A 144,179-nucleotide genomic window follows, 5' to 3' on the forward strand; every position below is an offset into this window, starting at 1 on the left:
TTAAACAATGAATAAAAGGTTTGGAAATTCCCCACAGATCTAGAGTCTATGTTCCATGCAGTAATGTGGAAGTCCGGAACTTCATAATGACTTGCAGCAAATACCAGGCTGATATGTTCTACGAAGTGGCCACGTACGTTATACTTGGTTCAGGGGCCAGGGTGGGAGAACAGCTGGCCCTTTGGAGCAGGACTTGACTCATGTTATACAGGCCTTTTCTTCACTATCATCTGGTCCTCAATGCGTGGTCTTTACCTACTACTCATTTCACATATGCCGTTAAGAATTATTCACAATAAGAGATATACAGAAAGGTTTGCTATCATTTAGCAAGGCCAGTGGCATCAATGGGAGCAGAGGTTAACTCACAAATAAGGCCGAGACAGTGGAAGTAAGTGAAAGAAAATTCAGGCATAACACTGGAGAACATACTTCAATAGTAAGATTAGATTAATTTAAGTCTATCACGAGAAGCAGCGGGTCATTTTATAGATAACTAATGCAAAACTGAGATATCTTGGTGCATGACAAATGTATTGCAGTAAATTCAGATGATCCTTAGTAACTGAGAGACTGTATTTACTGAAAAATATCTTCAGCCTCATCCTATTACCCACTCAAATTTATTTATACAGTCATTTTCTCAGCTCTGGACAAATTAACAAGACTAACAAGAACAAATTCCAGTGAGATTCACAAATAAGTTGGCCCCTTTGAAGTATATTTAGGAACTGAGTGTTCTGTACATTTTATTTTAAAACCGAAGTCAGGTTGTGGTGCTCTGAAACTGAATACAGAAATTTAGAAGAACGAAACACCCTCTATCTTTTATTCCTAACCAAGAGTAAAGATTCTTTCAGAAAAGAATTTTGGTCTTTTACCTCCACAGCTATTTACAATATGTGAGTGTTATCAACAAGTTCTCACAGTGGGAAGGACTTCCTGCAGCAACATTCGCTCTCAGACAATTTAGGGTAAGTGTGGAGTAGCTTTTAATTCAGCACAGATTACAAAAGTGATGAATGCCACATAAGAAGAAAACAAAAGCCTTTTCAGATAATGTAAAAGGAGCTTGGCCATAAACTAGAAAGTTATCATTTTTGCAAAGCCAGAACAAAAACCAAGCAAAAGCAAGGAAAGACTGAAAACTTTACAGTGGTCTCTAGGGCATGAATTTAATAGGTTTCACACAAATTTACAGGCAAGACATTCCATTGGAAAGTCTCATTTACTTAGCAATGACAAGACATGAGTTAACAACCAATCCATATATATGTGGCCCTAGAAAACTTGTGGTTCCATAAGATGATCATTTCCATGAGTTGCAAGGACAATCAAGAGAAAAAAACCTAACTTTCCAAGACTAACATAAGGATTAGACAAACTAACAAAAAATGCTCATATTAAAGTTCTCCTGGCTTTCGCCATACCTTAGGAAGGTGATTGGAACAATAGGTTCTTCAGGCTGAAAAGGATCAAAATATGATGCATTATAGGAGCTGATCTTCCCAATATAGTCATTAAATATACAAATCAGCAAACTCTTCGTGTTTCAAGATTCAGTTATACAAGCACGTATGACATAAGTAGATCTGATAAAATATTTTGCTTATTAAATAAAAAAGCCCACTTAGCTGGTCAGCCATGTCAACTGTACCTATATCTGGTCGTGGTCTCTAGTCTATATATAATCGACCCTCAGTGCCCAGAAGCAGACAATCTAGAACAAGTAGTCCACCTACAGAAGAGCTGAGAGACAAGTTAGCATTTATTCATCTGTTCTTCACACACTGGTACTAAGGCCACTGGAATGCCATAACTGTGACACCATGTAATCTCACCCGCATTTAGATAACTAGCACATTTCATCAGTAGTCCCTGACCTTCCCTCACAATCTCTGTCCTTCATTTGGACTAACGAATTCCTTCATACCTAATCCTACCAGGCAAAAAAGAATTCTCCCCAGCTAAAGTTTTTTTCCCCCTTCAGTAAGAACAGAAAAAGCCCTCTTAACAGACAAAACTTTGACCACTTTCTTTTGAATAATAAACAAACAACTTAACCTTGAGCTAGATTCTGAAGATGGCATCAATTTCCTATCTCAAAGTTACCGCAGTCAGCAGTGAATCATACTCTACTTTTATTTTTTAACAGTTGAACCTACCTCTACCATGAAACAAAACATGATTCCAGAAATTATCACCCTTAGCATTTTGGGCATGTTTAAGACCTACATCTAAACTCTGGAGCCCGAGGCTTTCGAAGCATACACAGCACTAGCAATTTGGCCATCCTTATTATTTGCCACATCTCTGCAGTCATAACCCACATTCTTATACCAGTAAAGAACTGAAAATTCCTTCTCCACAGCCCAAAACAACAACCAAAAAAACCCACAAACAATGCATATACCCTTCCAAAGGGTCAGGTATGTCTTTCCAAGTTACGATTTACCAAGTGCTCAGTCACAGAATCAGCCAGGTTATATTACTTAACTGGTATTTTATTTAAATATCTAAAGTTTATTTTACATTCAACTTCTCTTATCCAAGTCAGTTTTAGTTTTGGCTTAGTATACCTGTGAAAGCTCAAGGCTTAGGTTATCATTTCAGAATGAATGTGCTAGTCTCTTGTGTTGAAGAAAGCAGTTGTCCAGTTAGAAAAGTCTAAACTTAAATCACAAATGCAGTTTGCTTCATCCCTACCAGCTCAGGGAATCTAAAAACTTCAGACTAACAGAATTCCGAGGTTCCTGAACAAGAGAAAGCATGACCAAAATAAAACAAGCATTAGATATCATGCTCTTTCCATGCTCTCTCTTTCTTAAAAAAAGACAAAAGCAAAAGTAGTAGCAAACTCTGTTGCAATCATAAAGCTATATATATTCCTGCTGTAGTATATTATAAAATTTGTTGCTAATTTCTAAGAGTGAGCAAAAGTGTTAGAAGTACACCAAAATTATTCCTGAAAGAGAAAGTAGCAAATTAAAATAAACCAAAACCAAAGAAAAGACCCCACACACCTTTGTCTCTCCTCTCTGGACAGTGCAGCCAAGCTGTCCGAGCTTCTCTGCACGGTGCATGGGAACCTTCATAAGCGTGACAAAAAACGGGGGGGGAGGGAACTGTAAAGTCTGCGAATGGAGGCTCCGCCCCTGCATTTTACATGTTAAGGGCTCTCAGCTCACTGATCACAAAGCAGCTCTTACAGTCCTTATTCAAACAGTTCAGCTCCAGGGTAACAAGTTCAAAGTGGGAGGAGGCAAAAGGAATCAGAGGGTGGTAACAATCCTAAACAGACACTTCGTTCCTTTTACATCTGCAGAACCTGTTCTTCAGGTTGGAAACTGAAACATCTGCCTATTACTGTGTTTGAAAGCTCCACTCCAAACCTCTTCTATACTAACAGGTCTGCAGAGGTAAAACCATATTTAATAATGCACAGACAAGCAACATGTAGGAGGAAAAGTTAATCATTACTGTGCACCGGGTTTGTTTTACATTTTGGACTTCCTGATGTTACCGTCAGTGAAGCAACTCACTCCCTTATCAGGTCTGTTACAAGGAAAAGTGGAGAAGCATGCAATGGAAATAAAGCCTGCACAGAAATTCACCTTGCAAAAAGCTTAAGTAAAACAGCAGCTAAATTTTAAGAGATATGGCAGTTTTCTGCAGTTGCCAATATCCATCAGAATAAAAGCAGAAGAAACAGCTTTTTCTTACAGATCACTGTGTAACAAGTAACATTAGTCTGGTCTTGTACGTGATGAAGGGAACAATTAGCCACATTAATCCCAAGATGTTTTACCATGATGCTTCCAGTATCAGCTGCACCATCACATTGGTAAAGCATCATTGTGGGCTAATGATCTATATAATAATTCTCATGACACAGTGTATTCAAGAGACTTTCACCAGGTTAGTAGGCAGCATTTGAAAGGTACTAAAGCCTCCGGTCCTTACAGTATGGCTGCTGTGTTTTTTCATCTTAATACACTTAACTGCTTAGTATTACGTTAGGAAAAAGTGCTGGTTTATTATTTTGGTAAATATATTGCATATTTCTTCAGCTTACAAAAGCGCACTAATTGTACAGTCTGCACTTAGATCAGCCACTTCTCTCATTCTAAAATCTTTTAAGTCATGATTTTTGTTTTGCCAGAGGATGAAATCTATGGGAGAAGCAGGTTTGGCCCAGATCTACAAGGAATGATCCCAGACCATATGAAATACCTTCTTTTTTTTTTTTTTGGGGGGGGGGGGGGGGAATTCTAACTGCAGAATTTCCCTCTACTGTTCCCCAGTTCCAGCAGTAATTTTGTTGGAAGGTTTTGTAAAGGGGTTATGTGTCCCCACACAGGAATGAATACATATTCTTATTTAGCAGCTTTTATGTTCCTCACTGTACAAAACAGTATTGCTTATAAATGTTGCAGTATTCATTAGCCAAAATTCTATGAAGCATAGCAAATTCTGTGAAGCAAACAGGGAAAAAGCTCAGTGTAAAACAACACAGAGGACTACATTCAGAAGATCTAAACTTTCTACACAGAAACAAACAAAAAATAAAACAAAAGGAAAAAAACCAACATTTGCAAATGCTGATTGATAAAACTTCCTTCAAGTGAGAGGTGAACCCCAGCTACAAGAACACACAGAAACACTGCACAGCACTGGAGCAGGAGCCCTCTCATGTTGCATTCATATGACTATCAAGAAAAGTTTACTTACAAATCCATTTTCATAGAACAACTCTGCCTTTCAAAATCATTGTTCTCCGAAGAGGAGGTATGCAGAATCATATGGAAATGAGAAAATAGAAGGGAGAAGTAAAGTGTCATTCATTGAATACTCCACACATCAAAAACATTTGCCGATTCATGTTTTCTCCCTCAGACTTTGAAGAATTGTCTCCTCACTTCCACATGACCACTGAACTGTGTCATCTTTAGCGTGTAGATGTACAGCACTTGAATTCACTACCAGTGAGTTTTAACATCCCTTCTAATCAGCAGTCACAAATCACTGTGCCAAGTACCACTTTATAGTCCTTTTGGCTAATAAGTCCAACTCCACAAAATAAAAACTAAAGACAACTGGTTTCCTGTAACCTCCTTGGAGAAAGAGATATTACCTGAAATATGCAGAATGAACACAAGTTTGAGTTTAGACTGACACCTGCAGCACAACAGGCAGTGTTTTTTATTCCCTTGCAAAATCTAGTTTCAGGAGAAGAAATTTCATCACATGACAAATGGCAGCACAACTGCCAAAGCACTAACAGGAAGAACAAAGAGAAAAAAGTGAGAGAAAGAATAAATAAGGCAAAGGTGGAAGGCAGACCAAATGAAGATGTCTCTTTCACTAGCCAAGTATCCTGAAATTCCGCAAGAGTTTTCAAGATTGAATGTTTCATATTGCATTATTTCACTTTGTTACTTCTCAGCTAGCAGCCCTACCTAATGCTTTTAACTTTTTTGTTGTTTTAATTTGCCTGTTTTGTATTTTTCCCTGAATATTCATACTTCTGAATGGTTACTTGTTTATGAAGAGCAAAATCATAGACTACAAAACATGCCCTTAATAAAGAACTACTAAAAAAAAAAGTTTGTCCACTATAGAACTACTTATAAGAGCAACTTCTTACTGGTAGCGAGGGTCTGTCCTGCAGTAACAGCTAACCGACCAAAAGCACATGTGAGTAGCTGTAACACGGACACAAACAGTTTCTTTTTTCTTGAGAGCATTTGGGAGCCTGTCAGGTTTAAAAATAAATATATTTATATACTTCATTTTTCTTATAAACAACATATTGAGACACTTAGAAACTCCAGAGCACTTAAAAATATTACCCAATGCTGCATGGGCAAAAAGACCTGTTCCAGGAGACAGAAAAAAAAAGATACGTTGAGGTATTTTCTAGATTTGGACAACTCTCCTCCTTCTGAGAGAACACACGTGTATTGCCATACTTGACAGAACCCCTCCAAAATATCACAAACAAACTTAACTTTTAGAATATAACAAAACCCATTTAATCTGTCAAGAATGTTCACACACAGAGAAGTTAAACACATATTTTAACATTTGTGGGAACAGTCTTGGCAGCCTGGAACCCTAGGTGATAAGGAACAGTTAATGTGTGAATTAACAAATTAATACTTATAATATAATAATTAATGTGTGAAAGAACAAACAGTGCACACAAAACTGAAATAGTTACCATACAGCCCTGAAAACTGCTTACAATTTGGCTTTTCAGCTGATATTAAGGTCAGTTTGGGTTTTCTACCACAAAAAGTAGGAATAGACCCCATAATCAGTTACACAAACTTCTCCTGGACCATAAAGTTTATTACCTCATTTCTCTTACAGCTTTCGGATACACTTCGACTGTGCTATTAAAATTAACTAACTCTACTAAAAAGAAAAAGAAACAGTATTATTTACCACACAACCCCCCAAATAACAAATTTTTAAGGAATGAAAATCTGACCTTCAGAAGCCTAAACTTACCTTCAGCTTTACAAATGTTTTCCAATCTAACAATTAAGTGCTCTTTAGCCAGCATTTCAGCTTTGCAAAAAAAGTCTCCTGAGCTCTTCTTTGGTTTCTTGACCTATAAAACAAGAAAACCATATTTACCCACTTCAATAAAATGGCAACATTCACCCTGCATACTTAGGAAAACGTATATGTCGGACAGAGCACAAACGAGAAATTATACCCGGCAGTCTAATCAACTTTACAGTTGCTCACAACCAAGCAGCTATCGCTCAAAGCTAAGTTAGTAGCTCTAATAAAATATCACCATTTGCTCCTAACTCCCCTGAGATTTCTTACATTCCAATTTTCTCAGGTGCAACTGATTCGAGATATTAACCTCTTGATTGCTAAAGGGCACAAGGACAAGGGAAATACTACCTATCACAGTCAGTAGAAAAATTAAACTGTGGTTAGGATGCACTTGCCCTGCCTGTGCAATGTTGAAATAACAGCCGATATTTTTGTGGTGAGAAAGTTACCAAATCCTCTAATTTTAACCACAGTCTTGCCATGTTTGATATTTTTCTTAACCATTGAGCTGTTGGACACATGAGATAGCATGGAAATCATAGCTCTCACTTTAAACAAATATAGAAAATATGGGACTACGAAGTGAATAGGAATTCTGAACAAAATGATCTAAAGATGGGCAAATTTGTTTTAGTTTTGTATTTTTAAAAAATGCCATCATAAAGGGGAGCAGCTTGAACTTGGGACATATCAGCTCACCAGGATACACCAAGATTTAAGTGGGAAGTGCACACTAGATGTGAAAATTCCACATTCCATATCCCATTTTTCAGAGTATTTTCTTATGCAGGTGCTCCCCCTACTGTTTTACTAAATAAAACGTTCTCAATGTTTTTCTTAATTGCATTAATTTTATAGCTACAGATTGAACAATGTGCAGTTTCATTTATGATACATACCTTTCCATGCACTAGCAAATAAAAATTTGAATTGCACCTGGAGCAAGGAGGGAGGGGATAGGAATGTATTATTTAACTTTAAGATTCCTCACAGCTTTACTTATAATTGACAACTTTTGTTACAGTTAAATTAGAATTTTGATGTCCCAAGCTGCATTGCTAATAACAGACTACTGGAAACTAAAGGACTACAGATATCCAGTTTACTTGTGTTTATGTTTGTGAGAAGGTAGCCTGCCTTTCTGCTTCTCATCACTGAGAAGAAAAAAAACCCAAGTACAAGCTCCAAGTCTTTCACATTACTTTTAAGTAACTTACTGCAGTATTAGTGTGTATACTCTTCTGGAAAACATCTATTTTAATCCAAGTAGTTTTGTCAAATAAATCGATTACATTGCAGATCTGTTTAACTTCCCCTTCACTTAAGCATGTTGCAAAACTGAATTTATAACTACATGACATTAAAATCTGCTAAGAAAAAAAACCAAACGTGTTTTGACAAAATGAAAGTATTGGACTTCAATAAAAGGCCAATAAGCCTTATGAGACAAGAGTCACTAGAGGAGTACACCCTTAATTCCCTAAATAAACTAGCAACTAGACATAACATCAAAAGCAATTAATCAGAAACACTGTTGACTAAGGTCTTAACACCTGTGTTCACTCGACTTTCTCCAAATCCCACCTTCTACCAGTGAATCAACCACAGAGGGAAACCATTCAGCTACAGGCTGTAGCAGGTGGATGTTCAGGGACAAGCAGCACTGTGCTCTGAATCATAGAATCACAGAACAGTTTGGGTTGGAAAGGACCTTAAAGACCATCCAGTCCCACCCCCCTGCCCCAGGCAGAGCCACCTTCCACTAGCCCAGGTTGCCCAAACCGTCCCAACCTGGCCTTGAACCGTTCCAGGGAGGGGGCAGCCACAGCTTCTCTGGGCAACCTGTGCCAGTGTCTCGCCACCCTCAGGGAAGAATTTCTTCCTCATAACTAATCTAAATCTGTCCTCTGTCAGTTTAAAACCATCTCCCCATATCCTATCCCTACACCCCTGATCAAGAGTCCCTCCCCCCTTTCCTGTAGCCCCTTTCAGTCCTGGGAGGCCGCTCTAAGGTCTCCCCGGAGCCTTCTTTTCTCCAGCTGAACCCCCCCAACTCTCTCAGCCTGTCCTGACAGGGAAGATGCTCCAGCCCCCCCGAGCATCTTCGTGGCCCTACACAAAGGGATCCCAGGGAGAGCTGACACATGCTCCCGAGCTTGCCCGGCGGTTCTGGCACCCAGCAGAGCCCCTCAGGAGAGGCCACCGGGGAGCCCGGACTCCCGCCTTCGCCTGGCCCCACACAATTTACCTCAGCCAGCCACGGCCCGTGTTTCTGGGCCGCCGCCGCCCCTCAAGGCGGCGGCGACGAGCCCAGGCCAGCCTGCTCTGCGCGCTGAGGGAGGCAGCCAGGGCTGCGGAGCCGCCGCTGACTGGCAGCGCTGCGACGCCCATGCGCTGGCCAGGCTGCTGGGCACCCACCCTGCGGCACCTGAGGGGAGCCCCACCGCAGCGACTGGGGCGGTGGCTGCCCTGGCTGAGGGGGCGGTGGAAGGCGCCTCCCGCCCTTTATGAGACGCCGCCTCAGGCGCGCGCCCTTCCCGCCACAGACGGCCGGGAACGACGCGATATCCCTGCGCCTGCCGGCGCCCCGCCCCCTTGAGGTGCGCCCCGCCCCCGCGCGCACTCCCGTCTCCCTCCGCGCGCGATGGCGGCGGCAGCGGGGCCGGCGCAGCTGGTGCGGTGCGGGCAGAAGGACGAGCTGTACCGGGGGGGGCTGCGGAGCGCGGCCGGCGCCACGCTGCACGGGCTCGCGGGTAACGCTTCGCCTCACCCCCAGCCCCACAGAGAGGGGCCGGACCGCCGGGCTCGGGACTGCAGGGGCACCCTCAGGGCTCCGAAACCCACCGGGAGCAGCCGAGCCCCCCCCGCCGCCCCCCGGATCGGGTGGGGGAGGCGGGCGGAGGGGGTGCCAAGCCGGTGTTGGAGCGTCGGGGAGAAATTCCTGGGATCGGTACGAATTCCATGTCCGGTAACTGCCGTGATCCCCTCCCTTAGGTGCCAAGAAGTGGCTGGAATGGAGGAAAGAGCTTGAACTGCTTTCGGATGTCACCTACTTCGTCCTCACCACTTTGGCAGGTAACGCGCCCAGTAACTTCCCAGTCAGCATTTCTCCCTAGAGCGGGAAAAAGCAGCTGTCTGTCCACCGACCGGGATGAGACCGCTTGACAGCGATTTTCTTAAAGGGGGGGGGGGTGTTTCTTTATTTTTCTATAAATGCCTTTCAACTATGAAATCACTAAACTGTCAGAACTTTGAGTTCCAATGCAGTTTATCAACCCACATATATCTTCTTTTAAAAGCAAAAGTTATTTCTAAAAAAGGGGTGCATGACACCGTGAAAAAGCATCCCTGCTTTAACCCTAAAGCCATTGCAGATACTGACGCTGCAGATGCCGATGTAAACGTAACGCTCCCGCCATTCAACACAAAAAAAAAAATGCAATTTCTGCAACTCCAAGACCCGATGTGATCTGACCTGAGCAGCCTCTCAGCGCTGGTCACCCACATGGAGAATGATACTGCAATTGCCATCTTACCTCGCGTGTTTTCTGTTGCACATGTTATTTAGGTTACCAGACTCTGGGTGAAGAGTATGTTAACATTGTACAAGTTGACTCCACCAAGAAAAGGGTGCCTTCTTTTCTTCGACGGGCTGTCTTCATTTCTCTTCACACCCTCGTGCCCTATTGCTTAGAAAAGGGATTGCTGCATCTGGAACACGAGTTGCAGATAGAAGCTGATGAGTCCAGAACATCACAGAGCAACCCAGCGCTCGGCTTATCCAGCAGGACCTTAATACGAAACTGGATACAGAAACAAGCTGGGGAGCTCACGGAACAGCAGAAGAGAAGAGTCTTACAGATTGTGTATGTCCTGAAACAATGCATACCTTTGCTTCATCGACTACATCTGGCAGTATTCTACATACGGGGCACTTTCTATCACCTGTCTAAAAGAATCGCAGGAATCACATATGTAAGTGGATGCATTTCTTGTTTGAAGATGGGGTCTACTGCAGTATTTTGGCCTCTTGGGGTGCCGTGTGTGCAAAAGGGATATAGAATTGGGCTGGAGCTGATTATAATATGGGCAGACTGAGTGAGGGTGAAGTTTTTAATGCGATGTAGGTGGATTATGAGTCCCTGCAGCCAAAAGATTATGGCTAATACATGTGAATGCACTGTCAGCAGCTAATACCCCATGTAACTTCAGAATGCCATCTAGTCCAGTCTGTCTTCTACAAATACACAGAAAGTGAGAAGTGTCTTAATAAATCCATGGGAAATACCTAAATACAGTTTTGAACAAAAATCAGTACACGTTTAGATAGCATTTCTCTGTATGAAGAGCTTAATTTCACATGGTCTTTTCAGTATCTTTCAAAAAAACATCAGCCACTGGCCCAGAAATGTGTGTAGACACACAAGTCAACAGCTCCCAAGGTCAATGTGGAAAAGAGATGTCTGACTCTTTGCTCAGAGCTACATAACCAAACCAAACCAATTAAGGCAGCAGTTTTGATGGACACAGACAACTCAAGACAGACTGACTGAGACCCATCTAGGACACATTAGACCTCCCGAGAGACAGCAGGTTGATAAGTGCTAGAAAACATATAAATTTTTTGGACAGAAATGAGAATCCCAAATCACGAGTTTATTGATGGGGGGGGCAATAGTTTCATAAAACCACAGTAACGAGGCATCTCTATTTCTGTGAATTATGTAGCTGCATTTTGGAGGACTGCAAGGAGAAGATCAGAGTATTCGATCAAGTTACAAGTTTCTTGGAATAATTTCACTCTTCCATCTTCTTCTAACAATTGGTGTTCAGATGTACAGCTTCAAACAGAGGCAGAGAGCAAGGCAGGAATGGAAACTACACCGCAACATGGCTCACCAGAAGTATGATTTTTACTTACTAGGAAAGAGGTGGAAGCAATGGTGGGAAATGTAATAGCTTTCATGAACAGGGAGAACACTGGAGTGACACCCTGACTTGTTAGAACCTGATGTAATGTAACAGTGGATACATTCCTCACCGTTTTAAGCATCTCTTAGATTTCGTGCTTTGCTTGCATGTTTTTGAGATATTCACAAACAGGGTTAATACTTGAAGACAGGGTTTACTTTAGGCTTGTGTTCTCAAATATTTCTTGCAAACAGGCTAAATAAAATTAATATATAACTATGTTAATTAGAAATATGACCAAGGGTAAAACTACGGGGCGCCACTCCCGCTGCACTCTGTGTTTGGAAGAACGGAGACATACGACAGCCACCCCGTGCGGCCACCTGTTCTGCTGGGAGTGCATCACCGAGTGGTGCAACACCCGGGTAAGTACAGCACAGATGGAGGCTGGAAGGGGTAAACATGATGAAATTTCTACTTGAAAATACCTGTCAGCCAGGTGTTGAAATAATACCCTTTCCCTCACTAAGGCACCCAAAATCCCCACGCGAGTTTACCAGGACCTGTATATTTTATCAGAATAGTATGACTATGCATTACATAGATGAGGTAAATAAGGTGAGCAGTTTTCTGTCCCAACCACTGAAATGCAATCGGATTACTTGGGAGTCAGACATGGAGATAGTTCCTTTATCTACAGACCTAGGCTATAATTCTGACTGCAAACAAACAGAAGTCATAATGTTCTGAAGCTTTCTTCACCCGTTTCCAGTAAAAAGGAATAAGTAAGTTACAACCAGACTGAGCTAGCTCTTACACATGGTATTTTAAACTTGGATTTTGCTCTGGATTAATGAAATACAACAGAATTTTCATCCATTAAGGCCTTTATAGACATTGTGGAATAAGACATTGTCCATTTATTTTCTCTAAAGAATGAAAACTGCTTGCCAGAAAAAAAGGCATCAAGTGTTATTTACAGATGAAGTGTTTGTCTGTGCTATAACTCGGATGTATTACTGCAGCTGTTTTAGAAGTGAGCAGTGGGACCTACTGAAATTTTCCTACACAGACACTGGTATGGCTGTGGTGGAACAGAATCAAGCAAATACAACTTCTCAGAGAATTTCCTAAGATCCAAAATCAATCTTGACACTAAAATCAGTATAGCCAAAGGCCTGTATTTCAAGGCACCAAAGTTATACCTGTGCAAGCTGTTAAATTCTATGATAGATACACCATTTGAAGACACAAACTAGAATGTAGCTTGTGATGAGCTGCTGCCTTCCTAACATCACCCTGACACAAGTCAGGAGACACCAAGTCACTTCAGATTTGCCTGTAGAGACCCAGCCATGTTCCTCGGTCTTGCCTGAACTATAAACTGAAACTATCCTGCTACTGTAGCAAAGTGTTCCAGATCATTTTCTTAACCAGATAGCTATCAGAAGAAATGAGTTATTAGAGGAATAGTTCCTGTACACAGATTTCCTATCACATAGTATTCAGAATATGGTATTTGATGAAAAACATAAGGAAGATTGTTGAACATTCTTAATGTAACAATATTAACTCCTGAGTACTGCCTTAGGAATCTGAAATTAAGAAGCAAAAAACTTAGTCCACTTGAAAATCGAGTACAGGGAAATAAAAGAAAACCCCAAACAACAGAACCAAGCACCACTCAAAGCTGTAATTAGCCAGCAGATGCAAAATGGATTTGTATCTACCTCCCAAAACTTTAGTTTGGGCTTTTATAGTTTCCAGTAGGAAGCTGAAGCATCACGAACTAAAGTTTTCACACATACTTTCAAAGTCTGATTAGAATAATTTAGGTAAATGATCCTTTTGCACTGTGGCCTTAATTCAAGCTTATTTAGTCTCTTATGTGGTTGGGCATCAATTAAAAATTGTTCTTGTAATCTAGCATGAAGATTAGTCCTCACTTCCTTTTAACACCTCTGACTGGAAAATTAAGCAAGAACTTCAAATGAGTTAGCATTAGAAAGTGCCCTGCTGAGTCCCTGCTTGAAGTATCTTCAAATAATGTGGAGGCAATAGAAATTTTAATATAACAGAAGTACACTTAGAAGGCTGCTGACAATTTCAGTTATCAGTTTTCAGTGTGAGTACTGACAATAGAGCTATACTTGTTAGAGGACATTTATTTTAGACCATTTTTTTTTGCATTGTTGTCAACTCTAAAGCTGTCCCAGATGCACATATATCTGTACGTAGACAGTATTTAAAGAGCATTGCAGAGTGCTATTTCAGATCTGAAAACATTCATTTGCTGTAATTGCAACTTCACCTTATCCTTTGCCCTAAAGGCTTGGTAACTAATTTACTACTTGAAGAACAGTTCAATGTCCATGGTACAGGATTTTTTGTTTCAGATACAGAGACTTCAGGTTGTTTTTTCTAAACACTGACAACAGTTGTTACCATTCCAGTAACTTTTGGAATGTGCTGACCTAATAAATCCTTTGACTCTCCTACTGGATTCACCAAGCAAAGATACAAAAAATTAAGAGCTCTGATTTAAAGAACTAAGAGTATCTTGCAACATACAGTCAGTATCTTTAAATACTATTTCTAGTGTACATGAATAAATGTTACCTCATACTGACTCTCACTGTAGCTTCTTCTGATTCCACTTGTTAGCAAAATTAACTGAAGAAGTAGTATTGCCACCTAGATTAAAAAAATAAACAAGCAAACACCAAAAGAACTGTTAAGAATCCATCCAGTTTTTAAGCACCTATATCACTTCAAGTTGCTCTTTAAGTTGGGCTAGCTTAAGAGTGCTTTACATGGTTAAGCTTGCATCACAAACTGGACTGAAAAAAAATGGGTTTTTTAATTATGGATGATGATTATTTTCTAAGTGTAGCTAAACAATTACATTTGATTTTTTTTTTAACTTCTAAATACAGCAATTCAGTACATCTTATCTAATTTATTTTCTTTTTGTAGACTGAATGTCCACTGTGCAGAGAGAAGTTTCATCCTCAGAAATTGATCTACCTACGTCACTATCAACTGTAAAGGAGAAATCTACTCTGTTTCATGACAAGGGCCTCAACTCCCACACCCTTTATACAGTTGTCATACAGCTGGAGTTAGTCCAAGAAAAAGACTTTATTATAAAACTGGTAACTGCCTGTGCAAGGTAGCACTTCATTCCTGTTTACAGAATAAATGTATTTCTGCCTCTACCCTTCTGTTTCTTCCAACATGGTTCTTGGACCATATTAAAAATATGTCTTTCTAAAAAGTACTTAACACAAATGTAATAGTTTTCTTCACTTTGGACAATGAAAAACTTAAATCAGATTCTCATTCTCTAAATCTAAGTATAGATAACGAGTCTTCCAACCTTTCATAGCATGCTTAAGGTATTAGTAAAATTCTATGTTTTGTAAGGACAAAAGCTGTACACAAATCCTTAGTTTAACAGTAGTGGAAGTTCTGGTGATAAACGTATGTCACATACCATTCTGTTTTCATAACAAGGTTAACAATAAAGCAGGTTTCCTTGATTTGACAAACTGAATTTCCCTTAGATCAACAGAAGCAACAAATGCAAACGCACAGTAATGCACGCTACTTTGCGCTGATCAATTAACATTCAGTTCCCAAACTCAAAGCTCTTCTATCACTATTAGATATCAAGATTTTTCATGAGTATTCTAGACGTTTAGACTAGAGCAATGTAGCAAGTGTTTCAACAAAGCCCTAGTGTGCATACTAATAGAAACTAAGGTGAACTAGAAATCATCAGTTTTATAACAACTTAAGTTTTGTCTGTGTGGTGTTTTCTACAGTCTAACACAGATAAGGAAGAAGCTGACTTCAGCCACAAGACCCCCTCCACTCTTTACGGCAAGACAAATTTATTTGTGTTCTTTAAATACAGACGGGGAGAAAAAGCCAGATGATCCACTCTGTGGATCACGAGTTACAGTTTCAATAAATCTTTCACATATGGCTCTGAATATGGGCTTGGGATGGCAGGGGGAAGTGTGCTTCTTTTAAGAGGGTTATTTGTACTGCAGAGATCCTGGTTAGCTAGTTAATTAAATTAAATCTCCAAGTGTCGTCATAAAAACCCCAATAAAATTAGTTTAACTTTTCCTATCTATAAATGGAATAAAAAATAGTTGCTGGTAACTACAAGACCACTTCATCGCTACTGTACAAAAGTGATTTTCAGACCTGCAATACCATCCCTTTCTTATACCAGAAAGCTTTCAGGCATCCCTCACCTATTTAAAACTGTCAAGGCAACAGTGGAAGAAAAATGGTCCATATCATGAATCAAAACATGACTACCTAAGGAAATCACTACCTGATCTCCTCACTAAGAAAACAGTAAGGAAAAACACTTAGTTGCACATAGAAACAAATGGGAAGCAATCGATGACTGGGAAGTATCTGTGAAGTTGTCAAGCCAAGGTTTTCATGCATTCTGTAAGGACAGTTTATTTTTAGCACTTCTAAGTGTTAAAAATAGAGCAACATGTAACAAAACACCATCAAACTTGTCTGGCCATTGCATGCTGAGAGTCAGCCAAGGAACTATACCATTGTCCCAACATCATCCACAACCCATATTTGAAAACCATTAATCCCGCAGAACATAGAGCACCTATGCCTACCTAAGAATGAGAAGGCACTAATCTCAAGCTGCCACTAAAGTTCGAAAGTAAGTGGAGGTAAAAATGTTTAATTTGCAATGGATGTTGTTAACACTCTGCTGTTTAGTAGGAGTCATCCCAGTCATTAATTTTAATGTTAACAAACATAAACATAATCTTTTTCTCCCCGATTTGCTCGTATTATTCAGAAACTCCAGCAAACCTGAAGACAGTTTCTCCAAGTCAGGTGACTCCTGTAAGGCCCTTTCTGGATACTGTGTTTTCATATTTTTAAATTCTGACATTACTAGTTTCCATGCTGCTAATAAAACAAACGCATACAAATAAAAAACAAGAGATCAATGTGAACTAAAATTATCTGCCATTTTCCCAGGATTACTGAAGGCTGAATTCCAGAGTTCCATAATGACTTCCTTTGACAAAAACAGATGAAATGGTGCCTACATACATTTTCCAGTTAGGTGTCTGTTGAAGTTGCCACTATTCTCCATTCACAGTCTTCACAGAGCTAATCTTTTCCTACTTTCTGCAAGTGAATGCTCCCTGAAGAGTTGAAAAAGGCATTGCATGAAGTTAAGTTGAGAGTAACCATTATTGAAAAGGAGCCATAAGTACTGTTAGATCAATATATGTATATAAAGATAGAGAACAAGTAAAGGGGGACACTGTCTTTTAATAAATTTTGGAATTAAAAAGTCACTTAATAAAACTGCAGTTGTATCACATGAAAAAGTTTACATGCAGGTCATTTATCTCTGATTTTTTTTTTTTTTTCCCCATAGAAAATGAAAAGCTGTGTTAAAACCCACACCGTTTGTCTGCTATGGCCAGCTTGGGTATATTCTGAAGGGGCTGCATGAAGTCATCTTAAATTAATCAAGAACCCCCTAAGTATGAAAGAAACTCCAACTATTAACAATTAAAATATATATTTTTATAATTCCAGGTCCTCAAAGGAAATTGTGATAGAGTTTGAATAAAGTTTTGAGTCATCGAGAAAGAGCCCCGTTTTAGCATCTGCTAGGAGATGCAATGCTGAAACTGGCATTGAAACCCAACACAAATGAGTAACTTCAGAAGCTATTATGAGTATTTTTTCCCTACGGCAAACCCCATAATCTAGTAGATTTCTTATTCCTATCTATATTTGTTTGGTTATAACTCAGTAATACCATGCATTTAGGAAACTGGCTTAAGTTCTGCATCTATAGGTCTACTGAATTCTTGTATGAAAATAGCACACGGCCATGAAGCAGAAAACAGCATCATGTGTGCCATCTTACATTTTTCCTCCACATGTGCACAGCACTTCAGGGTGATACTGAGCAGGAGAACTATGTAAAAATACCCAACTCTTAAGCCATTAATCTCTCCAGTGCAATGGATCTTGAAAGAAATACATTATCCCAAATCCATGGGATTATCCAAACTTTCACCAACTGCTTACAAAAGATAATACACTCAATGCAATTTGGTTAGAATGCCAGTTTCTTCAAGAAACTGATATTTCAGATAAAAATAGCAAGATCCTCTTAAAATGAAAATTCAACTGCTTTGTCACCACTCTGTTAATCATTTTTTATGAAGAAAAAAGGCATTGTTACAATGGCTCAAAATCGTTCCTTTAGTTAGAAGCAGAATTGGTCAACAGGTTGATTGCATCTTCTAGCTAGCAAAGGTCTTTCCCACATCTTCTTTCCCTTTGTATTTCCTCTTGCCATGTGTGAAGGGTATATATCTGTACTTTATCATGTGCTGTAAAGAGAAGAGAGCAATTTTTGAGGCAAGAAACTTACACAGGACTAAAAAATGTTTCATAACACACATTGCAAACCAAAAAGTCCTCTAGAAAAACAGTTCTTCAGTATTGTAAAGGTAATGAAATAGCTCATCATACACCAATTTACATCTAAATAGGGGTATGAGCCCAATCTTATAAATCTCAAATTTGTGTATACCCAACAACTTACACAGTACAGCAAAGATTACTGATTGGGGGATCACAGGAAACTGAAGAGAGCATAGAGCTACTAATTCTTTACTACCCTTTAATCTTTAATTTACAACTTTGAATAGCAGCACCTATCCAAATTCTGAATGGCTGGAAAAAAAATTGGTTCTCTTTTTAAAATGCCAACAAACTGTAAGAAATTTGTTAAAAATAGTCTGAATGAGTTGCTTATGTTGTTCTTCCCCTTCTCTCCATCTACTTTCTCGCACCAATCTGTCAGAACTTCCCTTTTTACCCATTAGAGATCCTACAAGACCTCTTCAATTAAAAATAGCCATAGTTAACTCAAGAAACGAAGCTGATATAAGACTCTTCTCGCATAAAAACCAGATACTGAATTCTAAGATCGAAACCTTTTGAAAGCAAGCATAAATTTTTGTAATGTAGCATATGAAGACTTCTTTTACCAAGTATTTTTGTTTCCCATTGTCAATATTTGCTCAAAGTTCAACTAATGTTCAAGTGTTAGTTGTTCAAATTCCTCTAGTGAAAGAAGCATATGCAACACATTTAATACCTCTGAAGTGCTCAACTGGATGGACAGTTTGCAACAATACTGTAAATTCTGACATCACAAATTCTACTATCTATTCTTGACAAGTTACCTTGATTTGCCTCTTCATAGTGATACAAAATAGCATAATGAAGTACATCACAAGGATTGGCCAAAAAACAGGAACGTTGAAAGCCTCGAAGAATGTACATGCCATAGCAACCAGGATTCCTTTAGTGGCAGAGTGCCTTAAAAATAATATTAACAATTAATCCTTCAACCCCAGCTACCACTAATTTGATGCATATATTTATATTTTTCAAAAACACAACGTGGGCAGATGGATCCACTCACCAGAATTTAAACTCTGGGAGTCTTCTAATGAAAGGCCGAAATTCTTCATTTTGCCTTGTAGGTAAGGAAGGACCATCATCTGAAAAACACAGAAAAAAAACTAAAACCACAAACCCTCTCACACTAATTTTCTGTACTATTCAGACTCCAGATTTTTTTTTTTTACTTTTTATCTTTAAAAAACAAAACAAAAATTTTCACTGAGTTGGCTGTTTTAATGTAAATTAACATTGGTTTCCCAAAACAAAACAGATAATAGAAATGAGTGCCAGGTCACTTAGGTTACTATGGGGAGAACTTAAGTCACACGAACTTCTTTCAAAACATAGAAAATTAATATAATATGGAATATGTTGAAGTCCTGAAAGAGGGACAAATTTTATAGTGACATCTGATGTCAACTAGTATAGATTTTTTGCATGTCTAAAAACACAACGTCATGCTAGAACTGCACATCTTTACTGTATCAGAAAGAGCTGGAAGCTTCACTAAATTCAAAACTATCGCAAAATGAACTATTCACCATACCTGAATCTTCCATTAAAGAGGGGTCTACCTTTGGCGACAGGAAAGCTATGAAGAGATTTAGATGGTAGATTCCCAAGGCATATGTCACAATGTACCAACCCTGAAGCAGGGAGGAAGAAAGAGCTAAGATTAAAGTCTTCCTGAAAACCATTTGCAGGTACTGATTTTTCAACAAGATTAAACAACCTGGTTTTTTGCTTCCCTGAGAAGTGCTTTTCTACATCCTCACAATAGCATGAAAACTTTTCTCGACTAGTTAAATATTAAAAATTCACACTGTATAAAATAAGCATTCTGACTTTATGAAAAGATGAAATCACCTTTATGAATGTATTTTTTATTTGCGCACTGACAGATAACATATGTAACCATTGTCATTTAAAGGTACCTAAATACTGACTAAACTTACTGCAATACAAATAAGCAAGAGAAAAAAAAGAAAACCTACTAGCCTTTTCAAACTATGTGTTTTCTAAGGTATACTACTATAAACCTAATGTATTAATCAAAAGAAGCCTTAGAACATGAAAGCAGGGCAAATCCCTCATGTACTGACAGATTTAATATGAAAGCTCTTCTCAGGCATCCACGCTCTATAGATGTAGACACTGTAAAAGCAGCATAAAAGTAGTAAACAGCATAAACCCATCACTTACTAATCACCTTTGCAGGCTCCAGTCTCTTAAATGTTCCTATTACTACCACCTGCACAGCCTTCACATTCAATCCCTAATCTTCAGCTTTTCAGAATAACAGTTCTCAAGTTGTTAACTGAATTTCAGACTGGCAGGAAATAGAGGCATCTGGTTAGTGGAGGAATGCTGCTGGCCTGCAGTGACAAACATGCTGAAAAGGCAGTTCTTTACTGTTTGCATGACAGAAGGTAACCACTGGCTCCTGAACATGTTGTTACACAGCTTTAGCATAAAAGTAAAAACTTAATTGTAACAGAGTTTTCAGAAGTTTACTATGTAATTTCATCAGAACTAATGGAGTATTTCCACTTTCTGTTGCCATCAGATGAATATCCTCAAGCATTCGCACATTCTCCATTCTGAAGAACTTTAACACCAACGTGCTCTTTCTTCAGAGCACCTAATTTACCTTCTACTGTGTGCTAAATGACACCATATGTAATTCCAAAGCAATACCATACTTCAAAAACACTCTCAAGACAAAAAAATAGAACAGTAATGATATCTAAAACTACTTTAGCAGTAAATTCAGTTTTCCTACCTGCAGTAAATAAACTCTAATCATGTAGATAAAACTCAGACCCAAAGTTACAATCCATCGCACTGCAGTATATGGAGTAGATTTGTCTAACCAGGACTGGTATATCTAGGAGGAAATATAAAGTGTACATCTGTAAAATACATGATGCACGATGAATAAAGTTTATTACGGGGTAGCACTAGAAATAGTAACCATTTGTGAAAAGTATTTTGGGAAGGAGAATAATGTGAAACATTTGTATTCTTTATTACAAATAAACTGAATTAAACATAAACATACTTAAAAGCCTTTGGAAAATTCTATGTTTTTACAAAGGCAAAAAAAAATTCTTAGTGCTTGGGACATCATAAAGCAATTTAAATTTTCAATATTTTATGCAAGTTTACTTCCTTTAAGATGAATATGACATGACATCTGAAGTCACTCCTCCATACATTGTTATTGTCACTGTACAATGTCACATATATACACACCTTAAATATTCCATTAATCTATGTATTATAGTATTTATCTATTTTTAAAAGGCTTCAAAGGAAATCTTTTGTACAGATTTTAGTATTTCAACAACTCATCCAAAAAGTAATGAGTTTAAGGAGCTGCACTGAGGCCTGCTTCTAATGGAGTCAGAAAAACCCTACAGAAAACCAACCTGTCCAAGTCTTGAGAAAAATCTATAGACCACAGAAGGCTTTCCATGCACAGACTCACCAATACTGTCCCCTTCTGACATGGTTGCTGTGGAAACAAAACAGGATACATAGATAACGTTTAAAACAAAAATCTAAGCTCTACAGTAGGGAAGCTTTACAGTACTTTATTTGAACCAGCATTTACATATGATACTCTTTTGGATTGCCCTGTTTGAAACCAATTATTCTTAATGAAGTATTCTTAAAGAGAGGACATTTATTCCAAAATAAATTAATTTCAAAAAGAAATTGTCAAGAAAGCAAAGAACAGGTTATTTTACAAAGGCAAGACAGGATCCAATCCATTTTAGGGAAGGGAAAAAAAAAGTCCATACAGAAATGCAGGAATGAGCCTCGTTAGACATCTTCACCTTGATAAGGCAGGAGCTGAGTTATAACATCTAAGCATTGAGATATGAACTGCAGCACCACCCTCCTGTCACCTCAGTTTCTAAAGGCAAAGAACAAAACCAAAATAAATATTTTTTTAAAAGCTGCTTAGGATTTTTAAATACTAACTAGATAGCAAAGAAGTTTAATTTCAGGACTCTGTACACCAGTGGTTACAGACAAAATTCTACCTAAGTACCTAAACCAACACACTGTCCACTGCTAGAATTATTCAATGAGTTTATCTCTCTCTTGAACGTGAAGAGCTCAGCAGTCACAAAAAAGTTTTATGCATTAGCAAAACTGTATAGTAAAAAGGCCAGGATTCTGAACTCAGGTAAAAACATTAACCAAAGGAATTATTTTTTAGGATATGCTCTGCTACCAAATTAAGATCCTTATTTTTCTTTTCAGTTAAGCTCAACTAAGTTTTACAGTTCACTTCAAGATATAAAACAAACAAAATAAAATGGATTCTAAACAGAAACATTTCTGCCACATCACCAAAAGGAATCCCTGACATCACTTCCTGGAGTCCTCATCTGTGGGTGGGACTACATAGCTGGGATAGTGGGAGTACTTTCAGCCCTGTATTAATATCTCAAGAGCCTCAGATGACAATAAAGACATACGAAACATGACTCAATCAGAAAAACGTAAATAATCTTAGATGCTGCAATACAGTGACTGTTGCAAAAAGTAATTTGAGACCAATGACAATCTGGGGAGGCAGACAACCTTAAAGTTGTATATTTTTTCTGTAAACATCTGGAAACTACATCATATGGCATAATTAGTAAGTAGAAAAAAAGGAGTTCTGTTACACTTCAAAAGATAAGGGGATTCATTATGGGGCTTCAGGAGCTGCAGTCCACTTTAATTCAAGCTATAGCTAGAAAAAAAAAATCAAATCGAAACTCATACGCTATAGATATAGACTTTTTCAACACAGGCAAAAGGAAGCAATTATTATTCTCCCCATTCACTGCACTGCAGAAAAAATAAGTTACTCAGCATTATCAGCTGAGCATAATACTGTGCTTTAGTTTGGGGTTTTTTTGAAATGTCCTGAAGTATAAAGCCGTAACAAAGGTATTAAATCTATTGATCAGATAGTAATTCTCTAAAGATCATGAACATAAGAATTCTCCTAATATCAAAATTAATTTTACAGATACCTCCATAGCAAATACAGGCTATAAATACACCTGATATTACAATCTTCTAAATGTTAACCTATGCAAATCAAATAAAGAATCATGTATGTAAGGCTACTGATGGCTTTATAACAGAATAGGCATTTTGCTTGGTGCAAAAAATGACACTGTATGTGATTTTTTTATTGTACGTACAGCTCTTCCATAGCGACCAAGAAACACAACCAGGCAACACTATCTTAGTGAAACCTCTCATCAGCTCAGTTTAAGTAGCATAGATTGAAGTGTATCGCATGACATAGTTTAGAAGTTAATATTTCTTATCACATTAAAACTTTACTGAAAGAACATCTGTAATTAGATGATTATTAAGAAAAGCAGTCTTTGGCATTTCTTTGAAGGTAGTTTACAGTTAAGAACACAAGTCAGAACTCACTAGTTTAAGGGAATAATTAAATCTAAATAGTAGCAATCCCCCTTTCATAATGTAACATAAGACTTTACTGTTCAGCACAATGAGTTATGATAAGCCTTCAGCCATTTCCATAAAGCCAATTATCAGAAAGATATACAAAGATTAATATAACAAACAATTGAATAGTTTGCTACTAGCTGAATATGGACTGCTACTAAAACTAGACCATATCAAAATGGTTTTCTCTGCTGAAAAATACAAAGTAGGAAAATGCATGACTTTCAACAATTATGCTTTTAACCACAACTGTTGTGGTAACATCATTACAAATGCCACTGCATTGTTGAGTTCTTAAAAAGGACAGGACCTGGGGCAGTAAAGACATTTACCTTATGACTCACATCATCACATACAGAGAAGTACAGAATTTTCAAACAATACTCTGATTGTGATATAGATTTTTCTTAAGTTTGAAATACAAATGAAGCATATAACTACTAAAAACATATTACTGCTCATACAAGTTTCCTTATCTCATAGAGGAAATGTCTGAAGAGCAACACTAATGCGATTCATTAATAACAGGGTGAATGGACAACCGCAGGAAAATGACCCATTGGTTGTGCAAACCGGTTTTCAATCCTAAAAAAGTCACTGCTTCACTTGACCCGGTCTGTCAGAAACTCACAACTGCCTGAACAGCAGCACCCGCTCTCCTTGCATTTACCCAGAAACGTGGGCTTCGCGTACCCTGAGCGCTACCTAAGACGAAACGCTGTGGGACAACAGCAATACAAGACACTGTGGAAAAACGCAAAGCTTTTAGCACTGTTCTGGCACAGAAACCAGAACGAGAGGCCCTCGAGACCGGCGCGTGGCCCGCTAAGGCGAGGAGGGCCCGGGACCAGCACCACGGCGGACAGCGGCTTAGCGAGAGGGAAACCAAGCCCTCCGGCAGGCCCGGGTAGGCCGGCCCAGCCCGCCCAGTAGCAGCCCTACAGCCGGCAGGCAGCGACCGGCAGCGCGGCCCGCAGGAGCGCCCAGGCCGAGCCCGGGGAAGCCCCCGCGTTCCCGGAGGAGCCCCTCGCTCAAGGCGCCCTCTCGCCCGGGGGCTGTCACCGCCTCCGCCCGCCGCAGTGCCCCCAAGCCCGCCAGCCCAGAGGCACAAGGTTTCCCCGCTCTCCCCGCGGCCCCGGCCGGGCCCCCAGGCGCCGACACAGGGCAGCAGCTACTCACAGACGCCCAAGCCGGGTTCTTCCTTCCGCTCCCCCTCCCCCCTACTTCCACAAACCAATATGGCGCCACTGGCGGAGAATCCACTTCCGCTACCGGGACAAAATGGGCGGGATAAGGTGTCGGTACTGCCCTGCCATTGGCCCTGAGGGCGGAAGTAGGCGTTGCCGCAGCGCCGAGCAATGAGGCGGGAAGTGGTGCGCGTGAGGCCGGGGAGGGCGGAGCGGCCGTTGCCGTGGCGGTCCCGGCTGCAGGCTGTGGCGGTAACGCCGCGCTACCAGCAGACGACGCGTGTCCTCAAATCCGCGCTGCGGGCGGGACGCAGCCAGCGAGGACCGGGGACGCCCAGCGCGGCCGCTCTGCTGCCCTCAGGGAGCGCCCCGCCCCTCTTCCCGCGCAGCCAATGAGCGCGAGGAGGCTCTGGGGTGGGCGGTGCCTGCGCCTGCGCGCGCGCGGCGGCTGAGGGGGAGCGCGGGAGGGGCCGGGCCCAGGCTCTGCCATCTTCTCATTTTCCCGCCTCTCCTCGAGCGGTGCGTGTGGGAACGAGCCTTCTCCGGGCAGACCCCGCCGCGGGGCCGCCTCAGCCTGGAGGGGCGAGGAGGAGTCTCCTACGGCCGCCAAGTCCGGTCTCTTGTTAAGACGAGGAGACGCTTAAGCCCGCGCTTCTGGGTGTAGGCTAACGTAAATACAAACGCTTTTCCTCTTATGGGTTGGCTTTATTTTCTACACTTTTGGTTTATGCAAAGGTCGCGTAGTCGCTAACGTTTTAGCTTCTGGCTGTTTGTGTGTAGCCTGTAGCGCTTATAATGACCTTTAAATATTTAAGAGCCTGGGTTCCGCTTACAATGTAAGGTGAATATAAATAGTAAGCAAAGCAATATATTTATCTTCACCTGAATGTTGTTTATACTGAAGTTATAAAATAGGTATTCCAGAGTAAAATGAGCACTTTTTACTTTTGACTTACTCAATGTTCAGTCTAGTCTTTCTGGGTTGCTTAAATAATTTCAGTTGTCTTTATTTAAACACGACAGGCAGGGGTGTGTGTGGAGGCCTCAGGTGGGTCTTGTCAGAGAAATTAGGGCCTGTTGGGTGCACTCAGGGTTCTGACCTGAGGAGCATAAATTAATTGAGCTTGCAACAATCCTTTTCACTTTTTTTTTTTTTTTTTTTTTTGCAAAATAGAGTGGTTTGTAGTCTTTAAACCTTTTGCATGCTATAAGACAGAGCAAGAAGTTAAACACATTCCCCCCCTTTTTACAAAATACAGTAAATTATCATTCCCTGTAAGACTAGCATAGCTGTAGAGCTTACAAACTGCTGTGGGAGTCAGATCCTTGGCTTCAAGAATTTTAATAACTGTGATTCCATTCTGTTCTATTAGAGCCAAGAGGGAAAAATTTCATTTAACAGATTTAAGATTTCTGCCTTGTAAATACTTTGTAAATCCTTTCAGTTGGAGTCAATGTTTGGATGCTAAAATAGTAAATCTGAAGTCTAAAGCATGTGAAGGTGCTGACAATGCATAGATACGAATTTAATCATATAAAGGAGAAAAATGTGAGACTTTCAACTTTTGACTGCAGTTGAAAACAGAGGTGGACATTTGGCTTAAAAGGGGTTAGAAGTATTGTTTTATTTTCTAGGTTAGGATAAGCTGTTCTTTAAAGATGGAAGTTACTCTGAGGGCAAGTTTGTCTATGGAGAAATTATAGGGAATGGATTTCAATATTGGGCATTGACAGGTGAGCCTATAAATATTACACACCTTTAAAAAAAAAAAAAATCCCTATCCCCTTAAATTCTGAAACATGAATATAGCAGCTAAACTGATTTAGCCCAACTTGTCAGACTTCCATGATGTTTATTGGAGAGTATGGTTTTCATGTTTCCTTGTTGGCCTCCCAGTTTAGGCTGGGTTAACTTTTAGTCATCTCAGAAAGCTAATCAAATGTGTTTAATGGTAGAAAGCAGAAACACGTATCATCAATTTTTGATAATGTCTCAGTCCTTCAAAGATGCACACACATGCAGACTTGTGTTTATATGAAGTGTTCCACAAGATCAGGCCAAAGATGTTAAAGGACTTAAAGAATTTGAATAAACTATCCATTATGGAGGTGTATCTTGTGCATGATTTACCAAGGGAACATTTCAGTGAATTCACTCTCCCATAGTATCCTGAGCAGAAGAAAGTTCTTTGATTGAAGAACTGTCCCAGTGAGTTGCTCCAGAAAATAATTTCTCCTGTTTCTGTTTATTCCTGTACAGGTGAGTCGGTGATTTCTCCACCTGCCTAAGTCCAATAGTCAATAAGGCTGACAGAAAATAAAGGGTGACCACAAGAAATACAGTGTATTATATAAATAGATCAGGTAAATACTTGACAGAAAAGTAGTTATCTGTTGTTCTAAGACCACACATACATCAGGAAATTCACAGTACAGTACTCCTCGTGCTAAGCAGCTGATGTTTCAGGCTTTGACACAGAAGATTTGAATGAGTACATGCCATCAAAAAGCTGTTAAGGTGACTATGAAATTCAAGTACTTTTATACATTCCTTAACCATAAAAGAACACACTATGAATCTTTTCTTTTTAACATATCACTGTCAGTTTTAAAGACCAGAAGGATTATTAGTTTTGAAATAAAGCCTGAATGAGCACATTTATAGTCTTTATTAGACAGCATTAATAAAAAAAGTGGTTATTAATTGTAAACTTCTAGGCTTTTAGAATGTATTCTATTTGTGCTCTGTAAGTAAAATATCACTTACTGGTGAACCTTAAATACATTAAAAAAATTAAACCATGTTTGACAGATTGTTGTTTCTTTCTGTATTTAACTTCTTCATCTATTTGGTTCAAGGGAACACGTTTTCCAGTCAGTTTGTGTTTGGGAAGCTCCATGGATACAAAGTCTTGCAATATAAAGATGGTGGGAAATATGAAGGAGAGTTCTACGGAATGAGAGAAGGTAAGATAGACACTTTGAGTAAGCTTTATTTAAAATTTACTCTGTCAAGACTGAATAGACCTGTTTATGCTGCATAAATACAATTATTTAATTTGATTTTTCAAAGATGGCGTTTGTCTACTGAAAGCCAGGAAACTAAGCTCTTATTCTCGCCTTATGTTGAGTTAATCTGTGAAAATTAGTTTTTGTTTCAAAAATAAGAGCTATAAAATGCTGAGTAATGGTTGAGTAAGTATTTTGGAAAAGTAATGTTTAGTAAAATTTAGATATGGAAAAAAAGCTGTTATGGCTATAATCTACAAGGGAAGAGGCTGTAAGATGTTAAGATTCAGAAAACAACTGGCACTGTCACAGTTATACAAATAGTTTAGTAACAAAGCATGGGAAATGGAACTGTTGCCTTAAATGAATTGCCTCTATACAATTGATTAGGTTTCAAAAAGAATGAGTTGTTAATTAGGAAAAGTTTCATGTCCAGCTCTCTTACTTCTAGTCACTTTTTCATATTTAGGAATTATATACATTTTAAAATATGCTTAAATGAAAAAGGTTACAGGTGAATTCTGGGACTCGTTCTTGGGCCAAATTCAGAGATGGTATGGCTTGGTTGACTGTAACACTTACATCATATGAGAATTTGGTACTTTAACAGCCTCTGTGCTAACTGATTGGATGCAGCCTTTGGAAGAGTTGGAATGAATTTGGGGGCTCATGAAAGTTGAAGTAATACTGTTCTGGTTTTTACTCAGTTTCAGTCTAGTAGGACTAAAACAGTTGGGATCTGGCATGTCTTTAAGACAGAGTTTAGGTAGTTTCTCAGGTTTGCAAATAATTTCTTAATTGACTCAAATGTAACCAATTTAGACTCCCTGCCAAGCTCCATGTTAAGGTATTTGCACTGAAGTCAAGTTACTGAGTAGTGCCAGTGCTTGCAGTACCACTGAATAGTAAGATCTTTGGAGTAGCAATTCCCTTGTCTATGCAGTAGCTATTCCATGTAACCTTACTACATGTCAAGCCAACTGACAGATTTTCCTATGGACACAAAATCACAACCAAAATTCTACTGAATACTGTTTATGTAGTTAAAACAGAGCGTTAAGCGCTTAGATATTTTGCAGTTCAGTCTGCTATTGGTATATACATAAGGAGGTATCTTGGCTTTCCAGTTAAGGGTTTGGTTTTTTGGTTTTGTTGTTTGGTGTTTTTTTCAGCTGTCAGCACCCCTAGGTTTCTTCTAAATATACATTAGAAATTTCTAGTTAAATCTGTTAATCTGAACTTAATTACCGAATACAGTTTAAAAATCTTTATGTATTATTCCATGGACATACGAAAATTGGGAATTAAGATCAGTAGGACAATAAATAAATACTTGCTAGATAAAGAAACAGATGACATAAAAATATGTACAAGTGCTGTGCATTTGTTTCACTATAACCTAAACACTGTTAAACAAAAATGGTGTTGTAATAGCTTCTCAAGACATTGAAGACAGGTTATTTTATATATATATATATATATGTGTGCGCATGTGTGTACACACAGTTTTGTACCACTGGGTGTCTCTCTAGCATCGGTTTTGAGACTGAATTAGTAAATTCTGCAGGCTTACACTTGTTCAGTAACTGGTCTGTGTGTAGGGTTGTAAGCATTTAGTACTGTATATAAGTTTACAATGGATATGTGCTCAAATGTGACAAGATACTTCGGCCAAAAAAAAAAAATCCTGACAGTATCTGTCAATTGTTTTCTGCATAAAATGCAAATACTAAATCAAACCTAAGAGACAACTGTTTAATGCAAGTCTTCATTCAGCATATACTGCTTTCAAATTACAAAACTTAACATAAAACAATAAAAGCATATAAATGGTTTTTTTTCCGGCAAAATAATAGGTTAAGGTTATTTTTTAACCTGTTACCATAGAATTATAAAAGAGCTAACAAGCTTTCTGGAAAGGGTCTAAGACATACCTGTGACCTACACCTTAGAGGTGAATGATTTAGCCACTTGTTTCTGCAATTTTAGTCTCTTTCAGCATGCTGCTTGTAGAGCTGTTCCCCTGAGTGGTGGTACTATAAATATTATTCTCCTTTCTGCCCCAAGCACTGTCTCACATCTTAAGTCAATTCTCTGACAGAGTTTATAGTATGCCTGGTCAGTTCTTTCCCTTCAGATTAGAAAGCTGACAATAATATACTTTGCGAAGAGTAATCATGAACTTAATGGATATAAAATTTTCAGTGCTGCTTGTTTCTTGAGCAGCCGGTTTTGACACAGTACGAGTAACTGGCAGAACCTAGCACCTACTTTAATGATCTGTTGCTGTCAATGAAAAATTGACAAAAACTATGTGATTGTTTAACCATTGAGTTTGTGTACACAGTATTTATTAAGTTTATACCAGTATGTCAGTGCTAGATTTTTAGAGCAGTCTTTTGCAAGTGATAAATTTTTAGCAAGTGGATGCTGTCAATTAGTAGCATATTGTAGTCTGCAAACCTTCAGAGATTCAGGTTGATTAAATGTCCAGTAAAAAAGCAATAATTATATCAACAGTTGAGTCCAATAATAACAAGCAACTCCGATTTACCTATTGCTTAACCATAAAACTGATTTCATGTTGGCCTAGAATGTTGTTGAGAGATGCAAGCTAGAAACTATAACTGAACACTGGGGAACATGTAATGAAACAAAGCCCCTGAAAAGCTGCTGATTAAAAATGAAAAAAGCAAAGCAAAACAAAAAAAAAAAAATCCAGTGACCTGTGGCGGTCTGTCTGGTTTTCTTTCATGCATTTTCATGCATGCATTTGAGAATGAAAGAAAACAATGACATGTAAATGAAGTTTGCAGAGGTTAATGAAGTAAAACACTCATTTTCTTCATGAAAGTGTTTCCTTTCTGTGATTTCTCATTTCTGGCTGCTGCGTAAGTCCCAGTAAGCAGATGCTGTGTTCCATTCTGTCCCTGTTGCTGCTTCTTTGTGTGTTTTGGCTGTGTGTAGTTTGTCGCCTTTCCCAGAGGAAGGCCTGCTGCTTGGTACACCTGTTAGCCACACTGAGCAGGTGGCAAGCCTTATGGGCTTCTTCACCTGCAGGCTCGTGTTCCCCATCCCCCCTCGAATCCATTGGAGTTACCTGTTTGGAAGAGTCATCATTTTACTTCTGAGGCAAATTATTTAAATTACTGGAATTTCAGTTGCTTGGAATTATACTGCACACTAGTGGATAATATGAAATTTGAAGATTCAGTAAATCTGTCCAAATCTTGATTATGATTATAATTACAATATAATGACATATGATATAAAAATATAAAGAAAGCTATTGCTGATATAAAGGCCATGAGTGAGTCTCCCCACTAGTAAATGTTGAGCTCTGTTATTTTGATTGCTTGACCTATTATTTTGATTGCTAGGACCACTGCCTACTGCATCACTCATAGCTCTAGTACTTTTTAGAAGTTAGTGTCCCAGTAGTGACCGGGAAGTGTGCTGAACATGTTTCTGAATGCATAATCTGTGTATTTCACTGCCTTTTGAATGTTTTTTAGTGATCTTTAGCTGATACATAGTTCTGATGCTTGACAGTAAGATGTGACAAGGAGAGAGTGGGAAGATGTGATTAGCAGTCTTAGTGTAAGACTAAAGACCAGTAAGGGGGGGGGGGGGCAGGGGGAGGTAAAACAAAACCAAAACCCCACCAACCTACTGCTTCTGTAGTTTATCTAGATTTTGCCATAATATACAGCGTCTTACACTGAGGATTTGTTGAAAATCTTGTGTCATGGTGGTCTGTCTCTCTAAAGAGAAACATTGTTGAATGCTTTCCTGACTCAGCCTAACAGAGAAATCATCAGGGCTTTGCTTCTTACCTTCACTTTAGAAGGCAGGTAATGAAAGGCCTTCAGAGAAGGATAAAGTAAGGTTTTGATAAAAATTATCAGACCAGAAATAAACCCATGAAAAAACTAATCGGGGAGGAAACTTGTGTTTAAAATGGGTGCTAAAGTGCCTGCAGAATTGAGGGTTTGGACTTATTCTGAAGTGCATGCTGATTTGAGAATAAGGTAGTCTGTCAGATCACACATTCCTGTATAAAAAATGCCAGCAAAACATTATTCTCTAATATGTCTTGATTTAAAATTATATTAATACTTTATTTCCTTATTCAAGGATCAGAAATATTGAAAAGTTGTTATTGCCCTTTATATATAAAGCCAGTGTATTTGCTTTTATTAAAACCATTTCAGTGTCAATAACTTTCTGAAATGTTGTATAGAAACTCTTTGAAGTCTGAGGAGGAAATAAAACTTTGTGTGTCTTTTGACATAAACTGATTTACATTTGAGACTATGGTTCTTGGAATAGGCATAGATTCTCCCAAGTTCTAAAACCAGGCCAGGTAGCATGAACTATCTGAACGTATTCAGCCAGATGAGTGGTCAGGATATACTGGAGTAACTCTGTGTATTTAAATATAGATGTGTTTGTCTAAATTAATGTCAGCTGAGGCTGTATGCTATAATACCAAAGATTTTTATAAAGGAAGGCATGGTTCAGTCATTACTCAAATCTGATAAGTAATTTTAACATAATATTTAAGATCAGGCCCATGCAAATAAGTTTGATGAATAGTTGAAGCCAAATAATGAAAATGATGGATAAAAGCCCAAATTAGAGCATGTGGAAATCATATACTGTTAGAGGCAGGCGAGTTGAGTGTAGAAGCAGGCAAGTGTGAATTTGAAATAAACAGAATTAATTGCAATAAGAAGTGTAATAGCCACTAATTGAAAAATGGAAACCTCATTGATTAACTGGAAATTGCTTCCTAAAATAAAAAAACCTGTAAGTACTTATGACCTGTTTACAACATCATTTTCAATATTCATAAACAGATGTCTTTGAACACTTTGCCCTGCCACACAATGCTGGGAGTAGCTAACATTAAAAATGTTGTTTATTCAAAATTGATAAAATTTATATCCATCAAAGCTAGTGTTTGAAAATCGTGCTTAATAAGAGACTACCCTGAGTAAAGCTATATGTGAATTTCTGTAGTTAATTTACTACTGTTTAGTTGTTTTCTTAGAACTAGTTGTTTCAGAGTTGTCACCCATGATGAATAAATACCTAACATCTCAGTTTTTTTAAACACAAAATGAGTCATGTTAACCTATTTCAGTAGGCTGTTGCAGAAACGAATTAATATGGTAATGTGACCTTGTGAAATTGTTACTGTTCGTGTACTAAATGTTCTTGTTTATTACCTGTAGCATTTAATTTGTGGTTTAAATAAATTCTATATAAACACATTTACTTTAGAGTTTAGAAACAATCCACAATTACGCTGTGCAGTTAGCAGAATGAATTCCTTATTGCTGGTTCTTAGGATACGAGGATTTCTGTGGTTGATATCTAGGTAGTGATAAACAACTTTGCCTTCATCAGTTGCTGTTCTTCATGAACTTCTTTATGTTTGTTTTGGTCTCTTAGTAGGTTGCAGTGTCTTTGTCTACTGCATTGTATGTCTGAATCACAGAAAATACAGGACCTTACTAAAACTCAAGGATTTTGTTTTGTTTAAACCAGAATTTCCTGTTCTAGTTTAAAACCAAAACCGAACACAAACAAAAAAACCCACAGCATAATACAGGCCATCACTGGAAGCTTGTAGCTTTTGCTTTTTCTCCATTTCCTGCTCCCCTTTGTTTGTGTACTAACTGGTAGCTCTTTTTCTGGAGGCCCCTATGTCACTCTGGTTGTTCACGCCTTTGTTTCTCTGCATAAATGTGTGATGTATAGATAGTGCTTATGTGGACGTCAGCATTTCCAAACCTTGCATGTGTTGCATTGCTAAGCAACTTTTAGCAACACTTATCTCTCGTCCTTATGCCATCTGGAAAAGAGGATTAGACAAGGAAATGTGCCAGAAAGAGACAAAGGCACATCTAAGAAAGAGGTGGCTTAATTACTTAAGAGAATGAGTGACATTAATAGTAGGCAATCATCAGAATTGATTGAAAGCAAGCACAATGCCTTTACAGGTAGTGATAAGGCACCACCGAGAAAGGTTGCATATTTTATACCCCCTGTCCTTTTTCCTTCCCTGGAGGAAGCAATACACAGCAGAATCCTATTGCATGTTTACATACAGCGATGCAAGATGAAGGCCCCTGTGATTTCAGTACAGAATTTAGATACAATTCCAGTTACAGTGGGTTTTTTCTAAACCACCTTACAGTTATGTGCACTCAGGAGTACAACTAGCTGACTGCTGTTGTAAAGGTCTCTTCCAGTAGGCAGAGGAGGTTGTGAAAGTGCCAATGGAGCTTGAAGCTTGTGTCCATTAGTTACCAACAGTACTGCTCTCCTTGGGATAGCTGCTCAGGATAGCATCGTGTGCTTTAAAGTGATGGAAGGAGTAGACCAAAGCAAGTAGTATCTGAAGCATATTTCCAAAGAGCTGCTTTGTCTTTGCTTTTGTCTTCTAGCTTACTTCTGTAATTGCTAAAGGTGTAAACAAAGTGCTAGAACTTTAGCTGCTAAATCCATCTGGAGTTTCAGCTGGGTTCACAGACATTTTAGAATTATAGTAGCACTTTATTTGATAACTACTGTTATCACATGAAAAGCCAGATATCCAACTTGATAGAAGAATGATCACTTTAGATTTTAAATATTCTCTAGTTCCTTGTCTAGTTCCTCTAGTCCTCTAACATTGAAAGAATGTTGTCTGATGGCTAAACAGGATTTAGTACCACATAAAACAAGTGAGATTTGTTACTAAGTTGTTTTACTTCCTGTACCTGGACTTTTGGCTGTACTTTGACCATTGTCTGATTATTTCTTTAGCAGTTTCGACTTTAAACTCTTTCAATAATACTGGACAATTCAGACTGATTTTCAGTGCTAGCTCTATGCTTCAAGATGGTTTTTACATGTATCTTGGAATAAAAGTGCATACTACAATATACAATACTACACTTTCTTCTCGCATCTGAAACTAACACCAGTATTCCTGATTGTGACCTTCCTTGGCCTGTCAGCAAATACCTGCACAAGGTCTGACAAATTTTCCTATCCTCCCTTAGTATAGGACCGCAAAGAGGAATCGGTTGACTCTGCTATCAGTTAATGTTAGTAAAATTGTGGCTGTGAACTAATCATCTCAGGATTATACCGTAGTCAGTAGGAAAGGGTACACTAGAAAAACTGCACATTCATCATGACGTAATACTAAACTGCACAATTACGTGTGCAAGTTTAACGTTGCTAGAAACTTTAATTGGCTCATACCTAAGCTTCTGTGGTATTTGGCTTTGCAGCCTGAAGAATCTTTAAACTTTCATGTAAAGGGTATAACTTGGGTGAACTGCAGTCCAGATTTAAATAACCGAAGCTTTTTGGAATTGAATTTGGTACACTTTTTCACTTTTCACAATCTTTAAAAAGTAAAATAATGTGTTATTCTGTATGTGACAAAGCAGTTATTCATTCTTGCCATGTAATTTAATGCGATGTAATATATGAACTGAAGGACCTCACATAATAGTATCCCACAGTAACAAACCTTGGGCAAGAAATGTTTGATTCTCCCCCTTTCCCCTTTAGAGGAGTGCCACATAATCCTTGGTTGTTGTGTGGTCTCCTATTCAACTTTTCACACAAATGTTGGAAGGGTATTTATAAAAAGCCTTGAGGACCACCCACTTTGCTATTGAAAATTGGCTGAAATAATCCCTTCTTTATAATTTAGCTGTGGTGTTGTCCAAATTTAAAATCCATGTGTATTTCGGTTTAAAGGGGCAGTGGAGAAATGACGTATTCAATGAACAGGGTGCTATAGTTAATTGTTCTGGTGACATCTGTGATGGACTGTGGATCAATGGCTGCCCTGCTAGTACGTACATTCATTATGCTCTCCAGTTATTAACAAGTCTTTGACATAATGCCTTGGTTGTCCCTCTTTTGATTAATATGATCTGACTATAGTGTTCAGCATCCTCCGAGTACTCAGTTCTCCTAGAATGCATGGTTCTCTGCAGCAAGGGGGATCACTATTTGACTGAGACCTTTCCTGAAGGGAGGGAGCTGTTCATTCCAATTAAATGCAGAACTACAGTGAGGTATCGAATGTTCTTATAATGGATTTTTATTCTTGCGATGAGGGAGACTTTTGGTGGTTTAATAATGTGGATTTTAAATTTTAAAGTGCAAGTATTTTGGAATTAAAGAGTTGGAAAGATAGCAGAAGCAACAAACTCTGTATGTGCATGCACAGTATGCGTGTGTTGTAAGAGAGTAATCCCACTTAGTTTAAATTATGTCGTTGGAAACAGTAAGGAATTGCTCAGCAGGTTATAATTTGTTAAGCACAGAGCAGAAATGAATCCCATCATAATGCAAAGATATGGACTCAATGGCTTAATAGAAAGCTTTTCTAATCCAATTGACTTGTGCATAAGGAGACTGTTTACACAGAATATAGTAGTTCCAGCTTGAGTGCAGCTGGTCAAGAGATGCTTGTAAGCAAATTTCTGTGTTGCCTCACTCAGATATGAATGTATCACCTCAAAGGAAATCATCCAGAAAAACTTGAAATACAGCATATATGTCTGTACTCATAGTGTCAAGCAGCAAAACATAACGGAATGGAACTCAGAACAATAGATCTGTGCAGCAGCCCATCTTAAGAATATTTGCACATTGTAGGATGTTAACACTCTAAAATTGAAATATTTAATCAAAAAATCAGAAAAATATAATTCACCCGATTGATTTATTTCTGTCTTTAATATTAGATATACTTGTAATGCTAGGTCATATTTTTTGAACCCAGAATGTACATGTTTACTTTTAGAAGCATTTCCTATAAAGGAATAAGTTTTTGTAGGTTTCATAAGTCTCACAGTAAAGTTCTTCTTTAATCCAGTCAGAGTTGATAGTAATCAAAATTCATAGCTATGTTCAAACCCTATAAAATGTTGTGATGGTCTGTTTCATGATTAGTTAGCAGATGTTAACTTTAACAGGCCCTTTTTTCTGGCTCTGTAAGCTAAACAATAAGGAATTGAATAGGTCTTGAAGAAATCGCTACACAATCATGGAAGTATTCTCTTCAGATTACTATAAGGATATATTTGAAGAGAGAAAATTTGTTCCACTCCTGTTCATTGGGTACTTAGAAGACTTAATTTTCCCTTTTCTCAGCAGTGCAATCATTTACATTCTGTATTAAGAAAGCATGATATTCCTGTTTATCTCTAAAACTTAGTTGTTTTTAAAATCTTTAAAATGCATTTTTGTGGAAGTCAAGGTTATTCACAGGACTTCAGTTTAAAGTAAATGTCTAGATAAGTATTTCAGGCAGAACGATAGCTTAGCTTTTGTGAAGAAACCGCCTTCATTAAAGCAATGAATGTATATCTTCTTTCCATCCTTCTGGAAAGACAGGTTGGCTTTAATGTCAGGGTTGTCCAAGCCAAGTACAGATGATATTATTTGCTCTGTCTTGAGAGACATTCACCTTCATAAGGATTGGAGATACTGCATTTCAACTGTATGCTTTTTGCTAGCTTTCTGTTGGAACTTTGCAACAAATTTAGCTATCAAAGCTTCAAGTGGTTTCTACCTATATAAGTGAACTGTTTAGTTGTTGAGCTGCATTTGTATTACTTTACCCTGAACATATGCTTGCTTTCAATTTTACAGTAGTTATGTCAGGAGAGAGTCAAGATTATAATTGTTTCCTTCACTTTCTCCTGTTCCCTGAAACAACGAAAGAATAAATTTTACAGGTGCCTAATACAAGAACCTGCTGTACTGAGTTTGTTCTTAAATAACATAAAGATAAAATTATGAGCAAAAAAATTTACTCCTCATGGATTTTTCCCTCTGAATAATATTTTAACTGAAGTAACTTTTAATGCTGTATTAGGTTTATGTGGCGAGGTATTGGTAATGGGGGGGCTGCACATGTGGCCTCTGTTGGAAGATGCCAGGGGCTGCCCTGTGCTGGACACAGCTGGTTCCTGCTGGCTCCACAACGGACCTGCTGCTGGCCAAAGCTGTGCCCATCAGCAAAGCTGGTGGCTCCACAACGGACCTGCTGCTGGCCAAAGCTGTGCCCATCAGCAAAGCTGGTGGTGCCTCTGTGAAAACATATTTAAGAAAGGGTAAACCACTGTACAACGGGGTGGGGGGGGGGGGGGGAAGTGCAAGAAACAATCCTGCGGAGACAAAGGTGAGAGGAGGAGGAGGAAGGAGGTTCACCAGGTGTCAAAGCAGTTATTTCTCCTGCAGGCTGTGGAAGTTTTGGAAGAAGCCATGGTGGAGCGGGTGTTTCTGTACAGCCCAGGAAGAGGACTGCAGTGGAACAGATATTCATGCTGCAGCCCATGGAGAACCCCACGCCAGAGCAGGTGGGTATTTCCTGAAGGAACTGCAGCCTGTGGAAAGCCCACGCAGGAGCAGGTTCTCCTGACAGGAACTGTGGCTTGTGGAGGACCTGTGCTGGAGCAGAGGAAAAAGGGAGTAGGAAGGAGCAGCAGGGGGAGGGACCATTATGGACTGACCACAATCCCCCATTCCCCATCCTCCTGTACCACTTGGGGGAGGTAGAGGAGTTGAGAATAAAGGGGTGAGGTTGAGGCTGGGCAGAAAGGGCGTGAGGTGGGGGGGAAGGTACTGTTTTCATTTGTCTTTGTTTCTCACTATCCAAGCCTATTTTAGTTTGCAACAAATAATTTTCCCTGAGCCTGTTTTGCCCATGGTGGTAATCAGTGAATGATCTCTCTGTCTTTATCTTGACCCACAAGCATTTTCATCTGATTTTTCTTCCCACTGTCCTGTTGAGGAGAGGGTGTGAGAGTACAGCTGGGTGGGCATGTGGCAGTCCACTGAGGCCAACCCACCACAAATGCTACGAAAGATATAACAGATAAAGCTACAATTGACTCTGATTTGGTTGAGATTTTCTTTTGCTAGAGTTGTAATTTTTAACGTTCTTCTTAATTTTACCCGTCGTCGTCGTCAGCCATTTATTTTCCTTTATTTAATGCTGCTGGCCAAAATAGAGAGTTCTGTTGCCTTTTTGAAGTAGTAGTACAGTAAAAGTGTTTTATACTTTGACTTAAAAACTTTACCTGAACTTGTAATATTGTGACACAGTAACAGTAAGAGATAATTAATATATAATTGTGACATACTGACTATTTATTTGTTGTTCTTTTCATGATCATCTGTGAATAGTCATGGTCTGGAGATCTGGGCTGGCATCAGAAACCACCAAATCCCATCAAGTTCTGCTACCAACTTATCTGAGTTAACTGGAGAAATGGAGAGGAAAACAGTTAACTCCTGTGTACGTAGTGTGGGGAAGAGCCAATTTCATTATGTATTTCCCTCGATTAATATGTGTACGCAGTAATCTAAAACCAGGTAGCTAGTTTTCCAACTTCATAAATTACAGCAAAAGTGCAAGTGTTATACCCTAAAAGTAGTAGCAAATACCTTTTTTTAGTTGCTGAGGTGTTTTTGTGATTACCAAATATACTTTTATAATGTAATATTCAGCCTTCAAAGAGTGAAAGTTGTTTACTGCCCTCCCCTGCCCCCAGCTGGTGGCTTCTGACTATTCAAGGAAGGATTCTTTAATCAAGGGAATAAAGCAAGCTCTGTCTTCAAAAAATAGAACCATAAAAATCATCCTTCTAAATACTGATTTGTGATCCTAATTAATGATTGATTTCTGAAGTATTGATAAATCCGCTAAAGTCCCTGGAAACTGCTGAATGTGTTAGTACTTCTAAGAAGCCAAGAACCTTTAAATCTCGCTGAAATTTGTTTGTAAAAATCTCACCCAGTATTTGGTTTCTGTATATATTTTTATAGCAACAGTTTTCTTTTTTTCCCCTGTCAAGGATAATAGCTGATGTCAGAATTGTAAATACTCAACAATAATTACTTGAAGTACAGTACCAGATGAAATAGAATCTACAGTGAAATATTTCTTTGAAGCTGTGACACATGATTCTTTGTTTATTAGAAAAGTCACTGCTTTAAGTTTGTGCAGCAGTTCAACAGAACTTGAAAAACACAAGGAGAAACCTAAGTGAATTGTATATTCTCACTTGTCAACTGTATCTCCAGTTTGACAAAATCTAACAGACTTAAGCTGTTGGAGAGGTAGTTCTCAATATTGTGCTTAATGTATGTTTTCTGCTGTCTACCCAGCTGTAAATTTAATATACTGAGTACCTAATGACTGTCACTGAATTTATTCTTATGTGGACTTAATTAAGATTTAAAAACCTACCAGCACAAACAAAAATGTCAAAACTGTTTTCTTTCACTGGATTTGAGTGTATAAACTATCTTTTGACATACATTGTATCTGGAAAGTGGGAACTGAAATCTACTGTTTCTGTCATTAGCAATTCTGGATTTGCACTGGCTGATTTACCAGTCCCTAATGGAGATAGAGCCAGAATCTGGATCTGACACTCTGTATGGAGTAGGCGATGCTTCGAGCAGCCAGCATGGTAAGTAAAGAGAATGGATTAGTTGACTGCTCAGCTTTTTAGTTAACTGAAAAATGAAAAAGTGTTTCTGCATAGCAGTAAAATAACTTGAGAGTATAAGAAATTGCCTTTGTAATACAAACAGGCAGTTCTTAACTGATCTTTTTTCTAGCACAGAGTGATGAATTTCTCATAATAAATAAAACCAATAATTTTATTACATTGATTCCATTTTAGAAGAGAAATCTATCCCTCCTAGGGTTTCTTTTCAGTTATTTTAATCAGGCAAAACATACTGGTGTGCAGTAAGATCAGAAGAGTTCAAGTAATAATTTCTACAGTCTTAATTTCTTTACCAAGAATGAGATAGGGCCTGAAATTTGAATCCGGAGTCCAGATTTTTATACGCTTCGCTAATGTTCAGAAATACTGCCGGTACTTCACATACTTTTAGTAACAACTTTGACTGGCATGTGAAACTTGTCCCATAAATGCAGCAGTTATAGTATCTTAAAATGTGGGAGTGCTAGGTTGAAGAAAAATCAGAAATAGTCAGCCATATAGGCTTTTATGTCCATGCAAAAGCCATTTTACGTTGATATAAAATATTCACGCAGATGGTGCAGGCAGAAATTTTTAATTTTTTCCTGATTTAATATTCTTGTTTCCTGTCATGTCTGTCTTGTAATTCTTGGTGAATGAGCAGCCTGCAAGCTTTAACCTGTGAATTACTTTGATGCTGGAGTAACAAGTTCTAGTACTGCCAGTGCAAGCAGTGAGAAGTTGAGAGTCAAAAAACCCACTTTTTCCATCAGAAACACCCATGACCTGATGTAGCTTATTATATTAAGATTGTAAAGGTGGTGAATTTGGGTTCTGTTTATTTATATTGTGAGATTTGACACATCAGAATTGACAAAGTCTTAGTATCCATAACACTAGAAGACATAACACTTTCTCTTGATCCCCTAATTGCAACAAAGAGGTTTAAGAAAAAACCCTCAGAATACTCCTGGCCATGTAATAAAATCACAAGAGTTGGTGACTTTGAAGTTTCAAATTTGATGCTTCTGAAGAGGCTTTTTGTTGACCACTTGGTAGCTGGGACTGCGGAGGTGACTGCCCTAGCTACCTGTTACTTTGAGAAATTCATGAAAAACAAGCAGTTGCAGTTGCAATCCCTGTGCAAATCCTGTCTGGGACTCAGGCAATTTAATCAATTAGAAACAAAATATCTTGTGACTCTCTGGATGGGGTACCATATGTTGCAACAGAAAAAGAGCACTTTCAGAGGAGGCATTTCAGTGTTTTTGGAAAGATGACATTGCAGAGAAAACGTAGAAAATGTGTTTTGCTTTAAATATTAGGACTTCAAAACAAAAACCAGTAATTCTTTTAGGTAGTTCACTGAGCTAAAGATAGTTTTTGGGATTCAAGGCATCCTGTTGTCACAGGCAGTCAACCAGAGTTTTCTAGTCTTCCAGTGGTGCTCCTTGGGTGTGCAGGTTTGTGTGCATGTGCACTTGTGCTAGTTGATTGTTTTTGCTGTGTCTTTAGGAGGACAGAATAACAGATCTACAAATGGATGTTCTGTTTTCCATAGCTGTGAAATATTCTTCTGTCCTGTAAAAAGATGGAACAACAGAGTGACCGTGTACCAGCTGCACACACATTCATCCCAGCCATCCCTCTGTCTCCTGCTGTCCCACCCTTTTTATTTTGATTCACACTGGCATGCATAACTTGCAAAAAATTACTAGTTCATGCAGTTCTATTTTGTCCTTTTTCATTTTTTTTAAGTCACCAAAATAAATGAAAAACACTTAACACCTGAAGTATTAAAGATATCCTAAAATTGCCAGTATTAACTAAGTAAATCCCCCTTTTGGTTGGGTTATTCCAAGGGCATTTCATTACCAGACCTTGGGGTCACACATAAAGATAATGTTCTTCCTTTTGTGGGACACTGAAACAGAAAGAGTGGAGGTAGAGTTCTGGCACAGTATTTCCAGATGTCGTCATTCCACAAAAATCCTAATCTGGATCAGGTAGATGCTTCATTCCTATTGCACTTTGTAAGTGAAAATAGTACTCTGTAGTAGTACTCTGTATTCTCTACTAAGACAATGCAGGTTAATTTCTGTGTGTTTTTAAACTTGAAATGTTTTGTATAATTATGTATTTAAGTAATCAGGCTTCTATGAAAGGGAGAAGGATTGTAAGGTGCTTTTGATCACATGTGAAGTTGGAGGAAGCAAATATGGACCTATGGGACATGGTATCTTTCATTTTTAGACTTCTGATTCACAGGTCAAGTTTGCCCAAAGCAGCATGCCTGTTTGTGATGGTCCCTTAATGTGACCGTTACTTCAGCAGGACGTCTTGGACCTCAGCATTCTAGTCTATTCGTTACGTGTCAGCTGCAGCAGACTGTGAGGACCCTGCTACTCTATTGTCTGGATTGGATTGAAGAGTACAGTGTTTTTATGGTGCTGGCCTTTTACTTTTTAATTTTTAAATGGCGTTTTTAAATGTTCTGTTGAGGTCATCTCCAGAGTGATTTCTTCATGAGATAGTGTTGTCTTTCTGAGTGTTCATGGCAGACAAATAATGGGACTTTTTAGAGTTAACTAATCATTGATTTCAGTGAATGGATTGTGTGTTTGGTCAGGGATTTGGAAAGCAAGTTAGATGAAGTGAGGCAGAGGGGGTAGAAAGGTGGGAAAAGATGCCAAGGAGACTAGAAGAAAGGAAGGAAGGAAGAAAAGGAAAAAAGACATGAACACTTAAAGAGCTATCAAAAGATCATTTTCTTTGGCCATTGCTCTAATGATTTCTCTTTTGATTCTTCGCATCTCTGCTTTTGGAGAGAGCTGTTGGCTAACTCTCAAAATACCTTGATAATAACTTCTGCTGATGGGTAAATGATGAGTTCCTTGAGGCTTTCACGCATCACTGCCTACAGTATGGATATAATTACACAATGATGGAGAAACATCCAGTTTTTATCCAGCATTGATGAACTGACAGTGAAAGAGTTCCAAGAGGTTTTGTTGTTTAGCAGTAACATATATGTAGCTATTGTTTAAATATGGATGGCTTTCCATATTTCAAATAGGTAATGAGATCCATGCCCATGAAAGATGTATTAGATGCAATTTGACTTGAAAGCCTCTTTAGTCACTATTTAGTAACATATGTTTTAAGCTTACAAATTAATTTCTAGTAGTTTCATGGTGTTGGCCAAGCAAATAAGCTTGGTATCGATGCAGCTCTTTGTTGGTTTTTTTTTTCTTACTGCTAGTGATGTGTTTTTACAACACTTTTTGTTTCAGTATCAATTCTTTTTCAAGGGTCTTTTCTAAAAAGATAACTGCTTAAAGTAGGATTAGATAGATTACTAAAGGGACTTAAAGTAGCAATGTTATCTTGGTTATTTCAGTTTGCTACACTAATGGAAGCAATGCGTGCATGTTGAAGAATGTTCTCCATATTCTTGATGTTATTACAAGACATCACAGTGTAATAAAGAAAGAAATTTCCAGGCACTGGTATCAGTGACATAATGTTCCTAGTTGTCCAGATTGTTGTAATCCCTCTGTTTTACATTTGCTTCATATCATCACATTTCTGCTGCATCAGCTAAAATATTTTTCATATTTCTGCATTGAAGAACGTTATTGTGCTACATGTCTTAAATTTAGGGGCATTTACAAGACTGAGTAACAAGCTTTCAATTGAAACCAGGGCTAGGAACGTACGGAGCTTTTCATATTAAGCCAACTCAAACGTATTGCTGGTTCATTGTTTAGAAGATTGGAGATGTAAAAAGTTCAAGTTTTGGCTCCTACTGTTTAGGTCCCAAGTGCTTAACCTTAAGTATTCTGCCATCTAATTCAAGGTTATCACTATGTGATACTTTTTCTTCCTTCACCCACTAACTCCACTGAGTTCCACTAAAAGTATATCGAATTGAGATACTTTTTTTGAAGGTTCACTGTGGATGAATGGATTCCCTTCTTATTTTACCATTGTGAGTATTCAACTGATAACATTGGATTTGAATGAGGAGCAAAACACACTTAGGTGAAGTAGTAACAGATAATTTTAGTTGGCCATTCAGGCAGAAAGATCATAGTTCAGATAGGCCTGTGTTAAAATCAGCAGCTAAGCAGAATACAAGACAAACAAGACTGGATTTCCAAAATTGGAGCTCATGGAATTGTAAACAATTTGTTTAACAAAAAAGTAACAAAAAAGAGCTCCTCCTCACATCATGATGTCACAGCTCCAAACTGTACTGGTTTTGGCTGGGATAATTTTCCCTTAGTAGCTGGTACAGTGCTGTGTGTTCGATTTAGTGTGAGAATAATGTTGATAACACACCAATGTTGTAGTTGTTGCTAAGTAGCGCTTATCCTAAGTTAAGGATTTTTCAGTTTCCCATGCTCTGCCAGCGAGGAGGTGCACAAGATGCTGGGAGGGAGCATGGCCAGGAGAGCTGACCCAGACTAGTCAAAGGGATATGCCATACCTTAGGATGTCATGCCCAGTATATAAACTGGGAGGAGCTGACCTGGAGGGGTGGATCGCTGCTCGGTGACTGGCTGGGCATCAGCAGCGGGTGGTGAGCAATTGCATTGTGCATCACTTGTCTTTTCTTGGGTTTTATTTCTCTCTACCTTTTTGCTATATTCATTTTCATTATTATTATATTTTATTTTAGTCATTAAACTGTTCTTATCTCAACCCTCAAGTTTTACTTTTTTTTTCCCAATTCTCCTCCCCCCCATCCCACTGCGGGGTGGGGAGGAGCGAGCAAGTGGCTGCGTGGTGCTTAGTTGCCAGCTGGGGTTGAACCATAACACAAGCTAACAAAAAGTTGACTGTGCATGAATTTAATCACATAATAAATGCTTTAATGGATTAAAATGGTGCATGTAGCTAAATAGTCTGAGGGGAAAACAAAATTTTGTGTCGCTTCATGTTCAAAATGTCTTTAGTAGTGCTAAAGTTTTCTTTATGGCCTTGATAATTCAGGAGAATACATATTAATCTGTAACAAATAATTTCATCATAAATGTTTTGGGATTACCCTTTAATTGGCAGTACTCAGTTTGATTAATTGAAGTTTTAGATTAATCAGTAGTGAGAAAATTCATGTGATGAGAGAGATTATCTTTTACAGGAATTTATACATCAAAATTTACCAAAAAAAGGGGAGGGTGAGGATGATGATTTATCTTTAGAGCATGCAGGAGGGCCGAGCCAAACCTCGTCTTTTTGTATGTAGTTGGACATGTTACAATGTGAGGATTTGGAGTGGTTTTATACCTGCTAAAGCAGGGTGCCTGGAAAAAATGTCGCGTTTTCTCCCCACTATTTCTTCATCCAAGAAGCCCTTTTTAGACTATTTGACAAAAGTGAATGTGTAACTTAATTCAGGAACAGCATCAGATGACACACAGGCTGTCATATGTTAGTTAAAAAAAAAAAAAGAAAAATAGTTACCATAACAACTGACTCACCACTTGTATTTCCAAGAGAGAGAATATCTTAAAAGAAAATGTAATAGGTCAGTCACATGCATGTTAGTAGTGTTTTCAGTGAAAAAGCATGAAACATTTTTTTTTTATGGGTGGCAAGAATTAATTATTTCTTTTCCCCCCTCCTTACTCAAGTAAGGTTTTGATATCAGAAATAAGATTGTGCTTCTTAGATGATCATGTCCATTACTGGAAGCAGCAGCAAGTATGTTTAAAAACACAAAAACCCCCAACCCTGAATACTTGATTTCTAATCATATTAGGGAATGCTCTGACCCGACAGAATCTGTATTAAACAATGGAATAACAACACTATCAGGTGCCTTTTTTTTAGACTTACTGATTCAAATTTTTAACCTTGAAGACTCAGAACAATCTTATTTATATTTTTGATTCATTATTGCGGAGCTAATTCAGCTCATGTTTGTAGTCAATAGGAGTTTTACCTTTGACATCTATGTTTGTGTGATCAAGCCTTAACATGATTGATTTCATATTTTGTGTCAGCTTTCTGAGCTAACTTCAAAGCTCACTTCCCCATCCATGTTTCCTACTTCTCTACTGCAGCCCTTAGTGCTAAAACTTGACATCATCAACAGAGGTAGCCTGAGGATCATCAAAGACTTCTTTGAAGACTTGTTAGTAATTTCCACTACAGACAAATATTCTGCTGGAAAAAAAGGTTTTGACTCTACCCTCTCTTTCCTGAGGGCAGTGATAAATAAAGAATTTCTGCAAAATCAGATTATTTTAAATCTGGCATTTCAAATATTCTCCTGGGTGAGGGCAAAAGGAAACTGCAGCTATAATTAGGTTCTCCTCTATTTTACTATTTAGTTTTGTTGTTATCTGGCCTGCGTTTCAGCTAACAGTTTCTGCTTCTTGTAGCTGATAGATATTTATTATAATTTTGATAATTTTATCTGGAATTTTATGTGAACCCATCACTGTATTATTTAGGAAATATGGAAAAAGAAGTATTGGGTTTTGGACTCACATAAATTAGTCATCTAAGGAGAAATAATTAGCAACTATATGTAAATTTAGTATCTAAACCATCTACAATAACTTCTATTTTCTTAAAAGTTTCTCCTTTAGTTCTCTTAAAGGTCTGAAAAGACACTTATTTGGGTATAGTAATGAGAACCTGTTAGAGCCCAGTTACGCGTTAGCATCAGAACAAGAGACCCAATATAATTACCTGGTCAGAGCACACTATCTCATGGTTGTAGCATCTCAAGATCTCTGGTGTACTCACTGGAACACAGTGTGGTTATGTAGTATTTCACTGCTAGTCTTGTGAGATTTTTGAAGTAATGCTAGCAACAGAATTGCAGCATCTGACTGCCCCTGCGGTTTCTTTTAATGTTGCTTAAAATGACGCTGTTTAGGTTTGTAAGTCCACAGATTGACCAGTCTTAATATTTTAAAAGTAATAGGGGAAATCTGCATTCTAAATATCTACATGCATTTTAAATCTACTCAAATAATAATGAAAATATTATTTTAATGGACCTAAAAGAAAGATGTTGAATGTTTCCCCAGCTACCTCTGTAGCAGCTGGAATAAAATATTACTAATGCTCATCCCAGATCTTTGTTGTATTGCCATGGCTTTATGTGAACATTTAAATAAAAATTGGCATCAGAAGCACTGTTATAGGTATCTACAGAAATTACTGTGTTTATTTTGAGTTGATTTGCTTTATGTGCACACTAATTTTTACAAATTTGAGGGATACTTTATGTAACAAAACTGTGTGCAATTTCTAAAAAATATTAGAAGGGAAAAGTTAGAGCAGTACCCTGCACATTCGACAAGAGCAGGTATAGGGATACGCTGACTGCAGTGCACAACTGTACACAACCAGAGACTAGAACCAAGTTTCATGAGCCCCATACAGGTGCCCCTAGATATTATCCTTTTACGTATTAAGAATGTTTTGTAGCTTTTATTTGCTTTCTTTTCTCACTTCTCGGGGACCTCTCCCTCTGCTGGAAGAACGTGTAATTTCCAGATGTTAAAACAATTAGTGTGTGTGTCCCTAAAAGTAGGAATAGATACAAAATAAAAACTGTCACCGCTATCCACTGGCTTTGAGGAGGAGGATGACCAATGCATGAACCTGCTCTATTGATAAATGACCTAACAGATGATGAAAGGGAAAAAAGAATACTGAAGCTTGAAACTTCAGTTGACTGGTACCATGGGAAAAGTTTCAGTTTGAAAAAGCGAAGCCATGGTCATCTAAACTCTTATTCTAAAGTTTCACATGGGTTTAAAAAAAATAATAATTTTGTTTTAGTTCAACAATTTCAAGATTTCAATACCTCATGTGAAAGTGGGTTTATAAAATCTGATCTTAAAAGATTGTCTGACAGATAAGTACATTTCTGTAGCTGTTTCAGTGCAACAGGGTGAGCTTTTTCACTGAACCTAACGTTCATGTGCCAGCTCTGGAACCGAGTTAGCACTTCTTTCCATTGCATTGTTCACCTCTACCCTCATACCTTCTCTGCAAAAATCCCCTTTTTTCCTTAAGGGTTTTGTGGTTAGGAGGTCTCTTCTCATCTGTGGTTTTTGTAATCTTAATATTAATTAAAATATTCATTAATATTCATTAAAATAAGTATGTTATAATATCAGGAAGCTGGGGGGGGGGGGGGGGGCGGGGAGGAAGAACAGTCCCATTTCAACAGGTTTGTACTAGAATGTGTATAAAAGTTCGTAACCTGGCTCACCTTTTAGGCAAATGTTAGTACACTGGTAGCCTTACAGAAAGATATCTAAAAAGAAGTCATTATGAAAAGCATTTTACATAACTGTGTTGAAATAGTAGCTAAATCAATTTGTTAGATTCCTCTCAATAATCTCTAATACACATCTGTAATCTCATTTCACAACAACGGGGCAACAGAGTGATGATTAACATGTTTGCTGATTTTGCAATTAGAAACCTTGGGCTAGTCCTAAACATGCTGATTCTATTAGACTTGCAAGGAGTGCTGGAGATGTTGCACTAATTGTGATAAAAGGGGTCCCAGCATGTGTCAAGCACATCCACATTAACTCAATTTAATGAGGCATCAATTTGGAGTTAGAATCTAACTGTACAAGTCTCTTACCCACTTTGCTTTACTGCAACTTCTATAACCTGTGATATGTTTCCCAGGTAATTATGTTATCCTGAGACTTGTTAGTGATTTTTTTTTTTAAAGATACATTATTGAGTGGTAAAAGGAATTAAGCTTTCATGTCAAAGTTCTTACTTTGAATTTATCTAGATTCAAAGTTCCAGTATGACCATTTATCTTATCAACAAAAAACACAAAGGACAACCCAGACAAAATTTGACTTACCAAGTTTGTATTTTTACTGAAGATGCTTCTGCTCATGTCTGTCACACTTTTATGTTCTCATCAAGTTCAGCATTTTGATTTGGTACTTCTAATGAGCAGCATTTCTTTGTTTTCATCTGTTCTGCTTGTATCTTCAGTCTAAAGAAAACAAAGCTGTGGTTCCAAGCATTGTGAAAAAACAATTTTTTTTAATTATATTTTTTTAATTTCCCCTGGTAGCTACACAAAAGTAGAAGCCACTTTTGAAAATATAGGTGTGATGTGGTGATGACCTTTTGAGAAAATTAGTTGTTATTAGAGTTCAGGCGAGTCCAGAAACTTTTAGCATACTTTGAGCACTAAAATATTTTCCTCTCTAAATCAGGCAATAAAATAATTTGGGATTTTGAATCTGACCATATAAAATGATCATTCTGAGCCCTGATAAGAGTTGTGTTCGTTTTGGTGCTAAGCTTAAGAAAATTAAAAAAAAAAAAACCTAAACAAAACAAAATGCTTTCCTTTCTTTGGGTCTTTGGTTTGTTTTGTTTTAAACTTTCAGATTGGCTGCTCGGCATTTTGCTTAAAAGAAAAGCCAAGCTCACACATATGGAAGATTGCCAGATACTCTAAACCCTATTTTGGTTAAATTACAGTACCCAGATTTCGGTAACAAAGCGCATTGATTTTATATTCAAAAAGATTTTTATATTTAGTCTGTTAACCTTTTGTAATTCCCACCCACAGCTTTAAACTGTAGAACATTTTTATGCTAATTGTTGTCAGTAGGGTATCTGCCATGGCCCCTTGGTAATTTAAATCCATTGAATTGTAATGCAGGTGCCGATAATTGCAGAACTGTTATTGTCTGACTGACTGCAGCATATATGTCTCAAACAATTCTTTTCAAATTGGATTTGAGAACACTTTGAAAAAATATAAATCCTGTATTTGAAGATAACCTTACATCATATTTATAATAATGAAAAAAATTGGAGAAATTTTTCCTCTTACTTCTAAGATAGTTTTACATACAGCTTTAGAACAGTCGTCGCTGTGGCAGATTCTAAGGTTCAACAGCTACTGCGTAGTTTTTAAAATGTCTGTTAGTCCATTTGGTTTTGGATGCTTACAGGAGTTTTTGTCTAGTAGTTTCTGAAAATATGGCTGTTTGGTGTAACTTCATAATCCAGTGAATATGACATGGGAGTGGGAGGGGAAAAGAGGGTTTGTCCTGAGCCCAGATCATCTGCGTGATACTGGCCAGATTACTTCCTTCTAGTCTTGCTTTTCTCAGTATAAAATAATGACATTGCTTTTCCTTTAAACCTCTCAAAACATTGCATCTAATCTGAACTACGTTATAGACAAGAAAAATCTGTTTTATAATCTTAATCGACATATGTGTGTGTGTTTTCTCTCCATAAAAAACCCTTAATATTCTTTATTTTACTAGAATCTTCATTATATTCTTCATAAGATCTACACAGTTCAGAGTTAATGATTATGCAATCGCACTTTGTTTGGAATACACAATATGCTAAAGTGCTGCCTGGGAAAATATTTCAAATACAGAGTAGTCATTACTGTTATTAAATGATTATAATTTTAGTGGGTTTGATGAACCCTCCCTCTGAGTGAAGTCTTTGTTTCTACAGAATGCTTTAATGTGGATGAGAGTCACTCAGGAGAAAAATCTTTGGTTAACTGAAGTTACTTTTCCGAGAAAGAAGGTACATTTAGGGTTAAAACCAGAAGCTTTTTGTAGTCTTCACTGTAAGATGGTGTGATTTTTTTTTTTTCCATTAAAAGCACTTGAATTCAATATTAATTTCCAAAGATGGAATTAAAAAGGTGTTGTAACAGTTTAAAGGCAGTGACGGATAGTATGGGCAGCTGGAGTCCCAGGTTCCTGGCTGGGAGCGTGGCTCACTCAGCAGACCAGGGTTCAGGAAGGGCTGCCAGGGTTTGGCTCTGTTGGCGCTCGCTGTAGAAGTTTCGCTGTGGAGATGCAGTTACGTAACTGCTGCGGTATCTAATTGTGGTGATAGATTGATGTACTCCAGCGGGTTTGCATTAAGATACAGAAGACAAGAGTTTGCTGTTTCCTCATGCCCCTTTATAGCTCTTTGTTTGGACCTAGTTACCAAAGTGCTAGGGATTGGGACACTTTTTTCTGTAGTTTCACCCTGAAATAGTTAATTTGACTCATTTTGAAGCAAAATGAGTTGATATTGCAAATACAAGAAGAAAATTCTGCGGATGCCAAATTACCTAGAGTTTAATATCTAAATCTCTTAGTGAATGTTCAGAATTAACTGGCTAAAAACTTCAGTGGCAAAGAGCTGATTAGAGTAGAGCTTCTGCTCTGCCTGGGAGTTACTGTTCCTACTGGAAGACTGTCCATTTAATTCTTTTCAGGTCCTGTTGAACACACATGTATAATCTGTTTTTAAGTGATTAAACTAAACTTCTCTGAGGGTCTTTTGAACCAGAGACTTTTTTTGTACTTCTGGTGAATAGGTTTATTATCTTTAGTATGTTACTCATGTAACTAAGATGGTATGAGCCTGTTGAGGTAGATGGGTGCAGCTTTTATTCATATAAATGTACATTCTAACTCATATGGTACTTTAAATCCCTTCTAATGCATGTTGTCTGTGTATGAAAACTTAAATGCAGCTATTAAGAAGGTAATTTTGGGGAGTAAACCCTGACTGGAGCTACATACTTGGAATTCTTGTTGAGTCAGCTTCCCCAGTTCAGGATTTAGGGGATTCTGTTTACCTGTACTACAGTTATACTGGTGCTAGTAACAGTTCTTTCTTCTTATTTCTCAAAGTATTTATGTGAGTATGCTGAATAAGGTCTTCACCCTGTGGCAAGACAACTTGGGCTCAACAGCATAAACTACGGATAATATAGAACCCTTAGCTCTTAAATGCTTTGGGTTTTATTAAATTAACCTAAAACCTTGCTCTGACATACTATTGGGGCTTTTTGTTAATTGAAGTTAGCTTTGCAAGACACTAATGAAACAGTTTTCTCAGCAGTTGATTTCAGTCTTGGTGCCTTCACAGTTTCATATTTTTCAACCAGCAGTGAAAGCAAACTATTTGTTAAATATGTTGTCTGTGTTTTACATTAGGGCAGTTTGGGTTTTGCTGTTGGAAACATGCAATGTGTTTTTCTTATGGAAACTGGCAGTCTAGCTGTGTGTGGTTTATTTTTATTACAGGTAATTTGAACACCATTTTCTAACACTGGCTGTATTTTTAAAGCAGCACTGAGAGATAAATTCACCTAGTAATTGTTTTAGAGTGTGTGCATGTATGTGCTTAAAAAAGGGGGGTTGATATAATGGAATACCTGTTTTGGAATGTTAGTAGCTTCCCAGACAGGATTTATGATGAAAAAGAACAAAAGTGTTTAAGCAGTATCACACCAGGCAAGGTGTAGATTCCCACCAACTATACTGGTTATAATACTACCTGTGCAATTTGCACCTGGTGGAGCCCTTTCAAATGGCAGAAATGGACATTGCTTTAGTCACTAGGTGTGCCAGATGTAAATTTTATTCTGGTGGCATCATATTAGAGTGATATAAAGTCTTGTGTAGAAACAGGCTGGTCATTCTGAAGGGTTACCCTATCAAACGGTTACCAGTCCCAAAGGTAATCTGCAGCTGAACTGTGCCTGGGATCTTGTCATTTCAAACCATCAGCAAAATGGGGTGTTCTTTTAAAAACAGTTTTAACCCGAATGACAACAGCCTCTCGTGTTAGCAGCCAGGTGTAGCCACAAACACTGTTTATCATTAGTTTAGGAAGAAATATTTATATAAATATTAATATGAACATATATTTATTTAGCTAACAAAAATGGCATAATTATATTACTGCATATGTTGTTATATAGTTTTCAGCATGAGACCTGTTGAACTGTAACTCTGAGGAAAGATAAGTTTTCAAATTGCATTAGAAGACGTAGCGCCAATATTGTCACAAGCTGATTCTTGCTTCTGTTGGAAGGAGAAAAAAATTTAATTATTTGCTTAATTCTAACAGTCATGATATTCACTACGGAAAGAGTTTTATAGCTCCTCAGTTTTACTGCATTTTGCCCGTTTGCTGAGCACTGATATATGGAATTTGGCAGTAGAGTTAAATTACCTCTTTGAAAATGGCTGGCAATACATCTATTCCCAGCAACCAACAGAGGCGATCCTCTAACGTACTCCCTTCTGCCACTTTATTTCATGAATGCTGTAAATGAAAGATTCAAATTTTGGTTTTGTTTGCATACACATTTTGCATATACCGATGTGTTTATACATGCACTCATGCTTTTTGAGGTTTGGCCTCTGTAGCAATACTAAAGTGATCATAAATTAATACACGTTTGCTTATATACTAATAACTCTGAGTGCGTTGTTGTAGGTATATTGCACTTGATAACTTCCTTTGGGATCAGTATAGCAGTGAAATCGTCCTCAGTAACTTGAGTTAATATTAGTTTATTTAACAAAAGTTAAGTATATTTTGCTTTCTGCTGAACAGATATCGTTTGTGGGGTTTTTTTTTTTGCCTTAATGAACAAAGCTCTTTAGTGAATTGACTCTAGCATAAAGACTAATGCAGTGTGTCTGGTCACCTTTAAATGAAATGTCTATTACCCCTAGGAGCAATAACTATTTTTTAAAAAGTTCAGTCAGATGAGGATGATACTACAGCATTTAGTCTGCTGCAAACAGATAATAACTATTTGCATGATGTTTACAAATATTACATCTGCAACTGTAGGGTTACAGCTTTGTCATCCTTACTGAAGGTTGTTCACTGCCAATATTTTTACCTTTCTTTCTCCAACCTCTCCCCTGCCCCCAACTTCTGGCTTGATGTCCTACACAAGTGATTAGCGTGCTGTAATTGAATTGGCTGTAAAAAGATAATTAATTGATATCTCACTCCCAGAGAGGTCAAGCTGCCCTATCTTGAATGGTTGTTAGGAAAGTAGTCATCCTGCTGGCACTTATCCCTCGAAGGTGGCACATGATCTTTGTCTTGCTGTTAGTAATAATTGTTGTAATTAAAATTAACATGAAGGGGGTATTTAAATAGTGATTCTCTGATCTGGATGCTTTAGCTTCACTTTGAAAGCATGTGAAACTGGAATTTATAAACCTTATTAGGTAGCTGTCTGGGTAGTATCTTTTTAATGCCTGGCACAGCACTATCTCATTTGCTGTCTAAACCTTCTTTGTGCCATATCACCAGTAATGAGGGACAACAGAAATAAGACTGTAGATGTGTAAGGCTTCTGAGATGACTAATGTGGATTTCTGTCAGGCACCTTGAAACCATTGACCTTAAACACCTTTCTTTGAACAGCTGTGTATTTTGAGATTATTTCAGCTAAAGACTGGCATGAAGAATTTTTTTAAGAAATGGATTATCTACATATAGGACTTCCACTGATGTTTAAGAGGCTCTTAAACAAGAGAGCAAAACTGTACAAGTGACTCTCTTAGAAGAATATGGGAAGACACTAGAAATAAATGTAGGAGTTGGGTTCGCTGTCACCTATGAAGGGTGTATTTAATTATTTGCTTTGTGTAGTTGCAGCTGTATTAGAGAAGGATTAGGTGATGCAGTAAGGTCTATAGGCCTAACAGCTATGGCACTCTTTTTAAAGACTATTCACAACGGTAGACTTAATGACAATTAAATAATTCTGCCATTCGTAGTAAGCCAGGTATGTACTGTTACTTCCCTGTACATCAGTGTAAGGCGATTTACTCAAGGTCATACAATCAATTGTGTAAATTCAAGAGTTGTTTCTAGTGCTTCCTCAGATCACATGACTATAGCAACTGTAGTCTTTACTTCTTACTGTAAGTATTTTGACATTCACTGTGCAAATAAATACATTATGAGCAAGCCTCCTGAAGGCTTGTGTCAAATGGGGGAAAAATGTTTGCACTAGAAATGTTTGTCTCTTCTTTCTTCCCTTAAGGGTCACTGATACTCCTCTGCACTGTTAAAGAAGAAAAATCGAATTGGGTCCCTTATTTTTTTAACTTGATTTCCCATCCCTGATGACAGTTATACTAGCCTTGTGACTATAGTGCACTACTAAAAGTATCTTCTCGGTGTTAAATATTTCCTTGGAAACTGTGTGGCACAAGAGCTATCAATTAATAATTTTTTGAAAAGTTAAATTTAGTGACAAGGAATCGTTCTGTGAAACTGTTAGTGCATTAAGAAGCTGAAGTTATTCTGTAAGTGGTGTGGTTCTCATTCACTGCTCAGAGAATAAATACTGCTACTACAGCAAAAGCTAATGGAGAGAAAGATGTTATTTAATGTCCTTGCAGAGGCAAAGACTTTTACTTTTATCTTGCTATATAATGATAAAGTTATGGCACTGTGGAGATAACTGCAGCATTTGCAACTAGAAATTTCTTACTTTAAGGTATTCTATCTAGGATAAAGTATTACAGTTAGAATATTATCTTTCTTTCACACTTCACACCACAGAATTTGAGACAAACACTATTATTTTAGGTTTTATCCTGAAGTATTCAACAACACCTTTCCAACACAGTATTCCTGCCAGGATGGGAAATTACCTCCCAAAGCATTCTCTTGTCTTCTGGTTTCTATTATGAACTGCTTCTTCAAGTTTCCACTCATTAAGAACATGACCAAAACAGCCTTCTTGAAGGTTTTGCAGGGAATAGAAGTTATTTAATTGTGAAATTTGAGTTTCTGCAGGATGGGTTGGTATAAAATTATCATGAGTAGTTGCAGTATTATGTAATTGTTTGCTATGCTGGTTGTGACAAAAACCATACAAGGTGGCATCAGTTCTGTTACACCTGAATGAAAAGAGGAAAAAACACAACCCTATTTTGTGTAGTGCTGTCAGTATAATTTCTCAGGCTTTGCAGTACTTCTTGCAGTGGGATCCTGAAGAGTATTTCAGAAAAGGAAGAAATGTAAAAACTATTAAACTTCTATCTGTGCCAACCTTAATGTAAAATACTGTATTTGCATGGGTATGATACACTAAAATGAAGAAAACAATGGTGTAAGCATTTAAAAATTCCAGGAAATAGTCCAGAAAATTACTTGGGCTACTAACCGAAGGCTTGAAACTATGTTGGGAAAATTCTAGGGAAAAGCCTAGATACTATTGTTCTAAATTAGAAAGTGAGATGTGCCCATTCTGAAAGTTCAGGTATAGATAACTACTTACTTCACTCCCAGTAAGATTTTTAGTTCTAGAAATGAAGAGCAGATCAGAGTTTCAGATCAGACAATTAAATACAACTTCTGTTTTCAAATTCTTTTGGCTGTTGAGTTGCACATTCTGGCTTTTATCTTTTTTATGATTTGGCTTGAGTTACTGTAGGGGATGCTAATAGTTTAGTGACCAGGATCCAATTTTGTTTACAGAAATAAATAATAGGAAATCATGAGAGAATCTTAATATATGTAAATCAAAATCCACCATATTCAAGTGCTGATGATTTTGCATTTGTTCTTAACTTATGAATGCAAAGGAAAACACTAGCACATCATAAATTACACCATTTTTGGCACTTTAAGCACTACAGAAATACTTTTTTTTTTCTGTAGAAAGGAGGCAAAAAGCCAAGTGGCAGGATATCTGCTGAGAAAGCTGAGAACATGACAGTCTCACAGGAGAAAATGGAAGACAGCAGGTATGTGTGAATCAGTATTCCTACTGCTCAGCTGGAGAATGCTGTCTGCTGAAAGCCATTTTTATCTCTTTGCAGTACACCACTTCTAATTGGTCTTACTCTCTTGGACAAATGGCTCTGTCCTTTTCTTAGCTGACCGCCGTAATAGGATGCTGCCTTTCTCATTTTATGCCAGTACATCTTTCACTTCCTTATAACCTGGGCTTGTTGTTTCTTAGTCCTTCAATTTGTAGAGTGTTTGGTGTTGGGGTTTTTGGGTGTGTGTTTTAGAGCTTTTTCTCTAATTCCTCCGTGCAGGAACCAGGTAGAATTATCATTATCAGAAAAAGAAATGAGGATGTGATACAAAAACCCACCTGAAGTTGCATCCTCATAGGTTAAAAAGAGAAAAGTTATTTCTAACTTCCATCAGTGCAATTATGTGGGAATTGCAGATTGCCTAGGTATTGTTCTACTTTTACCTATTGAAATTCAAAATAACTGTTAAAGGTTGTGATCTGCTTCACAAAAACTTCTGTGATGTCTTTCACGTGGCTTCCTATTTCACCCCCCAGTAGTACCGACTGTACACTGACTGTAGGAAAATTTGTGGGCTTGTTTTTTTTAATTGGGACAATCTGTGTAAACTAATAATTTTTAACACTACAAATAGAAGCTACAGATCCGTTTCCAACTCTGCAACTCTGAAACTTAACTGTAGTCTGTAAAATCTTAACTGGAGTAAGCTTTCCTTGCCCAGTGTCAAAGTCTACACGAACTTTTAAATCCTCTTACCCTGTTGTAGGGAAGAATAAGGTGTATGCAGAAGCCCAGCTTGGGAAAAGTGTTAGGTTCTCCTTTATCATACTGGAACACTTAAAATGTAAAATTCTGGCTCTGGCTGATGGTCCATTTAGCTGTTACCTACTTGAGATATTAGTCACAAACTTTCAAATCCTGTTACTTTAATTCCAGTTGGAAAAAGAGAGGATGCTAGCTTTGTAATTTTGCTAATGCAAAGATATGGCAGGCATAAAGTAATAGTAGGAGGCTTTTTAAAAAGTTGAGGTAGCTTTGAATAGCCTGGAAGAGCAAGCTAACTTATAAATGTTGGGATACTGATATACAGAAACTCGAGCCTTCAACAAAGAGAATGTGACATCTACTGCATTCTTAGATTGAGGTGATCTATCCTGATACAACTGATTTCTGGAGTCTCATCAAAGCTAAATTTGGCTCAGCATGTGTAAATTGCTTTGTATGTGTGTTAAAAAGAAGAGAATGGTAGAAATATTTTTTTGAACAGCATTATTTCCTCAAAACAAAAAGTAATCAGTTTCTTTCATGATACTGCTTAGATGTGAATTAAAAATATATTTTTAGCTTTTGGATAACTTTATGGCTTTTCAGTTGTTTTCTGAGAGAATGCATGTGCAAGTAGACCTAGTCCTACTTTTTATGTTCAGTATTCTCATACAGATATTTTTGCTAAGTGACTAACTGGAATAATAAACTGATTTCAATACAGTGAATAAACCTTCCTTTTTATAAGTACCATATGAGAACATAGTAAATACAAACTCTGGTTTCTTGTAACCATTTAATCGATATGCAACTCAGAGAGCAATACTGAATCTTTTCCACGATCCAGCCACAGATGTGCTTGCATTAAGGCTGTGGTATGAGATGACAGTAAATGAAATTGCAGCTACAGCAGCAAGTATTAGGGGGAAATGAAAATTCCTGACTCAGAGGAGCAGGGCAATGACAGAAAGACTCCTCATTATAGATCTTTTCATATGGAGAAGAATGACTGGTAAATGAGGTTTCTGTGACACAAAGAGGATGGAAATACAGTTGGACGTTCATGCAGAAATTGTGCTCACTGTACAAAACAAATAGAAGAATAGGGGATATCTAATCTGCATTTCTTAACTGACAAAATCAGTATGGAGGTATCCTCCGAGATGGATGACAGTTGCAACAGTTAAGAGAAAGGTATTGTTTAAGCTTCCCGGTTTTTGGGTTGTGATGAAAGTGGCTTTTACTATAGCCTGGTTAGTGATAACTTTTCCAGTGTTTGCTTTAATTTATTTACTGTACAATAGGTTGTAGGCTTTCTGATCTGAGCAGTTCTGCTGTGATGACTAATTCTCCACCTTTTTCACTAGTTCAGCTAGTAGCAGAGCATAAAATAATTATAGTGGGTCTTGCTGACACGAGCAGGCATAGTGATTCCAGTGTCTAATCAGGTTGGTCCCACTGATTTGCAATAGCTTCTCTGTAGCAGACAAGGTAATTTTTGTCTTTAACCACTATGAGAAGTTCTGTTTATGTCAAAAGAGACAGGACAGTGTGCACTGGCTAATAATAGAAATCAGAGGTACATAACTATTTAAAGCACTTTCAGAAATGCTTCCCTTAGCACATGCAGCAACTGTCTATCTCATTTTTGCAGTGTGACCAGGGAGTTTAGTGTAAACTGTTGGGTTTCTTGTTTTGCTGTGTTCTTCCTTAAATGGCTTCACTTGGCTGCATTCCAACCCCTTAGTCTAAACCTGTTTTGCTTTGTCCTATTAAGTAGCCTGGAGAGCTGCAAATTCCCACATTTCTGGATCTAGATTAGCTGGAGGTACCTTCACACAGACGCCATCTCTCTCCTGTGGTCTGTCTTTCGGTATAACGTACGTTAATTATTTTTTTAAAGTTCTTGAAGAAATAAAAAGGAGGGAGAAGGTTCAGTCAAGCTTAGTTGGACTTTTATATTATGATGTGAAGGCTATGTACTTGTATGCTGAGAAGGGGATCTATCTTTTCCAGGTACTTCAGAGGTACTTGAAATGCTTGACTTTGTCTTAAATATTTTATACAATCAAAAGATCAGGAATAACCTATATAATCAATGTAGGTAGAAAAAAGACAGCGCTGAGGTTTCAGACAGGTCACTTAATGGGCTCGCAGCTGTCTTGCACATCAATCTTCACTGCTGTCTAGTAATTCCTTCAAACCTACAGTAAGTCATACACTGAGTCATTAATTAGCTTCACCTAGAAGTCAGTCTCTGCCTGCAGTGGCAGCCACTCCATTATCATCTGGTGTATTTCAAACAATAGAAATGATTGAAACAGGAACTCCTACATTTCTATGAAGATTAAGAATGGCACACCACCCTGTAATTTTTAGGTAGTTGTGCAAGTTTTCATTTGCATTAGCAGAATAGTGCAGATTGTGTTGAATTATTCCATAAAAATATCTTCAGGTTTTGAAAGATTTACTGTGCCATATGTATGTTGTTTATTTTGGAGTGTTCTGGTTTGGTGGTGATGGATTTTGTGGTTGTTTAAATATATGTGTCTCCAACTGAAGATGAAACTAAGATTCATTAATTCTGTAGAAGACCAGAGAGTGGCACATTTGAGTCTTAATGCTGGTTTTAAGCCTTGAGAGCCACCTTAAAACTCTGAATTACATTTATAGAATAGCTGAATTTAATTTTAAATCTATCAGTCAATTCCATTTCCTTTATTAGTAAAATGAACTTTTCATGTGTGACACTGACAGTTATTGCAAGCAGAGATTTGTTATCACATATTTTTGTTTTCTTCAGTTATGTGGTAAGTAGGGTCAAGTTTGTGTTTAATTAATTCAAACTAATTGAAATTTGTATTTACTTGAAATCTGGATGAAGCTGGCTGATGTAGTCTTACAATATATTTTTCTGTGACTTGCATGACTTTGATTTAGACAAGATAGTACTTAATCATGCCAAAAGTGTAATTGGTTGTTACGTACTCATAACTTAAGATTCTTTTCATCCTTTATTTTGTCCCTTTAGCTTCTCCATCCATATTCTGAGCACTGTTTTTAATCAGTTGGGTATACTTTAAAGTAACACATTGTATGTTCACAGGAGAATGTCCATTTTCAGTGTCACTGCAGAGATCTTTATCAGGAGTGTTGGTCAGAATACTTCTGTTTAGGAAAAGGAGGCAACAGTAACTGAAGATACTTAAGCAGTATTAAAAGTGGATTCAGTTAATTTAGAAGAACTGGAACTTGGCACCTAATTCTGCAACTAACTCACATCAGTGTTGCACATTTGAATTCAAGATTTTGAAGGAATGTCATGTTCACAGAATTGGACATTTGTTGATAATAGTGACAGGGCTATACCAACTTCTTTTTTCCTTGTTAAGAAATGTTTAATTTTAGTTTTATAAAAAACATTGTTTTATACATGAGATAGTGTATTGTCATCTGGAATATGCAGAATTGTTGCACCTAGTGATAAGGCAGACTTACTGTGGCTGCAGATAAGATTTTCTAGAAATTTCAGGACAGCAGTTAGCAAACTAAATTGGAACACAGAAAATATTTTTACTTTGGACTTTAACATTGTATGTGCAACGTTTCATCAAAAAGTGTAGGTCCTATGTATGAGTTACACCCAAGTGGAAAGTTGGTTTATCTAATCTCAAGACACACTTTTTTATCCCATTACTTATTTTAATACATTGTTTTAAATAGATTAGTCTCAGCTGTTGAGGTAGAAGCAGCTTGTTATTTTCCATAGCAGAGGTCACTATGCATTGGGGTAGTCAGGTGGCTGACAAATAAAACTTAAAATAAGTTCTATACTGCCATCTTGCTTTACTTGAAAAGGATTCTTTTAATTGCCTGGTCATTTTATTCGTGCAGGAAAAATTCCTTGCATATTACAGAATTTCACTGTGTGACGGAGATCCCTGTCAGTTCGTGAAGAATATTGACTAGTGAGGAGGATGGGCTTGATTTAGTGTATGAGGGATGGGACTTCACCCAACAGCGTATGAAAGTTGTATATGAATCTCTGACGGGGTTGGCTGGTGTGAAGATGGAAGAGGAAATGTCAACTTCCTTTATTATTTATTCTGAGCAATATTAATTACCTGTTTTGTGATTGGAAAAAAGCAGCCACATGCAGAACCTAGCCAAGCACCAAGCCCTAATCCAATCAGTCTGATGTATGCAGAAAGTTTACAGAATGACCTTGTGCATAATTACTCATTTGATGGCTGTTAGTAAATGGCACAAATGGAATCTGACATACATTATAACACATTAATGATTGCCTTCCTCCCTCCATCCTCTTCTGTACAGAAAAATGATTTTAATTAAGACTTCCGTGATTAGTCATTTAATCAGTCATTAGGCCAATACAGATGGAGTCAATTAATTTTTTTACACTTGAATAGAGACTTGATGCTACTGCAAACCGTACAATCTATTTTTTTTTAACATTGTATCATGGGCAATTGCCTTGATGTCTGTCTAGTAAGTGTACATTACTCTTCCCAAAACTGGATAGCATTTACAGCACATCAGTATTATGGCAACTATAGGTATATTTTATTACATCCTATCCAAATTTTAATGAATCGGTTCAGTTTTGAATTCAGATTGGTGGTTGTTCTTGTTATGGAGTATCCTTTAGTTTTTTGAAGAGTAGTGGGGTAGAGTTACCTTTTAAAGCAAATGTATTCTGCATCTCCTAATGTATTTTGTTATTACAAATGATAATACTTTGTTTCAGTGCTAAATTTCATGCAAGAATTTCAAATGTTTTATGAGTTTAAGGCCCTGTTTCATTTGGTGTGGGAAGACTTTCTACTTGGCAGACTTAAAAAATGAAGTGTATATAGCTACGAAATTGCTTCCTAAAAATCATAATAGGAGTTGAGTGATCACCATCCGTGTTAGATCAACAATATTTAAAATGACTCATTGACTGTAAATCAAAGTCATTGGTCACTTACAGGACAAGAACAGAACAGAAATCTTGTAGTTTTTTAGTCTTTTAGAACTATTTTAGAATAGGTCATCAGCTATTGTTGTGTTTGGCTGATATATCTTCTCTTTAATAGATAGCACTCCAAAACAGTACCAAAGCTTGTTTAAAAAAGACGGAACAACTTTCATTTCTATTCTATGAACAATTAAATACAGAGGAAACTACTCAACTGATGAAACTTCATGATGTTTTTATTGACGCTGTACATTGGCTCATAAAGCAGCATTGGATGTTTCTAGTGGTGTGCATTTGTTGAGATCTTATTGCCCTGTTTAAAAAACCACAAACCCTCCAGATTTTCTTCCTGAGGATACATTGTGAATAAAACTGAAAATAAAATATGATATAAATGATTTAAAAAGGTGTTGTCTTGAGTCAGCCCTCTTGCCACTCCTGCCAAACCAAGTTCAGCAATTAACTAAATCTAGGTTTGTGCTGGGTGGACAAAAGAAAGTACTTACCAGTAGAATGGGGCATAAATGGATTGCATATGAAGATATCCATGAAAAAGGAGAAAGAATTGTAATTCTAAGTTTCTAAATCAAAATGTCACTATTACGGAATTCTGGAATGCTACATTTATGATGGGTTTGAAAATAGCAATAGTGTATTCTTTAATCTTCAATTAATTATTTATGCTGTTTACAGTGCTACTTTTCACAAGAAAGAAGGATTTAGCCTATTGAAAAGGACCAAAGTGTATTGTGCGTTGTATTGAACACATTTGCATATCTGGGATACTAGTCAGAGGAAGATGAGCTAGCATCTGCAGTATGTATTTCATAGATCTGCTCTTGTCCTCAACAAGGAGTTACCTTGTTTCTCCTTTCAGTTGATTTTCATAGTGTTCCTGTGCAGGATTCATGCTCAGTGCTCACTGACCATTATAGTTCATATGGACAAACACTGTGGAGCTGTGCAGAGTGCTGAGGCAGCCTCCAAAGTGGTAAGAAAATCTGTTTGGAAATTGTTACTTTTAAAGTGAGATTTTCGGGGATGGCATATTGTAGAGACAGGCAAAGTAGCTTAGATCCTGAAAATATTGGTTTGTATGACTTCAGCAGACCTATGGAAGGTAGGGTAGGAGCAGTGAAAATCTTCAGTAGTACAGGAAACATATAGAAAATCATTTTAGTAGGTTTTGTTGTCAGAAGCATAGAACAGAAATGTCTGTATTCTCTGCTTATGTTTAAGCAGTATTGCAGCTCCATCTGCCAACTCTACCATGTTCCATCCATATTTTCACTTAGGAAGAAAGCAAGATTTATTCAAGGGTAAAATTTTCAAAAGCAAGTAGCTGTTTTCACATTGGCTTCCACTGTCACCTCTGTGTCTCCATATTCCACTGTGTTTTCTGGTGCTCGTGCTTATTAAAGCATAGTGCTTGTGAGTCAGATGGCCTAGCTGCCATGGACATCCTGTCAGGTTGCAAAGAAGGGAAGAAGCAGAATGTCCCCTGCAACAAGTGAATGAATTGCAAACAAGACACCAGTTTGCTCCATCAAATATTAACCTGGTATGCTAGGTATAGGAGACGAACAACTGCACACGGGGAAGTGTTTGTGCAGTAAGTACAAGGAGGTCTGGTGCATTTGGCTTGCATTTTAAATGTGACTGAATAATTACTGTTCAACAGTTAATTAGAAAGATCCAAATGTACAACTGGCCTGTGACACCAGAGAAGATTGCAAAAAGAATGACTTATGAGTCCCTGTCTGGAAAAATTACTCGATAAAAAAGGACAATGAAATGCTGAGGCAGTGTAATCTCCTAATAGAGAATAGGAAGGCAGCTCAGCTGGGCTGCCAGCAAACAGGCTCTGTGGAATGGTAGCTTGAAGTACAAGTGGAGATCCCTCTGCATAAAGTAGTACATAATTAGTTTGTTAATTCACTGCCACCCAAACCTCTGGAGTCCCTTTCCAATGTAAATTAAAAACAAGGCAATTGCAATCTGTGGGAGTAAATGGGGTTAGGAGTCTGTGCTAACAGCAGATTTTTGTAGTTGATGGTGTTTGGGTTCCATTTTGGTATGTTGATGCTGTTCTGGGAGATAAGAGGTTGCTGTCCATCCTCAGTATTGGAGTGGCTTCCCATTAGGTCAGATCCTCACCCTGTCAGTAGTTTGTTTTAGTGTTGTCTTGGTGGGCTCTTGCAGAGGCAAAAGGGAAAGGAATAGATTGATTTGAGTCTTTCTTAAGAAAGCTTTTAAAGAATGAAAAATGAGCCCTGTCTTGTCTAGCCCAGGAATAATAAATAAAAGCAGGTGTGAGGTGTTGGAATTGAAAACAGCTGGATATGACGGATGTGATCTGACTTCTCTAGAGCTTCAGTCTTTAATCCCTGTGGCTCAGTGTGAATATTTCCCTCCTGATGCAATGCAGAAATAATAAATAGAACACAGCATATGGAAGGGTTCCTAGACTGAGAAAGGAGGAGGGAACAAACCACAGTTAACTCTCTTTATGCTCACTTTTCCTTGTGTGTGTATACCTTGGCAACCTTAATGCATTCTACTAATCCTCATTGTCTGTTTTGTGGTGTTTGCAGCAAGGCATGTCATGCTAAGATGAAAAAATTAGAAGCCTTTGGAAATTTATATTGCAACTGAAACCTACCTTAATTCAGAGCTATATTTTTGAAGATGTATAATGATCCCCACCCCAATTTTGATGTAGCTTTTGCACATAAATGCTTCTTCCCAATTAAACACTGAACCATTCCTATAAATTGCAGTGAAATGCCTCTCTGTACCATTAAAATGATTTGATGTTCAGTTGAAGTGCAGAGTCATCCATCCTTATTCTGTAGCTTGAGTCTTGTCAAATCCTGACCCTTGTAGTCTGCCAGAGGATGGGTTTGTCCACTGGAAAAACTCTGCGATCTAATTTAGAGAGTTCCATACAAGGAATGGATAGCAAGAGCAATTCAGTTGATTAGAGCTAACATGGTAATTGAGATGACATCAAATGATTCATTACACTTGTCTGAGACAGCAGGATTCAAAAATAGGCATAGTGCAATTCTATCCTACCCAATAATGTTTTTTTATTTAACCTGGGTTTAAAATATTTTGTATGTTGGAATGAATACCTTGGCGTGGATGTGAAGTAGTATGTAAAAGAAACAAAGAAATGCCCACTTAAGTAAATGGGTTTGTTCTTCTGTGTTTATTTTATTCCAAGAATAATGATAAGATTCATCAGGGTCACACTTGGAAGCTGTCTTGCAAAGTAGATCATTTAGAAAAACGTTTTGGCACCCTGCTGTTTTGTCATATATTCCAAGCAGGTTGTGCCAAAAGAAAATTGTAGAAACTGCTGTCAGAGAGTACAAAATCATTGGATTTATAATAGGGAGTCAGTGGCGAGAATTCATTATACATTCACACCTGCAGATAAAGAGCATCTAAAATTGGAAGTTTTATTCCACTCATCTTTGATCCTGATATTATTAGATGATATTAGCATCATCCTACACTAGATTCAGTAATTGGAGCAGATATGAATTCCCGCCATTAATTTTTTCATAGAAGTCATTCTTTCTGTACAGCAAGTGTATCCTGTGTTTAGAGCAGTAGTTCGGGATACGGAGACTCTTGGTTTCTGTTGTTGTGTTGTGTGGTCCTAGTCTCCTACACGTAATTTACCTTTTGCAAACTAATAATATAAAAATCACTCAACTCAAATTGTTCTACCATCCTGAATAGAAACTTTTTCATACTTCTAAAGTATTTGGAATCGTTTCATCAAGCTCTAGATGTAAAGTGTTACCTTTACATAGAATTTGCTAATTTAGGCTCTTTATTTATATTCGTAAATACGTATCTCCATGTCAAAATGCCACTTAAGCATTAACACGTACTAAGGCCAGGAATCCTCCTTAATCTCAACCTAACCTTGGGAGCTCAGATTCTCTGTTCCAGCTGAATAATCGTGTCTAGTATCCCAATTCAGATCTTCCTGCCCAGTTTTGGAGATTAAAGCCCAGATTCTACATGTGCTGTTTCCTTTCCTTACCCTGCAACAGATAAATTATTAACTTATACTTATACTTGTTCATACGGAGCTATTTCAAACAGAACTACAAAATTCGGGCCAAATTTGTATCTTGTGTAAAATAGCTATAGTCATATTGAAATTACTTTTACTGATTGGTAATAGCTGAGTATTTCATCAGTTGAGTCTAGTTAAAGATGAAAATCATTTGCTATAAAGAATGATCACAGCCAATCAATTCTGCATTTCTAGATGTCTGAGCGCTAAATTTTCAGAGCTTGTACAGGGAATTTTTGCACAGTTCCCGTTCCCTGCATAATGGCTGGGGATACACACTTAGGTCTTTAAGTAGCCATCATCTGTGACGACTTGCATTGCCATAAAGAGAGTTTATAGCAAAATAAAGATCTGCCACCTGAAAGTTTTAATTTGTACCCTGGGGAAAGTTAAAACAGGAATGCAGATTTGTGTCTATTGTTGTAAGGGAATTGATAGTTTACTCAGATGAATTAAGGCAATATTATCTAAACCTTTATAGAGAAATACTGTACAAACTTTGTGAAGGCTATTAAATATCTAATAACAGCCCAATTAAGTTATTTTTATGACTAGATGATGAGTTACTGGTAGTTTATTTGTAGGCAGCAGTTTAAGTAAATTCTAAAGGTAAGATACTGCACAAAAGAATCTGAATAATTCAAGGTCCTGAAGATCTTTGTAAATAACCATTCAGTCTGGACATTTTTACCATATAGACTCTGTATTCAGGCATGAAATCAGCAGTGCATTGAATGTTTCTGCTTTTAATTGATGGGGAAATTGGGATATGGGTTAATTATCCAGGATTACTTCACTTGATATAAAAAGGCTACTTCCATAAGAGTGTGTAGATTTACTTGTGTAGTCCACCTTAGTACTAGCTTGTGATTTTCATCCTCGGAACTTAGAGAAATTAAACCCATAGTTGTTGAATTACATGCTTTTCAAGTGGAGTATAAAATAAAACTAGTAGAGTAGCACTAAGATAGCAGCCAAAGTTGAAACCAAAATAGCAGCTTGTAATGAGTCATGCAAACTTACCATTGTCTTTGTATCCCAAAAGTCATGATACTGACAGAAGGAGTGGTAGAATGAACATCTGTAGAGTGTGGAGATGCCCCTGAGTGTCTGAGGGAGATTGATAGGAAATCATTAATATGGTTTATAAAAAGAAGGCAATTGAATTGATAGAGATTCACCTCTAATGGAGAATCAGACTGGCTACTCCTAGAAAAGCATGAAATGTATGAAGGAGATACTGTATGAAATGTAAGGTTTTCCAAATATGTAATTTTGGATTTGTACAAAGAGAAAACAACGTTAAAAATAGGCTTTTTATAGAACAGCATGTCGTTCACACTGTCGGACACATTTATCATTTTATCTGCTTGTGGAATATCTTCTGGTAGACTGAGGGTTGTATTTTCCATATACATTAAACGACTGGCAAGATTCAGTCATTTCTACAGTATATTCTTTGGCAAATATTTGCTGGATTCTCTTTTGGCAAATACTTGTAATAAATAGTTTGTCGTTAGGAGAGGTATATGCCTAGCCATAGTTACCTCATTGAAAATCTTACAGAAAGCCTGTGGAACAACTTTTGTTTGCTGCTTTTCCATGTGTAGAGGGGGACTTGAAGCAATAGTGACCCTCTTCCCTGAACTTCAGTCTTATGACAGAGTCCACCAAGTAAAGCACTCCCTTGTGAGAGCCTTCCGAAGCAGCAGGGAGCTGGAGTGCCTCCACACAGCTGGAGTATACCTGTTTCCTCTCCCATCACAAATGCTCATTTGTACAACTTGGAATGATCAACTATGAAGACTTTTAAATCAAACTAGATGGCAGGTTCTGCAACCCCTCCCATGATATATTTGATCTGTGGCTGCTGAAGTTCTAACAAAGAAAAGAGAAAATGATACTCTATTTCTAATTAAAGAAGTAATTTTCCTTTGCAAATAGACTTTTTATCTCAGCTGCAGTGTTAAGGATCAATGGTTGTCACATGTATGTCTTTTTAATAAATGCCAGCTGAGATGACATTAAAGTGATAGACTGATCACTGTAATCAATGCAATTCAAAATTGCTTTATGTCTTAAATGAACTTGGTTCCTTTCTGTGATTCTCCTACGGTTAACATTGTCTGAGCAATGAAGTACAAGGTTACATCTTAGTTTGAAGTAAAAACTGATGATTATACGGAATTAATTTTTCACATAGGTGCGGGTTTTGCTGTTTACCTCCTGGTTTTATGCAATTCCAAGGACCTCACTATATATTCTTCTTGCAAAAAAACAGTAAGAGGAAAAAAAAAGTGGAAGTAGGAAAAAAAATAATGTGAAGCTTCCCCTTTCTTCCCCCCCTGCACTACCCTGCTCCCATAAAAAGAGTGGCCAGGGCTTACTAAGATTTTTATTTGCTTAGTTGTCTTATGTTAAGCCATGAATATTGACACTCTGAAACACAGAAATTACTCACCTCAGAGGCAATCAGAACTGGTATGTAAGCATGAGCATGTGATTCATCTTAAAAGAGTAACTGTGTATATGTTGTGCAGTGCCTGTACGTTTAATGCCAAACATAGGCTTATCTGTATTATTTAAAATGATACTGATATGTTTTGGTCTCCCATAAGCACATCTCCCCTGGCTTCTGACAAGGCAACATCTGTGAAAAACGAGCCCTGCTGATGATGCAGGTGGTGATGGTACGGGAGGGCAAACATAACAGCAGAGAACAGTCTAATTTTGAACTAAAGGAATCTTTCCTTACCATTATTCTCACAGTCTAATCAGTGTCTTTAAAATCTATTTATGCGGAATAATTCAGAATTCTTCTTGTTCTGGCTTTGTTTTTTCAAAACCCTAGAGGTTCTGTAAAAACTCTCAGGTTCCTTGTAAACCTTTTTATTTCTCTTAAAGTTGGCAGACTGACAGGCTTTAGTTATGCTTAGTGCTAAATTGTTTATCTTCCTTTTCCCTCCTAGCCCTGACTTCTGAATCTTTAACTTGACTCTTGGGATGTATCTCTTTTTTTTTTTTTTTTCTTCTTCCCCTTTAAAGTGAAGCCATTTTTATCTTTTGTCTTTAGTGTTTCACTATAAAAAAAATGTACATGTAAAATCTGAATGTATGTTTAAGATGCGGTATCTGATTTTCTGTAATTGTAATTCTAAGTGTAACAAGGTTACTAGGTCATATAAACCATTTTATGTTTACTTGTATATGTTTCTTGCTCATCACCTGCATTCAATAATGGATATCATATTGATTTATATTTTTTTTAATACCATTCCTATACTATCTCATATCATGTGATATAAAGAGTCTCGAGGCTTTCTCCTCTAGGAGCAAGATCTTTCAATTGCTAAGAGTTTTTCAATGATGATGTTGAAATGCTGCTAAAATAAAAAGTTAAGCACATAATCTCCTTTAAATCCAGCTTTCTGCCAAGTACAATGTAGTGTCACTATATTGGTCTATTTTTTTGATGGGATATAAGCACACAAATACTTCCCTAATGATCAAGTTGTTGTGAGCTTTAAGTTATGTATGTCCTAATAACTTCCAAGTAGGAAAGAAGTGAATAAATGGTAGCAGAGAGAACCTTTTTAATTTTTGTTGCTCATCAGTAGTAAAAAGTGTTTGTTTTTACAAAATACAAGGATAACTATTTAAATACTAGCTCTTCAATATATTTTAAGCTTTCATATGTACAAGGACTTTCATACATTAAAGTATCAACACTATACTATAAAATGTGAATAATATGTACACTATTTTATTATAAGTGGCTTTGAAGTCTACAGTGTCACATGGTTGTGACTGACTTGGGTAGTACTTGTTAGACACTTCCTTGTTTATAATTTTTGAAGTATAATTTCTTTATCTCAGAAATATGTTTACACCTTTTTAAATTGTTACATCAATTGGTAATGGTTGGTTTATTTTGACAAAGGCAGCAACATGGCTTCAGGATACTGAATGCTTTTGAAAATCCAGCCTAAAGGATCTGAAGCTTGTTATTATATTGTTTTGAAAATGGCTGAGTATTTTACATTAAAATGAACTGTACAAACCATTTTACAGTAGGAAGAGTGGTATTGAACTGTCTTATGAGCTAATAACAAGCTCTCATCAACATGTAATGAAGCATCGTTATTGGTAGCAACAATATATTTATTCTACTCTTTAGATCTCACATGACAACCAAAGAATACAAGCTACAAAAGGATCAGCACCTCATGAAGAATTCTGAGATATGATGAGGTAAATATCTTTCTTTCTCTGTCTCTATTATCATATTCATCAACTGAAAAGCTGTAGAATTGGAGTATAATTTCAGGATTTGAACATATTGCTCATGAAGATTATGTCAATTCTTCAGTTACTTCTAGGATTAGTAAAGAAAGCCAGTCAAACTTCCCGAGAACTTTTTCTTTCAAAACTTCTTCAGAGTCTTGATTAAGTGTCTAATATGTCATGCTTCTGACAATTTTGGGTGCTACTTTTAGTTAGAATTCTGTTGTTCCTCATATTCTCCAAAACCATTATATTTGTCTTGTACATGATTATAAACAAGATTGTGGGAGCCTTCAGTATCCTGCTGTTAACGACACCAAAAAGCCAATTCATGTATGGAAGGAAAACTTCACTGAAGTTTACTTTGAAAATAAATATGCAGCAATAGCATGAGAAAGTTTGAATAAGTGCTTGTTCTTAAGGCTACAGAGGAATAGGAGCAGCAGTGCAATGTGCTACCCACTGGGTCCAGATCATCAGTTCATGTCAAGTAATGTCACTGGATTATGCTAGTGAGGTTGTACCTACTTGTTTAAGTCATGAAACTGGCAGTAACTGTCCAAGGGGGAATATTATTATCTTCTGACGGGAGGGAAAAGATTAAAAAACCCCACCTCTTATTTCCTTAAAATGGATGATGTATACTTGTTCTTGTGCTGTAGTGAGTTTTATTAGTCACTTTAAGAACTCAGTTATTTGTCATTTCTTTAAAAACATGACTGACAAAAACAAAGGCCATTGTTGCTTCCTTGATATTTTTCTTACTGTGAGCTTGAAGCATCCCATGCACACAGCATAGGAGTAGCAGAATGGAAGATCAGCTTTATTTGCTGATGTCAAAATGCACGTTTTTTACAATAACCTTTTTCGGAACATATTTCCAAGGGATATGATAAATTTCTCCATCCCTTGGTGTCTGTAAGCCCTGATCCTAGCTTTCCCTTCTAGCTTAAAGCTATGAGTCTGTGTACATATGAATTTAAAATACGCAGAGAGTGTTCAAAATGCATCTTACTCATCTTGAATATTCTAGTTTTGTCTTTCTTCATTCCAAGTTGTTGACAAGGTAGATTTCTTTATCTTGTTTTATGAGACTGTTCAAATTGCCATGCATGATACTTGCTATAATACTGCTGTTCCATTGTTACTCACATTAGTATTAAGCAGGAACTTTCTATTCTATTTTTGAGTTGGTGACCTCTGAAGGATTTGGAACTCTGAAAGTTTCATTGGTGGAAAAATATCTGATATCATATTCTGGAAAGCCTATGGCTCATTAACTTATGTCTATTAATGGCTGCAAAATTCATAAACCTTTACATAATGATTTTCTTTAACTGTAGTACTATTAATTTTTATGGTAATTTTACTATTATTTATGATCGTCAAAAGAGTCTGTTGGAAAAAGAGGTAATCACACAGGGCTTCAAATTTGTAGATCCTCTATGCCTTATAGTAATTGTTGCAGGCTCTATTAAAGATTAAGGAGGTTACAAGCTTTGACTTTATAAGGTGAAAGTAATTCTTTGAAGGGAAAGTTATATTATTAATAGTGATTGGAACTGATTACTCAAAGAGCTATAGTAATTCATTCATGAATTCCATTCAGTTTCACTTCTTTAAGAGTTTAAAATGTTTCTGTCTAATCTGAGGGATCCCAGTTTCTTATTGTCTGTCTGCTTACCAGTTATAGGAGCTTTTACACTCTTAAAAAAAACAAACACAAAAGAAGCAGCACACAAGCAAACAAAAAAACCAACAGCTCTGTAATTAAAACTAGGTCAGGTTAAAAAGTTAAATTGCTATGTTATCTTTAAAAAATACTGGAGAAAAAATGATCTGCACTTCTGTTTATCTCTCCAGAATATACATATGGTGTTCAAGACCTGTACTGGATATGGCGTAATACAGATATTTAAACAGGCTATTGTCTGGATAATGTAATACACTGGAACGAGAGCAGCTAGCAGATATTTTCTGTAAGGTGCACAGTAGATACCCTATAATTTGACCATTTTACATGCACAGAGTAGAGCAAAGAAACACCTAATACAGGCAGAAGATGTTGAGTTTTAGGAGATGTTAGATTGTTTTACTTGGCATCCTACAGATTCCCAGGTTCCTATAAGAAATGCCTTTCCTTTTCATAATTCAGAACCAGCACCAAAACCTGCAGCCTGAAGTCTCATTAAAGATTTGCACATGAAGAGACTTCAGGGTCAGAGATTGATCGATCTGTAAGTTAGGATTTTTTTTCTAGTGTCAATGCAATGTACGTAGTACCTTAAAAATATTTCTTTCGGGCATGTTGCACTATTTCTTGCTTTTCAATCTCATTCTGTGGGGGAAAGCAGTATTCTTTTAAAATTATTTCCATTGTGTAATATCTACTTATCAGACTTCCCAGCTATGGCTCCTACACTACACAACCACCATACATTTGTATTCTTTGCATTTAGCCTTCCATCTGCTAAGGCACAACAATCATTGGTGTCTTGTCTATTTGTCAGTGTTTTGAAGGCTGTCATTGTTTTCTAGAAGATCTTGAACTCATACATCTGATATGCATGGACACTACAGATTCTAGGGCCATTTTTGTAAGAGTCCTTAGTTGAACTTTCTCTATTCACTACTTTTATTATTAGAAGACTCATAGTGGATTAGTGGCCTGTTTGTGTTAGTCTTGCACAGTCATGGCAGCTTCTCATGGCAGTTGTATGTATATTGGTACTCATCCAATTTTACATACATGAGTAGTCCTGTAGGAGCTATTAACACTGTTCACATGCATAAAGGAGAGTACATTTATATACTTGCGGGACTTGGCCTATTGTTGATTTTATTACCTGAGAGTTTTTGATAGAAGTATCCTACAGATACACCAGCTATTATGAAAATCCTACGTTATCATAAATCACTGTTTAAATTACCATGGAGGTGTCTGTGTTATTTTAACTGTATATTGTCTTGGGAGATTATTGTATATGCTAATAAATGATAGTCCTAATTGGTAGCACAAATTGTCATGCTGTCTACTCAATTATTACAGTTGTCTTCTATTTGTGATTTAGCAGAAATAACAGCATTTGGCATTGGAATTGTGTAATTATTTTCATACTTTGTTTTAATACTTGTTATGATAGTAAATTTTTTTCCTGTCACTTCTCCCTGTTTGTGTACTGAAACTGTTTTGTTTGGGGGAGGTTTTGCTTTAATCTTTCCCCATTTGAAATGTTTAATTCCCAACTCTCCCTTATCTTTTTCAGGCTGGTATGTGCTTAAGGTCCATGAAGTGACCATGCCCCCATTCTTGGGCCAGACTCTCCCACCTGCCTTCAAACTCTTGAATTTTTCCAGAGAAAACCAAAAACCAAGAACAAAGATTCTTTCAAAGTCACCAGCAAGTAAAAAGGATCAATCCCCAGAGCCAGGGCTCTTATCCAAGGCACACTGAAGTCAATGGAGTTTTTCCCATTGAATGCAGTGGAAGTTGGATTCAGTCTTTGCATCCCAGTCACCCTTGTAAGGCTTTTCATGCAGGAATGTGGCTTCAGTTTTCAAAATTAGTCTTCTAATAGCCAAGAAGATAATTGACTTAGAGATCCATGTCATGCTCATCTTCTTACTATTAACATTTTTAGAAGAGAAAGAGATATTCTCTGTGTAGATTTGAGATACAGATGAAAATTTTTATCAGTTCTTTTTTTCAGTATATTTCTGGGGGTCTGTTTTGAAGAATTTTTATCAAATAATATAGTAAATTTTTTTGTGACAATTGTAATGACATCTCTAATAACACGTGGCATTGCAAGGCCTGCCCGTGGCATTCCATAACTTGTTATATCTTGACTTTTTTTACCTTCAGAATACATCCGATTAATCATCTTCCTTGCTCCTTCTTTGGACATGAACTTTTTTTTGCTTCACGTTTTCTTGCAATGCAATCATTTTGTTTGAATAGTATTAGCAGTTACAAATAACAGCGGTATTTGGCGCTTTTGCTCGGTCTTTGTTCAAGAATCTCAGCCCTTCTGTTCCTTGAAGTTTCGGCCAGAATTTCACACTGGGATCCACTAGCTCACTGAAGCCCCAGGTTTGATGCAGCCGTGTTATACATGGCTCAGCTACCACAGTGGCTCTTCCAGGCCTTACTCTCATGAACTGAATGAGGGATAAATGGGATCTGTTGAATTACCTGGCCTTTAACCATCTGCTTAGTGCATACATGGGTGATTACTGGGAATCAGCTGAGGTGGTAACCAGTAAGTTCTTGATAACCACATGATAACTTATCTCCCTGAAACTGTTAATCCTTTAAACTCCCTGTAAGGATGGTTTTGTAGTTCTAGAGGTGGAGAAACAGAAACTTGGTTAAATACAAGGGATTACAGACCTTGGCAGTAGAACCCAGAAATCTTGACTTCAGCAGTCCTCTGCAATGCACCTGAATGATAGTTCTGTTATTTTACATCTCATTTTTGTGAGATCTTTGTTGATTCTGAGCATTATTGCATGTCTTTTTTTTAACTATAAGAAAAAGCCCCTCACTATGAAAAAAGGGATTTATCTGCAAGTATTGTAAATGTATGAGCTCCTTAGTATCATAAGTGTCTTGCTGCTTTGTTCCCAAGTAAATATACAGCTGCCAACTTCTTTATTATTAGCCAGAACTAAGATGTATTGTGTCCTTTATCAAATACATGATCAACTGCTATGTATTGACCAAAAGATACATCAAATCCTGTAATCAAAAAGGCTTCATCCTTCTCTGGACTTTCCAGATTTTATCTTGTCATTTGCCCTCTGAAATATGCTTTTTAATGAGCAGAAAGCCTGGAGTATGAAGTCTTTGCACCAGTGGACCTTGTTAACGGCCATTTGTGAAGTCTTTTTAGACTCCAGAATAATGAGCTACGTTTCCTATTGATGTAATGGCAGCTTTCACTATGAAGAATCAGTCTTGTGCTTTCAGTTCACTTAATCGAGTTTTAACAGTAGGCCTTTTCTAGGTTAGCTGATTTTGAACAACTACATGCTCTAACATCATTTCTCTTAGGACAATGAAAACTACACAAACTATGTCTCTTGGAAAAGCAGGATTCCCTTCTCAGGCTATCCATTTAGAAATGTAACTTTCAAATATGTTATTTAATCCAACTTGATCACTATCCCTTTCCCTGCTATCATGCGGACACCAGCTGAGTAAAACAAAGAAACCATAAATTCCTGATAAATTACATTTGTTGGATTGTGTGTTAGGATTAGGGAGACTGTATACAAGGGCTAAGATCTCAGAATGTAACAATAAAAGAGATGTTTTGTTATTTTGTAGTATTTCCAGTGTGGGCTTCCTCCATGTGGAAACTGCATGCTGCTATGTGTTAGGTTTGAACGCTTAGTTTGAGGGTGTAGGGGGAGTAACAGTGAGTTCTGCAAGATGAGAATATTTAGTGGCTTGGCCTTCCATGTACTCATGTACTACATGGTACTCTGTAAAACCCCTTTTTTGAAAATTACTAACATCCAAACAGTTTTAGTGACAAGATTGGGATTTTGCTTAGAGTAATGTCCCAAGAGAGTCCCTGGTGAGAAGCAGTTCCTAGCTGTTAGTCCTATATCAAGACAAACTTTTGAGTTAAAATTTCTGGATCTTCTGCTGACTACCATCTTTCCTGGGACTGACAATACTTACAAGTAGCAAGTCTGTTCTTAGCATGGTAGATGTGCAGAATGGATCATTGATCATTATCACACAGTATACTTTAAGGCTCAGTATGAAACAGGAGAAAGAACTCAAACTGAATACTGCTACTGGAGGTACGTGGGAGACACAGCTACATCACACTTTTAAATGTGTCCTTTAGAGCATCGTAACACAAACAGTCAATGTGTGTCTCGGCATCGTGTACAATTTTTTTGTGTACAACTAAGTCTTATTTTTATTCCTCCTCCTTTTGCTTAGTTTGTCATAACTGAATGCAAAGTTGGGGCTGGGGAGGTTATACAACAAATAATCTGTGATCTTTAAAAACTTAATGACCTTCCTATTTTATAGTGATTTTATAGGATTACAGAATATACAGTTGAAGCCAGAGCCTCCTTCCACGTACACACCTCAGTGGTGGCAAAATAACAGACTACAACTAGTGAGAGAAACATTTATTCTAATTTGGGCTGTGTTGATCCAGAAATCATAGGTTGTATTAGCTGCATTTTTATACCTTTAAAAGCAAGTTTATTACATTGTCCTACTGTATTTGATATAAATTCTTCAGACTACGATTGCTGTGTGAACTGTACTGCAAGTTTATAGTTTATTAAAATGTACTGGGCTGAATCCTGATGTCAATGAAATCTCTTAAATTCCTCACAGATATATTTTTTTAAATAGATAATGTTAAACATCTGCTTTCTAAGAATCTCTTTATCATGTTAGTAATTACATTTGTATAGACATAGGTGTGAAATCTTCATCCTCAAGGACCTAGCATGTTTTTAGAGACAACTTAAATGGCCTTTCATCTCATTGTTTGTTGCTTTTTGTTCATGTTGGCTACTTAGTTCCCTACCTGGAATTTTGTATTTCTGTATATGATTATGCTACTTAAAATGGGATCTTCATTCTTAATTTGAGTCTCTCGGTGCTGCAGTATTACAGTGTTTGACTGTTCTACTGTTTCTAACTTTTACTGTTTTTACCAACATAAATTGGACTCTTAATGTGAGGAGTGCTCTTCAGTGTACTTGAATATAACTCTGTTCCCATTCTATCCCACAAACACTCCTCACAGATGACTTTTCAAAGATTTTGAAGAGAATTGGTAATTTCAGTGTGCATACTTTGAACAGATCCTTATTGTGATAAATTTTTAAGAAATTATCTGTATATTCTATATTGATCAAATGTTGAAGCTAGGCATAAGGAATTATGGTGTCAGAATGCACATGCTCCCTCAATTAAGCTGACAGAAATTTACTGAAATTAATGGCATTGTATGAAATCTTCCGTATTTGGAGCAAGGATTTGGCTCTTATTCACCTGTAATAAGTTACTAGTATATGATATTCAGTGGAACTACAGCAGTTTACATCTGATGAGGATCTGACCTACCTATTTTAAATTCAGCCAACATCCATGTCCTTTAACTCAGAAATGCTTTTTCAACTTTACATGAAAAAACTGAGGCAGGGGAAGATTAGTCACTTTTTGATGGATAAAAATATAAAAATGGTAAAACAGAATCAAATACCTATAAGGGTGCTTTGGGGGTTTCTTTTACTGCTTTCCACTTCTATTCTTAGAACTTCAAATTTCCTTCTGTCTTTATCTTTTTTGGGTTTTTTTCTTCAATGGATTTGAAATTGACTCCATTTTGTGTTCTTAGCACAAAGATTTTTCTGTTAAACAAAGAGAAAGGCAAGGAATTATGGCACAGTACTGGAAGTTACCCAAGCTAATCCATACCAGATACTGGATATTTTTTCAATTCCAGCAAAGCTAGTACCAGTTCATGAACAGAAATACTCTGTGGGAGATGCAATAATCTACGTTTAATCTCAAAGTAAATCAGTAACTAGCTATATGTGTGTACTTTATGGCATTGCAATTTGGTTGGTGTCTCTGTTATTTTATAATACTATTTGGAGAAATCAGTCACATCTAGGATAGTATTTCTTTGTACTCTATAAATTTTAGTGGTAATTGTATAGATTTGCAACAGAAGAAGAAAGAGAGATTCTAGCAGGAAATTGTGAAGATGACCTTGAATTTGGAGTCTTTCTGTGTTTTTATTAAGTATTTTCCCCATCACCATGGGGCTCAGGAGTGGAGAAGAAAATTGAAGGTAATAAGAAAGAAGCAGTCCTCTTTGGTTTTTTGTGTACAGTTCTCTTTGGTTTTTTGTGTACATGTGTTGTAATGAAGGTGAACCCAGAAAGTTGTTTAATGTTTTCCTGGCTTTTTCCAGATGTTGATTTTTACTCTTTCAAACCAAACTTCTGTAGAGGAATGTCTTTATTTTATTACAGATATATACGGTTTACCCCCTAGCTATCAAGGTGACCCATTCTAATATGTTTAGTTGCTTGGATCCCATCTGATTCTTCAGTCTTTGAAAAGGCCAGCAGGTAACATTGTTCAGGTTTTTTTTACAAGATTTTGATTTGAGGTTTTCTTAGTAGTTTAATGAAATACAGTTATTTTTCTTCCATAATAGAAATGTGTTCTGTAGCCAGTCTCTCCCTAATTGTAGGTCCCAGCAGGGACATAAGGAACAGATGACACTGTTTGGCTTGCATGATAAATTGTGGCTAGAAGTATGAAAATACCTAAATAAGAGACCTCATTTGATCAGCAATCACCTAGTTTCAGAAGTAGACTGTTAGCCTATAAATGGGTTTACAATGGCCCGGTGTGGGGGCTGAATCTATCTGTAGCTCTGCCATCAAAAGGAGATCTTAACTCTTCCTTAATTTTCTTTAGTCCTGCAGAATTTATTGAATACTGAGAGTCCTGTAATAGTATGTAGAAGACAGATTTCCATATATGACAAGATGGTTGTTGATTTGAGAATCTTACATTCCAGCAGGATGATGTATTAAGCAAGGACATAGCCCACAATTTTTGAAGTAACTGGCAGCATCTATGTACTCAGCCACAATATGCTTGTAATCCAGAAAGATAATAGGAAGCATAGACATAATAATTGCCTCTTTATCCCTTTAAGGTACACAGGATTGGAAGAGATTTTGGAAAGAGCTGGAGTGAAACCTTTAACTAACTAGTACTGGTGCACTACACCTCCAGAATAAGGTTTTGTGCAATGTCATTGGATTAGAACATAGATAATACAATTATTGCTTAAGGCTCAGGAGCCAGTTTGGTAATTTTTCATTTTATAGACATAAATAAGTTAGGATGTTCTGTTTTGGTGGTACCTAAATTCTGGAGTCCTCCCATTATTTAGAGATGAGCATGAATAGTTATCTGGACACTAATATGCTTGGGAGATGCGGTATCTTAATCCATTCTGGCTCTTGTAGAAACAGTCAGACCCAAATGGATTTTTTTAATGAAATCCTAATGGTCTCAGTGGAATAATAGAAACTATAAATCAGGAGTGAATAGGTGGTACTGATTGAATGGTACTAGCTGAAAGCAATGTGGCTGGCTTTTGTTGTTTTATTAGGCACCCATTCATGAAGCAGAGAATCTTTCAATTGAAATAGAGATTGTTCAGCCTTAAATTTCTTACGGACTGTAAAAGACAGTGTTAGTGTGCTACTGTTCTCCTGCAATAGCCTGAACTGTGGTAATCAATTTAAATGTATAGGGAAGTTCTAGCATGCTGTTTGAATTACAGCCAGCCACTGCAGAGGTGAGAAGCAAGAGGGAAACAAAGGTACGACTGGAGCAGGACAAACAGTTGGAGTTACCAGTGGACAAACACGTTCTCTGTCTCATTTTTATCATCAAAGAGGATTTTGCAAAGTATTTGTATGCTGAATCTGCCAAGACACTTAGTGGCAGGATTGTCTCGTTTTACTCTTCCCCTTTTGGTTGCAGTCAACAGTAAGACTGTAGAAACTGGGGTGAAGTCTGGGATGGCATTTCTGATTGTGTAGATTTTGCTGCAAGGATATACTCTGCCTCAGAACTGCTTCTGTCTTGCCCAGATCACAAGGCAAATCCCTGATGAAGAAATTGTCACTGTCTTCTGGCTGTTTGGCTGAATAGAATATTTAATCCATAGGGTTTTGTGAATGTTTTCTGAATTTCAAGTATTTACCTAAATAATAACTTATTCAGAAGTCTTGAAGAAGGTAAGGAAATAACAGTGAATTTGATTACTTCTGATCTGTTTTATTCTAAATGGGGAAAAAATACCAAAGTTGTGTCTTGTTTGCCAGATTCTGACATCCAGAACTGCATAAAGAGAATCTCAGATTAGAAAAGCAGAATTCTAAAAAAAAACCCCCTAGGGTTAAACAACCTAATAGAATTAAACAGAAAAATATCTGAAGATGAGTGTCCAACACTGCCGCTGATTATATTGGCGTAGTTCATCTGACTAGTAGAGCTGAGGCTATAGCACAAAAGTTTCAAAATACAAACCTCTCATTTATTAGGCTTTCTAGTACAGATAACCTTGTTAATCCATATTTGAAAATTATATATAAATTAGAATACTTGACTTGCCAAAGGGAAACCACCATCCTTTCTTTTCTGATCATTTTCTGCTTCTGTGAAGAAAATAAATGAGAGAAATGTGTAACAGAGAAAAGCAATAAATAATGTTCCATAATGATCAATGATGAGGAATATGTGCTTGGAGACTGGGAAACAAATTGTTCTGGAAGCATGACTTGACACTGCTTAGTGCTTTTCTATAAGGCAATGCTTTTTGTCTTAGTGGTAGCACACGGGTGCTGTGGTTGCCATGGTAAGGTACATGTTTTGTTATGAATGCTATAAATAGTCACATCATTGGCCAAAAGCGTAAGTGAAGATCCTGCTCTGGTCGTGTTTATTGTGAGTTTTGATCGTGGTCACAAAGGCTGATGTGATGATTTACATGGTAAATTAAATGGGCATAAAGACAACCATCTTTGTGTGTTTCTGTGGTGGAAGTATGTGCCACATATGTAGTCACTCTCTCATAAATCATAAGTACTCCTGAACTTCTAATTTTAAGTGACTGAATGAGATTTTGTTATTGTCTTTCCAACATTCTGTCTCACAGACTGTATCCCTGACTTAAGGAGACTAGACTGCTGGGTAGGCATACACAGACCAAAACTGAAATTTAGAATATATGACCTTTGTACCTAGATCTGCTGCAGATGTGCAGATTGAGTAATTCTCTACATTTGAGAAGCAAAAGCAGTAGAAAAGGGTAAAATATCTCCTGTACTGAGATGGAAAACCTTAAGTCTTCGCTGTTTCTGAGCATTTTGAGATGTTTGGGTGAAGAATGCAAAACATTACTATGGCACTTCTTGATATTGTGCATTGGGACTGTCCTTGTCATTGTGTACAAGTCAGGTTTTATAGTAGTATGGATATAAGGATTCAAACAGGATTTTTTCAAAGTTGTATGAAAGTTGAACTGCATTCTAAAAGGAACTGTTGTCAGAGTAATTCCAAATCCACTCGCGTTAACAAATAGCACATAATGCTGCAGTTTGATTGCTCTGAGCAATGGCAGAATTGCAGAGTGAGCCTTTCACAACACTGCTATGTTGCCTTATGCTATAGCCACACTCCTTTGATGATTATAAAGAATTGTATCAGTCTTCTGTGTAATTCAGTCAATTTTTTAAAATTTGGCATCATCTTAACTGAAAAAGTATGATGATGATTTTTAAAATTTAAAATTTTTTTTAAAACCCACTCCCATCCCAACCCCTTGTTCCCCAATTAGAGCTTTTACTATCTAAATTTTCCTATATTACTTGGAAACATGGCAGACCTGGATTTTCTGTCTGTTGCATCAGTTCTACAACATCTGTAGGAAATTCTATAAATGTCTGTTATGGAAACATTTGCCTAATCATCCCTGTAAAATTTTTGAAAAGCTAAGAAAACAGCCTGCCACTTAATACATGACATGGCAATACAGACAGCCACACCAGGAGAGAGATCCTGTTCTCAGTAATTGAATTTCTGTTACAAAACATATGCTTACTAGAAAACATACATGGAAAGATTATGTCCTCTTTGAGTCCTTGTGAACTTGATGTAAAATGAACCCCTTGTGATGATTTGTGGGGTACTTTGGAAAACCTGGGGGAAAAAATTTCTTAAATAGGCAATATTTTCTCAATTACACCACCAATGGAGAAGTAACTCCATTGCCTGTCAGGCTGCCATTTTTTATCAGAGAGCACAGTCCAGAGTTGTAAGAAATCGTGTTTCTGTTCATGTAAAGGAAGGTTGTATATACAATTCCCTGTGATTCAGCATAATAATTGCTAAAAAATAAAAGCCCTCCTCACAAGCTGTCAGTTGCTGGGTGCTCAGGGTAGAGCTTGAGTGATAAGCGAAGGCTGAAGAGATCTTTGCGTTCCTATAGGAGCAGTAACTCCATAGTTTCTTGGCTGCCTTACTATTACAAAATAGAATATACATACAGAGTTGAGGAAAATGGAAAATGGAGCTGTGTGTGATTCCTGGGGACCTTGCTGAAGGAAAATGGTGAAATAATTAACAGCTAAATCAGAAAAACCTTGCTGAGGCCAGAGCAGCCCAGATTTAGAATGTTCTGAAGCATTCATCAGCACTCGCTTTCTAACCTAGTGACATTTTCTAGTGAGACTTCTCATTCTGTTACGCCATGCTGAAAATTTGCCTGTAGAGAGGAGTTTTTACACTTCATTACAACAGTGGAGAGTTTACTAACTGAGAAAATAAGATGGATGGACAGATCCTTAAGGTCCCTTCCAGCCCAGACCCTTCTGTGGGTCTATGATTAAGTCCTTATGGAAGAGGTGCATAGATCTGCCATTGTTAGCAGCTTTGCAGTCATATGCTGTGGCAGTAGTGTACCGAAGATAACGATCCCCACGCAGTAGTCCTTCTCATTTTTCTCTTCAGTGCTGTGTCTCAGTGAGGTGACTTTTTTATTTGTCAAAGTATTTGGTATTGTTTCCCACACTATGTTCAGATTATTGCTTTACTAATTTCCTTGGCTTCCTTTCAATTTATTTCAAAATAAACCAACATCAAGTGAAACTTTTGATGTTTATAGCAATAGAGAAAACGAATCAACATTTTTCAACTATGTGGACTTAGCCTGAAAAAGCTGAAAGCAGAGGAAGCAATTGCAATATGCATACACACATCTGTTCACAGAAACTGTCTTAATTGTTTATGGATTTGTATTTTGCAGGAGTGCTCAGCAGTGTTACATGATGCCTGCTGTCAGGTAATGCTGGAGTGACAGCTCTGACCACTGTTTCATGAGAGATTTCAAGAGCAGAAGCAGAATAAACTTGTCATTTCCATCTTGGAAGGTTCGCTTTGCTTTTGCTGTTGAGATTGCTAGCCAGCCTGCTTACCAGTGCTAGTATGGTATAAACACCTCTTAATTAGCAGCTGGGTTGAGTTTTCCAAATCACTGTAAACAATCCACTGAATATCCAGCAGAAGCCCATCGAATTCATTTATTACTGAATCTCTTTGGTTAACTAGCAGCAACACCCATTATACAATTCTTTTAGTCCTTTGGTGAAGTAGGGTCAAAGTCAACCTTCTGTCTCCTTTAATTCTGTGGCTATCAATAGCAGCTCCCTTTCTAACAAACACAGGTGGAAGGAATGCACAGGAATTCCAGTTTGAGGAGCTCCATAATCTCGAACCATCATCATTCTGCCACAGTTATTACTCTGGCCCATGTCTCCCTTTTTCTGTCATACAGAAAGAGAGAGTATATCACGTAGAACAGGCTATAGCTGAAGGCTTTCTGGTTTAGAGTGAGATTTATGTAGCTTTTTAAATATTAAGCTAGGGAATGAAGAGAAGGATTGGGAAATGTTACAGCTGTGATACTAGTATTTTGTGAAGTGCAATGAAAGCTTTATCCACAACACTTCAAATATTGCCATTGTTAATATATTCTGAGAGAGAGCTGAATGCAGATAGAAAAGTTTCTTGGGTGTACAGCAGTAGAAATGCTATGTCTGTCTGGTTTTCATTCTTTGCAGACAGGACAAGCAGTTGCTAAAGCAGTTGCTTTAAAACTGAGTTAACAGTCAGCCTATCTGGAATATATTTTTCAAAAGTTTGGAGTGTTTCCATTAGTATGTAAGTACCAAAAAATATATCATAAAAGCCAATTGGCCTCACAAACTTTGAATCTAATACCAGTTAATTGTATCAAGTTGCAGTTGTTTTAATGTTTTCTATGTAAGGGGTCAGAGTTTCAGCAAACATGTTTCTGGAGTTGTTGGCAGCTAAAAGAGAAAGGCTGCTTTATTGCTCTTTCATAACTGTTCTGATTTCCATAGCCAAGAAAGCACCATTAGAGTTTTTATTATTTTTAATTTTAAAAATGCTTTAGAAAATACATTACACAAGGACACCTGCAGGAGCAGAAAAGTTCTGAAATTTTGGAAGCTAATTCTGCTTTGGAAAGAGACATTTTCTTTTATATGCTAAAGAAAACACAAAATTTCAAACCATTTTTTTTCTGGATTTGTAGCAGTGCTAAACTTTCTGTTCAGTATCATTTGGTCACATCTTCACTGTGCTTTTAAACCAAGACCAATCTTTGCTTTCATTGCATCTTCATTCCCATTTATGGCTTTCAAGAAGTATTATTAACGTAAATTTGATACACACCCTCGATTCCTAATACACATGTGATGTTTTCCCCTTAAATTTTTTGATCTATTCCATGGGTAGAGTCAATAACTTTACAGGGAGACTGCAGATGTAACTGTCAACTCCTCTGGTCCCATATCAAGATGGAATTATGTAATGACAGAAATCAGAGATGGGAAAAACCTATTAGATCATCTTGTCCATCTCTTCTGCCAGTTCATAATGACTCCCTGCAGCGTGTTCTCCAGTGAGTTGTTTAACTTAGTTCTGGACAGTTCCTTTGAAAGGACTGCAAAGCCTTTCCTATGATTCTCAGTAAGTGTCTTTCCCTTGTCTGTTTTTAGTCTTGCATGACAGGGCCAGATTGTATCCATATTACTCCTGAAATGCAGATATTAATAACAGCAATTGGCATTTTTGCTGAATAAATTATTTGGATTTTAGGAGCAAGCCTACATCTTCCTGTTTCGGTAACTGGCTGAGGAAGCAAGTGGCAGCTAAGAACTTCTGCAGTAAATTTCACCTTTTCTTGTATCTTCTACAAATAGTTCCTGATTTCTGCATATTTACTGGCAATTTGCTGAATTGTTTCTAGGAATAGCTCTTAGTCTGTGGTTCTTTCACAAGCAGCTTTGAGTGACCCAGAACTGAAGTGACAACTGGTTTGGTTTAGTACTGAGCATGTGACATTTTATATGCCCTGGTAGGTTAAAATTAACCCAGTTTAAGTGATAAACGTGGCAGCAGGGAAAGAGTGTGTCTGGCAACTAATGCAGGAGAGGCAAGTCTCGTTTTTAACCCTGGCCACGCTACTGAATCATAAGTAATTTCATCTCTTTGTGGCTCAGCTTGCAATATGTAAATAGTGTCAGAGGATGAAATGACAGTGAAGTTCCCTTTCTCAGTAGGCCTTTGTGAAGGTGTAGGAGACTTTGAAACTCCTAGATACATGGTGCTAAAGAAGAATAGTGATCATCACCATAGTCTGTAAGGATTATTTAATAACTTCAACTCAGTTGGATTTGAAAATTTCATCTCCACATTCCACTCTGCTGCTTAAGTGCCAGAGGAAAGATTTTATAATTGGTTGCATGAGTACTGCTGCTCCCCAGACTGACAAGTGATAGTTGCCCATTATGCAAATGTTCCTTTGTATTGCACTGCCTCTCTTTGCCTTCACATTAAGCAACATGTTTGCATTATTGTATTGTGTTGACCATGTAGAGGTCAGAGCGTGGAGTAATAGAATTGCCCAGTCCCTCCCATCCACTGGAAGGGGAAGCAAGAGTGTGAGAGGCGGCCAGCAAAGGACTGCAGTGCAAACAGCTAGTCATCGTTGTTAAGTCAGACTTTGCAACACTTGACAGCTCTCCATACAAATATATAGGGCACTGCGCTCAAACAAGAGCTGATAAAATTTTGTAGAGCTTGGTTCCAGTGTAGCAATTGCATATTAGTAACAAGCAGACTGTGTGAGAAGACTCAAATGTAGCAGATTTCTGTAAGACATGGAGGAGTTGGGTTTTGTGACTTGGAGAAAACAGGCCTATGAATTCCCTTGTTTCAATCTGCAGCCATATGTTAATTTTCACATATTCTGTGAGTAGGGCAGAAATGCCTTCTTCATAGGGTATGCTAATTTCCTTCCTAGGGATCTTTGTGCATCACTTCTGTGAATGTAGGGCTCATCTGTCAGAATTTTTCAGACAGGAAAAAAAATATAGCTTATGCTTTTGAGAGGCAATGGACACAAACTGAAATACTTTTTTTTAATGTTTGAGTAGAAATTCCTGTATTTTTACTGTGAGTGTCATTGAACAGTGGAACAGTTTGCCCAGAGAGCTTGCTTATGAAGTCTCTGTCCTTGGAGATACTGAGAATATGACTGGACAAGGCCCTGAGCAACCTCCCCTGTTTGATCCTGCTTTGAGCAGTGAGGTTGGACTAGAACTCCAGAAGTCCTTTCCAACCACAATGTTCCTGTGATTTTTGTGATTATCAGAAAGGCCCCAAACTTGGAAAAATAGGGATTTTTCTCTTGGAAAGGGATGGAGTTATCCAGATTTAAGACGGGTAACTTCAACTTTTTGGATGTTCTGTATCTGTCTTTCTGAAAAATATCCTGGCTAAGCCCTAGACTAAAATTAGGGGTTTCAAATAGAATGACACCCTCATTACATTGTTTTTACTCTTCAGTCTCATCATGAAACCTAGTCATTGCCACTCCTGATCTTGATTTGATAGAATGAATCACAGACTGGTTTGGGTTGGAAGGGATCTTAAAGATCATTTAGTCCCACCCCCCTGCCCCAGGCAGGGCCACCTTCCACTAGCCCAGGTTGCCCAAAGCCCCGACCAACGTGGCCTTGAACCCTTCCAGGGAGGGAGCAGCCACAGCTTCTCTGGGCAACCTGTGCCAGTGTCTCACCACCCTCGGAGGAATTTCTTCCTTAGATCAAATCTAAATCTACTCTCTTTCAGTTTAAAACCATTACCCCTCCTTCTATCCTTACGCTCCCCAATAAAGATCCCCTGACACGAGCCCCCGGTAAACACCTCTAGAGAATATCAGGTTGGCAGATGGTGCCTCTGTACCTCTCAGAAGAGAGTTCCCTACCACTTGCCACCCATCCCCTTTTCTTAGTTACACTGGTTGTTAGATGAGGAGCAGATCGGGCTGCCTTAGCTCCAGCTCTCCTCATGTGACAGGTCTTTCCTCTTCAGTCTGCAGAGCAGTGAAGCGGTTCTGCAAAGGCACCGCAGGCTCTGGGGTGTCTCTTCCTCTTTCTTAAGTTTCCTTTAAATTTCTAGACAAAAGAAACAGGCACTGCCTACACAGGGCTGCAGTGAACCTCAGTTATCCCTGTATCAGCCACCCATTTCTCAAGAAGGCCCTCAGGATTGCTGAGTGCTTGTTAATCTACAGGAGCCTGCTCTCCTCTCTGCGGTCCAGCCAGTCATGCCTTTCTTTCCAGGAAACCACATGTATGTAGTAAGAAAGGAAGGGAGGAAGTAAGTCTTTGGGAGATCCAAACCCATACTGCTGCTCAGCAGCAACCGCATTTTCATGAAGTTTGCATCCATTATAGCATATTTAGCATCTTGCAGAATACAAGGCAATATATGAAGTAAATATTTCATTTAAAATCCTTTATTTTCTCAATAAGCAGTCATTTTGAAGTAGTAAGTTATCAGATTTAGAAGGTTTTGAGAGGCATTTATACAATAATAATGTCATACAGTCTTCATGGTCTGTTGGAAAGAGGAGACTGTCATTGTTCATGAAAAAAAAAAGAAGTGTTCCTTTATGGCATTATGAAATAAGTAAGTAGGTGAGATCTTGCCCCAGAAACTTGCCTTCTGGTTGGCCTTAATGTCAGTGCAGTAGTCTCTGCAACACAAAACAGGTTGTTCCCATAATGAACGTTTTTTCCAGTAGGAAGGAAATAAGACATGTCTCAATCTTATGAATGTGTGTAGACTTCTATGTGCTCTAATTTTTTCCCCTTTCCTTTCTTTTCCCTAAATATCTAATTTAAGTAGCATTATTCTGATAGGTAATGAGATGAATAGAACTCCAAATGAGCATGGGTAGTTCATCTCCAGAGAAATGAACAGGTGGTTTACTTTGGCCATTTTCCAAAACCCATGAAGAGTTAAATAGCATCAACTAAATTTACAAAGAACTAAGACATTTGTCTTTGCTCTGATTGCAGCTCTTCTCTTGAAGAACTTACTGTTTTAACCCTACCTATGCCTTTTGAGATACCTCTGGTTCTCAGTCAGGGCCACCACCCTAATAACAATGTAGGGATGAAATTGCATGGGAATTGTGAAGAAATATAGGTGGTTCTGCTTCTTCCTGCTATCACTCTAATTCTGATTTATTTATATGTTTACCTAATAATGCAAATCAGAAAGGATATAAAGAATTGACAGGGTTAAACTGGAAAATGCTCTAATTGCTGCCTGGAGGGGGAAGGAGAGTAGACCAGTGGGGTGTGTGAGAGAGCTCTCTAGCATTTGGCTGCATCCCAACACAGAGAAGGTGCAAGGCTCTCCCTGTGTTTCCTGCCTAGGGTGGGGTCACCTCACGTGCCTTCTCTCTTCCACTTTCCCTTTGTCTTGAAATTGCTTTAGGTTAAGATCTGGAACTTTTTTTTCCTAATCAGCATCACTTCCTTAGCTAGAGCAGAGCATTTTTGTGATTGGGGAATTCCTATGGTTTGAGATCAGCCAGAAAAAAGTCAGAGAGGTTTTGGCTTCACTTCCCTTCTCTTTTTTCTAACGTGCGAAGAAGTGTGTCTGAAATTTGTGTAATGCCTAGTCTTACTCCACTGAAAAATTTAAAATTCCTTAAAAGGAATACAGCAAGTTCAAGGTTTTACTAGGAACCTTTGTTTATCCTTGGGACTCTGAGGGCTATTACGCCATAGGCTTAGGGACACAGTACAGTAGTTCAGTGTCTACAGCAATTCAGAGCTGAAAACATGAAGCATGTTGTGAACTCCACTCCTGAGTCACAACTCCTCTAGGAAAGTGTACGAGAGGTATGCAGGGATCATCCACCACTGAAGGGGAAGGCAAGTGCTTTTTAACTTTAAACACAAATGTTTAAAACAGAATGAAGAGTCTGTGGGCTTTGGAATTTCCATTGGAATGTAGGAAATGGAATGCTTGTTACATTTGGAATTGAATACTGAGCTGGAAACCCAAACTTTTCATAGTGCCACTTTAATAACATCAAGTGGTAATGAATTTTTTGTTCCTTGTTGCACCCAGAAGGAAGCCTTTCCTACCCGAAGTTCCTGTGAGTATGATATACCGTAGCAAGTAAGAGCAGCCTCTGTTTAATAATACTGTGTCCTGTTCAGTCTAAACACACTTCTGGTGCCTTCTCTGCTAGACAGAAGCCAGTGTTCCATTATTGTGGTTACTCTGTGGTTATTTTCAGAATGCAACGTACCGTACTGATTCTTGATATCTTTTCCCATGCTACCTTTTGGTGCAGTTCTCAAGTGTATTTTCTTTCCACACAGAAAATTGTTGCTGCCCCAGACTCAGTTTTGTTGCAATTTTGCCCTTTTTGTAGTTGGCATATATGAAGTTCTTGGAATGTAGATGGCACAGAAGTGTGAATATTTCTGAAAATTATTTTTGGGGATTGTCAGCCATCATGTATTCCTGGGAACAGAGAATGGTCTGAGGTATATAATTGGGTTTCACTGATAAGGAAGGGATAGCCTTATTGGAAATGTGTCAAGTAGAGAAGAGACCTCAGCAACTGTTCATCTCCCTCAAAATTGTGTTTTAAAAAATGTCCCTTTGCTCACCCAAATTTTCCTCTGTTTCTTTAGCTAGTAATTTTCTTTGTAGCTGTGCTGTATAAAGTTCTGTAGCTATGAGATTGCTGGGAGGTTTACACTGTTACATGGCTTATTCTGGGAGCAGAAGATGGTAGTCTCTGCAGTTGCTTAATAAAAATCTATTAAAATAGATATACAGTGATACTCCATCCCACAGTACCTTTTTTTTCAGCTTTGAGATAGCAGTTATGTAGAAGTATTGGGATATAGACCAATTTTGTATGGGATCTGTTTTCCTCTGAGCTTTTTTTAAGTCATTATATGGTTTTTAACTAATCTTATTGGTAGTACCTTGAAAAAATCTATTGCTCCAATTTTGTCCTTCACCTACATGTGCATACACTTTTAAAATGTGGTGTTCACAATTTTGGCAACCTACAAAACCCAAGGTCTATACAGTCAACTTGGAAACAGAGTTAAATACCAGTAGGGAACTGCCCCATGTACTATTCCACTCCAAACAAAATAATACTCAGTGTTGAGGTTGCACTTCTTCGCATGAGTGTGCTATCGATAACGGTAAGCTATTGGAGTCTGTATAAAGGAATATGATGTAGCTTTTATTGAACACAAAAGCAGCACAGGAGATGCAACGTGGTCTGTCTGAGGCCCCCGAGGGAGTCAGTAGCAGAGCTGGTGCTGGAGTTCAGAGATTATTTCAAATGTTGGGAGCTTCAGCAGAGATTTGCCATATCGTACAAGGAGGTTCGGAGCATCACTCAGGCATTCCATTTTGGTGACTTTTAGATGAACCATCTCACATCTTCATGCTGTCTGTGAATAACACTAGCTGTAGTACCAATGGGAGTACTAGTACACTAGTTATTGAGTGACCCGATTCTGCTTGACAGTCTTGATGCTGTTAGTACTTTGACTCTCTCTCTCTCTCTCTAAATCTTACAAGTAATTTAATACCTGCACACTTCCAAAAGGAATTCAAATTCCTCTTGCTTCAATGATCTATTTCCTAAGAGTGAAATGATACTAACATTTCTTTCCAAATGCTTTTTAGACTGTTCCCCCTTGGCTTTCCTTCGTTGTGAAAAGCTGTCTTTGGTTTCTTGGCCTGATTTTTCACTCACATAGTTAATCTTCCTCTGGCTTCTGATAAGCTGCCAAATGTTTAAAATCTGCTTTGGTATTCCCTTGTAAAAGAGGTTGGATTTACCAGAGTTCATCACTGTAAGCTATTTCCCAATTTTCAGTGTTTACTTTGCTATAAGATCTTTCTAGCAAACGAACAAACAAACAAAACCCCAGTTTTACTGGTTACTCGTTGTCAAGAATATGAACTGTCATTGCACTTCTAATGAATTCCATCCTTTCCTCTAGCACAAACACTGCTCTCCTCGTTTGTAATGATTTTGTCCAGACTCAGTAGGACTCCTGTCTCTGAGCTGTTGCAGCTATCAGCTGGTTTTGTAGCTCTTTGGATGTTGTTAGACAGGCTACATGCTTTTGTAGAACATTCTGGAAATACGTTACATGAGTTTGCTTCTCCTCTCGGTCAGCAAACTCTGCTTCTAACTTCAGACTAATATTCAGAATTTTTTCACTGGAAGGAGTAGTTTCTACTTCTTTTACTGTGCTGTCGCAGTACTCATACATTGCAGACAGGCATAGTTTACCCACTCTACATTAATTAGTACCTTGCCTTTTGCTGTAGTAAATGTGGCTCTGAAACTCAAATTTATAGATCTGTACCTACAGGACGCATCTATCATCATCTGGTCTGACTTTCTGCAAAGCCCAGGCTAGAGATTTATACCTAGGTACAGAATCAATTAGGAAGATATTTGATGAATAGGAATCTGGGCAAGAGGGGTAGATCCTTTAATCACATTTTATTAAAAAGCTGGTCATTTGTCACTTGTCATTTTGCAATAGTACTGATTTATGGGTGGAAAATACTGATGTTGGGATGATAGATATTTAGGGGTTCTTTGTGAAGAACAGGACTTTCCTGAAGTGGATTCATCAGTATGCTGGGTGAATATATAGAGTATTGTGAGAGTATTGATGCCCATGATACCTTATGCATGTTTCTTGTATAGGCTAAAAGATTCAACTAGCAAGTCAGGAACTGGTCGTTCTTACCCTATACCTGAATATCCCTGTGATCATCCCATTCCATTTTATAGTTCTTTGTGGAAAGCTTTCTTACTGTGTTCAAATTCATGGTCTTGCACTTACAGAAAAAGATCTTGTTGCTGTTGGTTAATTTTTCTTGCATCGTACCTGGGTTTGTGCAAATGGGAATTTGCTGGGCTTCGGTGGCTGCCAGTTCATCCTGCCTCCCGTGGTGCTGAGCACCTCTAGCAACCAGAGCACGCCTGCATGTGTAATTCGCCTGGACAGCAACTTGGCAGTGCAGTGATACAGTCCTTCTGTGTGCCTACAGAACCTTTCATAGCTGGCGTCGTGAAGTTACAGTCGTACTTGCAAAACACCTTTTTCACAATGATATGCTTCACTAGTTCCTACTGAGCAGCTGTTTATTCTGTAGGCAAATTCATTAGAATAATTACACCATTTGGGGAATATTCAGAGTTTTGTGAAACCTCTGGGGTACCTTTTTTTTTGAAGTGGCAAGCATTTGCAAACACTTTTAGTGTATTATTTTTAACTTCAGTTTATCTTAAATTATTTAATTAGTGAAAGAATATTTTTTTTTAGAAACCCAAATCTAATTATAATAAAAGCCTGTGCTGTGCTATCAGTAAGATGTCTGGTCGGTTTGCCACTGCTCGTTGTCTCCTAGGAAAGTCCTATACTTTGTGAGGCAAGCATACAGCAGGGAGCCTCCCAGGATGTCTTTAGTCACTGCAAATTGCACTTTGAAACCTGATACTTTACATATCTTTCCAAATCCTCTTTTCAGAGGCTTTCTAAATCTATAGCCCATTAATTTAACATTATTCTCTGCAGTAGTATATTCTATTTGAAAATATTGCATGTTTCTACATCTTTGCTGTCATATTTTTGTAATACAACATATTTAACTGTTACCATCACAACAGGTCAGTGCTGCTGTGCTAATGCATGTGTAAATTGAAATTGTATACACAGAAATGGAGAGCAGGCCCTGAAATGGAAGTCTGTGAACTAGGTTTGGCGTACAGCTGAGCGGGATGAGGAACGAGCTAGAAAGCGTTTCGCTAGGAACTAGCCCTGCTCATATGCAGTGACCCATGTGAATAAAGGCCACTTAAATGAGTTTGCATTTGTAAGTTTGGGCTTTGTGATAGCCCAGGTTGGCCCGAAGGGATAAACTACAAAAGCAAGAAGTTCCCCTCCGCTGGTTAAGGAGCATGTCTGTAGTAATACTGCCCTGTTGGTTCCTCAGAGGTCTTTGCCTACTTATTGTCTGTGGCAATAAGCTGCCTGCCAAAGCAATTATGATTCATGACTCTAATTAGTTTTCATTTTCTCTCTCCTTGGAATTATTTTCTGTAAGATGATTTAAGGAAATGCACAGTCAACCAGTCAAGTGCATAATTCATTTTTATTTGGAGAATACCGAAGTTAGAATAAACCAAATAAAACTAAATGTCGTTCATGGCTCCACAGGCACTGCTGCCTTCTCTTAACAGCAAAGGTCTGACATGCAAGTTACCATGGTTTAGACTTCAGTAAATTTGTGGGCAGTTATGGTGGGTAGTAAACAAATAAGCTTGTGTCTGCTTTACTTTCAGTAATTTAGGTTATTGATCCTAAGAACTGAAAACCAAAATGCGTGCACCAGAACTGGTGTAATTGGTTTTATTACAGCCTAGGGCCCTGGGTGAGATGAGGACCCATTCTCTTAGACACTGGAAAATTGCATAGTAAGAATCAGTTTTCTTGCATTTCTCTATGAATATAATACAAAGAACAAACTAGATACTGTATGTCATGAAATGAGGTTTTTGTGAAGTCATATTCCCTTAGAATAATGAGTAAATATTTGCAGGAAAAATAGGAGTAATGCACCTTGCTAGGCACCCAGTGGGTATCCTTGCTCCTTGAGGATGTATTGGAAGACTTCTTCCTATTTTAGAATGAAGGCATTACCCTCCTTAAACTGTCATGGATGTAAAATTTTTGGTTGTGTCTGGATGTATAAACCGTGCAGAGTATGTCTGACTCTTGCCGTTATTCATTTGCACACAACACAATCACAATTTCTTTAAGTATTTTCTAAGCACTTACAAAACCTGAGGAAGTACCTGTGCCATCCTCAGTGCTGTCCTTATGCTGTACATCTTCCAATACAGAGCAAGTGGGAAGCTTCCTTGCTTCGTGCCTCTCTGATATCTTTAACCTTTCATTCTCAGGAAGACAGACAGTCTCTATCGGTTTTAAATATCCCCATGTTATCCCCATATGTAACTATAATGATACATCCTCTGGTTTTCATTAGCAACATATTCACCAACTATTGTTTCTAATGTTTTGAAATGGCCTAGATTGATGTTTATTATGAAGGCCTGCAAATATTGTTCAGCTCAGTGCTGTTCTTTATTGCAAAAGAAGAGCAAGCAGTTGCATTTGGGCATTCAGATTTCATGCACGTTCAAAAGCCTGGTTTTTAAGGTTTGTGTTTGAAGAAGGTTTTTTGCCTTTCATGGCATGTTTCCTTTCCTCCCCTTTCCCCTTTATTTAGAATATTAGCTTTATTGGAAAGTTAAAGTTTTTAAAGTGTCTTTTTGAACTGTCTGGGGCCCAGTTAAGGTTCTGGCTTAAAATGTCTTTTTTCTTCTGGGTTGAGGGAATAAAAGAAAAATCAGTGGTATCTTCAGAATTCATACTGCCAAAGCCAGCTGCTAGTGAATTTTTAGCATTCCTTGTTTGGTTCTAAAATGTAGTCATCCATTGTCCAAGATTCTTTTACCTATTAGTTCGTCAAGTAGCATTTTGAAAAGGCTTAGAGCAAAAAGGAAGTTTTGTGTAGGTAGAAAAAAAATCGCCCTCTGCTTGTAGGAACATTTTAGCAACAGCCACCTAGCATTTCTTCTGTGTTACTGCTTTTCAGTGTTCTTTGGGTGAGTCCTTCACATAGCAACAGGGTGATAAAAACATTTTTGATAGGCAAATGTAAAACAACAAACTCCAGTTTCATCACCTGGTGTCAAATTAGAATATTTATTTCATTCAAATTTGAATACTGACAAAATGTCAAATCAATATTGGCCATTTTAATTTTGAAAATATTTAGTTGATATTCTGTTTGACTTTTGCACATACAGAAGTCATGTGGCCCTAGAAGCTGAAAATTAATATTTTATGGGAGAGTATAATCCTGCAGTTCCAGCATAAGACATAAAGAAGAAATATGGAAAATAACACTGAAGAAGACAGACGTTCAGGAAAATGAGAGAAATGTCAAGATCTCAGGATTTTCACTGTTGATTAAACCTGCAAAGCTTTTAAAGTTCATATAGCTGTAATTATACTGCATACTTATGAAAACAGTTTCTGCCACTGACAAATGTTTTTTTCACCAAGCATTTGATCCATGAGATATGTCCATTTTGCCATCTAACAAGAATTAAGGGCTTGTTAAGGGAATCTGTAAGATCTACCAAAGTACAGAAAAGTTTTAACTGATGCATTGGGTGTTGTGTTGATTCTTTTACATAAATGTCAAATTCAATCCATGGGCTTTTTTATTGCCAATAATCTAAATTGCTAATGGGAAAAATAGAACCCATGCAAGAGTTTCCTCCTTTATTTATGATTTAAGAACAGTTTTATCAAATAGCCATGCCTCAAAATAAAAAACATCTGGTTGGCAGAAGTGCCCTGTCAGCAGACAGCAGCAATTACACTGAGGCCAAACAACATCTTAATTAGTTAGAAGGCAGGCCAGCTGACAAAGAGGGGAGCTGTTTAAAGTTAAATAAATCTATGGCTAAATTAATCCTTTTATTTAAAGCATCCCCCCCTGCCTTTTTTTCTTTTTTAATTTAAACCTCAGACCAGAAGAGGCTTCACCAGAAGTGAAATCAAGGCTGAACTTTACTAACAGAGTGAACTCCAACAGGAACTGTTGATCTGTATTAACATTTTTGCTTTTAATTTATCTTGCCATAACATATGCAGTGAGCCCCAGCTATTTGAATGCATTTTAGTGAGGGGCACTGATGGGTGACAAGCAAGAGAGTATTTAAGCAAAAGGCTACTTAGCCTCACAGTCTTTCCATTTTCCTTTTTCTTTACTGTCAATACTTAATATTTGTGGAAGAACTTTCAAGTTTGTTTGGCTCTTTCTCCAACTTACTGCTGTGTATCACAGCTATCTGTACGTCCCTGTCAGGATTCTCCAAGTGGCTTCCACAGTGTCACTCACGTTCTCTGGGACAGAAACGTGTTTTCTGAACCACAAGCTAGCATGCAAGCCAATGGACACTCCTCTCTCTTCATGCGGTGGTATCATCTTACTCTTATTATATATATAATATCATATATGTGTCAAAGATGAAAAGACCCAGAGGGGCTTGATACATTCCCACCCATTGCCAAATTTCATTTTCAACAAACCTGATGGGATTATTGCAATAAATCACACACACAACAAATAGTGGTTTGCCAGGCACTGTGTCCATCAAATTGCTGATGCAGAGTCACAGATTTTATAGTCAGTATTGACTCCCTCTTCGGTTTTGCTTCATCCAGCTGTGGGAGTTTCTCCTCCTCTGGGACTTGTAACAGTCTGTGTTTTCTGTTAGTAATCAAGACCTATGTTGGCCAGATAGCAAGTGTGGTATTTTGTTCATGTTGTTAAGGCCCATACTCTTATAATAATTCAGATATCTAATTCATAGATATTTCAATTTCTATTAAGATGTAAAAAGCATTAAAATTGTGGATCTGCATTCTCTTTATAACAAATACAGATGAAAGCAACCTGTTAGATGGCTGTTATGAAGATAATAAAAGGAATCATTTCATGTTTGAGAAGACCAAATTAGCATCTACTTTTTAGAATAAAAATCAACAGTTTTTTCTCATATCTTGTCATTTTAAATACTTATACAGCACCAAGTAATACAGGCTTTGATTGTTTTGTTTTGTTTTGTTTCGGCAGCACTGCAACTCTAGAGACGGTAATCTAGAACCTGAATTCCATGAGTATCTGGAGTGCAGCATCTTTCTTCCACTCCAGAAGATTAAAGCAATGCCATTTACCTTATCCCATGTCTTCTCCCCACCTTTTTTTATTTTTTACATGATGCAGGAAGGGCAGGAACATAGCTTTTATTTTACCTCTCAAAATATACAGGAAAAAATGAATGGGATGTATATAGATATTGGAAGCAGTGTTGCCAAAATGAACTGGAGGATGTAAGGGAACTGCATTCTATATCTGACGTTACTTGATGATTTTCTGCCCTTACCAGTGCTCTTACCAGACACTTAACCCATAACCACCAGACATAGTCCTGATTTGCTTTTAATTCTGGAGAAAATGAGGAGTCACCCTGAAAAAATGAAACCTGATTTGCTCAGATCTGTAGGGAAGGTGTGGGGTCTTGCTAGACTCTCCCACCTCAAACTCAAAGCCAGCGAACTGGGCACCTTATATCAATGTTCTGATCCTGTTTTGCCTTGTGGACAGTTAGGGCAAGAAACAGCCAAAATGTGGAGTGAATTCAGAAGTACTTGATTTCTTCAGAATCACGTATAGCCCAGTTCCTACAGGGACATCTGCTTTCTGTCCATATTCTGTTCTGTTTCATTCAATACTTTTGTAAGATGGTGGGCACATGGTCATAGGGAGAAAAGAGCTGCTGAGATTAAACACAGAGGAATCCTTGCACAACTTCTACTCAGCTGTGTTCTTTCTTCTGTGCATTGCTCAAGCATTTGTAGAATTAAGACTTGAGTACAATATGTCCTTGACATGCACATGGTATTTCATTATCCCACCGTCCCGCAGTACAGTGCAGCCCAATTATCACGTGAAGGACAGGGAAGATGACTCAGCCAGTGGCATGTTGCCTGATTTCTGGATTCCATTTCTGAGCCATTAACATTTTGGATGGGGCAGTGTTACCTGGATGCAAAGCAAGTGCATTTCAGTTGTTTGAAGATGTGTGCCCAATGCGGAAGGAGCAGGGAGAGATCAGGAGTTTGGTGAGAGGACTATGGAAACCATGGGAGCCATCAGGAGATGTTTGGCCATGTCATGAGTTTCAGTTTTTTACTTTTCCAGGCAGAAAACAAGTGCCATTTGAGGCTTTCTCTTTCTGAATGAATAAAAAAAAGATTTCCCTTCTTTGATGTTTCTTTGGGGATTTCAGCTGAGGAAATGGTAGTGGGAGGAAGTTTGAATGTCAGCCTGGATACACAAGCAAGTGTGAGCCATCAGCCAAGTGGTGAATCCGAAACTATTTGCTATAATGAAGGTCTTACCCAGCAGGAAAGTCTGTCAGGCTCAAAGAGCAGGTAAAAGGCTAGAGAAAGTAATAACCTGTATTTCAGCATTCAACTCAGGAGAAATGGGTATCTATGGGTAAGGGGTAACCTCCTGTGGGCTTAATCCAAGCACTGTATTTCAAATTTTGGATTTTTCTGGCTTCAGCTTAAAGCCATTGCGTCTTCCTAGGCTCTGGTCATCTGATGCCTGATCTTTTCATCTTGCATGCTGTATTTAAGTCACCTGTCAATTTTTTTATATGTATATTAAATAGCTTTCTTGCTCTAATAATTATCTTAGTACAAGCTATTTTCGCAGACCTCAAATGCTTTAATCCTGTGTTAGTTCTTTGTGTTGTGTCTAATTTTTCAAATATGGTTGTTGAAAAGTTTTATAAGATATGCTAGTATTACCAGTGGTCCACACAAAGTTGAAATCATCCTTGTACTGCCTATTGCTGTATTTATACATGCAATGATAGCTGTGTATGCTAATGTTTTATTAGAGTGAAAAAAACCAGACATGAGAAAGAACTGAAAAGGCAAGTGCAACAACTGTTTTCCATTTAATCTTTATCAATGTGTGGCCAGGCTGGAGAGGGTCCAGAGAGGGGCCACGAAGGTGATCAAAGGACTGGGCAGTCTGCTGTGTGAGGAAAGGCTGAGGTAGCTGGGTTGGCTCAGCACTGAGAAGGCTGAGGGGAGACCTTATCACCATGTTCCAGGATTTAAAGGGTGGCTACAAAGACGATGGAGACTCCCATGGAAAAGACAAGGAGTGATGGGTACAAGTTACTCCTGGGGACATTCCAGTTGGACACAAGAGGAAAATTTTTCCAATGAGAACAATCAACTACTGGAATAATCTCCCCAGGGAAGTGGTGCATTCCCCAACATTGGACACTTTTAAGATTCAGCTGGACAGGGTGCGGGGCTGTCTTGCCTAGACCGTGCTTTTGCCAAGAAGGGTTGGACTAGATGACCCTTGAGGTCCCTTCCAACCTGGTATTCTATAATTCTGTGAATGTGTCTTGAAAAATTAAATTTTAAATTTTATTTGAGACTTTTTGCAGAAAACATTCATCACTTATAAACCACTTAATACTAAACTTACTGAGTCCCTCTTGTCTTCACTTACCTATGCATTCAGTTATATAGAACCCTTAAATGGCTTCACTGAACGTGCTAGTGGGACAGACCTACAAACGGCTGGAGTCTGGATCAGCCAGAGGCTCTGTAATTGTCTTCAGTCTCTGTAATGCAAAAACTAATCAGAAGTGATATGTAGAAACCAAATCTCCCTTCTAATTCTGCTGATTCCAGCATATATGGAATTTAATATAGTGACAGAAAGTGTGTAGTCATGAGTTTGTTATGATAATATTGCATGCTCAAGGAAGCCTAGTTCTCTAATAACAATGTAAAGCATCACTCCCTGTAATACATACGTGTATCTGCTTGTGTTCCAAGTGTCACTGGGTGGGGCCATAAGGAAAACCAAGAGCAGCTGTGGTGGTGAAACAGGGTGAATAAAAGTTTGAATTATTGTTAACATATGTACCACTGTAATAAACCCCCAATTTGATCACTTACATGAACACAGCATATTGCTGAATAAACCCCCTCTGGATACGTTTGTATTCCAAAACATGTCATAAGGAAAGATTAACAGTTTTGGAAAGGGATCTTTTCCTTGGGATGAAGATTTCATTTCCTTGCCTGGTACTCTTGGAAACCTTTCAAAAATCTGCAAGCAAAATAAAAAAGTTGTAAGATGGTGTGCTAAAACCTGACCAATGTCTTGTTTAACTAGCACAGCAAGCAAGCCCAAAGGAGCAAACTGCAAGCAAGGCATGTGGCTGTGGTCTTGGGAAGGCCAATTTTACTCTGCAAATTAGGCTAAAAAAAATTTGGGAGTTATTGCACTTTGGGAAGTTTGCAGTTTTTAAAAAAACACAACTTAGTTTTTCTAAGAAATCTTTTTTCGTCTGCTAGAAGGGAATGGTATAAAAGAATTTTCTTGAAATAAAGAGATTTGTTTCTGTTATACAGGATTGGAAAAATTTCACTTTCACATCTGCCTTCTGCCCTTTTGTTGCAGTCCCTAGAGAAATGTTTAAGTCTTTCTGGTTTCATCTCTCAGTAATATCCCACTGCCCAAATCCTACCCCAGCATTCATAACTTGCAAGTCATGAAGACAAATCTGCATCTAGTGACAATAGCCTGAATAATTTCAGGAGATGAATAAATGAGAACAACTTACGTCAGTGGGACTGCAGGGTTTTTTACACCAACTGAAACTCATGTTTAATCAGTGTGTCAGAAAGGATATTTGAGACCCCTCTATGGCCTCTTTACTGAACTATATTGCTCTCCAATTCTTCCTCACTTACAAATCAAGTAACCACCTTCTCATCTACCTCATTCTCACTAATGCTTAAGAAGAGCAAAGCTAAATTACTGTTGTGGACTAGTTCTATAGAATGAACTGTAGCCAAAGGAATAAAATGCAAAGTTAATGACTGCCTTACAGTCAAGCTGGTTTTCAAGGGCTCTTACAATGCTCCTATCAGCCATAGTATAACCACAAACAATGCAGGGGAGATGTTTTCTTGTGAGTGGGCTTACTACAGCCGCTACATTTCAGATGTGTGACATGGTATTTAAAAAAAAAGAGTGCTATGCTTAATTGCCATTAGAACTGAGGTATTGCATTAACCCTGATCCAGAACACAGTGATGCTCAGCAGATTTTAGTGCAGCCTTTTGAATGATAAAGGCTGAAAAATGCACTAAATGGACTAGCAGAGAGGATTTGGGCAGGCATGCTTGAACGCTAGCACTATTTGTGTACATCGCTCGTCCCATTTTCCAGTAATGATGCAGCTGCACTTTTGCTAGCAGCAGCATAGTCGGGCTAGCTACCTAGTAATTAATAGATATATGAATTTTAAGACCAGAAAAGACTGTTGTCATCATCTAATATGATCTGTTGTGTAATTTCTCTCTATTCATTCCTGCCTCAGATTCAGTAGTGGTGCTGGAAGGGGAATGTGGTGTTGCATTAAGAGCTCATCTTTTACTGTTTCTCATTGTTTCCAAATATATAAGCCTATACTTGAATACAATGAGAAATATTTGTTTCTGTATAAACCTTACAGAGCAACTCTTTTGTTATAGGTGATAAGTAGTGTTCATTATTCTCCTTGCTTCCTTGTTTCTGTTCTAAATTCTCTACACTTTCTAATTTATAGTTGTTGCTATCATTTTCTCTTATTTCATCTATGCCTTTTGTAGAATTAGCTGTGTGATTACTTTTGCATCCCTAGTGTTTTATAAATGGTTTTATCTGTTTTTAACTAACTTAACATTCTTTACTGTTTGGGAGATTGCATTATTTTTCCAATAAGTAAATGGTCTTATATAGTTTGCAAGTATTATTCACATTTTTCTTTTATTTCCTCTAAGCTTTTTTGTCTTATAATTGTTTTTGTCATAGTGAAATTGTCCACTTTAAAGCAGCAAGTATGTGTATTATTGATTCAACCTTTATTTTCTTAAAACAAATACAATCAAATAATATTCCAACACCAGTAATTTTTTATTACTAAATAAATTTCACTTCTCAAAAATTTCACTATGCCAGATACAGCCGTTTTTGAGGGAGAAAATTATTGGTATCATTTGTAAACAGGAATAAGTTTTTGTTTGTTTTTGGCAGCATGAAACCTTCAGCAGACAGTACAAAGATTGAAATCACTCACTGTAATACATTTTTCCTACCTATTTCAAACAAATGTTTAAGAACTGGACGTTTATTTCACTGGTGTGAGAAACTGTGAGTTCTCTAGTATGGGGAAATATGATATATGGGGTAACAATTCAAATACATGATGATGAGAGGACAATGCTAGCATGATGGAAATCAGTGATGGGATCCTGTATAACGGCTCCTCCCTTGGGTCATAAATGGGATTGAGCTGTTGAGCTTCAGAGCTGAAAACCTAAATCCACATCCCGTGAATTAAAGAACTCTTGCCTCCATTATCAGTAGCAAAATCTTACCCACCATCAGCGAAGTAACATTAAGGTAGCTACAGGATGCACATTGTACTAGAGCAGGTAGCATTTATACGGACAAGATGCTTTTTCAGGACTGTTGTTCAAGAGTAGAAAATAGGAATCTGTTCAAAACATACAAGAAAATCAAACCTGAAATATTAAATTGAGAAACAAAAGAGGGAAAAGACAAAGGAACACACAATGTGTGGCATTTGTCATATAAGTAGCTACACAGAGCAGGCATGTTCTCATAAGCAGACCTAGTTAAGTCCAAAGTGGGTGACAGAGGAGGTGGGAGGAAGAGTAGAGAAAGACTTCAGGATGAGTGCAGGAGCTGGCAAGTGCTGTGGTAAAGGACAGGAAGACAATATGAAAATGTGAATTCAGAATTGGCATCACACTGGATAAGCCTTGAAATGTCACCTACTAGCTATGGGCAGGGTAATATTCTAAACAGAGAAAGCGTATCAGTGACTTCTGAAATTTGTCCAATACCCCTGAAAATACCATACAAGGAAAGAGTCAGCCATATCACGTGTTTGAAGTGTGTATTATTTATTCATCACCTCCCTGTCAAACACAGGCTACTTGTAAAGGTGCCATCAGCATTCAACTGGATAATTTCGGTTCTTTTCGTTTAGCACTGCTCAGAATGATCTCCGGCAGGAACTGTCTGTAGACGCAGTGTATCTTTTGTTTGCTGTGTATCATGGCTGAATGCTGTGCTTGTGGATAATTGGTTCATTTCTATAACTTACTGTATGTTCTTATAAAACAGAAACATGTATGGTCACTCTCCTACAAAGTGCTACTGGGATCTCTCTGGAGGCTTTATGTCTACTTTATTGTCATTATTTTTCTTAGTCTAAAATCAGATATTTTGAATTCAAAAGCGTGTATTTTGTCTTTTGCTATGAAGGGAAGCAAGTGGTCCAATTATAAGGGAGGAAATAGTCTCACAGTTTCTTTGGATGGCTGTGATATTTGCATGTGATACAGCAGGAATTCTCTTGTTCATGGCCTTTAATCTCCTTCCCCTTGTGTACACACTGAAATTGCACCTGCGGTCCACGAGGCACCTTCCTGCTCACTCCAGAGACTGACCTTAGCACTGCTCCCATCACGCAGGGCCTGAAGGACCTCAGGAAGATCACAGCTCTATTCTGCTTTACAGCCTACCCTGTCTTGAAGATGTTCCTTCTGTAGGCATGAAGGCAAACAGGCATCCTAAAGAAGGGGCGGAGGCATTTCATGCTAAAGAGACAGCTACTAGCTAGAGGCATGTTGTTGCCTGGAATGGAAAACTTCTGTTCAGTTTTATCTTTGTTCCTTTGCTTGAAATGGGGCTTAGCTGGTGGAGACAGGTGAACGTAATGACTAAAGGAAGAAGGAGCACACTGAAGGCAGAATGTAAGCAGGAAATAGGAGAAAAAGAGAGTAGCAAGAGGCTGCAAGAGTAAGGATGAGGTGAAGAAATAGCAGTAGGGGAGGGTAACACATGGGTAATCTATGGGCTAGTCAAGCATACTACATTATCACTGAACTGTCCCTGTGCTTGGAAACAGCTCAGTGTATTTAAAAGAGAAAACGAGATCATAGGCCTGCCAATCCCTGATAAAACAGTGCATGTGTTGTTTTTGTACCATTCTGAAGAGCAGTCTATATACTCTCTTGAAATAAAAAAGAAACAGCCTTTTTATTGACCATAGTTCTGTGTGAACAGCAGCTCTTCCCCTGCACTTGGTTTTCTCAGAATAATTTGTGCTACAGGCTGCAGCAAAGTGTAAACACTCAATGTGCTTGTAAATAAGTGAGTTTAGGTATTGGAAGACATCTAGCCACATTACCACGAAGCTCCACACGGGTTAGTTTTCTAGCTTCTCAATGCGGTACTTGCACGCTGTTTGTTTCGCAGCATTGACACACCCTTAGGGATTAAATTTGTCCAATTTCTGGGTGCAGTGTATTTCCTAATCAGCAGCAGTAATGTCCTGAAATGAGAATAATTAGGAAGTTAAAATAGTGTTGGACCTCATCAGTTCTTAGATGAGAAAATGGCCTTCAGGGAAACTGCAGAGATTATGGATAACCATGCTGTTTTAGCAGGTGATACTCTCCCATCCAAGGTTATAAAGCAGTCCGTGCCCCACCTGATCTGGGGGGGGGTGGCAGGCTGGTGTATAGTATAACTGAGCACTGTTAAAGCATCTGCCCTCTACCCCAGAGGTGACTAAATATCAGTAGTGGGAGAAATGATACCTCAGGTGTATAAAGCAGGGAGTGTTCTTTCGGGATCAAAAAAGCACTGAAATTCAATGCTCTTTCTTGGTCTATTTTTTTCTTTTTTTGTTCTATTTCCATGTATACTCATCCCCCTCTGCTACCCATCTAAATTGTTAATGAGCTATTTATTGGCCTGTCCACATCTTTCTGCAGAGCACTGAACGTTTAGAACCACACTGGCCTTCCTGAAGGGGCTGTGGATGTTTTTTACTAGCAGTCTTCAAATCTGAACCTTGTGAGACAAGGAGGAGAGAGCAAGCAGAAGCTTTCATGTGTTTCACAGCTGTCTTCCTATCAGAGTCAAGATCTGATTTCATTCCTGAAAGGTCCTATTGTTTTCAGTGAGGACTGTGAAATAGTTCCTTGTTGAGTGACAGTGAAGGGAAGGGCAGCTGGGCAAGCAGGGATGGTTCTCCCTGAACAACTCACAGCTGTGCACTGGGATGGCAGATGTGAGGATCTGACACCTCCTTTCCCCCCCAGGACAGAGTATGGGAAGCTGCTGCTGTCAGCCTAGATGAGACTTTGCATGGCAAATACCTTTCCAGAGATGAATAACCTTCTCTTTCTCAACCAGATAGTCAGGTACTCTTTTATACAAGTCATTCCCGAAAGAAATATATGTCAGATTTTTGATCAAGATTATTGACTAAAAAGAAGAATTTCATATAACATGGAAAGGGTAATGCAGAGAGTTGTGTCTGAGATTGTATGCACAAATCAGAGAGTTTTGATAAGCAAATGGCTGGTAGCACATGTAACTTCTACTTGTTTTTCTTGACTCTAGGAACCACACTCAGCATCTTCAGCCTGTTTTTATGAAACTAACTTACTCACACAAGATTTCTAGCATTTATTAGCTTATCCATAGTTGTTCAAGTGACAAGTTCTTTGTTCTTTCCAATGGGAGACTATTCTGCTAGCTTCAAATACGTTATTCCCAGTAGTCATACTGAGATTTCATATCGCTTTGTTTCATTTCATTGCTCCTGAATTTATCCTGTTACATTTTCACCAAGCAATACCACTCCTTTTTTTTAAGACATTATACACCTACTAAATTTATACCTTACTGTTTGTTTTCATGTCTCTCACATTATTTACTGGTTGGCTGAATAGCGAGCTAAATGAAGGTTTGGGGCTTTCTGAGATTTAGACTAATTAGTGAGAGGGTAAATATGTTAATCCAAGTAAAAGAGCTTCAAATATCACTCCAAACTCCTGAAATAAATAAGGAATAAATTGTAAGGGAACGGTTCAAAGGTCTCACAATCAAAATTTAGAGACAGACAAGACAGGAATAAAAGAGACACCAACATTTATTTCACATCTGTTTTGGAAATGAACAAAGTGGTAGACAGCTGAGAGCTTCCTTAAGTTGCACTTCATATTTTTCTGGAGTTGGAGTTTGTGGGAAAACAAGAGTTAGAAATTGAGCAGCTGCTAATGTTGACGAAGGGCCTTTTGTCATGATCATCATGTTATACCCTATTGAGGGGTCTTGTGTTAGAAAAAGTGAGGAGTGAACATTGCACTGCATGTTACAGATTGTCCCCATGTTGTCCCCAATCAAGTGGACGTGTCTCCTACAATGTGTGGCTTGAGAATGTAACCCCTTCACCCACAGGAGCTTCACAGTTCAGTGACCACACAGCTTGTTTTAGCCATAAATAGGGGCACAGTTCCAGACTGTGACTAACCACAAGCTCCATACTTGGAAGAATCTTAGTGGTTCTAACTGAAGTGTGGAGGGCAACCATGGTGGCGTCAGAGGTGGAGGCAGATCCTTGAAGTTACGGGATACTGCTCTGTTGTGGACAGAGCTTGCTTTCTCTGTCACCTCTAATTCAGGTGTATGTACATGAACTGTAGTCAATACAGTGTGTGATAGCAATAGTGTTCCTCTGTAGCTTTTTTGAGTTCAAGTATCTCAAAGTAGTAAACATTATGTTGCACAAGTCTCTCTCCCACCACAGTAAATCCTTTCCCCATTTGACAGATGGGGAAATATTGTTGAATGAAGATAAAATGGTTTTTGTGTTCTACAGCACCTGGGCAGCAGACGTGACAGAAGAATACTGATTCTCTGTGCTTTACTGCTACTCTCTATGCTCTGTTCTCTGCCCTTTGCTAAGCAACAGAACCTCCTATGGTTTCTGAGGCAAAGCTGTTTTCTAGTAAACTTCTCAGCTGAAACTGGTAAAAAGAAGAAGGCGGCTGATGCAAAAGAATAGGTGATTATAACAATAAGTTAAGCTGTGGGGCTCATCAAATCTTTCTTTCCTGTAATGGCGTGTTCTTATACTTCAGCAATAGGATGTCTGAGAAATGGTCTAAAGCAAAAAACTCCAGCTGCTCTCTCCTAGCCAGAGGAATGCTCCAGAAATACAGCCAGTGGGTGGCCCAGATTCTGCCACTTGTGATACTGATGTTTTCAAGCAAGCAGGCAATGGCCAGCACCTACTGTGGTGACTTATAGATTGCTAGGTATATAGGCACCAGAAATGGCAAGCAGCAGCCTCTAGACCTTGGGGGTTCGGGGAGAACTGGTAGGAGCAGCACAAGCTGTCATTTGGCTGGGAGTGGGAACAATTGCATTTTCTGAAAGCTGGTCTTAGTTTTATAGGGAGGCAGTTCCTGTTGGGAATGAATGCCATTTGCATGCTGCTTTACCCTGGCCATCAACAGCCCATGGTTATTTGAAGCCTATAAATAAAATAGGACAAAAGCAGCTACCTGCATGGAGTCTGTAAGTGCTTTTAGGAAGGAGAATAATTTGTCCTCGAGGCAGACAGACCTAACTTCAGTATTCATCACCCATCACCCATCCCTATTGAAATCAGGGGCTTTAAATTTAGAGAGACTGACATTACGTCAGGGCCAGACCTAGCTGTTCTTTTGAACCCAATTCTGAACTGCTTCCAGCAGTTTGTTGTCTCCCTTCCTGGGCCTAGAATAAGGGACATCAACTCTTATGGCCCAAGAAGCTGATTAGTTCAAGGGCAGAACTTGAAGACTGGGTGTGGAATAGGTGTCCCTCAAAAAGCACAAACCCTTTAACAGGTACAGTTCTACATGTATACACACATGCACACACTTCAAAATACTTGTCTCTACATAAAACTACATGCAGCCATAATGCTAATTTTGCCCAAATAAAACCAAGTACATATCTGTAAATGAACATACACCAACACACAGAGCACTGCACAAGCACATACCTGATTCCAGGCTTACAGTCCACATCCTCGTTTGCTTTCTGCAAAGCCACCTCCCGCACACAAATAACCAGGTCTCAAGCTGACACTCAAACATGTGTGTTCATGTCAACAAAAATACTTCCACAAATAAACTATATGGGTGCATTCATATACTGCAATAAAAATGCTCTTCAGCATATTTACACATACAAAATCTTACTGCTTGAAGGAACAAAAAAACACACAAGCAGCACATACATACACACACACGCAAAAGACAGGAATCACTCAGCAGCTATAGTGTTTATGCTGGCAAGAGAATGTCAGTCACTGAGCAGCCTGCCTCCAAACAGATGTTTGATTGTTTTTGGGTTGCGGTTTAATTGTTGGATAGTGTTCCAGCACTCAGAGGGGATCGAAAATACTCCAGGTCTGCAGCTGCAGCAAATGCCAGCCTTAAAACAAGGCGGATTCTGAAATCATTGCTCGGGGGGAAACTGCTTGCACAGGAAACCTTAGCCAAGCTCTGCATTAATACTACTTTGAAGTTAGAAAATTAATCTCTGCCATTTAAAAAAGTTCTGTTTTTTCAGGGCCTTTTGTAAGTTTATCTAAGACAAGCCAATTCCTTCTGGGCAACTGTGACAGTTTATTGACTTGCCCAGGCTTAGAGACTTTATTGGGTCTCTCTTTGTTTTCCAGAAAATCTTTCCTGGATTCTGCCCCGCACTTCAAGGCTCCTGGTGGAAGTGAGAAGCAACTTATTAGTCAGTCTCTGAGTTGCTAATCAGTTTTTATTTCATTAGACTTATTCAAAATAATTGACCTTTGTCATGAGGAATGAGTACTGCAAGGCTGCATCTCTGCTTCTCCAGTCACATGAAGTAGCAGGTTGCATTATCTGGATGTGCCACTGGGACTTTACAGTTGGTGGTAGATGAAGGAGTGTATGGGACACATGCTCCACAGGTAGCTTAGCTTTATGGGAAGAAACAAACAGAAGGGCGTGTGTAGCTGTTCTCCCAAGGACTGGAAATGAGAGACTCATTGACGGGTAAGGAGATATTCACAGGATCCTGCAAAGAAAACTTTACTGAGCATAATCAAAATAAAAATCCAAAGTGTGCTTTTGACCAATCATTTTGGATTCATTTAAAAGGATCGTTGCATCACTGACTATCTTGACTCATAATATTCTTTGGGAACAGTTTCTTTGAAGTAGACAGGACAGTTTTGGACCTGTCGTGAGGATTCTGACATCCTTAAGAAGATCCTACGATTGCCTGCTGCAAGAAAAGCAGGTGGGAACTGTATCCAATAATTGCTATGTCTTGCGAGTAGCTTGGGATTTGAAACGTTGTATAAGATTTCTGTTATCTACAGTGCAAATGTAGGGTGGGTAACTACAGGTTCCTTTGGGATGAGAGACACTAAATACTTGCAAGTTCTTGTGACTATTGTAAATATGAATGAATCCTCTATGTGGCCTTTAAATAATATAAACATTGTAGAATTAAATATTTTTTTCTCTATTCTTTTGAAATTAAGAGGGATATTTCCTGCAAGACTGTAGAGGAAAAGTATAGGCCCAAGCCCAGAAACTAGGTTTCCTAATTTCATCTGGCATTACACAGTACATACAGAGGACAGATAGTAAATTATTCTTTTGGTTCACTAAACCAGTCCTAGAATATGCTTAGAAAAAAATATCCTGAAAACACAGCCAAGAAAAAAGAGCTTCCGTGCCGGGTCTGTCTCATTCCCCAAAATCCACATGGATTCTGTTAGTGTCCACTGCAGTGCTACCTTGACAACTCCAAACTCAAAAGCTGTAGATTTAATAGGTGTCAGGAGCAAGGACTAGGAGCAACAAACTAATTTAATGGCCCATCAGAGCAAAATATGACATCATGGAAGTTGCTTGGTCAGCCCTCGGTTAGGTAAGCCTCAGCACAGCTGTCTCAACTAGATTCTCCATTGCAGACTTCCTTAGCTCTGAATTCTGGGCCCTATATGGGTTTTTTCACTGACATTTTTCCATTTCCATTCCCCTCCTTCCCTTGGAAAAAAAGAACGACTATAATTCCACTATTTGTTCCAGTTCCTGTAAACTACCACTCCTGCTGAATTGACCTGTCCAGATGGTGTTCCTTTCAGCACACATATACTAGTCAGGAAAGTAAAGAATCTGAAGTTTAAACCCATTAAAAATCTATATTGTACAACTTGGGGGACAGATGAAAGCAGTGGTGGGCCTGCCTTCAAGCCATGTTATCTTCCTGCTGGAGTTCTACTATAGCTTGTTTTATCTTCCTGTAGTCTGATATTAGATTATAGTTTTTTAATCTTTTCTGAGGGAAAAGCAATTTTCTTGTCATATGTATGCACACTATCAAACAGAGTGATATATTCACTTCCAGACTCCAATGGAATACAAAATAAATATTTTTTTAATCTCTTTCCACTTCATCCAACATTCTTTCCAACACTGTGACTCTCCCAAATCTTATTCTTGACCTCTGTGTGAAATCCTTGTTCTCTTTCTTTTCCCACAGCTTTTCAACTAGGTTACTAAGTGTCTTCTTATTAGCATCCATTTGCTACCTAACATCAGTTTCAAGATTTTCAGCAGAATGTCGAATTCTTTTTGCTTGTTTCTTTCTCCTCAGACTGTTTTCCATGTTTTGTTAATTCTTCTCTGCCTTTCTGAAACCCTTTGGGAAGTACTTTACCATATTATTTAAAACAGTCTCCTAAAGCTTACTCCTCTAACAGTCACAATCTGTGTGTATCTTCTAGTTTTACAAAACCAACTATATTAATCCATAAAAAATATTTCACTGCTTCAGTTTGTATGTGATGAGCTACCTTGGAATCACTCCAGTTTAGACAGCAGGCTTCTTGGAGCAGAGACTACATTTTGTTCACTGCATTGTGTTGAACAGAACCCCTAATACAGGATTAACTTGAACAAAAATGACGTTTTGATTCAGGTAGTGTTGGATGGGTTTTGATCCAAGCCGAGTTCTATTCCTGTTATGCAAATATTGGCAACTCAATCAACACTGGAGGTCTAAAAACAAGAGTCTTCCAGTTTGTACTAAATGAGGAGGCACTGTAGCAAAAAACTCTCCCACACCCCAATTTTCTGTGGTGAAATTCCAAGGACACGTGTATGTACTGCTAACAGTGGGTTACACTTACTTCAGAGTATGACTAAGCTATGTAGGTAGATGCAACTGCCAAAGAAAGATGTAAAGTAACAAAGGTGTAAAACCAAACACACTAAAGCAGTCAAGTTATCTTAGCAATCTTACTGGAAAACTTATGTAATGCAGAGATGGAAAGTCAGAGGAAAGATAATCAGTAACCAGGTAGAGTTAGTTATCTGCATGCAACAACAGATACTTGTGAGTTTCATCAAAAATCAAAGATCTTTTCTGAATCAAAAAGATTTCCTATTCTGCAGGAAAGCCCCAAACTACAACCCAGGAAGGCAGTTTCTCAATTATTTTTAAATTTACCCTTAACAGTTTAATGGTGCCAAAACCCAGCAACAGATAAAACTCAAAATGGAAAATTCCTGGCATACGAAGAATAATTTATTATCTACTTTGTACATTTTCTGAGTGGGGATTTCAAAACAAAAATGAGCAGTGGAGGAGAGGCTAATCCTATTGCATTGACCCTCCTTGTGGGAAGAACAGAATGATTTACTAATCTAGGACTCCAACAGAACAGAAGTCAAGTGGGTCTCAGGCCTATTACCAGTATATTTCGTAATCACCTGGAAAAATATTATCACTTCCTTTATGAAGTCAGGCAGTGTCCAAATACTGTATAATAAAAGCCAAATAACTAGACAGATAGCTGGGTAGATTAAGGTTGAATGGTCCACCAAGGTTGAGCTTCCCTTCTTCTCCTGTTCTTCCAGACGGAACTAGGTGGAAGGAACCTGCCAATGCTCAGCCTGATCTGTGTTCAGAAGCTTCCTAAGGTTTTCAGTCTGTCACTTGTAGCAAACTTCTAAAGCCTGTCTAGTTAGGAAAAAAGTTGAAGGAGTTAGTACAGTCTACCTAATTTAGTTCCATTTCACCTCCTGAACTGAGCTAAAGTTGCTAAACCATGATCCTAACGTTCAAGTGTCGGTTTTTGTTTAGTTAAACAAGTTCAGTTGAGCTATAATTCTTGAGAAAAACACCGTTTTCCTAGTCTAGACAAAACCTAAGGGCTTTAAAAACCAAGCACAAAAGGACCAAGTTAAGACAGGACCAAGTTAAGGCAGGACAGCTATGATTCAGACATAACTACTGTGCTTCCAGCTGCCTTCCTTAGAGCATGCCTTAAGAATAATAATAAAAAAATGTCAAGCAACATATGTGAGAATTCTGCTCTTTGCCTTTTCAGGTGGCTGATTGTTTTGTTAAGCCAGTCTTTGAAAGGAAAGGAACTACATTCTTTCCTTCACAAACTCTCTACAGGTAGTTTTCCAGGAGCATATATGGTTTTTAAACAATTCCTTCTAATCCTAGACTTGCTTTATGCTCTGAGAAGCCATTTCAAACATGATTCCCCACATAACCAGGATGATTCTCCCCCCTCCCACTTTCTCCCTCCCTCCCTCCCTCCCTCCCCTCTGCTACCTAGTTCAGCCGTGCAGCACTGTTCTTTCAAAGTTTTCTTGAGGGAGTATCCTGCATCATCTTGCCAAGCGATGCTCTGCTGTGGTAACATGATGGAGCTTTAATGGGATCTGCCGTTCATGCCAAAGTCTCATCCAGAAGGGAGGTGGTGTGCATGTTCTGGCTGCCAGAGAGCTCAGGGAGGGGAAGAGCTGAATAATTTATGCCTTTTGCTTTACAGCCCTATCCCAGGCCCTTTTAATTCTTTCCTGTTTGTTTTTCTCCCTCCTGTGGCAGCATTTAGTCATCTCCTCACAGTGTGTCTTCAAGAGGGGAAGGGAAGGGGAAGGGGAAGGGGAAGGGGAAGGGGGAGGAGAATAGGAATGGAGTATTTTCCAGGAAGACATATCATTCTTCCCGAAGTGGGTTATACAAATTACAGTTTAAGCAGATCAATCCCATAGGTCTGGGCTACTGAGAATGTTGCTTACAACGAATGCTGCTGTAAGGGAAGGGATAAAGTCAGAGCTAATCTCTCAGATGTTTTTCAGAAAATATAGTGTCAGCACATGTAATTCTTTACTCCTTTGAGACATGTTTCCTTCATTTTATTTGAAATTGTCTTGAGACAGAGTAATGCACAGGAATGTGGAGAACTGGATGTAAACTGTAAAGAAAGGAGTAGGCATGAAGTAAACTTGGACCAGACTAGCAATTACTCCAAGCATTCATCCTGTCTTTAAAAAAATCACAACCACCCAGGAACGGGTGCTATGTGCAGTTCTTACTGGTAGTGACTTCTGCCAATAATATTAGGTCATATTCCTACTGTAATGTAGGGTTTGAGCCTGCTTCTACTGATATAAAGATTCCCCTTGATATTTTAGTGTCCATGAGCTGAGGACTTCATCCAAACCTAATAAAAAAATAGGTACAGAATGTGCTGGCATTCCGCTTCCAATCACTTTTCTCCAACTATTCTTATGCCATCCATGCCAGAACACCCAGTGCACCTAGCACCCACGATGGTTCAGACTTGCTTTAAAGCCACGTAAGTAAAACGTAGTCTTTAGGGGAGACTAGTAAAACATTTTTTAAAAATAAACAAGAAATGTTCTCACTGATCTAAGATGTAATTAACTGTGTTTGCATTGATACAAACATTCTGTCAGATTTAAATGAATATAAATGGTTGTTCAAAAATAAAGGAAAGAATTCTTTTTTAAAAGAGCATAGTCTGCTCTAATGGGATCTAATAACTCTTAATAGTCCTCCATAAAAGTAATAGTGTACTTAAATCTCCACTTGGCAATAATCCGGGGCAGAAAAAAGTGCATTTTAAAAATGGGAACAGCTCAAGGCTGCATATTCCCAGCCAGCAACGACAAGCTGAAACAATACAAGGAATCCAGATAATGAAGCACATATGTCTTTCCAGTACCATGCGAGTCAACAGCTTCCTCATTTACGCAATCAAAAGGGGAAAAACGGTCCCCCATTAATCCCAGCACCTGAGGTGAAGGGGTGAGGACTGCAAAACTAAATAAGCCCTCATATCAGGGTTGACTAAGATTTACATAAGTGAACTCACTTTGTGCTTTGATTTCTTGTCTCTTTTCCCTTCCCCTCTCTCTTCCTGATATATACATTTCCAAACTAGGGACTCTGGGAAAGCAGATTAAAGCCAGCCCTAGAGGTTTATATAAACTAAATGAGGCACATGGCAAGATGCCTGGCATGAAACATAGGGCCCAATTCATAAAATAGTTCAAAAGCATATATATAAAGTTTAAAATGGGGGGGTCTCTTGGCCATAGATTGTGGCAGAGTTTCTCAATAGAGCGCAGGCTGCTGTGCCACTGAAAGAAGCCCTTGAGGTTTCTATTTACAAGGCAAACGTCACATTTTACACAGCTGGAAACTGAGGCCTAGGTGACAGTGCACTATATTAAGAAATCAGCGTAATGTGCCGAGGAAACAGAAGGAACCTGTATCAGTGGTTCTTTCAATACTTTGAAGTAAGTCCCTCAAGGTCATTTGTATTGACAGTGCCAACTACAGGGCTCAGACCTCTTGGTCTACAGCATCCAACTACAGCCATCGGAGTGGGATATATTGCACCAGTACAAAGGTTTGGTCTTTGCCTACTGTTACAAATGGCTATAGGACTGCATTTTCATTTGCTAGCTCTCTGCCACACTGCACAATACCTTTTTTAACCCTGGATACCCAGGGGAGGGGTAAAAGCAAAATAATTGCGAAAAAACCAGATATTTCTTTTCAAGATGTACTTGAATGAAAAGCAGCACATTTTTCATTTTGAGTTTTAAAGTCATCTTTCATTCGTAATCAACTCAAAACACTCCCGAATCTACTAGTCTAAAACAAAAGAGTGGCAACTTGTGGTCGTATATTTAGGAAAATGAATTCCATTTGAATTCAGAGTGATTTTTTTTTCATAATGGGAGTAAGAAATCCCTCCAGACTGACTAATAGCAGATCCCATTAACTGCAAAGGCCAAAGGGGAGATTGACAAGTGAATGATTTGGCTATGAAATGAGGTGAACTAATTTGCAGAGGAATGAGTATTTCTGAGCATCTGGTGGCTGGCCTGCCTATGATAGCATGGATAAACTCCACGCAAAAATGAGTCTTTGGCTTGCTTGACAGTAGACGGCAGTGGCCCCAGAACTCTCTAGTGATTTGGAGCTTACAGAAATTCTCTGCATTACCAAAGATTTTCTTTTTTTTTTTTTTTAACTAAGCTCTTCTTTCCTACCCAAATGTGTTCACAGCTCGGTTCAAAGTAGCAGTGAACAAAGACTATTTAGGCACACAGTCACAGATGTTTCCCCCGTTTGTGTGATCTACATGAAGCAGATATTATTCCATGCCATGTTATCTCAGAGATTAATGATGGACAAGTTTCAAAAGGTTTGAAATTCACAAATAATTGATTTGGAGGAACTCCCACAACAGTGAAGCTTCTTTGGATCTTATCAAAACTCTCTGTACATAGCGGATCTGTACTAGCAGCCAAAGATGACTGAAACAGCAAAGGGAGCCCTCAACCCCCTGCCAGAGCAGAAGGGATACAAGTTAGTCAAGCACAAGAAAAGGAAATCACTTCCATGACTTCTATGGAGAGAAACTGTTTCAGAGAATTATGTTCTCTAGGAACATGTGCTCATTTTCCAGAATCAATTTGGTTCAGATTTAGTGAACAAAAAAATTGCAATTTAATCTTTTAAACATTGTCATTTTATTACCTGAAGTAGACTTGGATGATTACTGGCTTTTTCAGGTGAGTGATCTTACCAAAAAGTCAGGAAAAATCTCTCTTTTCTGTTGAGAAGATACAAGGCAATTGAGTGGAAATTTTGATACTTTTTTATTAAAAATCCTTCTTTGGAAAACTAACATTGGTTTTTTTTAACCAGTCATTTTAAAGTATGAACAATACACCTCCTGAAGACCCTTTCCTACTATCAGGGAATAAAACACATTTGAAAGTGAAGAATAAAACCATATGCAAAGTGAAGTTTACATAGTGAGAACTATGTAAAGAAGTGAATTTTGCATGATTCTTGCATATTTTTTAATCAGTAAGTGCTTTGCATCATTGACAGGGAAGATGCTCTTTTATGTGTCAGGCTCTAGCCTCCCAAACAGAGAAAACTAGTGAATTCGGCAACACTCCCTCTCTTCTTGCACATTGACAGATCTTGCTCCTGAAACGCTTCGGAAGGGACCTTCTCCACAAAGTGGGAAATGATTTCCCTCTATTCTGTGAAAATATCTGAAGGCCCTCGCCAGTGCTGCTCCCCTTACCCACGGCCAGAGGGCCTCTCAGTGTTCTGTGAGCGCACACCCCGGTTTCCACGTAGCTGTACAACGGCTGAGTTGACAACACTCATCACAAAGTGTTGTTATGTGATGACTCAAGGACAAGTTGAGAGAGAATTAAGGATAATGTTGCTGAGTGGCTCAGTTTCGGTGGCCATTACACAAGAGTTGGGGTTTATAAGAACGAAGCCACAACAACACTGAGATTGTTAGGTGTGAACAGACTGATGGGAACATTTCTTTCCAATTCTTTGCAAGTTTCCATAACCTGATCTATTATTTACAGTACGTGCTGAATTCCACTATGAAGACAAGGGCAATTTCTCAAATAACACCTGGATATTCACCCTCTGTGCTCATGGGGATTATTCCTTGCAGAACTTCAAAGCAGATGTCTGGACTTGAGCAGCAGAGTAAAATTATAACAGCAGAAGCTCTCCCAGAGGAGACTTTTAGAGATGTCCCTTGAATTAACAAGGATGAGGACACAGAGCCTGCTAATTAGTTATACTGAAATGTTCTTCCTACATATTTTTGTTTTTGGAAAAGCAATGGAGTGGAATTATGAAATATGTGGTCTTGTTTGCTAGAATCAGCTGCCTTCTTTCTGAAAGCATTTTATGAGAGAAGAGTTGAAGAACATGAGAAATAACAGGCTTTACTCCGGGAGTGTTAATTGCCATTTCTCATTTGTTGCCATTCTCCTGCTAAATCAGCTTGCATACATAAAATCATAAAATCCACAATTTTAAAAGTTGTTGCCATTAACTTCTTGTTTTGTGGAGGTAGCTAAATGGCAAAAGATAGAATTCTGAGATAGCTGTTAAAAGAGAGAAGCAAGATCCTTAAGGAGAACTATCTTTTATAGTCCAAGTATTACAATCAGGAGCAGCAGCCAAGTGATTTGGTACAAGAGGATAGAGAACTGATTTGGTATTTGTATAAAATGGAAAAAAGGAGATCCAAAGCAACTTCTCGAAGTGATGTAAAGCTGGAATAAACCTTTAGAGGCCAAGGAAGGTACAGCAAAATGGAGATAAGAATGAAGACCTTAGGATGTTTTATCTCAGCCAATCAGTTTCATTCATTATTTCATACTTTTATCTCTTCTTTCCATTAAAACAGACTGTTTTCTTTGTCTTCCATGATTCTAGAGGACACATTGCTTGCTCAAACCATTCTTTTGCCTCCACTCTCCATTGCTCTCTTGCTGTGTAATCTGTACAGTACTGGGTTGTGCTGCTGAAGAGCGTGGTTGGTGTTGGAGTGCTCTAAGGAGGTTTTGACCCTTCTCATTCTCAGTTGCATTGTAAACTGCACTCTGGAGCCGTGACAGAGAGAACTGCCGATTGCATGATTGCTTTCTCCTTCCTCCAGTGAAACTATGTGACACTCAGCCTTATCTCAACCAAATCTTGTCAGAAACATCAGCATCTACCAGCCCCCATGCAAATCTTTTTTTTTCCTACAGCTAAGAATCAGATTCTCCAGTTCATTGACCCAGCTTCATCCATCTCTTTGCAGACAACCAGTTGGATGAAAAAATGGTTCTTTCACTGTCAGTAAACTTGATTACCAGTGGACCAACAGGAAGAATGAGTTACATAATTGAAAATGCATTTCCAAAGACTAAATGTATTAGGAAAATGAGGTTTTTTTCAGCTGCTGTCATGAAGGAAAGCACTGTGTAGGAGGACAGGCAATGTCTCTGAAAACTGTTCAGCCTATTTACGGCCCCTGTCGAAGTCAAATTAATGATTTTATATCAAAATGATACACATTTAATAATTTTTCATTATCCTGTAGTTTGGTTAGAAATAATAACCATATCAAGTTCTGGCTTTGCATATCCTGGGGCCTTCGAAGGGAATAGTTGCGTCTCAGTGCCATGAGAGCTCTAGTAAAGCTTCATGGATTTAATCAAATGTTATGTTATAATTTTACAGTGCATTTAAACTACTAAGTTTCACAAAAATTCAGACCTCTAATCCTACTAATCCAAAAATGAAGAACTTTTTTATGGCATATCTTGTATAGTCCTATTTTTTAGTCAAAGTAAATGCAAAATGCCACTTCTAATATGAACTCACATTTTTACTATTATTTTCTTATATCCCTTTTGTGCAATTGAAAACGATGTATGGCAAAATATGGTGAAACCGCATATTTGTGCCAGTCCAACAAAGCAGATCTGATAATTTTGCACAGCTTTAGTCTGTAGTCAAAGCCCACGGAGAGATGTGCACCGTGAAGGGTGCCATGCCGCATCGGGCAGCCTCTCCCACGTGAGTCAAAAACTAGTGGTACATGCACAGCAATGCTCTGTCTCATCTGAAGAAGCTTCTGAATGCGTTTAAGAATCACCAGCCTGAGAACCCTACCTCACAGTTTTTGCATAAATTGCAGTGGAAATAACAACGGCCTAAAACCCCACTGTATCTCCAGCAGTGGCTTGAGTCCTGCAAGATCAGTGATCCTGGACACCCGCCGTCTGCTCAGATCCCAGGGAAGGAGCCACTCCTCTCGATGGCTTCACTCCTTGTGCTCTTGGCAGCAGCACTGTTCAGGAAATTGTAACAAACCAGAGACATAACATAGACATTGCAAGGAGAACTGTTTACATTCCTGTCAAGAAAGCTGCAGCAAAAACTCTCAGCACCACTCAGCAAGACTGTACTTAGCTCTTACATTTACATTTTTGCTGTCCATTCCGTGCAGACATCGCGTGCTGCTGTTGCGATGCTCAGGTGCTCTCAGTTCAGGCACCCTAAGTGGTGCCTTTTCACTGTTGAAGTCTGGATGCATTCCAGACTTCTCAAGTTTTATGGGGCTCAGGTCACACTTTGAAGTTTGGTATCTTCTAGAAGTGGAGCCATCTAAATCAGGAAGAAAATTCCTGAGACAAAAGCTAATTGAGGCTATGTCTGACTGTCATTATGTGATTTTAAACTCTGTACTTTTTATATATAGGGGAAGATATATGTCATCAGCTGTATGCATTTCAAAAGTCTGATGGGGCTGTATCTTAGAAAAGAGTGTGGGTTGTTATGTTTGTTATTTTATATCAAAAATGCTATTTTAAATGGGAAGGAGTGCACACTACAGAGAATTATGAGATTTCTACTTGCCATTCAGTCTACCAAGTGTAACTGGTTGTTCAGTTTCAGAATTTTGTAGGGCCTATGATTGCTTTCATCCATGAAATAGTGTTAGGAGTTGTTGTGTTTCCAAGAGACAGATTTCTGGGCTACAAAGTACAGCATAGAGAACTTTGAAAGAATTCTCATCCCGTAAGTATTTTACTTACACATCTCGAGTACCTTGCAGAAGGTCTGGTGGGCCATGGTTATACATGTTGCTTAGGAAAAAAGTAGGGAGTTCTGTATTCTCAGCATGGCTAAATGTCCCTGTTGTCAGTGTAAAGTGGCTGGTGGTCCACTCTTAATGGTCCCCAGATGCATGGTTCCCACCTGTAGATATATGGGTATAGACTTTACTGGCAGTGATTAAATGCTAGGCCGTACCTCTCGTTTACCCATACACAGGCAAGGACTGTTCTGAAACCCATTCCCAGAACTGTGAACAGCAGAAGTGGTGTGACATGCATGTGATAACATCCTCATCTTGCAGCTCCTGCGACTTTACAAAGGTCGTCATGTGAGAGGGATGCGTATGTTCAGGCAGCCAGGCTACAGGTGTGACATGTCGTAGCTGCATCGACGGGCTATATCCAGCAAGCACTCTCTGAATGCAATCCCCACTAGTTAGCACAACATGAAATTGTTCCTTCGTTACCCCACAGCATCTATCTTGCTCGATAAGCTCTCCTGCCAGGTGCAACTGCCCATCAGGTTTAAGACAGGCCAAGTATTTCTCTCTGGTGAATGAGGTTGCAGCAGGAGCGTGGTCATGGCACTGTCTTGCAGATGTAGGAAATACAGGTGACTGCAGCAGTGGGATGTGATGTGTAGGCTAAATGAATGTTGTGTAGAGGATGTATAATGTGTTTGTAATGTGTTTCAGTGGGCCTGACTGTGTCAGAATGTGCACTGGCCTGCTTTGATCTCATATTGATACAAATGCGATAGAGGCTAGAACATCATCTGTTGTTCACCTGTGAAGCTTTGTTAAAATTCCACACAGTCTTCTCAATTTACAGCACCTAAGGATTTCATACTCTGTCCAGAAAACAGGTTCAGTTGTCCCCCAACATCAGAAGGACAGGGAACTGCTCGAGTGGGGCCAGAGGAGGCCATGAAGATGCTCGGGGGGCTGGAGCACCCCCCCTGTGAGGACAGGCTGAGAGAGTTGGGGGGTTTCAGCTGGAGAAGAGAAGGCTCCGGGGAGACCTTAGAGCGGCCTCCCAGGACTTAAAGGGGCTACAGGGACTCTTTATCAGGGGGTGTAGGGATAGGACGAGGGGTAAAGGTTTTAAACTGAAAGAGGGCAGATTTAGATTAGCTATGAGGAAGAAATTCTTCCCTGAGGGTGGCGAGACACTGGCACAGGTTGCCCAGAGAAGCTGTGGCTGCCCCCTCCCTGGAAGGGTTCAAGGCCAGGTTGGACGGGCCTTTGGGCAACCTGGGCTAGTGAAAGGTGGCCCTGCCTGGGGCAGGGGGGTGGGACTGGATGAGCTTTAAGGTTCCTTCCAACCCAAACCAGTCTGTGATTCTATGATTCTATGATGCAGCAATTTGTGCGCTCATGGAAGTTTCCCTAAGCAGTCCCTGTGGGAGTTTTACCATAGACATTAGTTGAAAAGCCTCCAAATCAAACTCTGGAGACTTGAACCTTGATTTTCCATTAAAAATAATTTAATTTTATATTTTTATTCAAATTATTGCAGTATCTGGAAGTTTAAGCTAAAGAACAATTACTCTGAGGGGTTTTTGTGAATTACAGGTAGGGTTAGATTTGTATAATGCCTATCACAGGGAGGGCAGTCCATCAAGGGCTGCTTCTACAAGTAGTTACAATATAAAGCATCACTTTCAACTGCTTTGTAATGTCTTTGTTTGCACTGCTAGCTTCTACCTGTGTATCCAAGATGAGTGGAGACAGTAAAGAGATTAAACTGAAATTGTGAGGAAATTCTGGTCTGATTGCTGATGCCTGTACATCACAGATAATCAGAGTAAAAATTTTAAAGCACTGAAAATTAGTAGCATATAACTTATAGACTGCACCAAGTCTGTAACCTTGTTGTACTTACATAAAGTAATTTCATTTTGATTGCCTATTGAATAAGTCTGATTATTCTTTAAGAGTCACTTTGGAATGGAGCCTGAAGGTACAATATAAAATAATTGAATTGAGTGTAAAGTTCCAGCTGGTAACCTTGTCAGTAATTTGAACAAAGATCTTCTATCTGTAATTTAGAGAGCTGTAGATGTGAATGTGAAGTGGATTCTACTAATACTTAGGAAATTTACCCCCTCCTTTTTCCCCCCACCAGTGTAACTTCTGTTCTTACCAACAAGCTCATTTTTAACAAATTAACATACCAGTTGACGGCAGCACACTGGAATTAGAACTGTATGGTTGGCTCAGATTTATTTCATGCTATATCACAGTATGAACTTGAGGAATGATTTCCAGGAGACTAATTATCACATTATACTGAACTGCACCGTAACTACAATAAGTAGAGCGACAGGACTCTTTTTGGTGTTTTCTAAGCTATTTGTTACAATTTTTGAGCCCCTTAGAGAAATTTCAGAGAAGAGGAATCCTAGAGATGTAGCAAATTTCTCTTTAAGAAGTGACAAAAAATACTGCCACTGAGGTGCTGGCGTATAAAATCCAGACCCTCAGCACTTCTGAAAGTGGACTTGAGTGTGTTCATAACTTGAGTTTTGGTAGCTGCTGTCCCTGGGTCAGATTCTGTGCTGCTCTGTAATGAAGGTGCAGTCATGAAGAATATAGGGCAGTGCATTGACTGTAAGGTAGTTCAAGTTTGTCTGGCCTGTAAATTTAATTCAGGGGCTCTTCAACAGTTGGTGATACTGGCCCTTCAGACGTGTCCTCACGATACCCGCTCACTTTACAGGTGGTGTATTAAATCTGGACAAATTGGCCTCCAAGGAGATAGGCAGGAGTTCAAGAGCACTCCTATTTATTAGGACAGCCTGTTTATTTCAAAGTGAAACTAAACACAAAGTCACCTGGATGCTAACAGTTACCCAGTATTTTTCTCACAATTTTACTTAAAATGAATGAGAAATTTCTCTTGCAAATCCAAGCAGCTTCCTTTTCAAATTCTAAATTATTAATAACTGCAACAGTTATCTCACAGAGGAAACAAAATACTGATGAATTGAAATTTAATGCTATTTGGGATATGAAAATCATGCACAGTTTGTTTTGTGTTGCTTAAAATCTGCATTCAGCTAGAAATAAGTTTATCAATCTTTTTTCAAAATTTAGGATGTACTTTTTTTTATTGCAGAGGCAGCTTCCTTAGTTAGACAAATCCAAACATGGAAATCAACTTTTTGCAAGCATCAGGATAAATGGTATGTTACTATGGCATTTTGGATGCCTCCTTATTTACTAAGCGTTTTAGCCCTGTGTTGCTAAGATGCGAGGCTGATGCACAAAACAGTAGGCCATCCTAGTCTTCAGATAATAAGGTCAAAGTACAAAGTCAGTAGGATGTAATTTTCCACAAATGGAATGTGTTCTAATTAGAAAGATCTGATTTTTTAAATCCAATTTGAAGTTCATGCTTTCTGATCAAAATACGAGACTAGTTATTAATGAAATCTTAATTCACTACTTTGGTTTAATAACTAGTAAATTTGCCAGCTTGAAACATGCTGAAGGCATACACGTGCGCGTGTCCTTTGTGCGCTCCTGGCCAGCTGCCGGGCGCCACAGCTAGTGCCACCAGCACCTTGACTCACCGTCTCTGAACAGCCATGTCTCGTTTCATGAAATGCTTTAGAGAAACGGTGCCAACCATTCCATGATGCTTTTATACCTCCCTCCTCTTTTGATAGCTCCCTTCTTATGTCCCAGCTGGTATTCCTTGGAGCTTTGCCTTTGGTAAACTGCCATATATTCTTTGCAAATATGCCACAGCTATTCACTTTTCCTTCTACAAATGACTCGCATTAGCTTCTATTGTTGTTGCATGTCAGTGAGAATATAGTTCCTTCAACTCACTAGCTGCTATTATTTTTCTCTAGCTATTTTCCATTAAGATGCATTTCCTCCCAAATGTTATGGATTTTTTTTTTGTTGTTTACTTAGAGTTTGTAAAGCTTTTCCCATAGATAAATATCTCCTGCAGGATTGACTATAGAGAATGTAAGAGGTTGTTGTTGTTCTTTTCCATCTGCAATGCATTTTCCCCCCTTAAATTTATGTACGTGCCTGCCCCCTCTTTATGAATACATGTGGGAAGTAACTGTTACAGGAAAAAAAGGAGTGTCTAGTGATAGATGTCTTTGCAGAGAGAAGGGATAGTTTTGGGAATATCTGTGGGTAGTGCATTGTGGAGAAAGACTTGTCTGCATATATGAGCAATGGGAGTGGGTAAAAGTATGTGTGTACCCACCAGTTCTGATCTACACTGGTCTGATTCTTACCCCAGTTAACATCTATACCCTGCATACAATCATACAAGTTTCAGTTAATTTACTCTGTGCTTTGCAACGATGCTTCTTTTTTTATGTCACTGTGGAATGTCAAATATCAGTGGAGATGTACTTTGAGATCTCCAGCAAGTCAGAGGTGTCTTTGCATCAGTACAAGAGGACAAGTGTTCTCACAGAATCTTGTTCAGTTTGGCATAGCATCTATACATTTGGACTGTGACATGAATTATTTAACCCCTTTAAGTGGGCAAAACTGGAAATCTTACAAAACAAAATTGCCTTAGAAGAGTCATAAACTTTCTTTTTATCGAAGTCCACTGATATATCTATAAACTCATATTTCTCAGAGGATTTAAACTTTTCTCTGTTAGCAAACAGATATAAGAAGGTATATCCCAGGCATTTCACAGGGTGAAAAATAGGGTAGGTTGGAACTGGGTCTACAGAAGCATAAAGGATCTTTTTTGCCCAGCTAGTTGCCCCTTCTTTGTGACTGATGATCACTTCATGAGTGTTAATGGCTTGAAGAGTTCGGGCAGTAAAAAATGAAGACTAGAGTTGATAGCTCAACAGCTGGAATAGAATTTAGTAAAAGATCTGTTCATATTGTCTCTGTCTAGCACTACTGACAGTTAGGGATAGTTGAAGAAAAAAAAATAATTAAAGGGGGTTTTTTTAACATATTTTTTCCCATCTATGACATTTTTTTTCTTTAACAGTTTTCAAATATTACATTTTAATGATGCAGAACTTTTTTGCTTTCTCTTTGTCAATAAGCATGACTAGATAAAAATAATTTTTTTTAGCTTGCCCTTTTTCTTCCTGTTGTGCCCTAGACTTTTTTGAAGGAATTTGACTTGAGTATGGATTGTAATATTTGTCCTGTAGCATTTAAGCTGTACTTTAAAAATTGTAGTCCAAGTTCTACAAGTTTAGAATTTAGGCCATGGTACCAAAACCAGAGTGGGAGATGGTAGATATGAAATAGTACCATGATATAGACACACAGCTTCAGCACTATAATCAGGTAATGACCTGACCCTCCCTCCTGCATAGCAAAGTCCACAAAGTCTTAGCATTAATCTCTTCTGTAGTATAAACAGACACACTAGGAATTTTTTTCTTTAAGATTTGATTAAGAGTAATTCAGCCAGTTCTACTAAGATAAAAATTCCTTCTGAGGCAGTTGGAGAGGTGAGTTCCACACAGTGAAGGACTCTCAGGATTTCTTTCAAGCTGCAGGACATAGACGATAACTACATTAAAGCTCAAGATTGTTTCCTGCACTGTGTGCTATCTGGGGTGTGCCAGAAGAGCCCTGATCCTCTGCTGATATCAGTAACACAGAAAACAAACCTCACACAGAGTATGTTCTGAGGTAGTGAATCAAGCGAGAGTTTTCAGAGACAACTTATCTTAAGACTAACAATGGAATATGCCTTTTACCCGCGTGTGAATAAGCAAGGATAGAACGTATGTGCCGTAACTTGGGCATAGTTTGTTGATTTAAAAACACATGCTTTTCACAAGGCTTATGAAAACATTTGCATTTGGAGGAAAGATAATTTTGTAGTGTGTTTTGCTGGAACCTAGGAACTCTTAGTTTCGACTTCAGTTCTGGCACGTATTACCTCTAGTACTGTATCAGTCTGCAGTAGGAATACAGCTTGTCTTTTGTATTTCATTCAGACAAGAGGGAGGATAGGATGGAAGTAGAAGAGTTGCTCTTGAAAGACTGAGCAGAAACACTGTGAAATCAGTATATCAAGTGAGATTTCTGCCATTCAGAGCCCCAAATTTTTTCAAGTTGCTTCACATCAAATCACTGCTGATTGAACACTAGCCCTCAGAAAAAGATATAGTAGCCAAAACTGGCCTTTATAGCGTAGCCTTGATTAGAGAGCACATGCAGTGCACTTGCAGCATATAAATTCTACTGCAGTTTTGGCTGCATTGATTACTGGTGCTTGTGCTATGAGTCACCTAACTTTATGTTGTCGCAGTAGTATGTATATTTTTAGGATGTGGAAAAAAAGAATAAGAGCAAATATTTTATACAAATAGCATGTTTTCAATTCCTATCTTGAATATTTGATCATTACATTGGTCAGGTAAGAGGCAGTGTTATTGCAGCTGAACAGTAAGGATAAAGTAGACCTTCTGGTAATATAACAAAAAAGATACGTTCTCTACTTAGATTAAGCAGGCACAAATTGGAAGGGAGGGAGATGGAACGATTTTTCACATCACCATAATTGTGTGCTAATTATATCATGGAATGAAAGCAATTGCCCAATTATAAGACAATGTATCACTCTATCACAGGCAGTGCTTTGAAGGTTTATGTACTTTAAATTACTGTGACATTCCCAAGGCTCCTCTGTTTACACATTTGTCTCAACATCTTCTAGCAACAGCAGTACTATGACTAAAGCCATTAATTAATATATTCCCTGTGTCTTTGCAGAAGTTACAGTCCTGTTCAGAATGAATTTATGCTGTTTTGTAAAGTAGCTTGATTTTCCTATTACACTGCTAATGACCACTCTGGGTTTGATGAGTGAGGGTAGACGAGATAGGTTTTCTCCTCTATTCTCCCTGCAAATGTTTTTCTGTCAGTGCACCCTCTGTATTACTAAATTTTTGTTTCTCTCTGAATTTTAATATGATTGTACTCCTCCCCCTGTGACAGTAGCTTCTCCAGTCATGACATTATTACTTTCTTGATACCCAGAATGAGTGAGAGGGAAATCTCGACCAGTTGACCATTATTACTACTCTGTTTTCAATTAGTTATCAATAGTTGTTCGTCATTGTATTATACACAAGTCCATAACAGCATTAATCAAGCTAGACTGAATAACCACCACAGTAAGGATTCAGTGACAGAAACTTTAGTGTGGTCTGTAAAAACCTGACAAGAACCCCAAGTGTGTAGTCAGATAGCTATGCTGCACAGAAGCTTAAATGTTTGCATCTTCTCAACTATTTCTGCTTATCCTTGCAAGAATAAACCTGATGTAAAACTACCTGTAAAACTACATAGGAGTCAAGCCTTTATTTGTCATTAACCACTTGTGCATTAAATAGGCAATGGAAAGCTGTCCCCAGAGTGCTGGGATTCTTTTTTATCCTTATCATGAAAAGACCCCATCCTCGTCCATCACTTGAAATACATCCAACCCAAGCCATTCTGCAAAATTCACTGGTTAAGTCATGTTGTAGCTGCTAATACATCCTTCCTGTACACCAACCTCTGAGCCCCAAAGCAAAGAGCAGTGAGGGCATAGCAGCACTGCTTCCTCATATGCTTTCATGCACCATCTAACAACTGACCATATGACGAGTTAAACCTTACTCTACTAGGCATTGCAGCATGCCTAATAGGTCAGGTAATACCTGTTACCTTGGACCTGGGAAGAGGATGGATCCTTCCAGGAGTGGTCACCCCCAGAGCACCCGTATCTGTAGCAGCAGCATATGAAGAGACAGAATCTCTCAAGCAAATGGATATGAGGTTTTTCTGCATAGTATTGGTCAAAACCAAATTGTCAAACCCCACATATAAATGAATAGGCTGTCAGCATAGATCCTGGCATGCTGGGAACCAGTTAATAAACAGGCTGCCGCATTGTATACCAGCTTCAGTTCACAGATAGATTTAAGGTGCAGCCCCAAGTACAGCACACTGCAATATGCCTTGCTGTCAAAGGAAAAACTAGGGAGTGTTGACTTATTCAGCAGTTTCACACAAGGACAGGCGTGACAGGTGGCACCAGAATGTGAGGTCTGTTTCAGATTCTTTCATTAATTTTTTGCAAACTTTAGTGTCTTTTGAAAGGAACCATATTGACAACACTAGAGGCTGCACTCTTCTATTTATCTGTAAAATATAAATGGGAAGGCGTACTGCAAGCTTACCTGTTTGCTAATTTTCCTGACTGAAAAGCATTAGCTCTTCTCTGTGGTGTTTTATGGGAGTGAGATTGCCGTTGTCTCATTCATGAGGGTATGTGCACAGAGCCATGTAGGGTAAAATGACCTTTTCTGGCCTGTAAGTGTTTCAGTGAGATCTAACGGGGTATGTGTCTCTATCACGGACTGTCCTGCTAAGGAGAGAGGCAGGGCCAATATGGTTTTTCTTTTCATATAGGAACACTTCCACACAGAGAAGTGGGCTGAGACTGAAAAAAGTTATTTCACAACCAGCAGACAGCACTGCTCATAATTTTTGGTAACGGAATACCAGCAACTTTTGCCCCTCTTTAAAGGGCACAAAGAAAGAAAACTGAGGCCTGATGATCACTTTGCTCCTGAAACAACTGCCCAAATCCTTCAAAAACATTACAGTTAGAGAACTGTGATTTGGTTAAGGACTTTGAGATGCTCATCACAGTTAAATAATACCACAGTCTACAGAACTGGGTTAGAACAGGAATGGAAGTTAGTCTTCACTGACTGCAGAAATGACAGGAGAAGAATTCTTCTCAGTCTGTTATGGCCATTGCATGTCCAGGGCTCACAGAAGCCAACTGCATCAGTTGAAAACCTCCTGTGGATTTAAAGGGGTTTAGAATCAAGCCTTAATATGGATTACCAGAAAATGCAGAGGCAGCTTCAGAAGGGCCAGTTGACAGGACCAACATTTGTTCAAATTTCTGATATTCTCTTCAAATTATTTTCTCTGATTAGAGGTTCATTAAGGGGTTCTGAACTGTTTCCTCTTATTAAAATACAAAAGGAGACTCGGATGAGAATAGCATCTTCATTGGAACTGCTTGTCAACTACATGGCATCACTTTGTTCCACATTTTTGTCTTGTTTTATTTTTAAAGGTATTTGCCTGGGTTTATAGTTATTTATTTTGGACGTTTATCAAAACCTGTTGGTATCTTGCCATTTTTGCCGTTCTTTGTGAAATGAGTTTTAGGGATCTTGGTACAGTATTAAATTAATGGCTGTCTGGATCACAAATGTCACCATTCAAAGTGCTGGTAATTGGCACCTCAACATATATTCCCAGCAGAGGCCAAGGACCAGATAGTTTCAGAGATGGAATGACCATCTGCCTCTTCTTGGTGGTTCCTCATGGTTGACTGAGCAATGTCAGGAAAGCTTGTCTGCTTTACCTTTTTTGGGGACAAGTCAAGGATTTCTCTACTACCCATCTGGTACCTGATCCTGGCATTATATTCTTTATTATTCTTAAGATAATTTGTCTTCCTCCCCGCTCTTCCCTGTGGCAAAGCATTTTAATCCCCTGCCACTCATTTTTTTTAAGTGGCAACTTGGATGGTACAGACAAATGTGTGCCTTGCTGTCCCCTGGGTTTTGCTCCCACAGGTGATGCTGGTGGACAGCCTAGTTCCCTGATGCGGTACAGCCTAGGTGTTTGGCATCTCTAAGTACCCAAGAACTTGGTATCTTCCTTTCCCGCACTGTTCTGATATTAATGCTTTGGCACATAAAAAATGCCAACAGATGCCATCAAGTGTAAAGAGACAGGTGGTGTCAATGCGTCAGAGGAGGGACTTCCTCCAGAAAGATGGCACTTGCTGAGTTATGTAGGCTGCCCATGCAAATCCTTACCCATGTGACATCCATCTCCTTGTGAGACAGTCCTAATGTCCTTGTGAGCCGGCACAATGCCATTCGCAGCCCGTGAATAGAAACGTATTGGAGGTACTTTATAAAAAACAGATTTGACATGGAAGATTTGTAAGTGATGTTTCATGCTGCATCTGTGTATCACATAGAAGCCAGTATGACACAGCGGACTGGGGAAAAGTCTGCGAGCTAGGTAGCAGCTTAGTCTTTGTCGCTGCTCTATGCGTTTGGTAAAGTGGCTGCAGCTTCAGGTCACCATCTGTAAAAACTGTCGTGCCCAGATTTCATAAAGCCTTTGGGTTTTGTATCATGCAGCTGTAGGGACAGGGTGTTGTGTCAGAAATATCAAATAAGAACACTAAAGACTTTATGCATACAAGTTTACTCTTCTCCCACAATCTTTTTCACTCTTGCCTTCATCCCACAGTTTTTTGGTTTTTCTTCTTACCCCTTCCATATTTTGCTTCATATTTCCAGTCATATAATGACTAGATGAGCTATGAGCCCAGACCTTTTTTTTTTGCATCAAAATCCTTCAACAGATAATAGGCTTAATTCTCTAGTATGGGCAGACAGCTTAATGAAATATCTAATCCCCAGACAATGAAAAAAATATTTGCTCTGTTTTTATGTTTTATGTCACTATTGACCTTTTATATAACTCACCATTATATCATCATTCTCATATGTTAGCTCAGGGTTCTGAAATCCAAGGTGGAAGGTATGGTTCTCTGTCTTGTGTCTCCCTTATGGATCAAGTGGCCAAAGCATCATCCTTTTAACACAGCAATGCAAGTGTAGTTGACCATACTTCCATTCTATACCTATCGGTTATTACTATACAGCTATATTCTGTCATCTGAAGACCTCTTTCAGGATCAGGACTGCATCATTGCAAACACAGAAACATCATTCTTGCTTCTGGAGAGCTCACAGTCTAAAATGTATGACCTACTGAAATTGATTGGGAGAAGGCTAAAATCAAATAGCTTGGCTTTTACACAAATATTTGCCTTTCTGAAAATACTTTAAGGTGCAGCTAAGCTCACCAGTCCATCAAGTTGTGACTAATTTTCTGACAGGATATATCAAGGGTGACAGTTCTATGACCTGCACGTCAGATACGCTCTACCAAATCAGTCTGTGCATGTCCCATTAGACCTGCTAACTGAAATGCAGCTTTTCATAGGGTAGAGGGTTCATGACTTTGATTCCAGATATATGAGCTTCTAGTAACGTGACAGCAAGGGGCGGTGGGCCGTGGTTTACTCCCCTCCAGTGGGCTGGTATCTAAACAGAATGAATTATTTACACCCCCCCATAACCGAGTGCTCAAATACAGGTCTGCATATTCTGTTTGGAAGGCAGTCTGCTCCCGATCTTTCCCTAACCCCACTTTGACTTTTCTGAGTGTGAGGAGCAAACTCTATGCTCAGTTTTTACATTCTTTCTTTACAACTGCTGATTGCTTAAAGCTAAAGGGGGGCTTGCAGGAAGTATAATTAAAGGCAGAACTTGCCTGCTGTAGCTTTTCAGGGAGATAAAGGGCACTCCTCCTCTCCAGAAGGTCTCTATTCCTTTCCCAGTGATGCTGTAATCTGTTGCTAAGGCAGTGGCTGTGCTGTAACATAGTGTTCTCTCTCTCATTGTATTTATGAGCAGGTGGAGCAGAAATTGCTTGGTTTCTACACAAATAGCTATAGAACAAATGTACCAAAGGAAATGGGGGGTGGGTGGAGAAGATCCACAACACAATTAACATGAAAATAAAAGATGTGAGAACATGCCATATTTGAATAGTAAATAGATAAATAAAGTTAATCGTTGAGCACCTTCTCAGTGTGAGGCAGTCCAATTCATAGAGGATCAGACCAAACATCAGGAAATCATAATTTTATTCTTAGCTCTTCCACTAGTCTGCTGAACGGTTTTAGCCAAGGTATTTCTTTTCTGATTCTGTGCTTCAGTTTTTCCATCGTTATAGAGGATTGCTGATTCTTTGTAAAGACGTATGAAAACTGGTATAGAAAAGTGCTGGTTGACATCTGGATTTTACTGTCACGAGAAGTAGGAATTTGGTGAAGTGCTAGGAAGGGCTATTGCTAAAGACAGGTTCAGAAGGACACTAGTAAAAGAAAAAGAAAAAAAGTGTGCACCAAAGAAAAATGATTCACTGGGGAGGCTGTTTGTATTCCTGTTTTGTGTAATTTTACAAGGCCAAAGAAGTGGAATCCAAAGCCTCTCAAGTCCATTTACATCACTGTGCTGTATCTGCAGACGTCGTTACCTTGACATTAATGTATAACCATTCACAGTGCTGGCGTTAGCACAGCACGTTTTGCCATGTATCAGACACATTGCACTGCAGAGGAAAACAAAGGCAGATGAAGTGAGAAGTGGGAGTCATGAATCATTTAAAAAGAAATAGCACACACAGAGCCCACTGTAACGAGAGTGACAGCGTCACCATTCGGAGCGCTGCCAGCCGGTGAGCGTGCAGCCACCACAGCTCAGGACGGGGGGAGAGGGAAGGCATGTGCTTTCTGAAGTGGAGGCACGCACCTTCTTTCACTAACAATCCTCTCAACTTGCAATTAGGACTTCTATAACATTCAATTAATTTCTACCCACACCCTTCAGAGATGCTGAGGTTGTACGGGTACACTTGCACACACACACAGAGGCTGTAACGCTCTACTGCTCTGTCCCTGTGCTGGAGCCACCCAGAGTGCTCCCAGGAGGTGGAGAGAATCCTCTTCTGTTTGTGTTTTGTATTTACTTGCCATATTCTCTGGAGGCCTGATCCTTACTTCACTCTTACGAGTTTTACCCTGGTATGACTTTGGTGATTTACATGGTTGCGATTGTCGTTCTAAAAGGGGGATAAACTGTTTAAGGCATAGTGACAGGTACGATAGTTACATGCACAACTCTGAAACTCTTCCTCGGGCCCCAGGCAGACTAGCAGCCCCTGAGCAGCCTCCTCTGGGGCCTCCACCTTCACCCCTCACCCCTCTACCCATGGGCCCAGAGGCCCCATTGAAACACAGGGCCAGGCACCCAGTCTGTGCTTGAGCTACAATGTCAGGGACCTGGTTTTAGCTGTGTCACAGCTATGCCTGGCTACTGACCCACACATACTCTCACGTATCATGACTTCATATCGACTTCCTGGCTTGACCTCAGACCTGCCTCATCACCACGGCCCTGCCATCCTCAACCCTACCATCCTCGCTCACGGGCTGTGGGACTGGCCCTGGCTGGTGAGGCCCCTTCCCCTTGTTATTGCCTGGCTCCCATTGCTCACTGGCACTCTTATTTACTGATAAAGCAGGGTTAGAATTTTTCTCTTTCAGATCTCTACCCTGCTTGCTCTTTAGCAGAATTGCTGTTGTCCCATATAAGCTTTTCTCCTGGAAACATAGTGGTGCAATTCCCAGGTACACCATTGGCTTTAGATGATCATGTAGTCGTAGTGCTCTGGGCTCGATGAAGTAGCGAGTCCTGATAAAAATGGCTCACTGAAATCAGTGGTTCTGTGACTCTCTCCTTTTGAAAGCTTAGTATATTAAAAACTAGTTCTTTCATCTATTCTTAATGAAAGAATTTAAAGTTCTTGATAGTCTGGGTTTCTGAACTTTGTTTTTTGTCCTGAAGTACGTCCCAGAGTTCCTGTTGCTGGCATGGTAGCCTATACAGGTATCCTTTGGCTTTCTTCTCCTGGATGCTGAGTTACTCAAACTTTGCAGGTGATTGTAAAGCATTTTTTCCTCTTTATTATCAGGGGGTTAATTCCAATTACTAATTCTGAATAGTTGCTGCTTTTCTATTGTAGCCTATCTGATATTTTCTCAGGTACTGAACAAATTGCAAATTTTCTGAAATTCACACCATATTAACCTCTGTAGAAATAATCATTTAGTACCACCCAGGTCCACATAGGACTCTTTCACCAGAAGTGGTGAATGTGCAATTGAAATTATGAATCAAGCACTGTTGTAGTTAGGAACAGTCTGGGCCATCGGGGAAAGCAAGTTCAGTGTTTTTTCAGAGGGTTTAGAGATCATGAGCATAAAGTGAGTATTCTTGCATCATAACTAGACTGTAAAGTTTTAGTCATTTAATGATTGTAATGACTGAAAAGGTAAATTGGTGAAAGATCGTTTGAAAGAACCTGACTTGAGTCATCACAGAGGACCCTTATCTCACAGATAGGGGAACTCTTAGCCTCAAATCTTTCATTCTCAGTCAATAAAACATGTGTCTACCTTGCTTTTGTTTTTAATCCCACATTAAAACAATTTACTATATTTTACCAGTGATGACTATAAGTTTCAGCAAAAAACATGCTGAGTTTTGCGGAGTTTATACAGTTAAAATAAAATTACTCTCTGAATTTGTAGGTTAAGTGTTGAGTTTTATTTGAAGTGAAAGAGAAAAGCAGGTTTGATTACTAAAATGATCCAGTTTCCTTGACATACTGTAGAAGCAAATAAAAAAAAATCAAGTCACTTAATGCAAAAAAAAAAAAACCACCCAAAAAACCCAACTGCCAAGACAACATTTTTAACACTTACACCAGACAAACTGTTGGATTTCAAATTGGCAAACAGTCTGTTATGACAGTCCTTTGATGGAGCAATTCATAGAAAGAAAACTATCAGGAAAACTCCGCTCTAAGCAAGTGGGGCTTCTAATCAAGAATATGATGCCACTCAAATCTAGATCAAAAAAGAGTCCCAGAAATAAAAGACTTGATTCCACAATGAAGTTTGTGTGGGTAGAACCAATTGCAGGGTAGAATCCTAAAGGTAGCTGTGATGATGCAAAGCAGCACTGAACTGTGCTGGGTGTGCACTCGCTTATCCATTTTTACTGGCTCCTGGCTGATGGGTTTTAGCACCATGCAACCCCCACTCCTCCTAACATGGTGGGAACACAGTCGTTTTAAGCAACCTTTGTTTTCGACCAGAATGATCCATCCTGCATTCTAGAACCCAGAGGACTTGCTGGGTAGCCTTGAATAGTTACTTAACTTAAAGCAGCCCAAAGCAATAAGCATCACAGAGAATGGATGAAGGCTTCTGCTGCTTCTTGGAGCTACTCTATGTGCCCTCACTTGTGAGAGTCTGTGGCTTCATTCCTCAATCTGTGTGTGATGGACTCTGTAGTGCAAGAGTTAGGGGAAGAATCCTCTCACCTGTTTCCTTCAAGCTTTCCCCTTGCTTAAAATACCTTCAGGTATTTCAGGATTTGGGCTTTTTTTAAGTTCAGTATTGCCAATCTTATACTAATAAAGGCATAAGCCTGTACTTCAAAATCATGAGTGGCATAATTATGACTTTAAAAATAGAACACTTTTTCATAAAGGCTGAGGTATTCAGATGACATTCAAGCAGCTGCATCTTCAAGAGAAATAGCACATATTATGGTATTGCTAATAAAATTGTAAGTACTGGCAACACAGTACTTCATGTAATCACAGTCTTCAGAATTTGTATTCCCTACTTGAATTACTTTGAACTGACACATCACATTGCACTCGAGTACATCTAATACACAAAGCCTAGTTTGTGACCTGGTGGCCACCTGTGACATTAGACTCCAGTTTAGATCTGGCTTTTCTTTTTGTCACAGACTTTTGGTGTTACCTTGAGGAAAATGGACGTTCAACCTCAGCTGTAGAACACATGTAAACTGGGAGGTATGTCTGGATTCCTCAGTTAACTCAGGGTTATGGGCAGTTGTGCCTATCTCCCACTACAGAGCCTGCTAGGGGCATGAAGAAACTTTCCCAAAGTGCCCAAAACTAAACAGATTCAGGTACTGTACTTCACAGCCCCAGCTTTAAAATAGGAGTAACAGCACTGCCTTATATCACAGAAATGCTCAGAAAATTAAAGACTTTGAAGCACTTCAAGATCTAATCAGAAGTGCTACAAAGTGTTGTTAATTATTGTTAATTTGTTCTTTGACTGGCTGTACATAATTTTTAGCATGAGGTTCTCTGATACAATGATAATGAGGACTAAACAGGTATCTTAATATGATTTTCTGTGATTGTCAATATGAAATTCACTTGCCATGTATTTCCAGCAAAGTGTGAATAAAATTAACTATCACAGCAAAGAATATTCAACTAGACATATTGGAACAAAAGCTTTAACTAATGCTTATAATCGTGGTATTTTCTTAATGAGTGACAGGTGCTCTTGTTTATGTGCCATTCTCACAAACCCTCCTTTTTCGTTCAAGTAGGTTGATTCACAAAAACGTGCACTGTTTGTGTAATCAAACAAGTGGTTTAAGAAAAAAGAACTTTCCAAATTCCTGTTGGGCTCTACTTTTCTCTTTAAACTTTTTTTGTTGCTGAACAGCAGCAAGACTGCTTAAACTTTAAATCACTTAAATGGATGTGTTACACCTACAGCTGAATGAATAATTCAGTTCCTAGTCACTGTCTGAATTTGATAGGAAGAAAAGGGGAGGGTCCCTAAGGGTCTGAACGTGTGAGCAGGGGGGGAAGGGGAAGGCTAATTAATTACACATTTACAGTGGGGAATACTTTAAAAAAATCCACTTAAGTACTGTTTTTTTGTTACATATTGCTGATCACAGCTGAGAGCATAATACCAAGGCAACCATATTCTTGAGAATTTAACTCTTTGAGGGCTGTTAACAAGAGATTGAAATGAAGAAAAAAAAGCCCAATCCCAAACACCAGGGTTATGTTTCATTAGATAAATGCTTTGACTAAAGAATGATTCATCACCTGCTGATGTCAGATTCATTACTGATGCAATTGCGATGTGAATTTCTTTTCTTCTCCATGTTATTTTCAGAGATTTTCTTTCTGAGAGCAGTGCTGAGCTGGCTGCATCTCCTGGAGCGTTAAGGCAACATGGTAGTATTACCATTGACACCAGGGATGCAAATTATTTTTCTCTTGGCACTAGGAAGATTTTTGCTGCCAAGAGAACTATCTCTAGATTAAGCTTTTTTTAAATACTGTAAACTATTTTGGTAGCAGCAAATTACTGTTACTTGGTGGTACGCGATCTCTGACTATTTTTAATGCCCCTGTGACAGAACTGCAACATGCTTTCCAGTGTACATGTACGGTCATTTTCTGAAGGAATCAAGGCCCCTTTTTATTTCTAGACCATTTCCATTCTCTGCACAACAAACAAGAACTGCAATTGGAATTGATTTTTTCAAATAGCTCTGGAATTATCTCTGTCTAACAAAAACCTACCAATTCAGAAGCAATTTTTAATGACTGCTTTTGTTTCATATTCCCATGTGGGTTTATTATTCATTTTCTTCTCTAAAAACTGAACAGACTTTGATCCTCCATTGCTCTGCATCTTTAGTAAAGGAATGTGCTTTCTAAAAACCTGCTTTATTTCATTCCAGAGTTGGTCATGACATACTATGTGTTTGGGAAGATGGTGACTATTGAATGTTTGTGCATTTTGAGGCATTCCTATATCCAGCAGGCAAAACCAGTTGGAAATTTCCTGCCATAGGTCTGCTTCCTTCACACCATCAGCTGCCACGAGTATCTCCACAGATAGTTCAATACAGTGCAGCCACCTGACAAGGGTGTAGGCTGCTGTACTCGATCCATGTTAGTTCATTGTGGAATCATTTCCTGTCATAGTAAATGACAGAAGAAGATTGAAGTTTGGAAATACTGGAACTTATCACTACTGTCTGCTATCTACAGATACGGAGATGTGGTGGTTCTTGTATCATTTTCCATTCTCTCTCCCAGGGTGGGGTCAGCAGTTTGTAAATGGTTTCAGAGTCCTTTGAGTGAAAAGTTCAAATGTTTTGGTTTGGATCCCCCACTTCAACTGCATGATATTGTTGTAGGCATCAGGGAGAAGGAAAAATCTAGGCCTTTAAGCCTTGCAGGTAAAAAGTCCACCTAAAGCACATTAGTTGCCAAACTTTTCTGTCCCCAGAGACTTCTTTGTATCTTTATAGCATATCACCTTCCTGTTGTACTCTTCTTGTTGGAAAACCAATCCCATACGTGCTGGTGCTTTACTCTCCCACCTTACAAAGCACAAGCACTATAGAGCCAGGTACAGCACCCTTACACCTTTACACCCTTACACCCTTCCTCAGGCAGCAGGAATCCTATGAAACTAAGTTACACTGGAAGGAAGACCTGCCTGTTAAATACAACAAAGTTTAATTACAATATTCAAAAAGGAAAGCCACTTTTTCCAACAAAAGATTCCTTGGAAATTAGAACTACTCTTCTGGAAGGAGTAGTGCTGTGAGACCTTTTAAATTTAGCCTGAGTTCTAGCATCAGGAAAAACAAAAGCATTATCAGCACATCCGCTAAACTCGCTTACCAACTCCAGCAGCAGGTGGAGTAGAACAGAACATTGTGCTCTAGCATTAGTTGCTTCTGGAAAGAAATGGCGTCTTGCTTGCAGATAGCTGTTTCCTAAAAGGATCAGCTCTGTTTAACCTTTGCCCCAGTATCTTCCAGATTTGCCACTCTGAATGACAATCTTCTATATCCAGCAACTCAGGAAAATTGTTGTTTAAAACCAGGAAAATTTTTTCCACAGTTTTAGCAATCCCTCTTTCTGAAATGTTTTAAGACTTTTCTACCTGCTAATCTTTATATCAAACCTGAATACTGGAGTTTAATTGCTAGATTTTGGAAAGTGATATGGTCTTTTTAGACAGTGCATTCCCTTGTACTCTTTCTCCAGAGTACAAAGACGTCTCAGTTTAGCATGGCTCTTCACTTAGTTGTCCATCCTTTTTCATCCTCATCACTTGCATAATAATACCAGTGAAACTGGTAAATGAAAATGTCTGATTGGGTGGCACATTACACAGATGTATAACACCTGTTTCCATCTTATGCCTTTGATTTTTTATGGAACACTGAAGAAAATTATTCCACCCTCTGTCTTGGTTTACCTGTCTGTAAAGTGGAGTCAGTAGCATTTATTCAATACTGTTACCTTATTTTTGATTATCTGATGTGATAGGATACTACTCTGCTGCAGTACAAAGTAATCGAAGTTGAGGGTAATTATTAACTGGAGAACCACATCTATGAACTGAATTACAGGGTAGGGGTCTTCTTTGTTTCTCATGTGCAATCTTTGCTCATTTAAATAAGCATCTAAAAACTGGGAGAAAGTAACTGTTTGCTTAAGGCACAAGGCTGAGATTGAGGAAATCTGGACTCTTCCTGATACTGTCACAGACTCTGATCTTGGGCAAATCTTGGTGGATAATCATCCTTCTGGCTGTTTTAACTTAAGTGAGAACAGTATTTTTTAGTAGTGTCAGCTGAGGTTTTAGGAGATGCTGTAACATAAAAGTTTATAAGAATGTTCAGAGTAATTTAGTTCTGGATTAAAATACAGCTGGCAGGAGAGATGGGCAATTACCTACTCTTTAATATAGATAGGGAATGTATTCTTCCTCCCAGCTATTATTGTCCATACCTATTATTTCAGAACCACTGGACATGATCATGCCTCACTGTGGCGCAGCTTCCACAATGAGGTCACCTGCAGCTTGGACGTACAGCTGTTTCCCTTGCCTTCATTTTTAATTCATAGGCTTGTTGTGGGTGTTGGTTTTTTTTATCTGCTGTTTATTCTGCAAGCCCCTTTTGGGCACATTGATGCCTCCAGCAAGCTTTATATGCCAGGGAATTATGGGTCCAGAGATTCTGCAAATCTGCATCCCAGCCAAAGCTTTTGAAAGCTGCTTCTTTTGAATGCCATGCATTTGGCTCACACCCCTCCTTTCCTCTCTGTCTGTCTCTCTCTCGCTCTCTTCCTCCCTTTCCCCTCTCTTCCCTCCCTTCCCTCCTCTTTCTCTCCCTCTCTCCCCCACTTACTCCTCTTTTTTCCCACTTCTCCCTTCCCCCCTCTCTCCTGCCTCCTTCCCCCTTTTTCCTCCTGTCCCCCTTTCTCTCTTCCTCCCCTTTCCCCTCTCCCTTTCCCTTTCTTTTTCCCTCTTTCTCACCTAGTGATCCCCTCGGTAATGATGGGACACTGTCTGCACTGCATGGTGAACAACTTGGCTGGGAGGAGTAAAAGGTTGCTTTTCACTTCATAGAAGATGAGCTAGAAGCCTTTCTCCATAATGAGTGAGACTTCATGGCAGTCTGCGTGTGGACTAATGGCTGTAAGATTGCATGTGCTCTACAAATTCCCACCTGAGCACCCCCAACATGTCAGACAGCATGAGAAGGTGTTCTGACACTCAGCTCCTCCATCACAACCCTACGATGTCTATCTCATTGCTCCATCAATAGGGATAACATCCTTTCCCTTCTAGTTCTTTTTTCCGGACTCTCTATTTTATTTTTAAGTATTAAAGCTCTCTGGGTTTCCCTAGTAAATCAGTGTGTGTGTGAAGTGCTGGTTACTTGTAGCTGGAGGCTGTTTTCCCCCTCTGATGGACTGCAAGCATTTTTTCTAAAACCGTCTCTTCTTTCCATCACTCCTCCTGTCCCCTCCTCCCCCGCCCAAGCCTCAGCAAGCTCAGCTGCACATAATGACATCCAATCTGTTCAGGAAAAGAAAAAAACAGGAGGGGGAGAATATTTCCCTTTGATTTATACAGAAGCTGAGTTGGCAGAGAACTCAGCTCAGGGGTGGGTGGAAGGGGAACCAAAAAGCAAATTTGTGATGCATGGGCATACTCTCCCCTGGGGTGGTGCCAGTCAGCACAGCAGCCAAAGCCGAGAGAGAAGCTTTGCAGGTTTCGTGTGTGCGCCCAAGGCATCCTCCTTCCCAACGTATTACTATCGCCATGCAAACACACACCCACAGTCTGGGGTTAATTTAATTTTAAAATGACATTAGAGATAACACAGGCCAGCTCATTAGCACTAGACAAAACACATAGATTCCTGTGTAAAGACAGGCTCAGGAAGAGGGAGAGGTCAGCAACCAAGTGCTTTTCTCATTCCAGCAGTCAGTCTTTGAGCCGGGGTCAATTGTTCAATGAGAAGGACAGGGCTAGGTTCGAAGTGAAAGGACAATGGAAAAAAAGAAAGAGAATCTTGTGCTGCAGTTCAGGCATTGGAGTGGGATCTTCTGGCAAAAATCATAATGTCAGGTCAATGAAATAATATTGATGTATATCATGTCATAGAGGATGTTCCCTAGCATTTTATACACACATTTTTCATTCATATAAGACAACATACAAAAAGAAACCAAAAGAGCCCCTAGTTTTATATTTGGTTGCTTTGGGAGTGATTATGAGTGGAAAGGCCAGCAAGAGGTAGATGCAGGATATGTGGGCTGGTTCCATCAAGTCCTAATCAAGTATGCAGAATCTCCTATCTCCCTTTTGAGCTACCACACAATTCTGAAACACTTCAGCTCTGGGCTGTTATATCCTTATTACTTCATTTAAAATCTGCCTTAAACTCACACATATGGAATTTTATTAATGCACACAGATTTAGACCTGCAGCCGTCCTGCTCTCCCACACTGGTACACAGATGCTGCTGTTTGCATCACAGATCGAACCACCTGCTTTTCCAGTATTTGTGCCCCTTCCTGGCCTTCCCATTGACCTAAGTCTTGTTGCCCAGCTATTTTCAGCCTTCATCCCAGGTTGGAGTATTTCCTGCTGTTCTAGACCTGGGACCTGTTTTGATCAAAAACTGTTAGTTACACTGAGGTGTGGTGATTTCTGTTCTAGACAGCATTATTATACAAGTTTCACTACCAGAACCAAACCACAGAATTCATGGCTGCCTCCAAAACGAAATTACTTTAGTCCACTGGATAAGCTGATACCTGTGCACCATTTCATTACAATTCTGGGTGTATCTCATGGACAGAACAGAAAAAACTTAACAAACACAGCAATAATTTGCCATGCATAACTCTTTAGTGAAACTGATACTGGCTTGTCCTTTCATTAAGTTTTGCAACAAGGTAGGATGTGTGGTACAGAGAACAGAAAGTGCTGCAGATCCCAACTATGAATGAGAATGGGTGTCTATTTTATGGGGCAGTCTCCATCGATTCTGATTGATTGAATACAGTCCAGCTAAAATGGTAATTCAGCCTAGTCTGAGGACCACGGGGAGTGATAAACACTGGCAAGTGAACTTGATGTTGACAGCAGAATCCAGATTGCCATAGAAATTAACAGTGTGTGTCTGTTGTTATTAGAGATTTAACCAGATGACCTGACAATAATTAATGGCAAGCTAAATTGAGAAGGTCTGTCTCCCTTTGGAGAACCATCCCTGAAACCGAGCTGTTCTCTCCGAGTTACACGTACCCTGCACGCTCCACACAGCAGAGCATTTGCACTCCTTGCCTCCAATACCCAAACTGCGGTGAGAACTTGGTGGGATGTGACTTCATGTCTGCCCAGAGATGGTCTCCAGGGAAAGAGCAGGAATGCGTATGTTCCAGGAAACAATATGCATTGCAAGGTCATTTGTGACCAACTGTAAAGAGGTAATGCCAGAACAGTCTCATCGGCTGGGCTTTTCCTTGGCTCAGACCCACCTGCAGACACAAAGCCAAGCAAAAGCCAGGGCTGTCAGCTTGCAACAGGCTCATCTGCCCATAGTCACTGTTGAGTTTCCAGGTTTCAGTGCTGAACTGAGCAGCAGTGGCTGCTCTGGCACAGGAACGCAGTTCCTCGTGCATGCATAATCCTGATGTTTGTGTTCCCAGTGCCTCTGCTCCAAAGGACTCCGAAGATTCCACTTCATTTCAGTAATTTAATTCCTAATCTCTAGAAAGACAGGTGAACATTCTTATTCTCCAGATAGATCACCAAGGCATCCAAAGGGGACATGGTTTACCTAGGACACAAAAGACACAGAGTACGGAACAGAAGCCTGACTTTGTGTCTTCTGGTGATGTTCAGAAACACATATTCAATTCACTGTTAATTTAATGGCATTTGTAGAGCTCTGGGTCAGGCCCCAAGAACTTGGTGACTCTGCAGGTAAACACAGCCAAGTGGATGTTGTCTATTTAGTTCTGGACAGTTCTGGGCATTAAATTCTGTTTTACTGCAAGGTGGGGCAGGGGATCACACGTGACAGATGTGAATCCATAGACTGATATAGAATAATTGAGTCAACCCAATTTTATAGGTTTCATTTAATTGTTAATAATCTTAGAATATAAATTAAGGATCCAAAAAAGTCAAAACTGCTGTGTGGCTAAATGCTAAACACACAGTGAAAGGCAGTCCCAGCCTCAACAAGTTTGTAGTCTTAACTAAATGCAAAATGTAAGAGAGGGTAGGAAAAGACACAGATGTTCAGAGCTCTGCCCCTAAGGAAATGAAACCAGGCTTCCCTGGGTCTCTAGCCAGGACCACATGGCTTCTCAGCTTCCTTTTAAAATTCTTTTTGTTTGTCTCTTTAGCACAGTTTTGTTGGATGAGGGTGGTTGGGGAATGGACATGGCTATAAGCCTGGCTTGCTTTTGAGAGGACAGCAGCCTGCAAGTTTAGTACTTAGTCACAGTTGTTCGATTTCTGAATACCTCGGTTCCCATTTGTGCCACGGTGGGCTGACACCTGTCCTGGGGACACTTTATTTGTCATCTGCAACGTCCTGTGGGGACTCAAGCCAATCATAGCCAGCTGGCCTGTGGCCAGAACTGCTGGAAAACGGAATCACTAAAACAATCCCCTTCTATTTTACTCCTCACAACCGGTATCTAGCACCCATCTGGATAATAATTAAAACCCTAGTCCTAAACTCACCCCTCTACTCTCTCACAGCTCTTCCCCTGAAAAAGATTTCAGTCTTCAGCTATCCCCTTCTTCAGTTGCAGGGCAAGAACAAATTAGTTTCCAGTTTTCTACATAGGTTTGTGTGTGTGTGTGCATCTATAAATAAACAGACCAATATTCTGGTAACTGAATTGCTACCCTCCCCTTCCCTGCCTCAG

General features: G+C 38.6%; 2 protein-coding genes and 1 long non-coding RNA gene across 9 annotated transcripts; 2 read left to right on the forward strand and 1 right to left on the reverse strand.

Annotated features, from left to right (window-relative positions):
• Positions 1-9,213: 9,213 nt before the first annotated feature.
• On the forward strand, positions 9,214-14,705 carry PEX10 (peroxisomal biogenesis factor 10). The gene is made up of 6 exons (XM_074847822.1): positions 9,214-9,329; positions 9,571-9,651; positions 10,145-10,551; positions 11,305-11,480; positions 11,777-11,912; positions 14,464-14,705. The coding sequence occupies exons 1-6, from the start codon at positions 9,221-9,223 to the stop codon at positions 14,533-14,535; spliced, it is 981 nt and encodes a 326-aa protein (XP_074703923.1). The 5' UTR covers positions 9,214-9,220; the 3' UTR covers positions 14,536-14,705.
• A 2,096-nt stretch (positions 14,706-16,801) lies between these two features.
• On the reverse strand, positions 16,802-24,949 carry RER1 (retention in endoplasmic reticulum sorting receptor 1). 3 transcript variants are annotated; one of them, XM_074847825.1, is made up of 8 exons: positions 24,658-24,949; positions 21,795-21,910; positions 21,420-21,505; positions 20,771-20,875; positions 19,535-19,634; positions 19,007-19,085; positions 18,765-18,900; positions 16,802-17,903 (listed from the first exon to the last, which is right to left on the reverse strand). In XM_074847825.1, the coding sequence occupies exons 3-8, from the start codon at positions 21,498-21,500 to the stop codon at positions 17,814-17,816; spliced, it is 591 nt and encodes a 196-aa protein (XP_074703926.1). In that variant the 5' UTR covers positions 21,501-21,505; positions 21,795-21,910; positions 24,658-24,949; the 3' UTR covers positions 16,802-17,813. The 3 variants fall into 3 exon arrangements, with proteins under 3 accessions (XP_074703926.1, XP_074703925.1, XP_074703924.1); XM_074847824.1 differs by having other exon boundaries at positions 21,831-21,910; positions 24,658-24,946; XM_074847823.1 differs by lacking the exon at positions 21,795-21,910 and having other exon boundaries at positions 24,658-24,941.
• Positions 24,950-25,145: 196 nt separating this feature from the next.
• On the forward strand, positions 25,146-77,259 carry LOC141933516 (uncharacterized). 5 transcript variants are annotated; one of them, XR_012626103.1, is made up of 9 exons: positions 25,146-25,335; positions 26,832-27,183; positions 27,525-27,632; positions 37,944-38,062; positions 38,892-39,003; positions 40,076-40,183; positions 56,690-56,775; positions 70,816-70,889; positions 74,189-77,259. It is a non-coding gene; the product is annotated as an uncharacterized LOC141933516 (long non-coding RNA). The 5 variants fall into 5 exon arrangements; XR_012626105.1 differs by having other exon boundaries at positions 26,832-26,925; XR_012626102.1 differs by having other exon boundaries at positions 26,926-27,183.
• Positions 77,260-144,179: the final 66,920 nt, after the last annotated feature.

The sequence above is a fragment of the Strix aluco genome, chromosome 22, assembly GCF_031877795.1.
Source record: "Strix aluco isolate bStrAlu1 chromosome 22, bStrAlu1.hap1, whole genome shotgun sequence".
Taxonomy (NCBI): Eukaryota; Metazoa; Chordata; class Aves; order Strigiformes; family Strigidae; genus Strix; species Strix aluco.

What these genes read in the sequence shown, in the direction of transcription:
- RER1 (XM_074847825.1), bottom strand. Translation starts at nt 21,500, where the DNA reads ATGTCAGAAGGGGACAGTATTGGTGAGTCTGTGCATGGAAAGCCTTCT. An exon ending in TTTTCTCAAGACTTGGACAG is followed by an intron (nt 20,876 to 21,419) that starts GTTGGTTTTCTG and finishes ATTTCCTCCTAG; the next exon opens with ATATACCAGTCCTGGTTAGA. An exon ending in CTATGAAGAGGCAAATCAAG is followed by an intron (nt 17,904 to 18,764) that starts GTAACTTGTCAA and finishes TTCTCTTTACAG; the next exon opens with CACATGATAAAGTACAGATA.
- PEX10 (XM_074847822.1), top strand. Translation starts at nt 9,221, where the DNA reads ATGGCGGCGGCAGCGGGGCCGGCGCAGCTGGTGCGGTGCGGGCAGAAG. An exon ending in CGTCCTCACCACTTTGGCAG is followed by an intron (nt 9,652 to 10,144) that starts GTAACGCGCCCA and finishes CATGTTATTTAG; the next exon opens with GTTACCAGACTCTGGGTGAA. An exon ending in CCGAGTGGTGCAACACCCGG is followed by an intron (nt 11,913 to 14,463) that starts GTAAGTACAGCA and finishes TTCTTTTTGTAG; the next exon opens with ACTGAATGTCCACTGTGCAG.